The sequence below is a fragment of the Equus asinus genome, chromosome 2 (genome assembly GCF_041296235.1).
Source record: "Equus asinus isolate D_3611 breed Donkey chromosome 2, EquAss-T2T_v2, whole genome shotgun sequence".
Lineage (NCBI taxonomy): Eukaryota > Metazoa > Chordata > Mammalia > Perissodactyla > Equidae > Equus > Equus asinus.
This window is the reverse complement of record NC_091791.1, coordinates 94,753,703-94,897,881: the sequence shown is the minus strand read 5'-3', so window position 1 is coordinate 94,897,881 and position 144,179 is coordinate 94,753,703. Positions and strand designations below refer to the sequence as shown.

The 144,179-nt window shown below is 39.6% G+C and overlaps 1 long non-coding RNA gene across 1 annotated transcript; it reads left to right on the top strand.

Moving 5' to 3' along the window:
• The first annotated feature begins 77,545 nt into the window (after window positions 1-77,545).
• On the top strand, window positions 77,546-94,983 carry LOC123283404 (uncharacterized). Its single transcript, XR_006524050.2, has 3 exons — window positions 77,546-82,892; window positions 84,404-84,605; window positions 90,608-94,983. It is a non-coding gene; the product is annotated as an uncharacterized lncRNA (long non-coding RNA).
• The last annotated feature ends 49,196 nt before the right edge of the window (window positions 94,984-144,179 follow it).

Here is a 144,179-nt window from a genome sequence, read left to right as displayed (position 1 = left end):
AATAATCATTGTAAAAGCAATACAGGCTCGTTCTAGGGGCAAATAACCAACCAAAACCCAACAAACAGAAAGGAAAGCCTTCCAAAGACATTTTTAGAAGACTTCAGCTTCTCCCTAATTGCTGAGTTGCACTGAAGAGCAGAAAACAGCTAAGAAGAGCTACCCCAAGTTCTCCACATTCTGCACATGGACCCAGGAGGTTGGGCTGGTAGCACAGGCTGTGGAGCCAGGTGACCTGGAGCAGATCCTGCCTCCTACACTTGCTGTGTGACTTCAGGTGAGTTAAAAGACACTTAACATCTCTGCAACTCAGTTCCCTTACTAGTAAAATTCGGAAAGTAATATCAATTTTATAGAGTATAGTGAAGGTTAAATGAAATGATACAGGTAAATTTTTTTTTCTTTGGTGAGGAAGATTGGCCCTGAGGTAACATCTGTGCCAATCTTCCTCTTTTTGCTTGAGGAAGGTTGTCACTGAGCTAACATCTGTACCATCTCCTTCTGTTTTGTACGTGGGATACTGCCACGGCATGGCTTGATGAGTGGTGCATAGGTCTGAGCCCAGGATCCGAACCTGCAAACCCTGGGCCACTGAAGTGGAGTGCACAAACTTAACCACTATGCCACGGGGCCAGCCCCAAAGACTTTTTAAAATAGACATATAATGAACCTATTTCTGTGATAGGAGCACCCTAAGACCTGTGCCAAGCTCCAGGGAGCAGTAGCCCACCGCCAGAGTAACTCAGATCCATGGAGCACTAAAGGTAACCAAGCAAAAAAAAACAGAAACTCTGTTCATCTCCTCACTGGACTGACTCGATCCCTACGCCCCCATTCCCCACAGACTGGACACAGGTGAGGAAAGACACAGTGAACTTGGAAGACAGGCCAGTGGAAACGATCCACGTTGAAACCCATGAGAAACAAGAGCAATGAAAAACGGACAAGGGCTCTCCTTGAATGTTGGCTTGGGATCCAAGAATATAAGATGATTTTATTAAATTATATTCTTGACAAATAATTCTACATTGGCACCATTCCTTGATATTTTGAACTGTTGTCACATTGAAGGATGGCATGAGATAGATGTCTGGTGGATGTGTTCCTAACACATTATGAGAAGAATTGGAACTTCCCAGTATGACAAAGACTGTAGAAGTTCCTTAAAAAGAAAACAGAATCCAACATAATGGATTGCTCAAAGTTGGGTACATTTACCTCTAATCTCTCCTGTGACTGAAGCCCACAGTGAGGGAAGGATGTTTTTTCGCCAAATGTGACTCTATTTGTATAATTCCGTTTTGGAATTCTGTTGTTCAAGCAAATCTGCATACATAGAGGTACATAGAGAATATGCCTACAGTCTTTTGTGTAGTCATTTTCCTTTACTAGATCATTCATTCCAGAATCCACAACCATTTTTGCTTTGGTTTCCCTAAGCACTTGGCAGGAAGCAAGAAACATTCATATTATAAGTGATGCAACTAAGGCTAAAGGAGGTTGTGAATATTTTACATTAGAGAGAGACAGCGCAAAAAATCCCCTAATTCGTGTTTGACTAAATTATGAGGCTGCTCAATTTTTTATCTTAGTAACTTATCAATTTTCTCTGGGTCAATGGTTACTTGCGGAAAAGAGTAGATCTATTTGCCCAAGGAAAAGACCTGATCTGAATACCAGAACACCGCTGGTACATGTAGAGATATTGGTCTCCTGTTTATAGTTGATATTTCCATGTTAAGATGAAACAGCTGCCAATTCAAAATTGCAGCCCTTAAGCAAAGCCCCACGGCATTATAAAAAAGCATATACTCCTGGCACTTTCCAGCTGTCAGCATCGACACTCGCCTTTCTTTTTGCATTTTATTATAGATATTTTGACCAGGATGTATAATGAGGAAGCAGGAGGGAAATTCACCTGTTCCCCATCACAAAACACCATGGTGATGGGGAAGATGGGGAAAATCAGAGGGGAAGCTTGGTGTCTGGAGAATGATTTTGCCTGGGGAGGATCCAAGCTTGTCACATGGCTACATGGTACAGTAGTTCGGCCTGGAGAGCTGCACGGCCCTGAGTAGGACTCCTGGACCCCCTGTTCACTGGCTATAAGACCTCGAGCAAGTTATCTGGTATCAGAGAGCCTCAGTTTCCCATGTTTGAAACTGAGATAAGATGTATATCTGATTGAGTCGTACTGAGCATTACATGAGATGTTGTGTGTCTATCTTTTGGCTCAATCCTTGGGTCAAGTATTTATGGGGGATTCAAGTGAGGAACTGAGTTGATGCTGTGGCCTAAAGATTAAGCATGTCCACCCTGTTATGAAAGGGATTTTGCAGCCGGTGGTATAGACCCAACTGTAGTGGGGAGGACGAGAGCCAGCATGGCTGGGGAGCCTGGTGGCAGGGAGTAAGTGAGTGTGTGGCTGTCCATTGGTCACAGAGGGTCTAGAAGGAGAAGGCAAGGCCCGAGCAGGGATCAGAGTGATGGCTGGAGATCATGTTGAGAATGAGGCAGTGCACTCTTGGTGGAAAGAGCACACAGGTAGTTACCCTAGAAAGGACTATGTGGGCCCCTCACCAGGGGCCTTATGTCGTTGGATAAGGTGAGGAGTATAGGGTCCCGGGCAGGATGGGACTTGCCTGAGGGATTTCAGTGGCTCCCGCAGGGTGGGTTGGATAAGACGAAACTGTGCCGAGAACTGAGCGGGCATTGCAGACTTTATTCTCACACACCCAATCTGAATAATATTGTGCTTTTATTCCAGAAGCTAATAGCTTTCTGACTTCCCATTTTACTTGCATTGCTGGAATTTTATTCTCCACTAGATTTGGATACCTAGAAACAATGGCCAATGGGTAAGTTATAATTGGATGGGCTCGGCATCATTTCCCAACAAAGCCTTCCACTTGAATGCTGTCTCTTTTTCAGTTCTCTTATTCTGCCCTTCAGAAATCTCTCTCTGTAGGCAGGGCTTTCCCCAGTTCTGCGTGTGAGGGTGAACTTGCAGATAACACTTGACTTTCGTGGCAGAGAAAGAAGATTTTGCCTGTCCTCTCTCCAGGTGCTGAGTGCATAGGAGCCTGGCAGTCAGGTGCATTCCTGGAGAGCTGCCTCCGTGCTGCTCAGAAGCTTCTGTTGGCCTGGGACGCGCCCTCTGCGCTCACGTCTTTGCAGATCCAGATGGCTAGAAGACAGTTCAAGCAGACGGCTCGCAGGATTGAGACCTTCTCTGGCTCCAGACGTGGTGATCTAACTTCTGCATCGCAGATTTTAAATATGGCTGTTCTCCAGATATGCACGATGAAAATTCAAAAGACATGCAAATACCACGTTAGTCAAGAGAATGGAGATTTTTTTCTTTTGAAAGATAAAAAAACAGATAAATCACGTATGTGTCTTGTGGTGCAATAATAGCCATACTAATGTTTATGTCAAATCTCAAAGGAGAACAGATAGTTTAGCTAATGACGTGTGACAAAAATCTCTCGGTATGGAATGCAATAGGACTTGTTAGTCCATAATGGGGAGTATCTGGGGAGATGGATTTTAAGTTGTCTGGGGCAAGCTGATCTGCTATGTTTTAAATAGCAGGAGAATAGCAGTTGCTTTGAATTTAGCATGCTTTAAAACCAATAATCTATAAATTTTTACTTTGTGAATGTAAGGTCTCAGTAATGAGAAGACATTCTGGGGTATTTATGACTTTCAATTGCAACAGAGCAATTGTGTGTGTTATGTGATACGTATACATGTATGTTTTGTGTGTGTATACACTGTCTGCCAGTGTGTGATGTGTATGTGTTTGAGCAAAGGATTACTCTTCACCTGATTGGGTAACTAAATTGAGTCAAATTCTGAAACCTCGTTTCCAGACTCTAGGTATTTCAAAGTCACCATTTTAAACTTGACAATGGAAACTTCAGAGATATTGTAAAACTTATTTAATAGATTCATTTGATCTTGAATAACAGCATACGAGTGATTTATTTTCTTTGAGTAAGATATTTCAAAGGGCCAAAATTGTAAAACATTAAAGAGAAAAATGCCACCCTTCCTTCCTCATTAAAGATGATCTTGGTGATATAAGGCTGGGCTGGAAATATAAGGAGCATCTCCAACAGCATCGTTCATAGATTCAGGAAAGGATGCTGTGTGGCATCCATTTTGTGTGTTGTTTTGTATTCACTGATCAACACATAGTGAGAGGTTATAGCTGGTCCTTATTTGAAATGGTACTTCATACGCATAGTCCTTACATTTGTTTATGATAACTGAATTTAGTTTACATACGGAGTCCTAAGTTTTGCTAGTGGATAAGCTTTGACAAGACAGTGCAATGGGTTTTTGTCTCCCCAGCGTTTCTCTGGCTGTGATCGGGTCCTGCAGACCAGTTGAAGATATAATGTAAAAGGATTTTTGGGTTAGAAAGCCAAGTGAGGGGCAGTGATTAGCCCAATAATGTTCTCAGTGCCTGCGCACAGATTCACCCAATGTCTCTTGGTCAAGAGGCAACTGGACTGTGAGACCTAGGAAAGAGTTCTAGCACCATGCTTGTAACTTTTAATCAAGTTGGTGAAGAGCTTGACATTTTGGACGATAACCTTTGGCGTATGCCTATAATATCTTTTGTATTTTTAAAGTTTAAAATAATTTTACTAAGATATGTCCTGGAGTTCATCAATCTGGATATCTTTTTCCAGCTACTACAGGCTCTTTCAAAATCGAGATTTAAGTCATTTTTGATTTAGAAAAATATTTTTGAACTGTGAATTTAAATACTAGTTCTGTTTCTATTTTTCTTTTGATATTTTAGCCACTGGAAGGGGTCTGGGTCTTGATCATACTCGGAAGCATCCTGTTCAGTTGCTCCTAATGGGTATCTTCCCATCGCTGTCCCCCATCCACTCTTTATATCCGATTTTGAATATTATTGATGCCCTCCATAAACTGCCAGGTCAGCCTACAGCCCAGGGCCAGTGCATTGATCTACTTCGGTATAATTATTCTGCCTATGATGATCTACACCAATTCTAATTTAGCTTTATATTTGCTGTGCCTCCATGAGAGGGGATACATAGGGATTCTGAGACTCAGATATAAAGCTATGGATTAAAAATTATTTAATAGGTTCTCTAAAATCATTAATCTACGACAGAGCCATTCTTCTAGAAAAGCATGTCCTAAAAGGTCCAGGATCTTGCAAAACTGGATTGCATTGCTCTGCTGTGCACAGCTTCCGTCATGCCTATGGGTATGGAGCTCCTCACTTTGAGCCAGTGGTGTGCTTGGTCAATGTTTAACAAGTGGCTCTCCGGGAGGAAAAACCAAACCCAAACCAACAAACAAAAATCCCAAATCGATAGCACTTGCCAGTTTCCTTGGTGTAAATACTTTCACCGCGGCTGATTTCAAGTTACCAGTGTGACGTCACTGAACATGTGGGAAGAGATGCCCACAACTGGCTCTGGCTGGCAGGTGCAAGAGCAGGTGTGAGCTGGCTCCAGCCCGCCACCACTCCTCACCTAAAAGCGTCACTCTTAACCTCTGCTTTCCTGCTTCAGGTGCTGAAAAATGGTTGAAGTTTTTCAAACTCAGTTTCCCTAGGTCTTACTCTGGGGGACCTGCCAGCGGGAGTGGAGAAAGCTGTTTCTCTGGTTTCTATATGGTGGCATGTACACATGTGATGTTATATAGCAGAAAGGTAGCTAAATGTATTTCTCTGATTATTGTGAGCCACACTAGGCTCTGGTTAGTCCTGATTGTTGTTGCCAGTTAAATTCAGTGGTTCCCAGCTGAGGTGATGCTGTCATCCAGAGAACACTTGGCAATGTCTGGAGACATTTTGGTTGTCATTACTGGGGAGAAGGTGCTATGGCATCTAGTGAGTAGAGGCCAGAGATTTTGCAAACATGCTATAAAGTTATCCTCTAAAACGGCAACCCTCACAACAAAGAATTCTGGCCCAAAGTGTCGGCAGTGCTGAGGTTGAGAAGCCTTGGTCTGGTCAGATCCAAGCACACCTTAGTGTGCATTGGAGCCTTCACTCCACAACTTCTTTTTGGAATTTGCTACCTTATACTCCACATAAGGGACATTCAATCCATAGACACTCAGTTCTGTTATGTTTTGCCACGGAATGTGGGTGAGATTTTATTCATGAAGGATTTGGATACCAATATCCAGCACAGCCTGGCTTGGTTCTCCTACTACTGTCACTTGAACCTCTGCCTGTCGTTGAACTCTCCAGTTCTGGGGGAAGTACCCAGAGATGCTGCCAGATGGGCCTTAACCTAACTGTGTGGAGATCCCAGCTGGCTTTGCATTGTGTGACCTTTGAGCAGTTTTGCTACTTGACCTCAATGTATCTGCATCTTCTGTCACACCAGGATGATTCCCTGGGTTTGTGTAGCTCGGCATTATATCTCATATCTGAAAGAAATTGGAGAAAGGCATGCCAAAGCATCCTTGTTATCTCTAGAGCAGCAGCCAACTTTTCAATAGTGTGTATCACAGCCCAGAGGTGGTCTCAGCTACCCTTTCTGTAAATTTTCATAACTTGCTTTGTATACACTTCCATTTGGATATGCTACATTAAAAAGGAAAATTCCTGAGGGTCCTTAGGCTGTTCAGGAAACCTAGGGCTGCAGAGATCTCCTGATTTCACTTAGAGATTTTTCTAATCTCAGTATTAAGGATCTGGTCCTCCTTTTTTGTTCTGTTGAGCCACCAGAACGTAGAAGGCCAACTGCATACCCTCCAGTAGTCTTTATCTCACTCCAGGCTCACAGCAAGGCTCTACGCCATTTAAAAGATATTTACGGCCCACAGCCAGCATTGTACTCCATGATGAGGGGTTGAAAGCCCTTCCTGTAAGATCAGGAATAAGACAAGGATGCCCACTCTCACCGTCCTATTCAACATGGTCCTGGACATCCTCACCAGGGCAATCAGGCAAGAAAAAGAAATAAAAGGAATCCAACTGGAAAGGAAGAAGTAAAATTGTCTCTGTTTGCAGATAAAATGATATTATACATACAAAATACTAAAGACTCCACCAAAAAAACTGCCAGAAATAATAAACAAATTTGACAAAGTTGTAGGATAGAAAACCATATACAAAAATCAGTTGCATTTCTATACGCTAATGACAAGTTATCTGAAAAAGAAATAAAGAAAATAATCCCATTTACAGTAGCATCAAAAACAATAAAATACTTAGGAATAAATTTAACTAAGGAGGTGAAAAATCTGTACACTGAAAACTATAAGATGTTGATGAAAGAAATCAAAGAAGATGAAAATAGTGGAAAGGTATCCAGTGTTCATGGATTGGAAGAATTGATATTGTTAAAATGTACATGCTATCCAAAGTAATTTACAGGTTCAGTGCAATTCCTATCAAGATTCCAAAGGCATTTTTTACAGAAATAGAAAAATGATCCTAAAATTCATATGAAACCACGAAAGAACCTGAATAGCCAAAGCAATCCTGAGAAAGAAGAATAAAGCTGGAGACATCACACTTGCTGATTTCAAACTATATTCAAAGCTATAGTAATCAAAACAGTATGATACTGACGTAAAAATAGACACATGGACCAATGGAATAGAATAGAGAACCCAGTAATAAACCCACGCATATACAGTCAACTAATATTTGACAAGGGAGCCAAGAATACTCAGTGGAGAAAATATAGTCTGTACAATAAATCGTGCTGGGAAAATTGGACATGTGTAGCCAAAAGAATGAAACTGGACCCCTAGCTTACACCATACACAAAATCAACTCAAAATGGATTAAAACTTAAATGTAAGGCCTGAAACCATAGAACTCCTAAAAGAAAACATAGGGAAGAACCTCCTTGACGTCGATCTTCACAATGACTTTATGATACGACACTCAAACCACAAGCAATAAAACAAAAACCAACAAGTGGGACTACATCCAATGAAAAGCTTCTGCACAGTAAAAGAAACGATCAACAGAAAGAAAAGGGAGCGTGTGAAATGAGAGAAAATATTTGCAAACCATGTATATAGTAAAGGATTAATATCCAAAATATATAAGGAACTCATACAACACAATAGTAAAAAAAACCAAGTAATTAAATTAGAAAACAAAGGACCTAAATAGACATTTTTCCAAGGAAGATATTCAAATGGCCAACAGGTACATGAAAAGGTGCTCAGCATTGCTAATCACAAGGGAAATGCAAATCAGAACCACAATGAGATATCATCTCAACCTGTTAGAATGGCCATTATCAAATATGCAAAGATAAATACTGGTGAGGATGTACATTATTGGTGGGAATGTAAACTGGTATAGCTTCTATGGAAAACAGTGTGGAGGATCCTTGAAAAATTAGAACTACCATATGATCCGGCAATTCCACTGCTGGGTGTACATACATAAGAAGGAAATAAAATCACTATCTTGAAGAGATAGTTGCACCCCCATGTTCTTTGCAGCATTGTTTACCAAGGCAAGGAAACTACTAATTGCCCATCGATGGATGAATAGATAAAGAAGATGTGATTATGTAACATATACATATATAATTCAACCATAAAAAGGAAGACAATCCTGCCATTTGGGACAACATGGGTGGACCTTGAGGGCATTAGGCTAAGTGAAATAAGGCGGACAGAGAAAGACAAATACTGTATGATCTCACTTATACGTGGAATCGAAAAAAAAACTGAGCTCATAGAAACAAAGAAGGGATTGGCGGTTCCCAGGGGTAGGGGGTGGGGATGGGAGGTGGGAGATGGGGAGGGGGGTAGTGGAAATGGGTGAGGGTGGTCAAAAAGTAGAAACTTCCTGGGGCTGGCCCCGTGGCTGAGTGGTTAAGTTCACACACTCCGCTGCAGGTGTCCCAGTGTTTCGTTGGTTCGAATCCTGGGCGCGGACATGGCACTGCTCATCAAACCACACTGAGGCAGCGTCCCACATACCACAACTAGAAGAACCCACAATGAGAAATATACATCTATGTACTGGGGGGCTTTGGGGAGAAAAAGGAAAAAATAAAATCTTTAAAAAAAAAAAAAGTAGAAACTTCCCATTATAAGATGATCTCTTTCAAATCCTTGCATTTTAGAAATCTAAAGGCCACATAAAATCTTTGCTATCTTGCAAATTGTCAAAAACTTGATGATTACAAAGAGGAATGTTTTTGATTTTATAAGAGGGGATTTAATTTTCTTTCCATCGTTTTCTGTTTGTCTAATTTCATTGTTCATTTTGTTTTTTTTCTCTTACTTTCCTTCCTAGAGCATCCTTCCCAGTCTCCCTTGTGTCAGTTTTCCCATTTGCTCCCGGAGAGCCTTCTCACACAGTTTATTGTGCTGTGATGGCACCCTGTAACAAGGAATCCATTTGTGCAATGCTTCATCTTGATTTTTTAGGTTATGTCGACGTCAGTGTTGTGGTCCTCCCTTCCTAATAAACAATTAAGTATTTTATGTCTGCTTTAAGGCAGTCTTCTTGTACCTCCTTGGATAAAAGTGAATGATTTATGGTGAGAAAAAATATTGACTTACCTGAATAGCTACTGTACCGTTCTCTTCAGATAAAATGCATTCTGGGTCAGACTCACAGCTGCAGATTGGAAATTTTCCCTAGAGACTAGGAAGGATTTAACAGTCCAGGACTGCAGAGTGGTGTGGTTACTTGTCATGGGCGTCTGTTCTACCACCATCCATGGTGCTACTTTCCCATATTTCCTTGTTCCCACTGATGAATGGCTCTGCTTAGGAAATAGTGGTGCTACTAATGGATTAGCTATGAGAAGGTGTTAGAGGCCCTGATTACTTCTGAAGGATGTTTCTTGGTGTTTTGCTGTAATTCCTGGATGGTATAGTGTCTATATTAAAAATCTAAAAAAAGGAGATTCTTCAGAGTCCACTCATAGGCCAAATTGAAAATTAAATTTTATCTTTTTTCATTAACAGTGAAACTACAATTTGTATAGCACTATGTACCTTTCAAAGGATTTTCATGCCTACCCTCCTATTTCATATTTTCATAAACTTTTGTGCCATTGTCACCATTTGACAGGAAAAACAATGGCCAAGGAGGTTAAGTGACTTATTCATAGGGTGACCGTATGTCTTGGTTTATGCTGAATTTCCTGGTGTTAGTGCCCCCACTTACTCTCATGTGCACCAAAATTTGGAGAATGAATGTCATCCTCCTTCTCCAGGGCTGGGTCACAAGCCTTCTCACTTGCAGTTTATCTGTTTGGGGAGCGAGGTATAGACACCCTCTGGGAGTTGCTTCCCTAGCCTAAGAGTTATGATGTTTAATACGCATGGGGATAGGAGAATTCCTACCCTATGGGCATCACTGTTTGTTTCTTGTGGGAGATTTTGAAGTGTTTTCATCCAGTTGCTCTTATAATAACAAATGTCTTGAGAAGGCAATTTCATAAGTGTGCTAAAAACAAAAATTGTTAATCAAGACGCTTGACATATATGATGCAACATTGAATTCATTAACCCTAAAATCATGAAACATACACTGTGATTTAATTCTATATGTTTTGTGACTTCTGCTTTTATTGATGCTACTAAAGATTGGATTTCAGGCATTGAGATGAGGAGTGAGGGAATGTGTAAGTTGTTATAAAGGATGAGAACTAAGCTTATTAATTTTGTTCGTTGCTTGGTCTCCAGCAACTAGCTCAGTGCCTGATCTGGCAAATAGCAGGCACTCAATAATTATTTGTTAAAGGATTGAATGAGTAAATGAACGCATGAACACTAATTTTCTAGAGAGTTAATAGCACAAACTTATTTTGTGCATAAATTATTCATAATGAGATGGAAAATAATTACTATGTAAATTAGATGACAACAAACACAAACAGTTTAAAGTCAGTGAAATACTAGGTGTTGTAAATTTGGTGGAGGTATCTGATATAGAACCCCCTTGCTGGTAGAAATACGTCAATCTTTCCACTGTATTAATTTCTGATGCTTTGATAAACTGAAATGTGGAATAGTTATTTTATGTTGGTGTGGTTCGGACATTTCAATAAACAAGATAATAATTCAAAATGCATATAAATGTTTCTAATGATTGTAAAACATGATACTTTAGTTGGAATTTTGTATGGAATTTTTGTATGTAAGCATATATATATTTTTAAAGAGCTCAAACAGCATGGGGAATCTTTTAATAGTATTTCTCATGATACCACAGCCAAAGGTATATGGAAAGAATGAGACTGAATAGTCAGCAGACATTCTCCAATAAAATTATTTTGTTATTTTAGGGAGAGCCCTGGAGAGTATACTTTTAAAAATTGACTCTAAAAGTAAAAGAGAAAGTAAAACATCTGGTGCGTGTTTTATCAACCCAGACAGAAGTTCACTGCATGTATGAGCTTGTCCCAGAGTTTCTGTTTAAATAGTAAAGTGAATAAAGACGTGAATGTCATTATGACCTTATTATATATTTTATTACTTTTTCTTTCCCGGTTGTCTCATGTCTGGTTAGAACCTAGGCATAAATTCATGTGCTGTTAGAAATGAGTATAATGATAAAAAGTGCTAGTGTTTGGGGCTGGCCCCATGGCTTAGTGGTTAAGTTCACATGCTCTGCTTTGGCGGCCCAGGGTTCACCGGTTCGGATCCTGGGCGCCAACCTAGCACCACTCATCAGGTCATGCTATGGTGGCATCCCACACAGAAGAGCTAGAATGACCTATAACTAGGATATACAATTATGTACTGGAACTTTGGGAGGAAAAAAAAAAAGAGGAAGATTGGCAAAAGATGTTAGCTCAGGGCCAATCTTCCTCACCAAGCAAAAAAAAAAAAGTAAAAAAAAAGTACTAGTGTTTGTAGGGTCATATCTCCATGCTAAAAATGTGCTTAGAGATCGCACAAATGGACTTTTCCAAAAGCTTTCCAGAATAGTTCCACTACTGGTACATGTCCAACTGGGTGCTTTCCTTTCCTTTATTAGAAATATTTGCAAAAACTTTTGGCTACTGTCTCTTTCCCAAAGCACCTGGATGTGTGGATTCAGTGAATGGAACCACGTATTTTAATGTGGGTGCTGTGATGGAGAAGTATGTGTTTTCTACAGAAATCTGTACTTACAGTTGCATTAGTCCAACTCCAATGTCCTCTTGGGCTGAGTTCATCAATTAGAAAGTGGTAGGACTGAATCATCAGCAAGGGTCTTGAGATGGGGAGGTTGTCCCAGTTTATTCACGTGGACCCAATGTAACCATAAGGGTCTTTATCAGAATGTTGCAGGAGGAGCCAGAGTCAGAGGAGAGGGCTGTGTGATGATGCAAGCAGAGGTTGGAGGGATGCACTTGATGAAAATCGAGACGGGGCCACAAGCCAAGGAATGCAAACGGCCACTAGAGGGGGAAACAAGCAAGAGAAAGCGTTCTCCTTAGAGTCTCCGAGTGAACCAGGGCAGCTGTTGGTCTGGGGAGCTCATGCTGGACTTTTGACTTCCAGAAATACAAGAGAATAAATTCATGTTGTCAACCACCAAGTTACGGTAATTTGTTACAGTGGCGACAGGACACTAATAGGTTCGGTCAGGACAGAGATGGTGCATGTAGCAAAGGCAACGTCCTAGACCAGCAAGAAGCTGAAGACAAAGCTGTTTTCCTTTGAATGATGAAACCCTGACATTTGGTGGGGTTGGTTATTTTCTCTCTGCTTTGACTTAGAATTGGAGGCCATTGGTGACTTTGAGAAGACGATCATCCCACTGTCCTCTTCTGGAGTTCCTGAAAGGCAGCCAGAGGCTGGCTCATTCACATACATTATCTTCCGTGTTATCCTCATAGTCTGGACATGGTCCCCCTGTTTTAAAATGAGAATTAAGGCATACAGAAGTAAAGTAACTTGAGAAAGACTTTATAGCTATTAAGGGGTAACAGATGGACTCTTACCCATTCTTATACTTAAAAATCTTTGAACATCTTCACAAAAGAATAAGTTTTAAAACTCTGTTAAGACAGTTTGTTTTGTGTATTTTCTTCCATGTAGATGCAGAAGCGATAGGAGGTGAGAGCCTGCTGTACTCGTTTGTGTTCCCAAGGCACATAGGCAGGTGTCTGGGGCCAGTGGGTGTGGGTGGCATGATCTATGGCGAAGGCATAGAAACAGTAGATTCCCAGTGCTGGAAGGTGGAGCTGTGCTGGGCACTGCTTTTTCGTATTCTCTTCTTGGACTTTTCTCTCCAAGAACTCAGCGGCAATAAGACAGACTTGCAACCAGCTCTGGCCTGGGAGAGGAAAGTGTCTTTCTGCCCTAATAAGGCCTGAGGGGCTGGCAAATTAGGCCAGCACTGCAGGAAACATTGAGAAAGGAGCGTTTAGGACCCTAGATTCTGATTCTAAATAGAATAGGAACAGGGAGAAGGGGACTGTTAGTTAGTGTGACAAGAGTTGTTGCAGACAGTTCGGTGGAGGAGCTGAGGCTGAATTACTCAACAGCAGACGTCCAGAGCAGTAAGACCTGGAGGGCCCTTTCATCCGTGCAGACACCCAGCTGGGGCGAGTTGCTCTGAGTCTCCTGAGCTCCCAGGGTGGGTTCAGACAGAGGTGGGTCCTCAGCCTGGTCACCTGATCCCAGACCACTGCTGTTCCCATAGCCACAAGACTTGTGCTATGAGCAGGTTTTGTTGTGGAGAAGAAGAGCCTTTCCAGATGGGTGAGGAGAGGAGGAAGAAGGGAATGTGGTCCAGGTGACCCTCATGTTTCTGAAGGACACGCAGAATGGGTCTATTGGGAAGTCATGGGAAACGAAGTGGGGTAGACAGGGCCGGGCTCCCCTCACTGGAAGCATCATGCAGTTGTTTGTCATCGTGCATTTAAGTGTCCCCAGGAAGGATACACTCACTGTTCTATGTCCTACTCCTGGAAGGCTAGCATCATCTTATAGCCACGTAGTGCTTTAAAATTGATGTGGTCTTAGGGGCTGGCCCCGTGGCCGAGTGGTTAAGTTCGTGTGCTCCGCTGCAGGCGGCCCAGTGTTTCGTTGGTTCGAATCCTGGGCGCGGACATGGCACTGCTCATCAAACCACGCTGAGGCAGCGTCCCACATGCCACAACTAGAAGGACCCACAACGAAGAATATACAACTATGTACCGGGGGGCTTTGGGGAGAAAAAGGGAAAAAATAAAAAATCTTTAAAATTGATGTGGTCTTAAATATATAAAACTAATGATAATTGCTATAATTTATACAGACCTGGTTGTGTATGGAACACACTCTATTCTGTGCTGTCCATATGTCCTCTAATGAAATCTGCAGAACAGCTCTGAGTTAGGTGGTGTTGCCATCGTTTTAAAGAGGAGGAAATTGAAGTCCATTTAATATTCACAACCACCTTTGTTTTTCAGTAACTTTTGTAACAGGTTATTTGCTCAGAATAACTCAACTAAGCCCTGGCAAAGGTTGGATCTGGCCAAGGGTTTCCAGTCTCTCAAAGCATTATTTGCATTGCTGCATAAGCTCAAGTGTATTCCGAGGACCAAAGCAAAGGGCAAATGTGGGCTACCGTTTTGGAGGACCCAGGCTTGCAGGTTAGATTTGCTGTTCCCCAGCTGCAGCCCTGGGCCAGCTAATTCACCTCCTTGAGCCCCAATTTGCTAAAATTGTTAAAATATGAATAAGTATAGCACCTTGTCGAAGGATTGTTGCAAAGATTAAGTCGTAGGAGGCATTTAAAGTGGCTGGCACATTGTATATCCTTAATAAATGTGAGGTCTTCAACCTCACTATCTTATTTTTATTTTTATTTTTAACTGAGGACAACTTTGAGTCTAATTCTAGATGAAATAAATCCATTTATGAATGTCTCAAAATGGTGTGGAAAAGGTTGTTCTGTGTTTTTAAGTCCCTTGGGATAATTTATTAAGTTTTAGTTGTCTCTTCCAGCAGCCACAGCTTTGCTTATAGGTACTTTTAAAAATGGAATTCGATTACACCCAGGTGTAAGGTAAAATGTTTATACCTCTCTTATCCTGTCCAATTCGTTTCTGAAGTACAATTTTCAGATGAAAAATTTTGAGAAGATCTTAGGGATGCATTATAGATAAGGACAGTCCAAGATGCAAGAACGCTTATGTTGGTTAAACTCAGATTTACCAAGCAGGTTGTGAAGTAAAAATGTAGGAGCGATGTTTTAAGTAAAATGCTCTAAATGCTTTTGAAGTGTATTGAAATACATGGTTGCTGGGGAATTTTCAAGAAGACTGGTTAAACTTTCAAAAATGAACATTTCTTCTCTTCTAAGAAAATATAATATGTTATCATTATAAAACAACTGGAAAGATAAAAAAAGGAAAATGTGTGTATGTGCACGTGTGTGTATTAGCATAACAAATTCAGTCTCGTTAACTGGGATGTACAAAGCAGTTTGGAAATTATTGCTTTATAACTGTCTTCATTTTCTGCATGAGCTCCCTCCCATCCCCCACTCCACTGGGTGGGAGGGAAGACTAAAGAGAGGGAACAGCTCTTTAGTCCAAATTCATAATGTTTTCTCTAATAATTTAAACTGCCTTTTAATGAAAATTAGTCTCTCTTGGATGACTCAGGCAAATGATTCTTCTTTTTCTTGCCTTTTCTGAGATCATTCTTAGTAGTATTGGGGGAGGTAATTTAGATAATACGACTTTGTGAAGATGGAAGCGGGTTCCTTGAATCTACAGAATGTTATTTGGATCATTTTGTGTGACTGTCATGGAATGACCAACAAAGACTGAGCCCTCCCTCATGACTTTGGTAGCATAATTTGTTCCATCTGACTGTTTCAGGAGATGTCATGGAACTACCCACTGTAATAACAGTCAGCATAATTTGACTCTGGTTTCAAATGCCCCGTACCTAGAGTGGTCTTTGCCAGAAGCCAGTCTTCTTCTGGCCTACCAACCCTTCTAGTACCTCCATATCGCCCCACGGATTTGGGGACACGACTGGGTCTCTTGCATGTGCATTCTGGCTGTAGGGAACCAGGAGCCCTCCTCAGTCCCCTCCATCTGCTGCACCATGGGCTCAGACTGTGCCTGCATTGGCTACATGCAGGTCTTTCCTTGGAGACATGGGGTCTCTCACAGCGTGGTCTGGGCTGCTGCTGTCAAACTTTTTGGACTTCCCCATACTTACTGGATGTGTTTGAATGACTGCCTTCCCCACCCCCAACCTCTCCTTCCTTGTATGGTCGTAGAGGCGATGAGAAATGGCTTCTCACAATCTTTTTCTCCTCATGTCTGCCTCATCTTTGTAGAATCTGACTGGGATCAAAAGCGATGGTATTCTTTTTCCTGTTAGTTTCACTTCTTATCTAGCTTTGCCTTCCCTAAGTCACTTCCTCCTTTCTCAAAACTAAATTAATGATGGATGGATTATAGGGAGCCAGAAACCCACTTATTGATAAGGGGTCAGGAAGCATTTAAAAATGTCTTACCGGATCTCTCTCTTTCTCTCATTTCTCCCCCAGGAACAAATTTAGCAAGAAATGACGTGGCCCTGTATGAGGCAACACAGAGCGCTAATTTGCTTCATAAATCAATCTAGAGAGATTGTATGTTTCTGGTTCCTGAAATTGCTGATATTTTTGGATAGCCTCATACTTCACATCATACCAAAAAAAAAAAAAAAAAGAATTCCCTATTGACCAATGAATTTTATGTAAAACATAGACTTAATATGTTTATTTTTATTATTTCTTGGTGATAGTGGAATTTCTAAGCCTCAAATTAGAGGAAGAAAATATATCATACAGAAATTATTAATACATTTGATCACATAAAAATCCACATATCTTAAAATGGTATTAAAATTTGAGGCAAACTACAAACTGGCCAAATTCTGTTGTAAAATCTTTGACAAAGAATTATTTTTTAAATAATCTTATACAGAGTCTTTATCAATCAATAAAAAACTAAAACTCAATGGAAAATTAGTAACAGTCACAATTAGGGAATTAACAAAATATAAGACACAAATACTCAATAAATTTATGAAATCTAGTTCAATCTCACTAAGAATCAAATAAAATCCTATTCATTCCATGATGTGTAGATTCCAACACGTCTAACAGGCAGTTTTCTTTAATCCAGTGTTATTCTCTGCTGCCGGGTGTGAACTTGTCTAGACAGCATCCTGGCAATATGTTAACACTTGTCTAAACATGCTCATAACCTTTTCACCAATAATTCCGCTTCTACACATTTTATCTAAGGGAATTATTTGAAATGTGTGCAAATGTATTTTCCCATTCCTATTCCTTACAGCATTTAAAAATAACCCCAAACTAGAAATACCCAAATTATCAAATGTTGAGATTGATTAAATAAACACATAAATCCATATAATGGAAACCATACAGATGTTAAAAATGCTGTTGCAGAAATGCCACCATCTTAATACATTGTTTAGTGAAGAAAGTAGGTTGTGGAGAAGACATGATACATTTGAAATGCACAGGGGTGTGTATGTGCTTGTGTATGGCCTCAGTCGTGAGTTGGCATCCTGTTGTTCCCCTCCTGACTTGTGTCCCGAGGCTGGCTACTCCTGCAAGGGCACTGAAAGTGCACGTAATTGAGGTCTTGTCAGTCTTTTTTATCTGGTTTCCCTGGACTGGGACTCGAAGCTGCCTGCACCACTATTTCTAGCCACCCCAGGGGCCCCAGCTGGCAGCTTTACATGCATTGAAGCCAATAGGAGGAGCACATGTGCAGGGGGTGGCCAGGGCTTTGCCAGGGTCCCCCTACACCTGCAGTAATGATGGAGAGGCTGTGTCAGCCTTGATGAGCTCAGAGCTGCCCGCCACCCTCAGTCAATTTGCTTCAACCGTCCGAGCTGGGCAGCCCTCCTCTGACGGGATGGTTAGAGCAGAGAGAAGCTGTTGCATGGGGCAAACACGTGTTTCAGAGACAAGTAATTATGTTGTCCTTTCATCCCCAGCAAAGATAAGGGCCAGAAAGTATTTTCTTGAAGCCGAGAAGTCTATATGCTGACATCAGTGTACCAGCTTCTTTAAATGAACTGTCTTTAAGATGATAGTGGATTTGAGGATCTTTATATTTAGTGAGAAATAAATAAAATCTTGACCACAATATTTCTTTATTTAAAATAAAATAAATTTAAGAATATAAACCTATTGCATTAGAATACCAATATAGAAATTATTCTGCAATTACTGTTAGGAATGTCCCTCAAAATTCTGACTTGTGTGGCATCACCACCTCTTGTAGCTGCCAGTTTCCTGACACTACAGCATAAAAGTGTGGGAAGTGAGCAAATCCTGAAAGTTACAAAACCTCTAATAAGGATTTTTTTTGTTGTCTACCTTCCGTGTGATTGCTTTTAAATCATAAATTAGTTGGTAATGGTAAGAAGTGCTATGGAATAGAAAAACTTAATCAGGAGAGCACCAGTGGTACTTCAATATGTGACTTCCGACACTTCAATTTTTCAGTTGTAATGGACATTTCAGATGAAGAACCTATTTGTTGTAAAGACATACTTGTGTATTTAACTATTTAAATTTTGAGATAAATTTGTGAGTTCATCCTGCTGTTTTCAAAGTTTCTCAGTACTAAAGGTGATGTGATGGCTTGATTTGTATGATGCTTCTATTTCTCTCCCATCAATGCTATGCAGAGGCAGGGTAAGCCTGTTTGCTCAAATAAAAAATTAAAAGGCAACCAAGTCATGGATTTAAATCTATATTGCAGAGCTTCATAATTTTGCACAATTCAGTAAGACCTCAGTATTTCCTTTTTTGCTAACTCACAGGCTGGAAGAAGAATTAATGAGAAATTTCACCTGAAGTGTTCCATGATGTCTCTATTAAATTAGATATCACTTAAATTTGGAATATGTTTTCCACGTATTGTTTTTATTATTATTGACTTTGAAAAAAAGGAAACATAGCACACTTAGATTATAGATGTGAATAGTTCAGTTCAGCTTCTTAATAAAAATGCTTGAGCATCTACGAGGCATGCAGCATTCTCTACATGCTCTAGACAGAGTGTGCTACATAGAGTGACGAGTGAGGCGTGGTTTCTGTTCCAGAGAGACTTATGATCGAGGAGATAGGACTTTAGACATTTGCCTGTTCCGTAGTGTAGTGTCGTTGTCTGCCTAGGAGAGAGGGGGTGTTAGGTTATGGTGGAGAGACACTGCGTCATCAGCCCGGACACAGAATAAATGACCCATTTAGGACTAGAGAACATCTGAGTGGCCATTCTTTTTAATAACATTCCAACATAATTTCTGGAGAGAAGGGATAACGTACTGAAGCAAGAGTGGACTGAGGAATCAGAAAGATGCATCTTCAAGTCCTTGTTCTGTACTGTACGAGAATTTTATGTTTGGGGGCAAATGACTAATGTCTCTGAATCTCAGTTTTCTCGTCTGTAAAATGGAGATAATACAAAGAGGATGAAAGGAAATAATAAGCAAAAAGCAATGTCTCAGTTCCTTACTCCCAGTAGGTGTTCAAGGATGGTAGATTTTATTTGTCGTAATAAGGGCTAGGAAAGGGCTGATGTCTGGATAAGGGGGGTTTCAGAGAATCATGTTCCAAGTCAAAGAAGACGACCAAAGGCCGTCAGGTTATCTGTGTGTAAGATCATGTGGTCAAAGACTGTAGATCAGAAACGAGAGTTCCAGAAACAGCACAGGGATCAGAACCTTTGTCATTTCCCTGTTGCAGTTTTCATCACTTCTTCTTCATATGCTCCATCTCTTTTCTCAGAACAGCAGTGAACGTGTTGAATAATTAGATTCTGTGCTTTTATACTTCAGGACAAGGAAGGAGGGGGTTGGTGGAAAGGCAAGACTAAGGAGAGGTGTGAATTTAAGACTTGGAATAAAGGCAAAGGTAACCACTGAGAGACAGCAAGGAATGTGGCCCAAAGTCCTGAGGCTCCGGGGAGAAAGTGAGTGGAGTGAGAACAAAGTGTGGCCCTGCCGGCTCAGGCCAGGGCGCCCCTGGTTTTCCAGCACTGGCCTGCTGCAGGGCATGAGGTGGCAGGACGAGAGGTAAAAGCTGGAAACTTCTGGAGGCCTGACTCCCTAGAGAGGCTGCTCTACTCCTGCATCCTGGGGAGGCTGAAGGGAATTTGCTCCCTATTCCAGAGGTGGAACTCTAATAATCAGGCGAAACCACAAGTCACAGCCGGAGGAGGTGAAGGTGTAGAAGGAAGGAAGCCGCCCTGCCTGAAGCGGCCGGGGGGCCGTGGTGTCAGCCTGAAGACTCAAGAGTTTTCACCCTAATAGATGGAATTCTAAACACTCTGCATTAGTGTAAGCACAGGAACTCTGCTAAGCCCAATAAACTGCCTTATTTTCATCTTTTACAAGATATGTGTATGGCATTTATAATTTTTACTAATTGCCCCAATGTCCAGAAATGCACACAGATGTCCAGCAGAAGCTGCCCTTGGTGTGCTTGGTGGATTGTGACGAGCGCTTTGTTTGAGTGACAAGTTGATCCAGATGAAAGGGAACAGCAGACCAAAGGAGAAATTGTTAATTGGTCCATTAGTGACTTGGGAGAGAAGAAAACCTTACGCTTTAAACTGTTGTCATTTGACTGTAGGAAGAAATTTAATTTCTCTAAAATGGGAAAAAAGTACCATTCAAAACAGTCTACTTTAAGTGGAAAATTAAGAACTGTTTCTCAGGCTTTTTATCATCTCTTTAGAGGTAGATAGGTTTCTCATCTCAAGTTCTAACCAGATATAGATACAGATATAGATATATTGATTGTTATATTGATTCACGCATCCGTCGGTCCTTACGTCCAGCACGCTACTCTCCCTCTCCTTCTGACATTCCTCACTTAACCAGAGGAAACAGACCTATCCCACATCAGTAGGAGGAAAGGAAGAGCGTTGTGCCGTGATTAAGCTTCCGCTTTTGAAGATCCCAAGACTGGATTGCAACTCTAGACCTATTGCTTACTTGCTATGTGATCGTACTTAAGTTATTGACTCCCTCTAAGCCGTTTATCCAGGAATAAAAATTAGGTAAAATAATGGTGTTATGAGCATTTCATGAGATAATGTTTGTAGAATACTTTGCACCTTTTCTGGTACTTGGTAAGCACTCATAAATGTTTTGCCTAATCATTAGTACTTTTGATATTGATAACTATACCAATAGTAAAAGTTTATTGGTAAAATCCAACAATAAGAAAGCAAACAAACAGACGAAAAAATGGGCAGAAGATCTGAAAAAACACCTCACCAAAGAAGATATACAGGTGGCAAACAAACATATGAAAAGATGCTCAATACCATATGTCATTAGGGAAATGCAAGCTAAGACAACAATGAGATACCACTATGCATCTATTGGAATGGCCAAAATATGGAACACTGACAACACTAAATGCTGGTGAGGGTGTGCAGCAACAGGAGCTCTCATTCACTGCTGGGGGGAATGCAAAATGGTACAGCCACTTCGGAAGACAGTTTGGCGGTTTCTTACAAAGTTAAACATGCTGTTACCAAATGACCCAGCAACTGCACTCCTTGATATTTACTCAAAGGGGCTGAAAAATAATGTCCACACAACAACCTGCATGGGTATTTATAGTAGCTTTACTCCTAACGGCCAACTCTTGGAAGCAGTCAAGATGTCTTCAATAGGTGAATGGATAAACAAACTGTGGTACAACTGTAAAACGGAATATTACTCAGTGATAAAAAGAAATGAGCTATTATGCCATGAAAACACACAGTGGAATCTTAGATGCATATTGCTGAAGCCTACATACTGTGTGATTCCAAGTAAATGACATTCTGGAAAAGGCAACACTGTGGAGAGAGTAAAAAGATCGGTGGTTGCCAGTTCTTGGGGGGAGGGATGGAAGAATGAATAGATGGAGCAGAGGGGATTTTTATAGCAGTGAAACTATTTTGCATGATACTGTAATGGTGGATAAATGGTGGATAATTACTGTATGTATGTGAAAACCCATAGGATGCACAACACAAAAAGTGAATCCTAAGGTAAACTATGGGCTTTAGTAAATAATAATAAATTATCCATATTGTCTCATCAACCTAACAAATGTACCCCACTAATGCAGGATGTTAATAAGAGGAGAAACTGTGTGTGGGGGGCAAGGGGGCTGACGGAGTATATGAGAACTCTCTACTTTCCACTCAACCATTTTTTCTGTAAACCTACAAGTGCTCTAAAATATAGTTATTAATTAAAAAACACTGGAGATAAAAATAAACTTAAAAAGATTATAAAAGACAGTGGTATGCAAAGTCTCAAGAATCAGACCAGTATCAGACTTCTCAAGAACAATGGCACAAATGCTTTCAAACTGGAGGGAACATGATCTCAAATGTAGATGTGTATGCCGGGCCAAACCATCGCCTAAATGGGGGGAGACTAAAATCATTTTCAAACATGAGAAAAAAAGATTATTGATGCCATGACCAAAAGTCTGTAAAGTACACAGCGAGGCAGGAAGGAGAATTCAATGCTACTTTGGGGGAGATGTAGGAAGTGCTTGACAGAATAGCCCGTGAATCTTAGCAAGGAGCAGGTGACTAACAAATGGATAAGTGTGAGAAATATTTACTGGGTGGAGGGAGCAGAAGGAACACTAGCTTCAAGAATAAAGCAATCTGGAACATTCTGGAAACTGCCAATAGTTTCATATGGCTGTGCTTTAGAGGAGTAACGGGAAATATAGTGAAGATGAAGCTCGGATGTGGAGTGGTCACCTTGGGAAGAACTGGTATGTTCTGCCAAGCTTCTGAACTTCACCTTTTAGACTAGGGACAGACAAACTTTCTCTGTAAATGGCCAGATAGTAAATATTTTTGCCTTTGTGAGCCATAGGGTCGCGTGTACAACTACTCCCCTCAGCTGTTGTAGCCTTAAAGCAGCCATAGGCGATATGTAAACAATGGGAGGGGTTGTGTTCTAACACAACTCTGTTTATAAAACCGGGCAGTGGGCTGGGTTTGACCTGCAGCCCATAGTTTGCCAACCCCTCCTCCACACCACGGAGACTTAGAAAGAGTTTTAATCAAGCAAATAGACTTCATCATATTTGAGTTTTAAAAAAATTATCTTGATGGCAGTGCAAAGATGTACCAGGCAATAGTAGGGCTAGAGAGAGGAGGATTAGTTAAGAGACTTTGATGAGAATCTAGGCAAGATACAGAAAAGCCATGAGAGGCAATGGTGATGGAGATAGTGTGCAAGAGATGAAGTCGAAAATCTAAGGGGAGTACAATTAATAAAATGATGACGGATCAATTAGAGTACTTGAAAGGTATGGACAGTTGCTTTAGCTTCAATGACACAGATAGAATAAAAGAAAAAGGTAGGATAAAAGAAAAAGAAATTATAATTGGTAGAAAGACATTGGGTTTAGTTTTGAGGTTCCTGGAGTTCATCCAGAAATCTGAGTTACTGATGTATAAACGAGCCAAATGGTCTCTGTATATTGGCCCCTAGTTTGTTTATTTCTTCACAGCAGGCTGCGACCCATTAGGGCAAAAGCCTGCAAGGCCAAACTCAAAGTTTTACACACGCAGTTGTTTTAAATATAACACAAACAAGCAGATTCCTAGCAATTTAGAGCATGCTTGCTCTGCATACACCACAAAACTGCACCCGACATCTGCTGGCCATAGATAGAAAAAATCCTTGGTGCTATTGAAACCCTAAGCCCTATTGGAACTCTCTGACCCAGAGATTCCCTTCTGTGCTGCTGAGAGACATCATTTAGACATGTAGGCACCCTCTCTGATCCTCTTTGTCTCTGAGTTCCTTGCCTTCCCCCTCAGTGGTCTCATGCTGTGAGGGACTTACCCATATGCAAACGAACTGAAATAGCACCAAATAGCACCAATAACACTTGGTTATGTTTTTCTTGATCGGCTCCCAAAGCCCTCAACATCCTATCGTTATAGTGATAGATGCGACCTTTATTGGCATATATGGGATGTTTAATGTCAAAGGTGTGGGTGATTTTTTTCCCAGGGAGACCATATAGAGTGCGAAGAAGAGGTTACCGACAAAACCTTAGGGATTCCTCAGGAAACGTCATTACACAATGGCCAGGAAGAAGATGAGAAGCTTGAAAAAATTACTAAGAAGGAAATAAAACGATCAGTTGAGAATGGCACAAAGGAAAGAGGCAATTTCAAGAAAAAGGGAATGGTCTATCATCGAATTCCACAGAGAGGTCAAATAAGGCCAGAACTGGACACGATTCAGTGGATTTGGCTATTAGGGGCTTGTTGTAGGAGTGCTTTCTGTGGTACCATTGAGTCAAGCCTACTGATAGTACATTGAAAAGTGCCTAGAAAGTTTTGAAGATTAGGCACTGGGAGTGAGTAAAGCATAAACAGAGATGGATGGCTGAGTGACACAGAGGTTCTTGATGAGGATGAGAGTACGCAGTGATTCACACAGTGCTTGGTTTTCTCCAGTGGTCTGTGGACACCCAGAAAGATAACCAGTGAAGGAAAAATTGTGTCAATCTAAGGAGGAAGATTTTAAGGGCAGAAATCTTAGATAAACAAAGAGGTAAAATGATCGCAGATGTTGGTGAGAGCATGTTTGGTGTGTTGAATCATAATGTTTACATTGGATAAAGAAAAACATGAATCCTTGACTAGATCTTGGCCCTAAAATAGAGATAAGTTGAAAGACATGAGTTTCCAAAGAATGCCAACAGCAGAAGCGTTGGGAATGAACAATAAGGAAGCCGGAGGGGAAGGACATTGTTAAAGCTCATATCTGGGGTGATGGAAAGAGAACATGGCTTCAGCTCAAACTAAGATCTGACTTTCACTCTCTCACTTCCTACCTGGCTGATCTTTGCTGAATCACTTATCGCCTCTGAGCTCAGTTGAATGGTAAAGTGGAAAAATTTGCTTCTCTGTGGCATTCATTTGGTATCAGACTCAAGTAAAATAACAGGCGTGAGGCTGTTTCACGCAGATGTAAGACTGATGTACTATAAGGCCTGTGGAATGTTGTATCCACAGCACTCGTGATTCTCTTTCTGTAAGAATGCAAAATATTCAGATCAATGGCTCTGAATCAAGACTGCTAATCATAATTTTCTACAGAGGCTTTTAAAAATACATACGCTCAGCTCCTGGTTCTCATTCCAGATTCAGAAGGGGAAAAGAAAGAAAAAGGAAAGAAGAAACCCTCCACAGCTGATTCTCATACGTGATTCAACAATAGGGACCCTAAACTCTTGAAACTGAACAGAATAAGACAAATTCCTGAATACCTCTGTGACGGTTTTTCTGAAATGGCAGAATCCTTTATTTGATTGTCTTTGAATAGAACAAATATTATGAGAAATACTAGATAAATTTTTCCCGCAAGTAATATTAAGACGTATTATTTTATTTTACAATTTTATGAGATAATTTTGGCTTATCTTTCTCATAAATACATTCCCATTTAAAGTATTTTTTATGGTAAATAAGTGGCAAGAGTATTACAGTCTTTGGGAAAATTGACAGAAAAGCGATTAAGTGAAGACTAAGTACTTGGGAAGATTGTGTATAGAATTGAATGGCCGAGGGAATGGGTGATCAAAAACAGCTTTTCGACATTTGGTATTTTAATACAATTGGTATTTTTATCGTGTTATATTTTAAAAAAATTTTCAAATACGTGCACATTATTTCATTTTGTACACACAATACCCCTTCAAAGGTGATTGTCATTATTGCTAATGTACAAATACCAAAACCAAAGTTCATGGAGTGACTAACTGAAGGTCACTCACTGAGTTACGTGGCCCAGATGAACTTCAAAATCAGATGGTCTTACGTAAAAGGTCAGACCGTTGAAAGATCTCCCTGAACTGGGAGACAAAGGCAAAAACTGAGCCAGGTCCAGCGTGGCTGAGGTAAAATTACAATTTCGGTAGCATCAGTGAAAATGTCAAACTAGGGAGCTCCAAGAGTCTGTTTCTCCACAGAAACACTGAAAGATTGAGCAAAAATCCGTAAACAACTTTGTCAGAACTCTGGAAAACAGTAAAGTTTTAGAGAAAACAAGCAAACACTGACCCGAGGAAAAGGTGACACAGAAATGGCAGGAAAGCTTTGTGATGGTTTTACACGCCCATGCCCCTACCCGCTCTCCAGCTGGCAGTGGACTTGAAGACAGAAGCTCAGGTTCCCAGTGTGAAACCGCTCCCTGGTTTTGGAGGGAGAAGAGCAGACCTTTTTCTCAAGGAATGTTGTGTGCCTTGACCCGTCTGTGGGCCACCTGAAGGACTGATGAAAGGCACTTGTCCTTGCTTTACATAATTTGGGACTTTTTCAGGGCAGAGAAGCAGCTATGGAGAGGGCATTTCTTGAAATAATTGTAAGGCAAATGCACGACCCATTGCCACGTGGGGCTAAAGACGTAAATAACAGACATGCTGGAAGCCTGGAAGAGAAGCTGGGCAAAGAGTTTCATAGGGAAATTAGAGAAAGGAAACTCATCCATGGACATCAGGGAATTTAGAAAGTCACACAGAGGCCCAGGGCAGTGCACATGCCCAGAAAAGTCCTGAGAAGGTCCTAAGGTCTCTCCTCTGGTTTGTCTCCAGGCCCAGCACAAGCCGAAAGTGAGGTCTAAGGCAGAGTTCAAAATAGGCTGGCCAAGCCCTGAGGGAGGACCCAGCACAGCCCCACTCTGCAAGGCTGAGGAGAGAGGTTTTCTTTTTTTCCCTTTTCGTTCGTTCTTTCTTCTTTCCATGCAGTCAAGGTGGAAACATTAGCCGATTACCAGCTAGAGGAAGAGACTTGACAGACCACACGTGACAAAGAATGCTACCTTTACAAAAATAATTTAGAAAACTCACTCAACAAACAGCTACACCCAAAGCAAGCAATGAAAACAAACCCCAAGGAGGGAGGACGAATCACGTTTGCAGAGTTACTGCATTATAATATTCAAGGTATTCAATTTTCAGCAAAAAATTGGAAGCATGCAAAGAAACAACAAAGTATGGCTCAGGCACAGGAGAAACTAGGGGAAACTGTCCCTGAGGAATCACAGACACTGAAGAGCTTACTAGATAGAGACTCTAAATCAACTGTCTTAAATATGCGCAAAGAGCTAAAGGCAACCAGGAGAACAACGGCTCACCAAATAAAGACTATCAACAAAGAGATAGGAACTGTAAAAAAGAACCACACAGAAATTCTGCAGCTGAGAAGTATGTGACCTGAAATTAACAAGTCACCAGAGGGTGTCAAGACCAGATATGAGCAGGCAGAAAAAAGAATCAGAAAACTTGAAGATAGGTTAATTAGAATTGTCCAATACGAGAAGCAGAAAGAAAAGAGAATGAAGAAAATACACAGAGCCTAAGGTAAAAGACCTGTGAGATACGATCAAACATACTAATAAACCCCAAATGGGAGTCTCAGAAGAAGAGGGAATGGGGAAGAAAGAATATGTGAAGGAATTATGGCTGAAAACCTCCCAAATTTGATAATAGATGCAATTATAGAGATGCAGGAATCCCAGCGAACTCCCAATAAAGCATAAATGCAAAACAGATCCACACCGAGACATTATAACAAATCTGTTGAAAGTCAAAGACAGAGACAGCCTTAAAGTAGCAGTAAGGGAATGCGTGCAACCAGCCTGCCCACACCTTGATCTTGACTTGCAGCCTCCGGCACTGTGAGACAATGCCTATTGTTTAAGCCACCCAGCCTGGGGCATTTCGTTATGGCTGCCCTAGCAAAGTAACACAAGGTTCAAGGTACAAAATATTGCTTAAGAAATGAAGGAAGATCCAAACAAATGAAAAGACATCCTGTGTACACGGGTTGGAAGACTTAATATTATTAAGACGACAAGACTACCGAAAGCCATCTACGGATTCAGTATAATCCCTATTAAAATTCCAATGGCCTTTTTTGCAGAAATGGAAATGGTGATTCTCAAATTCACACGGAATTTCAAGGGTCCCCAAATAGTTAAAACAATATTGAAAAAGAACAAAGTTGGTGGACTCATACTTCTCAGTTTTAAAACTTGCTGCAAAACTTCTGTGATCAAAACAGTGTGATGTTGGCATGAGGATATCTATAGATCGATGCAATAGAATTGAGTCCAGAAGTAAACTGATATATCCATGGTCGACTAGTTTTTAACAAGAGAGAAAGAGTAGTTTCTTTGACAAATGATGCTGTAACAACTGAATAACCAAAGGCAAAAGCATAAAGTTGGGCCCTAGCTCAAACCATGTACAGTAATTAACTCAAAATGGATCAATGACCTTAATGTGAGAGCTGAAACTATAAAACTTTGTTTTTTCTTTTTGAGGAAGGTTAGCACTGAGCTACCTACTGGCAATCCTCCTCTTTTTGCTGAGGAAGACTGGCCCTGAGCTAACACCTGTGCCCATCTTCCTCACTTTATACATGGGACACCTACCACAGTGTGGCTTGCCAAGTGGTGCCATGTCTGCACCCAGGATCTGAAGCAGTGAACCCCAGGCCACTGAAGCAGAACATGCGACCTTAACTGCTGCACCACCTGGTTGACCTTAAAACTATGAAACTTTTAAGTGAATACATAGGACTATATCTTCATTGTCCAGAATTTTGCAATGGATTGTTAGGTATGATGCCAAAAGTATGAGCAATAAAAGAAAAAATAGATAACGTCAAAATAAAAAACTCTGTGTATTTAAGGATATTATTAAGAAAGTGAAAAGACTATCTACAGAGTGAGAGTACATACTTGCAAATCATATATCTGATAAGGGTATAGTGTGCAGAATATATGAAAAACTCTTAGAACAACCAAAAGACAACCCAATTAAAAAATTGGTGAAGGACTTGAATAGATATTCTTGCAAAGACACATATAGAAAGATGCTCAACATCATTAGTCATTAAAGAAATGAAAATCAAAACTAAAATAAGATACCACTTTACACCCATGAGGGTGGCTAAAATTAAAAAAGGAAAATAAGTGTTAGTGAGGTTGTGGAGACATTTGAACGGTCATACATATCTGGTAAGAATGCAAAATGATGCAGTTGCTTTGGAAAACAGTTTGGAAGTTCTTCAAAAAGTTAAATATAGAATTATCATCTGACCCAGCCATTCTACTCCGGAGTATATACCCAAAAGGACTGAAAATAGACACTCGAACAAATGCTTGTTCATGAATGTTCATAGCAGCACTATTTACAATAGCCACAGGTGGAAACAACTCAGATGTCCATCAAAGGATTAGCTGATAAACAAAATGTGATAGATACCTACAAGGGAATATTATTTAGCCTTAAAAAGTAGTGAATATTGATGCATTCTATACTGCGGATGAATCTTGAAAACATTTTGCTGAGTGAAAGAAAGCAGACACAAAAGGTCACATACTGTATGATTCTATTTATATGAAATATGCAGAATTGGTAAACCCATTGAGACAGAACACAGATTAGTGGTTGTCAGGGCCTGGGGCAGGAAGAAATGAGGAGTGACTGCTTAGTTGGTTTTCTTTTGGGATGAGCAGACATTTTGGAAATTGAGACAGGTATTGGTTGTACAGCCTTATGAATGCACCAAATGCCATAAAATTGTACACATTAAGATGATTAATTTTGTTATATGAATTTCGTATCAATACATTTAAAAAAATTTTTAAATTTTATTTATTTTTTTGGTAAGGAACATTGTCCCCGAACTAACATCTGTGCCAGTTGTCCTCTATTTTGTATGTGGGATGCTGCCACAGCATGACTTGATGAGCAGTGTGTTGGTCTGCACCCAGGATCTGAACCCATGAACCCTGGGCCGCCAGAGTAGAGTGGGCAAACTTACCCACTACGCCACCAGACCAGACTCTCAATAAATTTTTTTTAATGTCACATTATCTTCTGAACATCATAAATCTTAAATTCCTTGCATTTTTCTGACCTTTGAGGGAATTGTCCTAAACTGATCTCAGGGAGAACACTTTCTCTTCCCTGACTGAGTCAGTTGGCCTTCAACCACAGGTCCATTGTGTTGCCTGCAAGGCTTCTTTGACTGGATCTCACCTCCATGCTCCTCTCCTATATGCTTTTTGCTTTTACTGAAAGTGTTTTTTTAATATAATGCATGACTATGGTAAAAAAGTTTGGAGTAGGAAGGACACGAAATGAACTTTAGATCTCCTATCTCTAGGCTCACTCTCCAGAGGAAATCTTCTTAACCGTTTCTGTATTGTTTCCGTGTGGATGTCTCCACAAACTGAAGGGATGTATCAGTATTTCATAACTTGTCCACCAAGTATCTCCTGGCTCCTGTTTCTGAAGGATGAGGAATTAACTCCTTATATAACTGCCACTTTCTTCTTGAAGAGATGGTTCCCATAGTCCTCTGATCCCTTTGCAGCACGTGCTGGTTCCTCTCCAGGCCCACAGCGACTATCGCCCCGAGCCCGCCATTTATTTCCTTCCTGAATTTTGTATTCTCCATGTTTTCTCACCCTACTCTTCAGCTTAATTTTCTTAAGCACCTTCTCAAATAACTCCATGAATGTATGTAAGCAAGGTAGACTTTCTAGTCTTTCTACTTAAAAATGTCTCTTTTTTGATATTTTTTTCTGAATATAGAATTCTATGGTCAAAATCTCCTTCACTTCGAACCCTGCAGCGAACTTTATGCTGCCATCATGCATCCCACTTGTATCACCTACTATTGACTCCTAGACACTTGGTGACCTGAAATTGGTACACTGATGTGTCTAGGTTTGTTTTTCGTTAATATTCATCCTTTTCCTTCTGAATATTCTTGTACCTCTGCAGCTTTGGGAAATTTTCTATGATTATCCCTTTAATAATATCTGTTCCTCCATATTATTTTTCTCTCACTTTCTAGAATTCCAATTAATCAGCTTGTGATCATCTTTTGGATCTCTCCTTTATTTCCCTTATCTTTTTCTCCTGTCTCCTAGTCCTGCCTTTTGTTCCATGTTCTTGAAGGTTTCTACAACTTTAACACTTCTATTGATTTTTAAAAGTCAGTTTTCAGAAGTATTTAATTTCCCCAGACTCTGGTTCTTCAATTTCTCTTTTATTTATAGCATTTGTTTGTATTTTAATGATGCTGTATCTCCTTGAACTGTCTGGAGACACTAAAAAGTAAGCTCTTGTCTTTTGGTTTGGGGTTCATTATTCTTCCCTGAAAATCTATTTCTTCCTGGCTTAGTTTCTCTCTCTCTCTCTCTCTTTTTTTATTTGCTTGTTTTCTCTGATGCAGGTTTTCTCATTTATTTGATGACTGTGGTTTTGGTTTCACGTTAGTGGGAGTGAGCCAGAAGCTGGAGGTCTCCACCAATACCAGAATAAGAAGGCTTTATTCTCACAATAGCCAGCCTAGTTCTCCATGACTTTTTGTTTACTTTCTTAAGAGAAAGGCCTTCTTTTTTCTTTTAATTTCATTTGTTTTTGTGTTTGAGGCATCTGTGCAATCCTGCTTGTCATTCTGTCTGTAGTGGACATTGCTCAGAGACTGGTGCTGGATTATCAGAGGCAAACCTTGAATTACCCTCTCTGTTCTCTAGCTGGTATATTTGAGTTGTGACTTCCTTTTTTTGGTTTCAAATATAAATACATTTTTATGCATTTTTCTCTTCCAGAAATTTATCTTAACTTCCATATGTGGATGATGCTCTCTGCTGCCCCTTTCATTTATGGGTTAATTTCACTTTGAATTCTTTTAGTGTCATTTTATTGAGGTCTCATGGTGGGGGCATGGCAAATGTTGTGCTCAGTCCTTCAACTCACGTCAGAATTCTTGTGAAATTAGTCTTCTTTCAGTACTTTTAAAGCTATGTTGCTTGACTCCTAACGTAGATTATGACTAGGGTATCTTTATTGTAGATAAACTTTCAATTAACTCCAATGTGTTGCAATTCCTTTTACTCTCATCTTTGAGATTCTGAAATTAGACCTCCTCTGAAGTTCTTTTGAGCAGGTGAGAGGGAAGATGAAGGTAGGGGTGGCCTAGATGTACAAAATCATTGCATTTCATAAAGGCAAATCGGTACATTTTGAATAGAGCATGTAAGTCAAGAAATAGGTGTGTGAACACATTATTCAGTGTAATAGAAGTGTTGCTTCTATCTGGAAGAACAAGTTAAAAGTGTTTGCCTCTGGGGGGCAGGATTATATAGGGTGGTGAGCTGAGAATATATTCTTGTTGATTATAATCTCTTATATACTTTTTTTCAGTTTTTACTCACGTGCCTATTTGAATATTTCTATTTTTAGTTTTTCTGATGGTCATATCCTTAACTCCAAATAATATGCTTATGATTCTATTTTCCATTTTTCAGCATTTGATATTATCCACTAACTCCAGGAAAGATGAGGAATCTCCTTACCCTGATTTTTTGTCTCTCCTTTTCCCAGATACGAAGGTGTGCCGGAGTCCCGCCCCGGCTGAGTCCAGGTTCCTGAGGGATGGATGGCGTCGGCGCAATGACGGGAAAATAAAGGGGACGTGAGACTTGGGTTGGTGTTAGCAAGTCCAACTTTACTGTGCACAAGTGTCGTTTATATATTTTTCAGGATTAGTACAGAAATAGTTCTACAAATATTCTCAGAGAGATAAGGAAGTAAAAAACGAGCACAAGAATATTTATTAGCATTCTATTCTATAGAGCATAAGGTTAATGGTAGTCTTCTCCGCAATTAACTAGTGTTTGTTGTCTCTAAGCTAAAAGAGATAGGTACCTAGACATCTGTTGTAATTCATGGTAAAGTTAAATCAAAGAGAGAAGGTCCAGGCCTCCGGACAGGACAGCAGTCCGTCTGGTTACATCCTGGGGGAGCCATCCCTGCCTCCCTCAATCATTTACGCCATTAGTGTAGATGGTTAATGGGAACAAAAGGCGACTCCGGGGTATCTTATCCCCAGGGCTATCTGCATTCTCAGCGGGCAGTTAAACATTTTTACATTTTCGCGCCCTTTAGGGGGTGAAAGCATTCCTTTGTCTTTTAGATTGTAGAGCTAACAGTCCCTTAAGCACACTGCCGGAGAAAGTATCATTTTGTTAGTAAAGTAAAGGGCTGAAAAGCTAAGCTAAACTATATATCTTCACGAGTAAAAAACAGAAATAAGTATAGACATAACCTTGATAGAAAGCATGCATATAATTCAGAAAATATCAGGGGTGTCGGCCGGCCATTCTTCACCTAGGGGCATCCCTGCACCCCTCAGCCCTTCTACTCATCAATTATTTATTATTTATTGCTTTTAGGAGAAAACCTCTATAACATTTTAACAGAAAGCAGAAGGTCAAGAATAATATATAGATACTTCTTGATCATCCAATTAACCAGCAAACTTGGGAGGACGATGCATATATATTTAGACAAAGAACTGGAGGAAGAAGGAAGCATTAACCAGATGGAGGCCATAAACCTAATACGACATCTTATCTGGGCAGGATTCCTATCTGCTTGTCTCAGAAGGGACTGTGTGCTCCTCCATTAATTAACTGCATCAGGTGAAATTAGCTCTCAGAAGAATATCTTGAAAGTTACCTGCAGGTGGTCACATTCTCTTATTATATCTAATTTTCCCAGGAGGTAGTGCCTCCCAAGCAGCCACCCAAAGGAGTGAATACTAGAGGTTAAGAAAGGAAAAGGAATGAAGGGCAATTAGAAGCAGCACAGGTTTCAGAACTATGTGAGGGGCCGGCCGGTTATTCTTCACCAAGGGGAGACCCTGCACCCCTCGGCGTTAATCGGCTGGACCCTGTCAAACAGCCGATCAAATGATGTAGCCACGGCTCCCAGCAAAGGTGCATGTCCATACATTCAGTTGTTATTGGTGGTGCTTTTCTTCCTCTTCCTTCTTTTCCACTTCTTCTTCTTTTCTCCTCCTTGTTATCCTCTTCCTCCTTTTTCTTCTTCTTTTCCTTCTTATTCTTTATTAATGCTGTAACAGAATTCTGTAAAGCTGTAACAAGAAAGCCATGATACAAAGATGAGGCAAAAATATGTGGACTCATCTAAAGCAATGTGGTAGGCGCCGGAGTTTGCTGTCTGGCTCTTGCTTCTAGATGGTGGCCCTCCCTCCTCTAGTTCCGAGAGTGTTGACTGCAGATGGATTACAGTTGCTTTGCTCTCTGGTCATTACTCTTGGTCTGGGAACTGCCTTGTCCAAGGTTCCACCCTCTTCCTGGGGCCACCCACATCTAATGACTGTTGAGTGAGAATATAAAAAGGCCCACCTCCCTTGTCTCAGTTTGTGACAACTCTCTGAAAGACCATCCCAGCTCCAGAATTTCCCATGGGGTCAGCTGAGACCTCTGGTGCAGCCGCATCATATTTTCACTTCTTATCCTGCACAGTCCTGCCTCCTCAATGCTTTATAGGAGTAGATCTCTAGAGCCGTCCCCAGTGAACTTCCTGCATAAATCTCCACCTCAGACTCAGTTTCCTGGGGAACTGAATAGATGATATTAGGAGTCATCAAAGTTAAGTATGGGAAGAACTAAACACAGGAAACGACTAAAGTAATTCCTCTGCTTTAGGGTTAAGGAGGGTTTGGAATACTTCACATTACTTCTATCGGTTCTATCATATTTACTTTTTAACATGTTAAACAGCAAATAAGATTTAGGGCTATTGAAGTTTAAGAAGAGCAAACTAACAGCAGAGAGGACCATGGTTCAATCTGGCAATTTCAGAACTACATTCATCATCCAGCTTGGATCAATTCCCATTGAAAGCGTACAAAATGTCAGCATCGAAAACCATGCCAGGAATTTTACAGAATTTCTTTCCAGTAGATATACCAGAAAAGTATATTGAGGAAAGAACTAATAGACTAAGATTAATTTTTTCGTGGAGGAAAAGATGACTTGAGAAATGTTTATTCATTTAACAAATATTTATTGAGCACCAACTATGTGTCAAAAATACCAATATGTGTATGTGGGTGGATGGGGACAGGCAGTAAACAAATGAACCTGTAAATATATAATTTGTTGCATGGCGACAGGTGCTAGAGAGAAGGATAAAGCGTAGCCAGTGGCTGAAGCAGCCAGAGAGAAAGGTGGGCCACGGGACAACTTTTTGGAAGAAGCGATTTGAACATTTTTGGTGAGTGCACAAAGGACTGTCACGCTAAGTAAAAGAGGGGACTCCAACCCAGAGGCTGCCGGTTAGAGGCAGGGCACGCTGCTCCAACTACCTTCATGCTTTCATAGTAAGCTCAGAAAAACGCAATACTTTGGGAAACCGTTGAAATATCTATGTCCTCTCCACTCCACACAGTGACTTAGAATTCCAATAAAGAAAAGTAAAAGTCTAAACTGACTTGTTATTCTTTCACAAGATTTGAAAGTTGTGGAGAGGTTCAATCTCTAAAAGAAATTATCTCTGAATCTCTGAAAGATCGATCATCCTCTTGACCATCTCAGACAATCGTAGCCTCTTCCCACGGGCAACAGAGGGAGAAAATGACCAGGGAGAACAGCGTTTCAGTGTTTGAAAAGGTTGGCTTCATTCAAGGAAGCAAGGTGAGTGCCCATTGGAAGTGGATACTACAAGTAAAAGGAGAAAATGTGAGAAAGTCTAACTTAAATGGGTTAAAGAGAGCAAGAGAAAAGACTGCAGTGAGTGAAATACTCTGACACCTAGAAAGTTTGCCTAGAAATGAAAAGCATGGTTTCCAAAGATATAAAGGAAATTCAAGGAAACGGAGGAAAGCAGATTAGATTCTGCGGGAAAGCAAATCATAAAATGTGACGACAAAGTAAGAAATTCTCTCAGATTCCTAGGAAAGAATGAGGTAAATAAATGGGAGAAAAGATTTAAAATGACATGGAGGATGGATGTAGATTTTTCCTTTTTTTTGTCATTGGAATTATAGCACAAAAGAGAAGAGAAAATGAAGAAGAATAATAAAAATAGGCATTTACTGAGTGGTTGCTACATGCCAGACCCTGTTCTAAATTCTCAACCTGTATTTACTGGCTGAATTCTGCTAATAGTCTTACAGGACGGTGCTATCATTATCTCCACGTTACAGTTGAAGAAAGTTAGACACCAGGTGCACCTTGCACAAATTATAGGACTATGAAATTTCCTCGTCTGTCCAAGGTCGCACAGCTTAGAAGAACAGAGCAGGGATCCAAATCCAAGATTGTAACCACGATGCTGTATTGTCCTTGAGAATTAAATGACATATAAAAGAAAAATGACTCCGTTTTATCTTTACCATCAGACTGAAAGGGATTTGTAAGTAACTTAGTTGCTTCTGACTTGGTTTGAAAGGATGAAGGAGATTACTTAAATGTCATGTTATTTTCCTGTGGTGCTTTATGGTCTTATATTTGATTGTTTTCTTTTTAATCCAGCTGGACTAAATGTTAGTCCATGGTGTAAGGTAAAGATGGAATATAAATATTCCCAAATAGTTAAACTATTATCACAGACCATTTATTGAATTTCAGAATTCCCCAATGATTTGACATGCCATCTGTATGCGCTGAACTTGATAAATTCACATTCCTGCTTAATCCTGAATGTAATTTACAATTTAACGTTTTCTGTATAATTATCTACTTAATTGAGATTTTAAAGTTTATTAACAGAGAGCTCTGTTTCACATAGAACAATTTCCTCAGCATCTGTGGTTATATACACTTTTAAAAAAATTTCCAGCTTGGGTTGTTTATTTAGGACTGACACAGATTTTGGCAGAAGGATCACGAGGGAGTTTTACCCACATCACTGTAATTAAAATAAATTGGGTACCGGTAGGAATTTCCCAGAGCTTCTTTTTCAAACTTTGTGTAGCTCCTGCATAGTTCCCTGTGCTGGGCTCACTCCCTTGTCCCCTTGCACGTGTGGGGCATGAAGGATATGTCCACAGCCTGAAGCTGGGGTGCGAGTGGGCCCATTGGGCCATGGTGGTTCTGGTTAGCACACTTTGCCTTTCTCTTGTGTGAGTACTGTAACCATGGCCTCCTGACCAAGCTCCAACTTAATTCCTTGTGCTCAGATACCAGCCACTGCTGAAAAAGATGTTTTTCTCTGGGTTTATGCCACAGGCGAGAAAGGGGCAGTCATATTCAGGATGTGCTCTCCCAGGGGAAGTGGAGCTTGTAAGACACTGATGGAGTGTGCATCGATGGTGCTCGACAGCACGGTGCCTTACTCAGTCTTTCTGCAGCCTCATGCAACTCACAGCCTCCCAGGTAATTGCAGGCACGGAAGGTCCCATGAACTGAATGTCTGTGAATCCTTAACGTATGACCTGCTTCTTAGGGACGGGATCAGCAACTATTCCTGCAAAGTTTCTAGGCAAGATCCTGTGCTCAAGCTTTATGCAAAGGTGTGCATCCTTTAACTGCATATTCTAAACAAAGCAACAAAGAGCCTGAATGGATAATGGTAGGAAATCAGCAAAACAAATTATTCTGTATGTATTCTATGTAGCAGGCAGAATTTTGGTCCCCACAATCTCTGCCCCGTTGGTGGTACTCCTATGGTTGTGCTATGTTACATGGCAAAAGGGACTTTGCAGATGTAATTAGGGTTGATAATCAGTTCATCTTAAAATAGGAAGATCATCCTGGACTTTTGGGTGTGCCCAGTGTAATCACATGAGCCCCTAGAAGAAGGGGAGGAAAGCAGAGAGAGGCGGCCGAAGGGGAAGTCAGAGAAATTCGAAGAACAAGGATTTGATGCACTGTCGTTGGCTTGAAGTTGAAGGGTCCCTGTGTTAAGGAAACAAGACACTGCCTCTCCAATTGTGAGGAACTGAGTTCAGTCAACCACCAGTGAGCGTGGAACCCCTGAGCCCCAGCTGAGAACTGTCGCCCCTGCCGATACCTTGCCTCAGCCTTCTAAGACCCACAGGAACTGCGAGACAATAAGTGAGCGTGGTTTAAGCTGCTACATTTGCGACAATTTGTTATGGCAGAAATAGATGATGAATGCATTTTCTGAGGTATCATATATCTCTTACAATTGTGTATGAAATTGCAGAACTCAACTGAAACTATGACTCCAATGTGGAGTAAATGTCCTTTTCTTAATTTCCGTCTATAATGTATGCAGCCTTCTCTCTCAAGGACCCGCTGACAGGTGACTGGGAGGAATGACCTGTGTTTAGTCCAGTTTTAATTCTAGTCCAGTCTGATCACGTAAACGGTCCCTTTGGGTAATATGCAGTCACTCATAAAAATGCTCAGTTTCTCCATTCCTTGCCCTCCTCCTGCTTCCCTCTCTGAGTTGCTGTATGTGTGAGGGGACATCCGTGTGGATGACTCAGGAGAACTCGTGGCGTTGGAGGGGGATGAGGTGCTGCTGACTGTTAACTGACGTTTGATCTGCTGGTCCTTCCGCCTGGATTCAGTGACCCTGCTGGCACTCAGGACACAGCATTTTGGCTGCTCTAACTCACATTCTTCTCTTTCTCGGCTACGTTGGGCTTGGCGGTTCTCTCTGGCTGACTTTGCACGCCTCCACCTTGCCTCTGCCTGGCAGGGAAAGACGGCCCAAGGTCTGGCTGGGTCTCTGCTTTAGTTTAGTTCAGAGAAATAGCTTTGTGATCACGGCCTTGCTCCCTTTCTGGCACATCCTTCAACAGGCTCCATAGCAGGACTGGCAACATTTTGGGATCCTGTCTGTGTCACATAGAAACTAAGGGTGGCCCAGGAAAAGCCAAGTCTCTCGGGGTCAGGCCGTGGCCAAGACTGCGATGACCCAGAGCATGAGTCTGCTTGGCTCCACCCCGTCCTCTGCCTCACCTTTCTCCTTTCCTCCTACATCTCCTGTGTCATGTCCTCCTGTCGTCAGGAGGGAAGACTTCTGGGTTGGTTGTCATATGTAGAAGGCACAGCTCTGCCAGACTCTGGGAGATGCGCTGTCAGCATCCTTCAGGAGTGGCTGTTCTATTTTAGGTGGGGGAAGATAAGGGAAGTTTGAAAATCTTGTCTCAACAGCACTTGCCTCTCACGCTAACTTTCTTGCAGCAAAATCCTAGTTTTCTTATCAGAAGCTGAGTTTTGCTTTGTTCTTTCCCTTTTTATTTCTTCTGAAATGTGTTCAGCTCTCTCTGCAGGAGGATGGACAACGTAGGAGAGAAAGTGTATTCACAATCTTCAAAATACCAACACGTTAAAATTACTTACTTATGGTCATAGTAAAATGATCATATCTTACTAAATAAGAGAATAAAGTTACCAAACAGTAAGGAAACTATAATGATACAAACAAATTGAGAAGCTGAACACTAAAAATTTAAATTGCACAGCAGTAGACTTGGGGAGACTTTGAGTTTGTTCTTTGTGTCTTTTCTGACTTTTCTGCTGTGAATATAAATTGCTTCTATGATTGATAAAACAATAGCATTTTATATTTAAAACATAGGATACTGCATTTACCTGTTCTTCCTTCTTTTTTTCCCTTTGTGCTCTGTTATTCCTCTAGTAACTTCCGCTGTCTCAGGTCCTGAATGTCAGGTTGGTCAATCTTGGGTCAACTCAGGTCTGTCATACAATTTGAAGTTACAATTCAATGTGAATTCAGAAATTTTCACCGTGAACCAATGGCCCTCTCAGAATGTTAATAGTGTGAACTTCTCACATCTCTTGAAATGCATAATTATTCCGTAAGTTTATTTGGCTTTATGTTATTTAATATTTGAACAGCTAAATTCGTAAAGCTCAGATATGTTTTTCTTGAATAAGAGTCTAATTCATTGGTGCAAATGTCCAATGTTTTGTCAGTTCTGGGTACAGTCAGGAGACAGAGAACCTAACGGTTATATGAACAGAGACAATTTAATATATAGAACTGTTAACGCAATGTTTACTAGGAAAGTGAAAGGGTAAAAAGCCAACTTTAAAGTATGAGGGCACTAGAGCTGTAGGAAACAACTCACTTCTAGGGCTGGGGGAGCAAAGGAAAGGAGTCTGAACTCTTAAAAGTTGATAACTTAGAGGAGGAGCCCCACAGAGCTGAAACTCAGACCTCTGCCGAGGGAGCACCGCCTGGCTGGTGCCGGTGTCTCTAAGGTTGGGGCAGCGTTGAGGCTGATTTTGTAAGTGATGGAAAAATTGCAAACTGAGTTGAGCAGCTCCCACTGCAGCTATGAGGGTAAAGACGCAAGGCTGGGTGTCCCTCGGCAGACTCTCTGGAAGCGAATAGGAAGGAGGGACTCTCCTCCCCTCCTCCAGCCTTGCAAATCTCCCTCTGCTGGCAGAGCCCTACAGGAACAGCTGGCAAAGTGAGAACATGGGTTTGTAGTTTCAGCCTCTGCTTTATTGAGCGAAGATGGAAGAGCTGGTGCGGAGTGGAAAGAGTTACTTTATAACTGGAGCAAATATAAGATAATGGAAATATTTATGTTTAAATAAAATAAGAGAACCGTCTTAAATTTCAAACATCTGTCGTAGGAAAAGAGTGTCGTGGTCAAGTAGATAGCCAGATGGCATTTTAAACAGTCAATTTCTTCTTCTTGAATCAATGAACAAATGAAAGAACAATCACATGAATGAATGAATGGGTAGATGGAAGGAGACATGGATGAATGACAACCAAAGGCCTCCTTCCGGGGTTTCCCTCAGTCCGTCATAAAAGCTCCTTTTCACAGAGCTGAGTGGAGAGATTGTCTTGGTAGGATCCTCGTCGGTCTGGATCCTCAAATGCTTTACTCACACAATCGTTTCTACAGGCAGTCTGGGTTGCAGTCATGGAAAAGGGAGAGAGATTTCATGAAAAGTGTTTTGTTCACATCTGTTTCTCACAGAATCACAGGGAGATGCTTTGAGTTCTATTCTAAACCACACAAGACAAATTTTGTTGCTAAATAGGAATAAAATCAATGAATGGGAGAAACATATGAATAATGTCTATTTTAGGATAGACAAAGATTTGTTATTGACCGATGTGGCTTATTTTGCAATGAGAACTCAGGTTACTGGCTGTGGCTGAAAATGAATTCTAAGACAGTGGAGACAGCCCAGAATAATGTGCTCATTGGCCACTAAAACCCAGACCTCTTTTAAGAGCTCTTGCTGAATTGGCTTTCTACTTATTTCCAGAAAATATATTCAAAACCTTAGAACAAATGATAAAGGACTTCCTTTGGCATTTACCTACTAAAACATAAGGTTTGATTTCCCTCGTGATTTTTGAACCTCTAAAATCAAGTAGGAAGATAAAGCACAGTAAATATTACGTCGAGGTTTCTAACACGATGCAAAATCCTCACCTATGTTCTCTCTTTCTTCTGTCTTTACAACTCGAGTTATCTGAGAATCCGTTACTTTGTAATAAGAAACGTGTGCATGTTCTGGAACTAGGGTTAGACTTCAAGAGGTTTAACTAGCGAACGAAAACAAAAAGCGAACTTAAAAACTACCACCCCACACCAAACCAAACCGCTCTTGAGATCGAACAAAAAACAGGTATAGCGAGCACAGTAAACTTTGACCTTTACTCCTAAATCAGTGGTAATGAAATCTTTTTTTTGTGAAAACACAAGATCAAAGCGTAAAAATCTCTCAGTGAAATAATTCCCTTCTCAAAGTGAATAAAGAAAGAAATAACAGTGAAAACATAGGTATTCCTTCGTAACTCAGCATATTTATTCCGGGATCAATAGTGTATATAAGTTTTAAACATGGGGCTGAGGATTTAGATTTGGTTATATTAGTACTGATACATTAAGCAAATTATCTTTCAAAGAAGGAAATGTTATTATCTTCTTAAACATATCGCCAGTCCAGAAAGGATTGTATTAATATAATTTCAGGACTTTTAAGTCTCAATTCCTGAAGTTTTTCTTTCTTTAATACTGATTTCTGTCCTCTAATAAAAATAATGCCAAGTAGCATCCATCGATGATGTTAGTAAGAACTAAACCCTCTTCTGAGCGTTTGCATCTATTACCTCATTTAGTTTTCACATCAGTCCTCATTAATATAGTTAATAAATGTTTATAGAATGTCTATAATATAGCTTATACTTTGCCAGGTCCTGGTGAACCACTGTTGAAGGAAAAAAGAAAAAGAAAAAAAAGAAAAGGAAGGAAAAGAAAAAAAGAAGAAAAAGAGAAAAAAATAACCTCAAAGCCAGTCCCAAATTTTGTGGAGTTTACAACCTGGTACCTGCCTTGTGAGGCAGTGTGAGATAATAGAAAATAGATATGTTGGTCTCTGCGCCCAGTTCCTGGCACAAGGCTCCTGAAATCCTTGTAAATTCCTAAAGATAAGAAGAGCAGAACAGCATCTTTTGTTCTAATGTTTGGTTTTTCGCGGTTCCTGACACAGGGCTCCTAAATCCCCTGGAATTTCCTAGTTGATAAGAATGTTTTTTGTTCTAATGAGATGACTCTGGGCGGCCTTCTAAATGGCCCCAGGTGGGGGCTGGTCACCAGAAAGATCAAGTCACGTTAAGAGCTTGGATTTTCAATCCCACCTCCCATTCTCAGGAGAAGAGAATGGGGCTGGAGATGGAGTTAATGATTGACCCTGCCTGCATGAGGATGCCTCCATAAAAACCCCAATAGTCGGGGGTTCAGAGGGCTGCCAGGTGGGTGGACACATCCGAGAGCTGGGAGGATGATGTACCCCAACACTGTGGGGACGGAAGCTCCTGCACTTGGGACCCTCCCAGGCCCCACCTTATGCATCTTCATCTGGCTGACCTCTGTATTTTATCACATCCTTTAATAAACTGGTAAACCCAGGTGGTGTTTCCCTGAATTCTGTGAGCTGTTCTAACAAATAATTCAGTCCAAGGGAGAGGAGGTCGTAGGAACCTCTGATTTATAACCAAGTTGGACAGAACTGTGGGTGACCAGGGTAATGCGGGGTCGGTGAGCCGAGGAGTGGAAAGAAAGATTTCTTGGACTCTCAAGATCTGGCAGTAGTGCTCTTTTATTTAGAGAATAGTATAGAATAGCATGGGGACAGGACCCATGGGCAGTCAGAGCTTCTGCTGCCGCTTCTGCTGCCCCCGCTGGCATGGGGACAAGACCCACGGGCAGGCAGAGCTGGTGCGTGGGGACAGGACCCACGGGCAGTCAGAGCTCCTGCTGCTGCTGCCGCCGCTGCCTCTGCTGCCAAGTTGGGTGGAGAGTAAGGCTAAATTTAAGGCATAGGTATGTGAGTTATCTCTTTACAAGACAAAGAATATGTAAAAAAGTTAAAATGATGTCAGTGCCCATATGGTCCGGCCATTTGGTCTGGCCATTTGGCGGTCCCACAAATTTTAGATAAGAATCAAACTGGATTGAGTAAATGGCAGAAGTCACCGCTTGAATTTTATCCTCAGCTAAAGACAAAGGAGGATTTGGGGGGGGGGGGTGGTCAGTTACATGAGGTTGCCAGAGAGTAACCAACTTAAATTCTTGCCTCTGGCATTGATTAAGAGTTTCTAGAGATAAGACCATCCCCCTTCTTCCTGGCACAGAGAGGGAAGCATCTTCACAGATAGAGGTTTTCCTTAGAAATGTAAATCTTTCCCAACAAAGGGACAAGCAAATTCCACTCCTTGGAGCCTGAATCTCATCTGTAGTTTTAAAACTAACCAGCCTAAAAATCCTCATCATAAGCTGTTTTAAAATTAAGCAGCCTAAAAATCCTCATCAAGGGGACCTACTACTTGTGATTGGCGTCTGAAGTAGGGGGCAGTCTCAGGGGACTGGGCCCTTGACCTGTGGGATCTGATGCCTTCTCTGGGTGCAAAGTGTCAGAATTGAGTTAAATTGTAGGACACTCAGCTGGTGTTATAGAATTACTTGGTGTGGAAACCCCTGCACCCCTGATCTGGTTTCAGAAGTGTTGTGTGATAGTAATAGGAGAGTAAAGGAGAAGCCAGGAGGAAAAACTGAGTTTTTCATTTATAAGTAATTACCATTATGATGCCACATTTACAGAAGAGAAAACAAAGTTGGAGAAAGAAAACGTGCCTTGCCCAACGTAATCCCATGGAAGGTGTTGGAGCCAAGGCTTATCTCAGGCCTGTCTCCGAGGCCACTGTGCTGGTGGACTGCCTCAGACTATGACACCATGCCCCTCCCAGTTCCACCCAAGTCCCACACTCCTTTTGTCCCAACACCTGCACTTACTCAGAATGTCACGTGATGCGTACCTTGAGGGGAAGCTGTGCCTTGATTGTATTGAGCACACACCTGTCTCCCCACTGCAGTCTCAGCCTCCCAAGGTCAAGTGTCATTTTAATACGCCACCTGCACCTCTCACTCCATTACCAATTTGATGTTAACACTGCCCAATGAGGAGCAGGGTTTCTTCTTCTTTTTTTTGTTCTACTTAAGACAACAGAAATTAATTATTTCACAGTCCTAGAAGCTAGAAGTTTGCAGTCAGTATCACTGAGCCTAAACCAAGGTGTTGGCAGGGCCAACACTTCCTGTGGAGGCTCTCTGGGAGGATCTGCTTCTTGCCCCTTCCGGTGTCTGTTGACTGCTCACATTCCTTGACTTGTGGCCACATCACTCCCATATCTAGCTCTGTCTTTTTTTCTTTCTTCCTTTCTTCAAAATCAACTTCAAAGACCTTATTTTTTAGAGCAGTTTTAGGTTCACAGCAAAATTAAGAGGAAGACACAGAAACGTCCCACATATTCCCTGCCCCCACACGTACATAGCCTCCCCCATTATCAACATCCCCCATCAGACTGGTACACTGGTGTCAAGGGTGAACCTGCATTGACACGTTGTAAGTAGCCAAAGTCCATTGTTTCCATTAGAGTTCCCTTTACTCTTGTACATTCTATGGGTTTGGACAAGTGTATAATGACATGTGTCCCTCGTTAGAGTTTCATACAGAGTAATTTCACTGCTCTAAAAATCCTCTGTGCTCTGCCCATTCACCCCTCCCTGCACCCTAATTCCTGGCAACCATTGATTTTTTTACTGTCTCCATAGTTTTGCTTTTTCTAAAGTGTCATACAGTTGGAATCATACGGATGTAGCCTTTCAGACTGGCGTCTTTCACTTCGTAATATGCATTCAGTTTCCTCCATGTCTTTTCATGGCTTTATAGCTCATTCATTTTTAGTACCGAATAGTATTCCCTTGTCTTATTGTACCACAGTTTACTTATCCATTCACCTGCTGAAGGACATCGTGGTTGCTTCCAGCTTTGGCCATTATGAATAAAGCTGCTATAAACATCCATGTGCAGGTTTTGTGTGGACATAAGTTTTCACTCCTTTGGGTAAATACCAAGGAGCACAATTGCTGGATCATTTGGTAAGAGTATGTTTGGTTTCATTATGAAATCCCCAGACTATCTTGCAAACTGTACCACTTTGCGTTCCCAGCAGCCATGAATGAGAATTCCTCTTGCTCCACACCCTGGTCAGTATTTGGTGTTGTCAGTTCCAGATTTTGACTGTTGTAATAGGTGCGTAGTGGTACTTCATTGTTTTAATTTACATTTCCCTCACGACATATGATATTGAGCATCTTTTCATGTGTTTATTTGCCATTTGTACATCTTCTTTGGTAAGGTGTCTTTTAAGGTCTTTGGACCATTTTTTAATTGGGTTGTTTGTTTTCTTGTTGTTGAGTTTTAAGAATTCTTTGTATATTTGAATAACCATCCTTTATCAGATGTATTTTTTGCAAATATTTTCTCCCAGTCGTGTGGCTTGTCTTCTCATTCTCTTGACATTGTCTTTAGCAGAGAAGAAATTTTTAATTTTAATGAAGTCCAGCTTATCAATTAGTTCTTTCATGGATTGTGCTTTTGGTGTTATGCTAAAAAGTCATGGCCATACCCAAAGTCATCTAGATTTTCTCCTGTATTATCTTCTAGGAGTTTTTACAGTTTCACATTTTACATTTTGATCTATGATCCATTTTGAATTAATTTTTGTGAAGAGTGTAAAGTCTGTGTCTAGATTCATTTTTTTGCACGCAGATGTCCAGTTGTTCCAGCACCATTTGTTGAAAAGACTATCTCTGCTCCAATGTATGGCCTCTGCTTCTTTGTAGGAGTAGGGAATTTTCCAGTGTGAAATATTGGAAGGAACACCAGATTTGAACCAGGAGTAAGAACATAGGCTGTGGTGTTAGATGGGCTGGTCTTGAAGTCACACCTAGGCCCTTTCCATCTGTAAGAACTTATGGAAGCCACTTAGACTCAATTTTCAATCTTTAAGCTGATGATTATAATATATTAGTATGAATAAATATAGTTTATGATTTAATGTGCTTTTAAAACTTTGGCTTATGAAATACACACCCCAGGCTGATTGGTGACAGACACCAATCCACTCTGAAGGCCTCCGGGATATGCAGTTTCTCAGTACAGTATATGCATGGATCACGGTACTGCAGTGGTTCTCAGTGTAGTCCATGGACCAACAGCATGGGCATCATCTGGGAACCTGGGAGACATGCAAAACTCTCTGGACTTGAGTTACACCTGCAGAACTCTGGGGATGGGGCCCAGCAATCAGGGTTTTGAGACCCACTGCTGTACTGGAAACCTATCTTTGCGACTTTGAGCAAACTTACCTCCTCTCTCTGGAATTATAGTTTCACATTTTACATTTTGGTCCATGATCCACTTTGAGTTAATTTTTGAGAAGTGTGAAGTCTTTGTCCAGATTCATTGTTTTGCATGCAGATGTCCAGTTGTTCCAGCACCATTTACTCGCCTATAAAATGAAGCAGATCATGTGGTTCTTAAGGCCTCTCCCACCTTTGAGAGTCTGTAATTACGCTCTTAAAAACTGCTAGTAAATGTATTAATAAGTCTTATGTGTTAGGTGCTTTGCCAGCTGCATGACATGTAGTATTTCAAATAATCATAGAAAATCTATTTGATGTAAAACTGAGGTTTAGTTCACTTCTGTAACTTGTTCAGGCATAATAAAACAGTTCATTGTGAAGCTAGGCCACCAAAGATGCCAGTCTCCACAGCTGTGGGCTTAGTCACTTTGTTACATAGACCCATGGGAATGAGTGTCAGCATTGCCGTTCCATTTCCTATTCTGAGCTCACAGTGAGGAACGATATATTCTGCATTTCACTTAGGTAATCTTTCACCAAATTTACAATAGATTGAACTAAGGCTGCTGGTAGAAGTTTCCAGTGGAGAACAGATGCAAACCAAAACCCAAATGTCCCTATGTTATGATGGAAAAAAATTTTACGTAGCATTTTACATAGCATTTTTTTCCCAAAAACTTAACATCTCTTAATCTGATTTTGTGCAAGGTAGAGCAATGCAATATTTTAAATATGATCATTTAAATTGTTATTTTAACTTATCAGAAATTAAGTAGTCAATTCTAATCACAACTTTTAATGCAATAAGGCAAACTCAATGGATATATTATACCAATTGTCTTGGTAAAGCATCTAGAGATGTAGTTTTCCTGGAAAATTCTGCTATGGTTAAGACTCGTTGATTCTTCTTTAAAATGGAGCAACAAGTGGCCTTCTCTCTCCATCGTCTTCTCACTAGGTTTGGCGAGACTTAGCCAGCCCTTTGACGATCTTTTTTACACCTTTTGTAATATTGTGTAGATAACTTTGAATGAAAATCAAGAAAACCTGGATTTGAGCGTCATCTCCTCTAAGTCTTCATTCCTTATAGAATAATGATGATATTTCAAAAATCTATTTATTTCCTAAGGGTTTAGCGAAAAACAAATATGATAATATTCGGCATACTGTTATTTATAAGCTATGTAATCCTTTTCAATCTTTACTACTTTATGTGTAAAGAACCTAAAAGATTGTTAGAATGAAACAAGTCATTTTACAGTATGCATGGCACAGTCTCCAGCACAAAGAAGGAGCTAAACACATATTTCATTTAAATGTTAAAATGAAATAAATGGACTCTCTTTATGTTCATCTCTAGTTCCAGCCTTTGAAAACATTTTACTTTTCAATAGAACTTTGCCCTCTATGCATGCTTATTTATGTTTAAGTTTTCTCATTTAAAAGTTTCAGTAATTGAAAAATGTTTATATAATACTTAATATACTCCAGACTCTGGGCTGGATGCTGGAGAAATGAAGAACCTCCTGTTAAGGGGTACAATCAGACTTATATATAAAAATTCAATTATAACAAAGTATGGCAGGTCCCACGATAAAGGGTGTTGAGAAACGGATGGATTTAACTGATACATAAAGGACATAATCAATAGGATTTGGTAAGTCTTGGATTGCAGGAGGTGAAGGAGAAGGAAAACAAAGGATGACCTTAGCTTGGGAAGATGGGTAGACAGTAGTCTCATTCAGCAGGATACAAATTTTAAAGAACAGTAGGTTAGCATGGAAAGCGATGTGTTCAGTATAGAATGCAGCTAGTTTAAGGCGCCTTTAAAGGACCCAAATAAAAGTGCCAATTGGTACTCCAGAGATAGAGGTTTAAACTTGGGGATTAGGACTTAGGAGTCATCAGCATATAGATAACCTTTCCATCCTCCTACTATGACAGTCATACAATCCTCTTTGAGGAGAAAACATACATGAAATATATGAGCCCATGAGCATTTTTCCCCAACATTCAGGGGCTCCTATTTAAATGCACTAGGAAAGCACACTCTTCCAATAATGGAGCTGAACACAGTTGATCCATCATCTTTCATCATTAGGATGTGGATTTACGTAAGAGTGGGGTTATACGCTCACACAAACTGAGAATTCATTCAAAAGAGAGAAATTGGTGGAGTCACACCTGCCAAGAGAGAAATCTTCACCTCCCCCACTGAAAAGCGTCCCTTCTGTGACAATTCAGCAATCTGAGAGAAAACAGGGCTTAACAAGCAAGTCGTTGTTGGGATGCCCAGGGAGCAAAGTTGGGTCGATATTTTAATTTGAGTCCTACAATTATGGATGCGGATAGCATTTCTTGACACTGTGCTGATTCTCATAGCCAATGCTTAGCCACGTTCCATTTTAGATTAGTCACTCTTGAAGACCTAGTTAATATATAAACCCTCACATTGCTCTTCTAAAAGCTGAATTTGCAGATGTTGTTAGAGGCTGTGATCTCTACCACTCTCTCTCATCTTTCAGCTCTCTGTTCAAGCCACTCCATCTAGTTATCTCTAGACTTGATTAATGGTATTAAAACCTTTTTTATTTATGAGATTTTAAGAAGTAAACTTCCCTTTTTTATTGATTAAATTTTTGGAGACTTTACCATTAAAATAACAGAAATAGTGAAATAAAATTAAAAATGAAAAGAAAATAAATAATTTCATGTTTAGGCTTTACCCAGATGGATGTAGTTTTAACTTTTATCAAATTAACCTTTTCCTTTTTAAATGTAACTTCCCTTACTCCCAAATAGACGTGACTACAGTGAATAGCTTCAGGTAAGGCTTAGTTTTCTTTTTTTGAATTGTTCTGTGTAACAAATTAAAAGTTTAATTGCTGGATCAAAGAAAACTTCATTTAAATTTTCATACTACTTTCCAAATGTGTGAACCATTTTGCCACATTGATTTTAGGAGCAATTATTTTGTAGCTTTCAAATCTATGTCCTCATGAATCCCATTTCTCTATCCTGCTGAGTACCAAGCTTCTAGGCAAAGTTGCAAATGTATATTTTAGGTAATTTCACTGTACTGCTATTAAAGTGTTTTTATCAGGGTTGGAAGGAAGGAATTAGAAGAGTTTTGTTCAATTTTATACACTAAAAACAAGAATAATATTAAAAATAATCAGTTGTTTGCTTGGCATAGGCTTTGCTCAATGAGAAGTAATGTCTGATCAATTAGAATGCAAGGCAGTGTGAACAACCTATAAAATTGGACTAGTGTGTCTGTCTGGATGTCAGCCCTCTCTAGGAAGTCGCCCTAGCTAGTAAGACAGATAATTAGTTAGTAATATAGATGAAAAGCTGTAGCTTGGATTCAACAGCTTGCTCTGAGATAGGGTCTTAGAAACTATTTAACAAGTCACTGGTCTTTTCACCGTCAACTTCCAACTGATGCTAAAAAGACAGGGAATTTGAAAAGCTAGAAAAAATTGAAGAGATGCTCAATGTTCCTTAAAAACAGAGACATGTAATTCAAAAGAAGTCGATCTCATTTTATACTCAAGATTGGCAAAGATTATACTGTTGGATAATTCCTGGTGTTGGCCAAGATATGGAGAAAAGAAAATGTTACTGCTGTTGAAAGTGTAAAATGATGCCTTGTTTCTGAAGCGCACTGGCAACCCTTGGAGAAGGTAAGTATGAGTCCTCCTTATGAGCCAGGGTACCACTCCCTCAGGTCAGGAGTCAGATGAGGGCAGGAATGTTCATCATGGCATAGCTTGGGATGGGCAACCGAGGTGCCCACATCCATGGTAACAGATAATTCAGTGTGAAGTATGGACAGAAAGCCATATGACAGATTTTAAAACACAATGTTGTGTGAAACTATTAATAAACAAAAAAAGATCTATAGCAGAATGTTGTTTATGTAAACTAAAATATTTAAAATAACAAAAACATGATATAAGTGTGTATGTAATTTTAAAGAGAGATTGCAATTGGATAGATAAATATAAATGCCCAAATTTCCCTCCAAATGAGGCTTTACTAAGGATATACATCGAGCATCTTTGAAAAGGATCCTATAGAGGAGGGAAGAATAGTGGGGTCAGGGATGAGGGAGAGTACAATAAAAGTCAACAATCAGGGGTGGAATGTGGAGACTTGATTATAGTGTGCCTTAATCTAAAGATTGTGATTCATTCAACTATCTGTATCAGAGCTCAGAATAGAAAGAAAAGAACAAAGAATGGAAGGAAGAGCAGAGGAAGGACAGAGAAAGAGATACAAAGAGAGAGAGATACGAAGACAGGAAGACATGAAAACAGCACAAGGAAAGGAAGTAAGAAAAACCAAATGGAGGCTGTGGATCCTACATAAAAATTAAATATAGTATCTCAAAAATGCAGCTACAAAAATTTTGTGAACAAAATTAAGAAACAGCGATTGGAAAAAATAATGCAAAATATATGACAGTCAGAAGATTATTTTTTTGGCATATTAGGAAATCTTACAAAATGACAATCCAATAGCAAAGAATATCTATAGTACAGATAGTTATAGGAAAAGAATTATAAATATCTAATAATTATATAAAAAGTTGCCTACACTTATTCATAATTAAAGTCATCTGAGCAAGACCAGCACTTCAATTTGTCCACCTATTAAATTGACACAAACTAACAAAGTTTCACAGCGCCCACCACTGGTGAATGGAAAGATTCTGGAAATTTTGTATCCTGCTAAATGGAGTATATAATTGATACAGCTTCATTTAAAGAGCAATTTGGTCATAGCAATCAAAACTTAAAACATGTATTCTCTTTGATTCAGATGTCTTGGAAATTATCCTATGTGTTTATTAACATATGTGGAAATAGATGCAGACTTACCCCCTGTGTAATTTGGACAATTTAATTAACTTCTATGTGGTCTCATTTTCCTCATTAGTAAAAGTAAGGTAACAATAGTAACTACCTCATAAAGCTGGGGTGTGGATTAAATGAGTTATTATATGTAAATTACTTATAACAGTGCCTGTAATAATAGTAATGTAATAAATAGTAATAATAATAATAATGTAGTAACATTAACAGTTTATTACAGTAATACTATAGCTGCTACTACTAATTTTATTTATTGCAACATTATCTGTAATACAAAAAAACAACCACTGAAACATTAATTTTTATCAGCAGAATGCCAGTTAAATTAATCATGGTATATCCATCCAATGGCTTATTCTGTGTATAGCGAGACAAAAGATTTCATTATTACATTATTACAATATTACATTATTCTGTGAATAAAGAGAAATGCAGAACAGGCTATATCCTAAGTTTGCATTTCTATGAAAAGAAAGGAGATGTTCTATATGACAACATAGAATTGATGGTGGGAGTTATTGAGGGAGATGGGATGGGAGAGGCTTGAAACTGCTTGAATTCTTAAGTCCTTTGTTATTTTTATAATGATAAAAGCCCTGTCATAGTAAATAGAAACAGGAAATATTTATTGGTATGGAAAACCACTCTCAATACATTCCTAAGTGAAAATAGCAGGCTACAACAATAAATATTTATTCACCCTGCTACTTGTGTATACGTATACACAAACAGTTCTGGAAAGCAATGTGCCAACACGTAAATACTGATTATTTCTGAGTAGTGGCATTCTTGGAAGGTTTATTTCTCTGGTCTACTTTATTTCTAAAAATTTTTAAAAATAAATATTATTTTGACACAAGGCAAACAATTAGAGATATTTTCAAATATGTGTATATAAAAATATTAATATTCACTATCTCAAATATAAGATTAGCTATTTTAAGTCTGTATGATTTTCTGTATCTTCTACTATAAACATTCATTAATATTTAAATCAGAAAAATGCCATATTCTCGCTTTAATTTCAGGTTTGAAAATTCCCAGCCATGTGTAATTAGTCTATTTAAATATTTTTTCTCAGCCTTTGTTTGCTTATCTGCAAAACCCAATGATCAAATTAAAAACAAATATGCAAACCTTTTGGCAATTTTGTTGACTCTTTACAAATGTTAGTTGCTATTGTTATTATAAACTTGTATGAGAACATCATGTTCAATGAGGGTGAGAACATTTCACAAATTAGAAAGTAAAACAAAGAAATAAAGAAAATAAAACTAGCTCATCAAATTGATGAGGATTATTTTAGGCTGGTTACTGTTGAAAACTGCAGAGGGAAGGAGGCTCTGAGGAGTGGAATTTGCTTGCCCTTTGATAAGAGACATTTGCATTTGTGAAGGAAGTCACCATCTGTGGGGGGTGTCTCGCTCTCTGCACCAGGAGGAATGGGGGATGACCTTATCTCTAGAAACTCTTAATGGGGACGGCAAGGACTTAAGTCTTGTTTATTGTGCTTGTCTGGTAACCTCATGTAGCTGACTCCCCCCACCACCAACATCCTCCTTTGTCTTTAGCTGAAGATAATATTTAAGGTGGTGGCGGCTTCTGCCATTTACTTAATCTGGTTTGATTCCTATCTAAAAGTTATAGGACCACCCAATAACCAGACCCCACCAGCACTGATACCATTTTAACAACTTTTTTTACATACTCTTTCCTTTGTCTTGTAAAGAGATAACTCACATACCTATGACTTAAATTTAGCCCTACTCTCAACCCATGTTGGCAGCAGCAGCTCCTCCTGGCCGTGGGTCCTGTCCCCATGCTATTCCATACTATTCTCTAAATAAAACAGCCCTGCTGCCAGACCTTGAGAGTCCTAGAAATCTTTCTTTTGACACTTTGGCTCACTGACCCCACATCAAAATGATCTGTTTCACTTCTGTCTTCACGCTCAGCAGTGTTGAAAACAATTTGTTTAATGTAACAGAGGATCAATTAATTTTATCAGAATTAAGTGGAATGAGCTTTACTGATCATTGCTTTTATCTGAAATAATATTTCCATGGCCCTCATAATTTTTTCTCGTCCTTGGGAAACATTTAATCTGGTTCTCTGTGATGAGGAGAATGCAGAGGGGATTAAAAATGCACGAGGATGTGTTGCTCAGCAAACTCCCCCGAGTTTGGCTCCTCTTTCTTTTCATTTCCCTTTTGATAGTGCTCCTGTGGGACCAAATTCTCTTTTATCCAGGGACAGTTTACTTGGTTCTTTTATGACTTAGGGATAGTTAGATAATCAGGATTGAAATTTTCAAATTTATATCTTCTTGATGTTTGCCTTCTTTTTGAGGAAACTTGAGGTTTTGAAAAGCTTCCCTGAGTTTAAGAAGCCCTGAGTGCCTTTGTAGAGATGGTGACTTTCAAGTGCTAATTGACATTCTCTGTATATCACGGGATGCCAAGATCACCAGATGAGACACCCAAAGAGAAGCATCAAAATCTCTCTCCTTCAGAGGAGCTCCCATGCACTCTTTGTTGGGAGTGCAAATTGGTGCAACTTTTCCAGAGGACAATCTGCCAGTTATTATCAAAATTTTAAAGATTTTATTTGTTTCCTTTTTCTCCCCAAAGCCCCCCGGTACATAGTTGTATATTCTTAGTTGTGGGTCCTTCTAGTTGTGGTATGTGGGGTGCCGCCTCAGCGTGGCTCAATGAATGGTGCCATGTCCGCGCCTGGGATTCGAACTGACGAAACACTGGGCCGCCTGCAGCGGACGCGTGAACTTAACCACCCTGCCACGGGGCCAGCCCCATATTATCAAAATTTTAAATGCACCTACCCTTTGAACCAGCAACCCCATGGCTTAGAATATATCTTGTGGATATACAGGCATAAGTTAGTCAAAATATACATGGTTATTTTTTTAAAGCGTTATTAGTTCTAGCAAAACAATAAACACAACAAAACTGTCCAATATATTGTAGTAAGGAAGGAGAAATATCCTTATTCTTAGGAGATGCATCCTGAGGAGCTCAGGAAGAACAGTAATGTGACAAAATGTTAGTATTGTTTTGTGTACGTGATAAATATGTGTGTCGTTAAAGAAACAATTTTCAATGACACTTGTTAAAGATGGTAAGGCAGACTTTATTCAGGACCATTGCCATAGGTCTGGGAACCGCTGCAGCGGGATTTCACAGAGGCGGAGAGAGATCAGGCTCAACTCCAACTCCACATACAGCAAAGGCAAGTGAGAATTTGTAGCCAAGGGCAGGGTGGGTTGACTATGAAGAAACATCAAGGGCATTCCTGGTAAACTATTGTAACAGGCATCTTGCTGAAGACGAGCTGTAGTGATCAGACATCACCTGGGGGATGGTGGAGAATCAGAACTGGTCAGATAAAGAAAATGCTCAGATATGGAGGGTTGGGGGTTCTTGCTAAAACTAGATTTTACAAGAATTGCAGAGATGGGCCTAGGAAAAGGCTCAGAAGCCTAAAATTTGCCAAGCAAGGAGGCTTTGTCAATGGATCATGCTATTTCTATTTTTCTCTGTGTGGAGAACTTTAATGACAAGAAGTTAGAAAAGAGGAACAATGATAAGATATTCAGTAAATAAATTATGGTCTCTCTATGCAATGGTATATTATGCAGCTATAAAACAAAAATGTAGATCTGTGTGTGCTGCTACAAAACTAAATATTAGTTATATTTTCAAGTGAAAATGGTAATGGGCAGAAAAATCTTCATATTGTGATGGATGTAGAGTATTTGAAAAGACTCTTGGAGCAACGGTGGGATAGCTTGAAGAAGGCACACGCTCCTAGGGAGAACAATTAGGAGGCTGGATGACACAGCAGCAGGACGTGCTTGAAGCCGGAGAGCCACTGAGGCAATGGGGATCTAAGGTCCAGGATCTCAGAGACAAGCAAACCTTGGACAAGCAAGATATTTGTAGCTGCTTTTTTCCCTCAGGACATTTGGTTTTTCTTGGTAGTGAGCAAGTGGTTGGGAGTTCAAGTGCAGAGCAGGAAGCAGCTTGCAGCTAAGAGGGAGAGAAGTCAGCACAATGTTTGGCAATCTCACAAGGCCAAAGAGACAAAACTGGATGTTTAGGGACATGGAGACAGCCAAGACACAGGGTGAGGTGAGATCCTGGTGGAAAGTGAAGCATAGAAAAGTAAGACCAACACATGACCAGTTCTGTCCTGGAGGCATTTGCCATGCTCTTAAACTGCATGGGTGTTGATGCAAATAATCCATAATCAATCTATAAATGAAAATTTGGGTGAGTTTATTCTGAGCTAAAATGTGAGGACCATGGCCCGGGGCCTTTCTTCCTAAACGAAGAAAGGGCACCAAAGAAGTGGGGTGCACAGAGTGGTTATATACCCCCAGAGAGGATGTTTCACATAGGATTGAAAGGTTCCTTTTACAATAGTTACGAGACTGCTCTATCGGCACAGCGATTGATGGACACAGCTGGTAGGACTGCCGTCTCGGTGAACACAGCAGGGTGGCAGGTCTGCTGTCTCAGGCTGGGTGGTCACAGGTGAGCTGGGTGGTCAAAGATGAGCACAGCCATCAGTTCCTAGCCCAGGGAGAGATGCTTATCCCTAAGGAAATGCCAATGTGGGGGAAGTTGCATCTTTATCTTACGGCCGTTTGTTCTTGCCTTTGGGACATAGCAAATGCTTAAAACAGACATACAATGTGTGCTAAACTCCAGCCATGTCAGCCCCTTTTGAAAAAACAAAGTCAGGCCAAATTAGGTTTACACCAAATGGCTTCCTCGTACACTCCGATATATACTCTTGCTTGCCATTTTAATTCGTCACGGGGCAGGAATGTAAGATGGTAAGCAGAAAGCTCATGAAAGTCGGAGTGGAGTTTTCTACCATTTCATGGTGGCAAGAAGACAAAAATTATACTTCAGAATCCACTTAAAGGAGGGGCTTTGTAAAACCTCTCAGAGAGCTCCAGTCTAGGGGTGGAGGTGAAACAGAGAAAAATGAAACCAGGAAAACTGTGACTCAAATTGCCAACTCAGTCTCTAACTGGATGAAGGTGACCTGCACGCGCTCTGTCTAGCAGAGGTTGACTGCAGCTAGGGGAAGACCATACCTTCTGGCACCTCTACAGTGTGTCATACAAAATGCCCAACAAAAAATTATCAGCCATTCCAATAATTAGGATCTAGAGGGGGAAAAAAGATAATAGAAAGAACCACTGATGATCCAGATACTGGAATTATCAAAGATAGACTTTAAAATAGCCATCATCAATGGTTTTATGAAAATAGATAGTTAAGTGGAGAATGTCACTAAAGAAGTGAAAATTTAATTATCAAAAAATGAAATGACAGTAAAGATTTAATAGATGAGTTTAATAGTAGATTGCACGTAGCAGAAAAGAGGATTAATAAACTGATCAGTGGAAGATATCCTGGCCAAAGCACAGAGAGAAAAATGTATAGAAAAGAAAAAAAGATACATCTGGGATATGGTAAGAAAGTCTAATAGATGTGTAATTGGAGTCCCAAAGGTGAAGGAAAGAAAGAACAGGGGAGAAAGAATAATTGAGGAAACAAAGTCTGGGCATTTTCTAAAAATTAAAAAAAAAAATCCTTCTACAGATTCAAGAATGTTTAGAATTCAAAGCATGAAAAATACCAAGAAAAGGATATGTAAGTGCACTATAGTAAAGTTGGTAAAAAACCACAAAGAGAAATTAAAAGTATCTAGAGAAAAAGAACACATTACCAGAAAGAAGATATCAATAAGATGGGTGACTACCTTCTCAAAAGAAATTAGTGAAACCAGGATGAAAGGGAAATCTAGCTCTAAAACAAACAAACAAACAAAAACAACCGCCAACCTAGAATTATGAGCGCGGCAAGAATATTCTTAAGAGTTGAGGCAAATTAAAGATATTTCCATACAAGCAAAAATTGACTAAATTTGTTGCCAACAGTCGCTCACTGAAAGAAATACTAACGTGGAAGGAAAATAATCTCAGAAATAAACATGGAACTGTAGGAAGAGCAATGAGCAAAGTAAATCTCTGAATTAATATAAATGAACATTGGTCATTTAAAAATAAGAACGATGCATTATAAGATTTAAAATATGTGTAGAATTAAAATGCATAAAAGCCATAATACAAAACGGAGAAAGGAGTAAATGGAACGTAAGTGTTCTAAGATCTAAGTATTATCTGGGAACTGGTAAGAGTAAGTTCTAATTTATATTAAGTTGTAATTTATAATTAAGTAATTTATATTGTTCTAAATTGTAGTAAGACAAAAATGTCTATTGCAATCTGTAGGGAACCTCTATCAATAGAAAAAGAATGTTTATTTGAAGTCTATGTAGAGGGAAAAACAAAATAATAAAAACAATTTATTAATCAGAAAGGGACAAGAAATGTAAAAGAGGAGAGAAACAATGATAAAAAGAAGAAATAGAGTCATGATAGATATAAATCTAAATATATCAGTAACTATGGCCAGTTCATCAATTAAAAAACTAAGACTGACAGATGGATGAAAAGCAAATCCTGCAACATACTGCTTATGAGAGACATCCCGTGGGGCCAGCCCACTGGTGCAGTGGTTAAGTTCGCGTGTTCCGCTTCAGCTGCCTGGGGTTCATTGGTTCAGATCCCAGGCATGGACCTACAGATGCTTGTCAAGCCATGCTGTGGCAGGCTTCCCATATATAAAATGGAGGAAGATGGGCACAGATGTTAGCTCAGGGCCAGTCTCCCTCAGCAAAAAGAGAAGGATTGGCAGCAAATGTTAGTTCAGGGCTAATCTTACTCAAAAAAGAAAAAAAAGAGAGAGAGAGACATCTCTTATACACAAAGATACAGAAGGATTAAATGTAAAAGAATGAAGAAAGATATATCAAACAAATGCTAACCAAAACCCCAGCTAGTGTAGACATACTAATAACAGACAAATTAGCGTCTAAGACAGAATCTAATATTTGGAATGAAGATGGGCATTTTATAATAATAAAAGTGTAAATCTACCAGGCAGATATAATTAGATATAGATTTTAGAAGTAAGCACAAGAAATCTTGTATCATGACCACAGAGTTGTCAAAGAGTTCTTAAATAGGACACAGGAAGCACCAGTCATAAAAATAAATGAACTATATAAATGGAATACACTGGACTATATTAAAACGAAGGAATTCTGTTTAGCAGAACACAGTAATAAGTAAATGAAAAGGCAACCAACAGAGTGGGAGAAGATATTCATGAATATATAAAGGACTTCTAGGCACCAATAAGAAACCAACAGATAACCTAATAGAAAAATGGGCCAAAGATTTGAACAGATGCTTCACTGAAGAGAACACCCAAATGGCTAATAAGCAAATTTAAAAAATGTTCAGATTTGTTAGTGACCAAGAAAATATAAATTAAAACCGTAACATCGGACAGACTACACACTCATCTTAACAGCTAAAATGGAAACCACCAAAAATGCTAAGTGTTGGCCATGATCTGGAAAAGATGAAACTCTCTTCACTACTAGTGGCAGGATATTCATTTTTTAAATTTATCGATTTATTGGAATCATGAAGGTTTATAACATTGTATAATTTTGAGTGTACATTACTATTTATCAATTTCTGTATTGACTGCATGGTGCTCACCACCAGTAGTCTAATTTTTATCCATCACCATACATATGCGCCCCTTTACCCCTTTCACCCACACCCAGCACCCTTCCCCTATGGTAGCCAGTAACTTGTTCTCTTTATCCATGTGTTTATCTTCCGCATATGAGTGAAATCATGCAGTATTTGTCTTTCTCTGTCTGGCTTCTTTTGTTTAACATCATAACCTCAAGGTCCATCTGTATTGTTGCAAATGGGACGATTTTGTCGTTTTTATGGCTGAGTAGTATTCCATTGTGTATATATATATATACACCACATCTTTATTCATTCATCAGTCAATGGGCACTTGGGTTGCTTCCACATCTTGGCTATTGCGAATAATGCTGCAATGAAGATAGGGGTGCATAAATCTCTCTGAGTTGTTGATTTCATTTCTTTGGATAAATACCCAGTAGTGGGATACCTGGGTGTTCTTTCTATTTTTAATTTTTTGAGAAATTTCCAAACTGTTTTCCATAGTGGCTGAATCAGTTTGCACTCCCACCAGCAGTGTATGAGGGTTCCCTTTTCTCCACATCCTCTCCAACACTTGTTATTTCTTGTCTTTTTAATAATAGCCATTCTGATGGGAATGAGTTGATATCTCATCGTAGTTTTGATTTGCATTTCCCTAATGATTAGTGATGTTGAACATCTTTCCATGTGCCTGTTGGCCATCTGTATATCTTCTTTGGAGAAATGTCTGTTCATATCCTCTGTCTGTTTTTTGATCTGGTTGTTTTTTGTCTTGTTGTTAAGTTGTATGAGTTCTTTATATATTTTGGAGGTTAACCCCTTGTCCGATATATGATTTGCAAATATTTTCTCCCAGTTGGTGGATTGTCTTTTCATTTTGTTCATGGTTTCCTTTGCCTTGCAGAAGCTCTTTAGTCTCATGAAGTCCCATTTGTTGATTTTTTCTTTTGTTCCCCTTGCCTCATTAGACTTCGTATTCAAAAAGATACTGCTAAGACTGACGTCAAAGAGTGTACTGCCTATGTTTGCCTCTAGGAGTTTTATGGTTTCAGGTCTTACCTTCAAGTCTTAATCCATTTTGAGTTAATTTTTGTGTATGATATAAGATAACCGTCTGCTTTCATGCCTCTGTATGTTGCTGTCCAGTTTTCCCAACAGTATTTATTGCAGAGACTTTCCTTTCTCCACTGTATGTTCTTGGCTCCTTTGCTGAAGATTAGCTGTTCCTAGATGTCTGGGTTTATTTCTGGACTCTCGATTCTGTTCCATTGATCTGTGTGTCTGTTTTTGTGCCAGTACCATGCTGTTTTGATTACTATAGCTTTGTAGTATATTTTGAAGTCAGAGATTGTGATGCCTCCAGTTTTGTTCTGTTTTTCTCAGGATTGCTTTGGCTATTCAGGGTGTTTTGTTTTGTTCCATATAAGTTTTAGGATTATTTTTCTATTTCCATGACAAATGTCATCGAGATTGCATTGAATCTGTAGATTCCTTTAGGTAATATGGATATATTAACTATGTTTATTCTTACATGAACTTTCAATTTCTTTCCATCTTCTTCAATTTCTTTCGATGATATCTTATACTTTTCAGTGTATAGGTCTTTCACCTCTTTGGTTAAATTTATTCCTATACATGCTATTCTTTTTGTTGCAGTTGTAAACAGGATTGTATTCTTGACTTCTCTTCCCTCTAGTTCATTATTAGTCTATAGATATGCAACTGATTTTGTGTGTGTGTGTGTGTGTATGTGACGAAGATTGGCCCTGAGCTAACATCCATTGCCAATCTTCCACTTTTTCCTTGAGGAAGATTGTTGCCAGCTAACAAGAGTGCCAAGCTTCCTGTATGTTCTATGTGGGATGGTGCCACAGCAGGCTTGATGAGCCATGTGTAGGTCCATGCCCAGGATGCAAACTTCTGAATCCCTGGCTGCTGAAACAGAATGCGTGAACTTAACCACTATGCCACTGAGCCGGCCCCTCCATTTTTTTTTTTTTTTTTTTAAAGATTTTATTTTTTCCTTTTTCTTTCCAAAGCCCCCCGGTACATAGTTGTGTATTCTTCGCTGTGGGTTCCTCTAGTTGTGGCATGTGGGACGCCGCCTCAGCGTGGTCCGACGAGCAGTGCCATGTCCGCGCCCAGGATTCGAACCGACGAAACACTGGGCCGCCTGCAGCCGAGCGCGCGAACTTAACCACTCGGCCACGGGGCCAGCCCCCCGGCCCCTCCATTTTTAAAAAATCTTACTTCTCTCTCCTCCTCCGCCTGAAGCATTTATATATTTCTATTCTCTAATTCACTAATTCTTTCCTCCAGAATGTCAGCTCTATTTTTTAAGGATTCTAGATTATTTTCTATTTCATTAATTGTGTTCTTCATTTCCAGAATTTCTGCTTGTTACTTTTTTTATATTTTCAATGTCTTTGGTGAAATATTACTTTTTCTCCTTAATTTTATTCCTGAGCTCACTGTCACTATTCACTCTGCTTGGTAACCTATATTTTAATTTAAATTACACTTTGGAGATATCTTTCCATATCTGCTTACTTCCTGAAGTTTTAAGTATATAAGAGGATCCTCTGATTTCCAGAAGTTTCCCCATTCCTATTGTTGGAATATTTAAAATTGGTTGGCAAAGACATCAAACGCAGGGCTTAGGACTCCATTTTTGTCCTAGACATTATTTCTTTAGTCTTCCTTCTATGCACTATATATTTTTTCTCTTCTAATCTTTGTATTTTTGGTTGCTAGTCTTCATTCTACTTTCTCCAAAGTCATCTTAACTTCCTTTCAGTGATTTAATTTCAAACCCAGTTTATTATTGTTAAATGTATATGCTTTTTGTTCCATTTTTGTTTTTTCTACTCACAAATTGTTTTGGCAAAGACATTCTTTTTCTACTCATACTTCCAGCTACTTTTAACCTTAGATTTATGTTTTCCTGCTTTCCATGTGCACTCTGGTTCTTTTATGCCAGGAGCTCTCACCTACTTATACTTTCATTTTGATTTATCTCTCAGCTAGTATAACTTTTTAAAGGGAGGAATGCTAGTAGAATATTTATGCCCCTTTTATATCTAAAAATATCTTCTTGTTGTCTTGAAGGTAATCAAAATATAGAAACATAGTTGGCCATTTGTATATTTTGTTGGAAATATGTCTATTCAGATTCTCTTAATTGGGTCACCTTTTTATTGTTGAATTGTAAGCATTCTCTATATATTCTAGATACATGTCCCTTATCAGATATGTTATTTGCAAATATTTTCTCTCTCTTTTTTTTAACTTTCTTTATGGTGTCCTTTGAAACACAAATGTGTTTAATTTTGATAAAGTACACTTTATCTATTTTTTCTTTGGTTGCTTGTCCTTTTTGTGTCATATCTAAGAAACCATTGTCAAATCCTACTTCATGAGGTTTATATCTATGGTTTCTTCTAAGATTTTTATAGTTACACTTCTTATATTTAGCTCTGGCACTCATTTTGAATTTATTTTTGAATATGGTTTGGGGTAAGAGTCAAACTTTATTCTTTTGTGTATGGATATCCAGTGGTTCTAGCACCTTTTGTTTGTAAAGAATATTCTTTCTCCAGTTGACTTGACAACGTCGTTTCTTCCCCCTGGATTCTGAATTTTAATCCATTGGTCCATGTGTCTATCCTTTTGTCTTAATTACTGTAGCTTTGTGATAAGTTTTGATATCAAGAAGTATGAATGTTACAACTTTGTTCTCTTTCAAGAGCATTTTGGCTATTCTGGGTCCCTTGCATTTCCACATGAATTTTATGATCAGCTTGTCAATTTATGCAGAGAAACCAGCTGAGACTTTGATAGCAATGATGTTGGATCTGTAGATCAACTTAAAGAACGTTGCCATCTTAACAACATTGTTTTCCAATCCTTGAAATTGAGATGTCTTTCTGTTTATTTAAATCTTTTAAATTTCTTTCAACAACATTTTATAGTTTTAAGAGTATAAGTTTTGCACTTTTTTTGTTAAATTTATGCCTAAATTATTTATTCTTTTTGATGCTGTTGTAAATGTAACTTTTTTCTTAATTCTATTTTCAGATTGCTCATTGCTAGTGTATAGAAATACAATCCTTTGAATATATTGATCTTGTATTATGCAACCTTACTGAACTAGTTTCGTAGTTCTAACAATCTTTTAGTAGATTCCTTAGAATTTTACATATCCAAGATCATGTCACCTGCAAATAGGGATAATTTTAATTCTTTTCCAATCTGTATATCTTTTATTTCATTTTCTTGACTAATTTCCCTGGCTAGAACCTTCAGTACAATGTTTAAGAAAAGTCCTTAAAGAGTGCATCCTTGTATTTTTCTGATCTGGAGTGTGGGGCAAGGATTCAGTTTTTTGCCATCAAGTATAATGCTAACTGTGGGGTTTTCATCGGTGCCCTTCATCAGGGTGAGCAAGTTCCCCTCTATTCCTATTTTGCTGAGTGATTTTTTTATGATGAAAGTGTGTTGGAATTTTTCAAATGCTTTTTCTGTATCTATGAGATGATTATATAGATTTTGTCCTAAATCTTATTGATATATTACAATACATTAATTGATCTTCAAATGTTAAGCAAACCTTGCATTCCTGGAATAAGTTCTATTTTGTCATCGTGTATAATCTTTCTTATGTTGCTGAATTTGCTTTACAAGTATCTTATCAATGATTTTTCTGTCTATATATTTATAATAGTTATTGGTCTGTACATTTCTTTTCTTGGGATGTTTTTGTTTGGTTTTAGTATCAAGGTAATATTGGCCTCATGAAACTCTTTTTTGAAAGAGTTTATAAAAAATTGGTATTAATTCTTCTTTATAAATTTGGTAGAATTTACTAGTGAAGTCACCTGAGCCTGAGATTTTCTTTGTGTGTTTTGATTTCCTCACTAATTCAGTATCTTCACTTGTAATAGGTCTATCCAAATTCTCTATTCTTTTGTGAGTCAATTTCTGTAGTTTGTATCTTTCTAAGAAGTTATACATTTCATCTAAATTAGCTAATGTATTGGCATACAATTGCACACAATATTTTCTTATAATCCTCTTTATTTCTGAAAGGAATTGTCCTCCCTTTCTTTTCTAACTTTAGAAATTTGAGTGTTCTTTCTTTTTCAATTTGCCACTCTAGCTGAAAATTTGTCATATTTCGGCTCTTTTTCAAATAACCAACTTTTGCTTTTTAAAATTTCCTGCATCGTTTCTCTATACTCTATTACATTAAGTTCCATTCTAATTTATTATTTCTTTCCTTCTGCTTCTTTAGATTTAGCTTACTCTTCTCTTTCCAGCGTTTAAGTTGGAAGGTTAGGTTATTGATTTGAAATCATCTTTCTCTAATACAGAAATTTACTATTATAAAGTTCTCTCTAATTTTCTGCTCTAGTTGTTTCCAGTAAGTTTTGGTATGTTGTGTCTTTGTTTTCATCCAGAGTAACGGATTTCTAATTTTCCATGTGAACTCTTCCTTGATCAATTAATTACTTTGGAGTGGGTTTTTTTTTATGTTAATACATGTGAAATTCTCAAATTTCTTTTTGTTATTTTTTTCCAATTTCATTTCATTGCTGTCAAAGAACATCTTTTGTATGTTTTTGATACTTTTAAACTTGTAAATTCTCGCCTTGTGGTCTAGCCTGTGGGCTGTCCTAGAGAACACTTCAGTGTACTTGAGAAGAATGTGTGTTCTGCTGTAATTGGGTGGGATAGTCTGTAAGCACCTTTTAGACCTAGTTGATTTACAGTTTTGTTCAGGTCCCATGTCCTAGCTGATCTTTTGTCTGCTTGTTCTGTCCATTATTGGGGTATTCATATCTGCAACCAGTGTTGTTGAATTGTCTATTCTCCCTTCAGTTCTGTCACTTTTTGCTTTATGTATTTTGTGCTCTGTTGTTGGGTGCATATGTGTTTTCTATTCTGTCACAGACAGGCTCTACTCTTGACTGAGAGGTGATCTTACTCACTTAAGCCTCAGTTTCCTCACCAACAACATAGGAATCTTAATGAAAATTCCCAAGGGAGGAGGAGTTCTGTCCTCTTAGGCTGACCCAACTAGAGCAACGGTTGAAGCATTGGCTTCTGAAGGACAGGGCTCTTCCTGGACCCCTGTGTCCCACAGTCAATCTGCACGTGTTCTTGAAAACATCACAGAGGCAGCTCCCTCCATCCTGGGCAAATGGGGCAAACCAGGCTCTTTGATTAGGCTTACCAGATTTAGCAAACAAAAATGCAGGATGTCAGCTAAATTTGAATAATTTCTAATAGCTTATACATATGCACATTGAGATAACATAGAAATATCACATGGGCATATTTAAATTAAAAATTATGGTTTGTCTCAAATAAATTATTTATATCTAAATTATATAAGACTTTAATTATATTTCCTTGATGTTCTGATTCTCTTTAATATTTCTTGTTTCGTTGAATTTGCTTGTAAAATTCCTCGCAATTATAACCTTTGTTCCATTTATATTTTAACATAGCTTCTATAGTGGTTACATACAATTTATTTCATTCTTTTGTCCATTCATCATTTATTAATGAGAAAATACACCCAACATTAGCCTTATGAGCCACATTGAACATCTGTGGTCTAAAGTTTATGGCATAACTTGCTTTTCCATTCTTTAGGATTATGTTATATCTCTTGATCAATGGCTCTTAAAAATATTTTTCATTGACAAAAAGAGCAATATTGTCAATTTTTATTCCCTTCTTCAATACTATGCATTGGGAGTTCACTTGTTCCCATGCTGGAGTGTATTTAGTAACATCCATGTAAAAGAATGGAATTCTTCAAGAAATAAAACCCACTTGGAAAGATTGTCATGGGAAATGGTGCAATAATTCTCCTCTTCAAATCAGAATTTGTTTTCTTGTTCATAAGTAACATCATGCCAAGTAAGAACAACCTTGACACGTAAAGGAGTAAATTTTTTGTAATTTCTTTTTTAATCCTTTCAACGTGTTCCTTTAAGCAATGGAGTACCGTAATAACACTGTTTGCTCTTCCTTCAATTTGCATAATCATTTTGCCAAAGAGATATTGAAAACTATGCACAAGAAATAAGTAGGCTTCACTCAGTGAATTATTTAAAAAGTCAACAAGAAATTTTGGGGCCACCAGAACTCAAGTATGATTTCAGGGCTTCAAAAGAAACTGAGGATCCTCTAGAGAACCAATAGGTTTTTAAATTTGAGAAAATCAAAGAATACTGAATGCAAACGAAATCACAAAAAATTCTTTAACTGTTCAGTCCCAGTAGTGCTAAAGAACAACTTCATGACTACCCCTTCAATGTCAATAGAAAGAATCCAGGGGTGCTGTGAGTAACGTCATGCAGAATATGGACAGAACGACTGACACCTTCCATAGAATTATTCACGCCTAGCTTCAACTTTGAATAAAAGTGTTTGTATCTTTACATCAACATTTGTGTTTTTACTATTTCCATCCAAAAGAGTACAATTTTAGAAATTAACTCCTATTTAAATAAAAGGATTTTCTACACATATCTATCCGTCTTTGTTTCCGCAGTCTCATCTGAAAAGGATTTTACTTGCAGTCTTGGAAGTTGGCCCTTTTCATGAGAAAAATATTGCACAAGCAATGGAAAATTTTTTTTTCTGCATTGTGATTACTCACAATCATGGCTATGTCATAAAAAAAAGATGAGACATTAGATCTTTGATAATCTCTAATAGTAAATGGAGCTATTACATTTTTTATTATTGCCGCAGATTTCATCCTGGCACTTGAAAATTTACTTGCAATTTTGGAACCCGAAAATACTTATGGTAGCAGTATGTTCAAACAGTCATTTGAGCCGAATGACTGATAATGATATACAGCATGGGAAGCCATTACAATTTCTACTGTGATTATTTTGTCTTCTCACCTGAATCTCTCTTAATCAAAAAATTCGTTATTTTATCACTTCCTTTGGAAGCAGTTGAAGAAATCATACATCTCTCAGGCTGAGCTGTCAGTATGTGCTGGCTTATATCTGACTTCCAGTTTTCCCTACTGAATAACAATCGCCTACTGCTCAAAGAGCTATAAAGGGACATTTTCCTCATTTAATAAATGTCCACTGTTTAGAAAATTCATCACAAAATTTACACCTGTGTTTTGGCATTTGGGAGTTCAAATATACACAAATAAAGAAGAGGCAACAGCAGCCACCCAAGAATTGAAACCATTGCTAATCTCTCCTTTCTTCGGTACGTCTGTTGCTCCTACATCCAACCTCATATCTAACAGGAAACAAAGGTCAGTGTTGAAAGGATTGAGACTTTGTGAACAAACAATAAATTAGAAGTGATACAAAATGAAGTGACCTTCCCGATTATCTGCAAGGGGGAAGCTGTGCTTGTTGGGTGTAATCTTCCCAAACAAAGCCGGAGCTGGTCTTACACAGGCTTTGGGAAGCCTGGTGTTCTGGGACTGGTGGATTTTCAGAAGCAGGAGTGTTTCAGGACTGGCGGATTTCCACCTGTGTTAGTGTGGTCACCGGATTAATACTGCTGTCGACCCGCTGACTTTCAGGAACACGCCACAGAGTGAGGCACTGGGTCTGAAAGCTTGGAACTGCCTCTGATGGGCTCACTTCCACAGATGCATTACCTGTGTGAGGCTGTGGCCAAATGGTTGATTTCAGAGCAGGTGTGCTGCTCCGAAGTTATCCCTAATGGTGGCTCCTTATTCCTGATCTGGGACTTTGGCCAGAGAACAGTCTTGTCCTCTCTTGAATATGAAAAATAAGTGGTTTTAGTTCTCGGCCTCTCTCCTCTCCACACTCCACACCCCTTTTTGGTCCTCCCTTAGCCAAACCTGCAAGAAAGACACTAAGGGATTGTTCAGAGCTTTATTTATGGAGATAAGATTTTTCAGCTAATGTTGCTATTTAAGAACCAAAAATCTGTGACAGAAAACTCTAACTGCTGAATTCTTGTAATTTATTGGGAAAAAAAAAATCTGATTACAGGATATGTAGGGCATCTTGACAATGCAATATAGGCTACAGGACAAAATCATATACAGAATACGTCTGAATGCTTGTCCACCTTATCTCTGATGGAGGAGAGGCGAAATGAGCTTTATTGAGAGTACTCTCCTTCCCAGCCTTGACCTCCAAGGTCTGCACATCCTGAGAGTCCATCCTGCTCCCCTCTGGCCAGGGCAGGCTGAGATGGCTCGCAGACTAGGACTAGCAAAGCCCCTCTGTGTCTTGCAGGTGACTGTGACCTGAGGGCTGGCTTCCACCAGGCAAGTGAGCCATTTAAATTTCAGTGCTAACATGGAAGACGTTCTCAAGTGTGTTCTGATATGTTCTGTTCTGCCAATCACACTCTTTTCTTAATGAAGGTTTTGGTTCTGTTATTTCATTTAAAACTCTTCACATTATTTCTTCTTTACATTTAATTTCCTTCTGCTTGCCTCTCTTCTTCAATCTGCTGATTTATCCAGCTATTTCTTTTATTTTGTTGAGTCCATTTTTGCTGATTTTTTTAATGCTGAACAAAAAATAGGTACGAACTAGAACATCTTTCTAGTTTAAATTTCTTTAGAAATTTCTTCTTTCGTGTCGTATTTTCCTTCTTTGACGATTATTCTTATTTTGAATACTCTTTCCATAAACTCTTGGTGTTTTAGTTTTTCTTTAAACAAAGTGAGGTATAGTCTCTTTTTCAAGTGCTGCTTCCTTTCCGCCGTTATCAACTAGATATGTCCATATTCCCTCTGTGGTTCTGCCGCAGCGTTCTCGGTGGAGCGAGCAGTGAGAGGGGGCTGGACACACACCCCGTGGGGCATTGTTTCCTGGTACAGTTTATTCTCTGTGTTTATTGAAGTTGCTGCAATGGGTCCAATATTCTGGATCCAGATTTTATTTTGTCCTGCCTCCATTCCAGACACGTCATATGTTCCTGGCAGTAGTTTCTTTTTTATGGTATAGAATCACTTCCCTACTCTCTTCTTCATTTCAAAGAATGGGTTAAACTATATTCTGGCATCTTTGGGGCGGGTGCCAGACTCACTGGGGGGTGCCCACGGCCATCAACTCTATTTTTCATTGTTCTTGATTTTCACTAATATAAGGACATGCCAGGGTAGAGAAGCCAGTTTTCTGTGGTCTCCCATGTCACAAAATACAATCCTTCCAAGCTACACGGTATCTGCTTATTCTCTGTAACATAACTCCACATTTTTTTTCCCCAAAAGGGAGTTATTTCTTTAGTTTCTTCCAAAGCTGTGATTTCATTTATCTTTTATCTAGGAAAACCGTCTCACAAAATTTCTCACATTGTCAATAGCATCCTTCCTACAATGCAGGGCTGTTGACCATTTCTTTTCTATTTTTTCCTATTTGTCTGAATATTTTAGTAGAGATCAGAGACAGTTCAGATTCCGTGTTCTTCAGAGCCCTCAAATCCAGAAGGCTCTGTTGGCATTTAATATTACTACAAACCTAAATACATGTTATTTGAAGAAGATGTAGGTTGGCTTAAACTTTGTGACTTTCCTTTATGTTACTTTTGCTATTTCCAGTATATTTTCTCTCAGTATTGACCTTACAAATATTGTTTCAAAAATTCCCCCTCCCTTTTTTTCCCCCAGAAATCAGTGTAATTGTGTCCCACTCTCTAGTCAGGGATGGAGACGATGCCCCTACCTCCTGCCCAAGTGATCGAGTAGCACGTTAAGTCAGTATGCAGCAGAAAGGAAAGCGGGAAGCTGGGCAGGAGGTGAGGAGAGGCTGCCCTGAGTCTAAGATGTGCTGCCAGGCTTATTACAGACCGTGGTGTAGACAAGGGGAGGCAAACGTTTCCCGTAATGGGTCAGATGGTGAGTTTGTTGGGCTTTGCAGGCCATATGGTCTCTGTCACAACCGTTCAACTCTGCCATTGTTTCACGAAAGCAGTCGTGAACAGCATGTGAATAATCGGTGTGGCTGTGTCCAATGGAAGTTTAATGACAAACAGAGATGGTGAGCCAGATTTGGCCTGTAGACCAGAGGTTGCTGACCCCTGACTTAAATAATAATCTTTGAATTATGACTGTTTAGTAATTAGTAAAAAAAAAGAAAGAAATAATGTTTGAATATTAACAGGCCTTAGAAAACAAATATTAAATCCATTACTTATTTTTGGATAGGTTAGATTGTGACAATGACAGCAGGGCTTATACAAACATGCAGTATTTATATATTTTATTATACATATAATACATTTTTTTCTATACACCCAGCTCCAAGCACTGTGCCTGGCCTATACTTGGAACTCAGTAAGTATTGGTTTTGGTTTTGCAAAAGAGTAAATAAATGAGATTACTAATCCACTCTTCTCTGTGGCTCACATTACTTGGAATTATCATTGACGTGTCTTTCTTGATTTTCCTTTGTCCAAACTTAATTTGTGGACCCCTTTGACCCTCAAAAAATTTTATTCTGAGAGACATACATACACCTGAGCTTTATTTCTATCCTGTCCTGTACACTTGCTGTTCCTGAAATCTATCGTCTCGTTTCCTTCATCCTTTTCTCCTGTATCCCACCTCAGCCTCAGCCACCACTCCATCACTAAAACTAGCTGTACATTTGGCTGCAGGAATTTTCCTCAATTATTACCCTCAGATAGAGAACACACTTTCTTGTAATTTTCAAAATTCTTGGGCTGTTCTTTTAGGTCTTCTATACTCTCTGATCAAATACTCATTGGACATTGTCTCCAACGCATGAAATGCAGTCCTTTATACTGTCATGTGTGAAATGACAGTATTGTGTTTTCAAGGCCCAGAAAACGCCTTCTGTGAATAGATCATGAAACCCTCAGATATTTCTCACTTTTGTGGTCTATCCTTCTCATCTTTTGTGACATCAGAGCTCTCTCCATGGGCCACTTCAGTCCAGAGAGACTATCTAATCACATGGGCTTCCTTTCTGTCTCCTTTCACAGCTGAGTAAGCTCTACATGGCTCCTTCCTGACTAGCCTAGCCCTTTGGGGAGGAGCATGAACTATGTTTACTGTCTTGTTCCCTTAGTGACATAACCACTCATGCAGTCTGGCCCCTCCCATGAGTAGGAAAATTCCTCCACTCCAGGCTTTCCGGCAGTACCCTGGCAACAAGCTCTTGGCCGATCATTCCACATAGCAAATGTTCTTCTCTCCTGGAGTTACCTGAAATCCCATGAGAGCTGTTCTCTCCAGGATAGACCCCAATGTTCCCAGTTAGGTCCGGGTCCTCTTGGACTCTGGTACAAGAACCATCATCACCGCCTCTGCCTAGGGTGTGCATAGAAGAAGTTGTCGGCTCAGAAGAGTAAAGTCAACACAGGATGCTTTCTCCAGCAAATCTGAGGGACCTCTGGTTCCTGAAATTGTCCCAAAGGACCTCACTATGATTGCTCTTGAAGACCCTTAGAGTTTATGAATCAAAACCTGGATCAAGATTTAAGGAAGCCACGTCACGCTCAGCACAGTACATTTGACTGGCTGGACACATCAACTGGTATGCATTTGGGGATCAAGGCTGATCCTTAAGCGTGGGTACATGTTCCTCCAAGGGCACAGAGTGACTCCAGAAAGACAGCATCCTATTCCCTCGGGGATCACTGTGACTGCACAAGAATTCCTGCTCAGCCTTCAGGAGGCTCCTGCCTCACTACGCAGACATCCATGCTAAGGTCTGGATCTACCCGGCTGCTCTCAGCACATAACCTCACTTGCAGTCCAGGTAGGACCCCAGCAGTGATATTTTTGGGTGTTTCTCAAGCTTCTTTGGACATACTTTTTTCTGCTAGGCTCTTCGTGGTCCAAAAGATGAATAATTGTACCCTTGCCTTCTGAGTGAATTTACCACTTGCTGACAACCCTCTGCTTCAGGCTACTCAGCTGTGGTTCCTTGGGAAGGACCTGGAAGGGTCCGGGAAGCAGCTCTCAACACTTACTGTGCATCTTGTTAACAATGCAGATGTGTGAAGTCCAGCTGCAGGGTGTCTGAATCAGGCTGTGTGGGGTGGGGCCTGGGAATCTGCATTCTGACAATCCTTCAGCTGGTTCTGACGGAGGTGGTCCAGAGATCCCGCATTTAGAAATGCTGGGCTGTGGACTAGACCGATTCAGGGGCCCCAGACGGTGAAGGAAATGCCTTCGGTGATGAAGAGGCAGGTGCAGGTGTGGGTGTGTCTGGATCTTTACTGACTGGCTGAATCCCGTCTGTCGTTGTCTTGGCTTCTTTAGAAGCAGTCAGTATTAAGAGGAGATCTGAATAGTCTTTTCTCTCCCTTTTCCAGGTCTGAAGGAACAGCTGCCCCCAGCCCCAGGGGCTCAGGGTGACTGGACATGGTCCTGGGTGCATTGGCCCTGCACAAGGAAGAGACACAGGGACCCGGGGATGAGTTGAATCTGTTACTGTTTGAGAGTCTGGTTCTTGAAGGTAACTGGGACTGCGGAGGGTAGAAGTGAGACACTTTATAATTCAGAAGAAGAGGCGCTCAGGGCTAGGCCAGGCTTCAGGGGAGCACAGAGAAGCTTCTATTAGAACACTGTCAGGGTGATTTCCTTTGGTTTGGAAAAGCAGAAATTTTTTTTTTTCACTACCAATCACCCAGCCTGTCAGGTCTGACTGTTCTGTTGATTGGCTGGTCTTTATGTATACAGGTTACAGATTTAGGGGCCTGAACAAAATATAAGAAGCCATGGTCTGATACAAACGGAGTATCTGAAGATGATCTATGATGCTGGCAGCAATGCACAAGCGGGCTGTTTGATCCAGGTCTGGGCCGGGGTTAAGCAGCTGCTTTCTGTCCTGATCGCTGGGGAAACTGCAGGGGCATGGAGGAAAGGGAGAGGAGCCGAAATAAGGAACTAGGACCCCTTCACAGGAGCCGGATGAGCAGAGGGGAATAGACACCATGGATGTGCTTGGAGGAAGTCTTGTCGACAGGCAAAGCCTATCATCTGAAAACAGCTGAAGTTGAGTATGAGGAGGGCTCCTCTCAGAGAATGGCGCGTCCTGAGACAAAGACCAAATATAGAGACATGCCTTGAATAACAGCCAGGGAAGTGGCATCTGGCAAGTTGCCAGGATGGACTACCGCCAGATGGCTGGGGGTTGATGTGGTTCATGTCTGTAAGGCTGGGCGTGATGCAGGCACGGGCAGCCAGACAAGGTTGGGGCAACACTGCAGAAGTGCAGGCAACTGAGTCCTGCCCTTGGGTTTGGTTTGATTCTGTAGACTGGGAAGGAGGACTGATGGGGTGGGTGCAAACCCGGGGATGAGACCAAGACCTCGCTTCAGTCACGCCCATTGGTTTTGTAATGGAATCAGTTTTTCTAATACACTTTGACACTCAACTTTCTCCTCATCCCACTCCACTTTTGGCTGTTCCATCTTCCGCTTGTTCACAACTCTGTCTGCCCTAGAGTCTTGCAAAGGGCCCCTGGAATCTACACTTCTTGTCCTGTTAATCATCTTAAAGTTCATGGCTGCTGAGAACGAAATCTTCCTTGATGCACTGGCTTGTTTAGTCTCACTGGCAGCCCCTGTCAGGTTGCAGGTCACGAGCTCACTGTAAACCCTATAAAGTTGCCGTAAGCTCTTACCAGTGGCTGCTCTCCGTTCATTCAGTGCTGACTACAGGGGTTTCACTTTCTCACTCACTGTTTTGAGGAGGCAGCCCCTTCAATAGTCACTTTAGAGTTTACCTTTTCCCTCCTTGCCTCTCTACTGGACAGAAAAGTCACTTTTGTATGTCAAGGGGGATACCCGGGATTTGAAATTCTGATCTCTGAGCTAAAGCTTTAAACTCATGTGCAAATTTTCTGGTCATGTTTCAGCTCTTTTAGGACAGTGTCTTTCCTGAGAGGCTGGAAGGTTACCTTTCGAGGAGCCGAATGAAGGAAATAGTGTTGGATGACTGTAAAGCTCTTCATTTCTCTCATTGGAGCTCAGCAGCCCGTAATTGCAATCTCCTATTGGGAAGTCAGACCAGTGGTTTGACATGGGCTGGTTCATAATCTCTGTAGGTTAGAAGCAAAGTGGGGTCTGTGATTAAAAGCCTGTAAGTATAATGGTCCATTATTTTATTCAACTCAGTAGTTTTACCAAATATCTACTCTGTGCCAGGATTTGGTTAGGTGTGAGAAATTCAAATATTAATAAGAGAAAAAGTGTTTTGGGTGTAGGATATTCATTGTGGGCTCTCAACACCGGCTACCATGTTATTTGTCAGTTAAGAACATGCCATCCATTTCTTATGACAAACTTGCGAGGTGCTGCTTTTCTGCAAGAAACTTTTTCATGAAGGTTAAAAAATGTGGACAAGTCAATGTGGAATTTTAATGACATATAACCAAAGACCTAGAATTTCCATAATATAGAGAAATTATTGTACTTCTGCCCCAAACTATATATCTATATCTGTATCTATATCTATGCTATTTATGCACATTTATCTATATCAGTGGTCTTTGTAATAATAAAAACACAACAGGACACAAATATGTTCATCATCAGTAAAGAAATATGTATATATAAATTATATTCTCTTTATTCAGTTGCCAATTTTACAACAGTGAAAATGGATACACCAAAGCAACATGTATCAATATGAATGAGTCTCAAAAATGTAACACCAAGTGAAAAAAATTCCTTCTATTAGTTGAGATACATAGAATGTTTTCACTTACATGAAGACTTCAAATAAGGAAAAGGAAATAGTGTATTATCTAGGCATATTTTCATATATGATAAAACTATATAAATATGAAATAGATTAATTATAAGAAGTTCAGGAAAGCAGTTACCTTGGTGGGAGAGAGTATGGGATGCAGGGATAAATAGTGAGCTTCAAATAGATTGACGTGTCTTATTTTCTAAGTTTGGTGAAGGGTGAACATAATATTATTATTATTTAAGAATATATCTTCTATAGGAATGGTATTTTCGTAACAAAATAAGAAGGCAGACAGGACTGTGATTTTTGTTTGCATTTATATGACTCAAAGCTGGTGGGCTATCATGTGCCAGTAGCTGTGGGCGAGGGGAGGGGGCCGGGTTATCAAGGAAGCTCGGAGCCAGGAGGCAATAGTTTCCTCTCTGAGCCTTTGCTACCTGTGTGACCTTTCCAGGTCTCTTAGTGGTTGGGCCTCAGTACTTCTCATAAATTGGTTGAGCTTTTCTCCTCTTCTCAGAGAAGCTGAGCCCTGGCAATAATGATTGGAACCTCTGCAATGTGATGATTGTGTATTACAAATTCTAAAAGCCTGTGTTTAAAATGTGCATATTTTCCCAGGAATATACCAACTAGTCTGTGCTGATTTTTTAAAAAAATTCCATTCTGGTTGAGTCCATCAATAGTTTCTGCATATGGTTTAGAGACTTCTGGCAGCAATAGCATCTAGAGCGAAGCACAAGCCGTCTGCCCACAGTATTCTCTCCCTTCTCTATTTCATGACCAATCTCTGATCAGTTTTCTTCATTAACTGAGGACTTAAACGTCTTGCTCACAGTTTCCCTTTGCTCAACCTTCTGCCCTTCTTGTCAGTGGTTACATCATCCTGGAAGATGAAATCCCTAACAATCTGGCTTCAGTTTCTTTGGACCTTGGCTTCCTCACCTATGTCAAAACTTCTCTTTGCATTTCAGCCACTCTTTTCAGTGGCCTCTTCTTTGGGATCATATTCCTATTCTTTCATCTACTTTGTCCAAACACCCTCCACTTCAGCCTCATCGAGACCTCCAATGCAAGACGCCACTACTTTCTTACAATCTGCTTAAGTCCTCTGGCTTTCTCTTGCCTCTATCCACGTGGATCCCATGGTCCATTATTATAATACCCCCTGTCAAATACCTTCCCCTCGTTGCGCCCTTCCATCATTCTGTATGTTTGGCAAAACCTACAATAGACGTTCTAATGTGTGGAGGTGTTTGAGGCTGAGAAAGCAGCACCTGCAACATGCCCGAGTAGGGGATTCAAACCACGCAAGCCCCTGACTCCACCTGTGAACCTTCGGCCCAACCCCAACCCCTAATCCCTGTAAAAACCCGCTGGTTTCCTTTCCTTTCTCTCTCAAGCCATTTTTGGAACATGTCGAGAGGCTTATTCTGCTCTCTCTCCCCAGAGAGCTGCATTATATAAGTACTAAATCTTTATATACCATCTTGGGGTGTGTGTGGCATCATCGCTGTCAACATTCAAACTAAATTTTGCTTGGAGACCCATCTGTGTCTATAGAGCTGCCACAAAAACTTTATCCATCAAACAGGCTTGCATGGACACCCTAGGAGGGGACCCACGGTGTGGTCTCTCATGGGTCATGGTGAGGGTATAGGATTTTATTTCCGACTATGTTGGGATTTAAAAATGTTCCCTTTGATGGCTTTAAGGAAAGTTGACTGTAGGGATCAAGAGTGAAAACAGCACGAACAGTAATGAGGCGACTGCGCTTGTTTGATTAGGAGATGATGGTAGCTTGGCTTAAAACGGGAGCAGGGTAGAGCAGAGTATATTTTGAAAGTTTGAGCCAAAAGGATTAGCTAAACATTGCAATCATGGAAGATACTGAGAATGGAGCAGTTTTAAGGTTAGGGTGAGGGGAATCAAGAGTTTTATTTTTGGTAACTTGAACTTGAAATGGCTAGTAGACATCCAGATGGAGTATGCAGTTGCTTGTAGAAGCCTGGGGCTCAGACTTAGGGGCAAAATTCTGGGCATAGGCTAAAACTGCCCGAAAATTCCTGGTAAAGGAAGTGACATCTAGCTAAAGGCAATTTACATATGAAATTGCAGTCTATGGTGATAACATACATTACAGCCTTTGTGACTGAATTCTTGTGGAACCAACAATGTTGTAAAAACATGTACTCATGAAAATTTGAGGTCAAGGTTAAACGTCTCAGTGACTTTTCTTGATACAAATTCAGCTAGGTTTATCGACTTTCTCAGTTATCTTTTATAAATGTCTATATTTAAAAACCTTAAAACTGAGCTCAATTCTAAATCTAACTGTTTTAAAAGATAATTAGCGGTTATAGTGCCCATGAAAATCAAGAATTACATAAGAACTTCATGCAAAAGAAAAATTCAAAGACTTCTGTTTGTTAATGTTTCACCTTTCATTGCTTTTGACAATTAGTTGGGTAAACTTCTATCTAAATTATTAGATAGACTGTGTTTATGGTCTCTAATATGTCTCCCTGTGCGGAGATTAAAAAGTTTTCTTCTTTTTGAAGATTGGCAATATTGTATTCTTGTACTAAAAGGAAGTATCATCTGTTCCCCTCTAACAACAACTTCCTTAAAAGTAATTTGGACCAAAAGTAAAGAAAAATTAATACCGACTTCTCAGAAGAAAGTACATTAGCTAATTCTGCAGCTCGGGTGGTGCTCTTCTGCTTTTTATTTTCTCCTTGGTAGCTCAGTTTAATTTAAAAAAAAGGGGAGAGCTTTTATCTATGCTCTGCCTTCCTGATGTGGCCTGTGTACAAAATCAATATCCAACATGGGAACAAAACGTGTGGGAATTTCCTACGTGCGGGCAAGCTGTGATGAGGGCTAGTCAATGGAATGGTGGCCCTTCTCCCTGTTCTTGCTCACAGCTTCTCCATCTCAGGTTAAGAAAGGAAAGGTGACCATTCAGAATGGAATACATTGGTTTCTTTCCAACTTCACGTAAATTTGTTAGGACTGTCCACTAACATAACTTGCGCCTTACTTGTGAAGCTCACAATGCAAGGGATCCTGTTAGCACAGTTATTAAAATGTGACCAGTCTCTACTCTTCTAAACTTACCAAAGGATTTCATTCACCATCCGCAGGTAGGTAGAGATGAATCTGTATAGTGATCGAATGCTTATTTTATGGATTTCTGGAAGTGTTGATTATATTGTACTGACAAAAAAAATGAAATGTTAAATGATTTAATTCCTTGTTGGAAACTACATGCATTACCAGAAAAACCGTCTCCTAGGTCAGGCTGTACAACAAACCAGTACATTTCAATGTAAATTAACTACAGCATTGTCCTCATTACCCTCAAGAGTTCAAGCAGTTGGCAAAAGAAATGGCACTTTAAGGAATAAAGGGGCTAATATCTGTGACCAAACAGATGTAAATTGCCCTAAAGGCTTATCTTTGGCCACAAAGGAAAATCCCATTCTAACTAATCGGATTTAGCCCAGAATTAAAATTATGTTTGATCAAAACCCTGAATATGAAACTCTGTCAAACAAATAAATGAAACTAAATCAAAAACTCCCTGAAATCATAATCTTGTGTAGGTTTGGGGACTCAAATGTTCCATTAGATGTAGAAAAACCATGGTTTTTTTGTTGGCCAATTTATGACTCTGACAATATCATCTCTCAAAAGGTAGCTGACTTCTGGTCTATTTGCCTCTAGTCAATTCCACATGTAAATAATCAGAGCTGAAGATCTCATCTAGACATGATTCTTAATCCTGAAGACTCACTTATTTATTTATTTATTTGATGAGGAAGATTGGCCCTGAGCTAACATCTGTGCCCATCTTCTTCTATTTTGTATGTGGGATGTCACCACAGTGTGGCTTGATGAGGAGTCTGTAGGTCCATGCCCAGGATCTGAACCCACAAACCCCGGGCCATAGAAGCAGAGTATGTGAAGTTAACCACTATGCCACTGGGAAAATTATTGTTCTCTATGGATTGCCTAGTCCTCTTTTCTTAATTTCATGAGGAAGATATATGAAAAACGTTGGTTCAGAAGGCTAGCCTCTCTTTTTCTTTTTTTGAGGAAGATTAGGTGTGAGTTAACATCTGTGTCAATCTTCCACTATTTTGCACGTGGGACGCCTGCCACAGCATGGCTTGATGAGCAGTGTGTGAGTCCACGCCTGGGAGCCAGGCTGGTGAACCGAAGCAGAGCTCTGGAACTCAACCGCTATGCCACCAGGCCAGCCCCAAGGCTAGCCTCTTAACCTGATCTTTATTACTAGACTGCCTCGCGTTTCTGACAGAAGAACATCATTGGGAAATGTTAGAAAGAGACTGATGCTGTGAGTTTATCTCCTTCTAAGACTGTCTCTTCAGCGTTAGTGACCACGTGTACCAATGTGTACTAGGCAAGCCTGAACGTGTCTGTTGTCCCAATTAAGTATTACCAGTGTTCCCTTTCACTCACAAAAATAACCTGGTTCAGATGATAAATTGTATGGCCACCCCATTTCTAAATTGCTCCTTACAGCTGATTCAGTTTGAGACGGTCTTGGCCTGAGTTCATCACTTTCTTTTATGAGTTTTCCTAAAGTGGTTAGGAACTTCAACATACACTGGTTTTCCTACTTTTAGCTACTACTTCCCCTAGAGTTTAGATACACAGGCTCGGCATGCTTACGCTGCTGTCTTCCTGCTATGCCACGGTATACCAAGGTTTACCAGATTTCTACCTTGCAATGTCTGTGTCCAACCACCAAGCCAGTGCTAAACATTTTATGTATTATTTTGGAAGTACCAACTTCTGGTCTAAATTACTGTATTATTAAGGACAGATTTGTATAAAAAAGGGATCTTAATATATAATAAATTAAGGTTCTATTACTGGTATGACTAAGTTCCTAAAGACCGACACTTGTATTGATCTGGACAAAATGCAAAAAGGTGAAGAAATAAAAAAATCAACTACCAGAAGGCACTTGAGGATGAACAAAAGCAGGAAGTTTCTGGAGGGGAGTTGACGCTTGGAAGGAGGGAAAGTTACAGGGTGATTTCTCCAAGTTTGTAGCTTTTAGCCTGGAAGCTGTCCACCGCAAGTGCAGCATGGGGTAGTGAAGGCTTCGAGAGCCTCTCTGGAGGATAGGAGTTGGAGCAACACAGCAGCTGGAAAATGGGGAGAAAAGAGAGAGAGACACCCAAACTCTGTGTTCAGTCTGCCCAGATCCTTGGCTGACTCATGACCTTGGTTGCTGGGCACATTTCAAGCAGCCCAATGAAGGATACAGAGCTGAAAGGAGATTCGAGCTGCTGCTGCAGAGAAGTTCGCAGCTGAAGTCCACACAGATTAATTGCCTGCTAAAACGAACAAACAAAAGAAAAGAACAGTTTTTGAGGGATTTTCCAGAATACTGGATCTTTACAACATAACATTCCAAATGTCGAGGATACGACCCATAATGACAAAGAAGTAGTCTCGAGAAGGAGAGAAAAACATTCAACAGCGTCCAACTGTGAGATGACACGGTAGGATCAGCAAAAACGATTTTAGAGGAGCTGTTAAACTATGTTCAGTGATATAAAGGAGAACATACATGGAGTCAAAGAAGTGCAAACTATATAAAAAGAACCACACGTAATTTCTAGAACTGAAAAATGCAGTATCTGAATTCGAATTCACTGCACGGGCTGAACAGCAGAATTGGGGTGACAGAAGAATGACTCCATGCATATGAAGATAGATCATTAAAAATTATTCAATCTAAAGAACAGAGAACCAAAACAAATGAGCGAAAATGGCAAAAAGTGGGGTACCTTTGGTCAATATCAGAAGCTCTAACATGCATGTAAATTGGGTTCAGGAAGGAGAGGAGAAGAAGGAAAAAATGGGGCAGAAAATAATATTTGAAGAAATAATGACCAACTGAAAGCAGAAAGTGGTTCCCTCACTAACGGGAACTTTAAGAGTCCGGAACTTGACAGTGGAAGGGACAATGCTCACACTACAGACAGCATGGGTGCAGCACACCTGCCCATAGCTGCAGCAACTCCCAGAACTTCTTTTGCTTATCAGCTACCTGATATAGAACATACCATAAGAAAGCAAAGCTGTCAGAGAAAAGGAATTTATTATGGCTTGGTACTCAAAGACGATACTTTATGAAAGTGCATAAGCAAAGCTGTAGCAAGGCCTGGCCTAACCTGGAGTGATTTGACACAATCAGTAAAGAGGTGACAAGTGGCCTTCAAAAAAAGAGTGACTTTTCCTTCTTTCAGAGAGGTGAAGAAGCACTGGGTTTTCAAAGAGCTTGTAGACCCATGAATTAGAGGGGAAACCCAGTGCCCAGGACTTTTTTCCTAAAAACATTGCATTTCCTTGTCTTCATTTCTTAGTAACACCATCCCCATCACATCAATTTTAAGACATTATCAACATCACAGGAAGTCATCTTGAGATAAAGGTAAGTGGACCTTATTCTGTAAATTAAGATATACGGACGTAATTTATTTTCATTCTTTTTACTCTGTTCTTCTCTTTTTCTCTTTATAAACGTAATAAAATTATAAACATAAACATTTTCATAGGCTGAATTTTCATCTTTCTCTCTGCACCCTACCTTAATTTAAGTTCTTAAGCTCCCCATCACTTACGAAAACTTAAACTTTTAGGAAACTCAACCCAGGGCTTGGGGAGTGATTGCAATATTCTCGTACTTCCTTTGGAAGTATAATGCCACTACAATAAAACCATGGAGGACACAGGGGAAGAAATAGACCTTAATATGCTGATTTGTTTGACCAGGTCACCAAAGCTTCCAGCATCTTGCTGCTTAAAATATGGTTTGCAGACGAGCAGCAGCAGCATCACCTAGGATCTTGCTATAAATGCAAAATCCTTGGCCTCACTCCACAGCTACTGGATCAGAACATGCATTTTAACAAGTTCCTCAGGCAATTCTTTTGAACATGAAACTTTTAGAAGTACTGCCCTAGTATAGTTTTACCTTTCTCCTCCTTATAAAAGGTATAATCTTTAGACTGATTTAATTTCCCCATCCTCATCTTTCAAGCGTTAATTAGTCATCTCTTTTATGTAAGTCATTTTATCATGTGGTCCATAGCATGTTAATGGCCGACAGGATTGAGAGTCAGCACACAGATAGTGTAAGCAGTACAAGTCAGGAAATCTGAGAGGCAGGCTGTTGCCCTGTAATCTCTTAAGTGAGTTGATATCTAAAAGGGTGGAACTCTCACCAATGTCTGATAGATGTTCCGGGCACTGACTAGGCAGGCTCCGTGGATTGATGCAAATGATAAGGTCAGGTAGAGAGAGGGGAGGTGTGATTACGGAGGGGATGTGGCAGCGGGGACCCTTGGCAAGAATTTCTATTCCCAGAAAGACTTTTAATGTAAATCAAAGAGTCTTCAGTGTTTTAAAAAATTGGATGACTTGAATCAAAATGAGTCTGATAGTAAGCAATTTGATGTCCCCTTGATCTCAGCAGTGTTGGTGCTTTCCAGTAATGAAGTCTTCTCATGTTTACTAACATAAAACTCATTTTGAAGGAGAAATCACACAAACTCCAGCATACACACGTGCTCACGTGTGCAGACAAACACACACACACAGCACTGATTAAAACAGATCTCATCACCAACTTCGGATACAGAAGTACTAGTAATGCACACCTAGGTCGATAATCATAACCTAGACTTCCCAGATGGGAGGCTGGACTCGTATTTCAGAGCTTCAGACAGTCAGTGCTCTGTTTCAAAGCACTGATTCTCGTGCTCCCTTTTATTCATTAGTCCTGGACCAACACACGGTCCACTCTAATTAGTCCGTCTTTAATGGAGGCAGGAACTGGATGTCGACGCCAGGGGAGGTCACTAAAGGCCACTTCTGCTGTTAGAAACCAAGGAAATAGCAGAAAGAGCACACCAATGGCAACCAGAAAGACAGACCAGTGAGAACATGGGGAGGAGGAGTCGCGGCCAATGAATGATAATGAAGCAAAAGAGGGCAAAGTCTCTTACGAGCTCTGAAGTTAATAACCTTATTTTCCATTAATGAGGGTGGAGAGAGGCCTCAGAGGAAAGGTAAGATTCTGATATTAGTGGCAAAAGGATGCGGGCTAGACAGAGACTAAGCGAGGGCTTCCTTGTAAAGTGTAAGTTAACAGTAAATACAGTAGGAGGCAAAAATGATCCTCAAGACTTCTTAGCCTGGTATTTTAGTCTTTTTAGACCATAGGATAGTTGGAAAAGTGTTTCAATTAGGGTTGAGTGAATGTTTGTTGTATTCTGTTTAAAGTACTTTGGGTGGTATTTTGGGGTACAATTTGTTCTTCAAGAGTTTGATTAATTTGTCTTTCAAAAAGTTTCTGTCCATACCTGTTGTTATATTTGCATTTTACAAAGAAAAAAGCTGTGGTACAAATATTAGGGAGGAGGAAATGTTTGTAAAGTGAGTTATGCCTTATGGAAAATATCCCGTGCATATGTGGTGGTTCCTGATTATTTACTAAAGTTTTATAGTTATGTGCATTCTACGGCTCTCAAGAGAATATGGAATCTTTCAATTGGGAAAAATGCACAGCGTTCCCTGCAGCATCTGTGCAACAGTGTCCTGCACACGGTGGGTTCTCACTAAATGCTTTTGAAATTTACATACTTTTCAATGTTCATTTTAATTATGAAAATGTTACTTCAGTTTTTGTCACCACAAAAATTCTCCTATTGAGTACTAAATTTTGAATCCCCAAATTTAGAGATTATACAGGATTTCTTATAAAGTATATTAATAGATTGATATTATTATTTGACCTTGTTAATTTTGAGTTTTTCTATATAGATTGATTGATTTGGATAGGAGATGGCAAACAAAATACTATAAAAAAAACAACCTAATATTTTCTCATGGATTGCCATGACCAATATCTACTTTAGTGAGAAAAAGCTTCTTTGACTGTCTCGGAATTTAAATAGCTGGGTGATGAGGATTTTAACAACACCTACGATTATTTCTTCCTACCTTGAAACAGATATACAAACTAAGCTTAGAAATGTGTTGCTGAGCCTTTTAATAAATACCACAATAATTCTGCATATATTTAGAAGAGTTATGTTTAAAAAGATTTACCTAGCACATAGCAGCAGCTCAGCAAAAGTTAATCAGATGAATAGATCTATGAATAATTCCTTCAATTACCTTAGAAATTGGATCAAGTATATAAGTCTCCCCTCTGCACACAAAAAGTTAAAACACTGAATAAATGCCCAGGAAGGAGTTAAGTGCTAGAATCCTAGAACACGATCCTTGCCTCTGTTGGGGTCTCAGTCTAATATGCAAATAAGACCAAAAAATCAAGAATTAGGGAAACTGCATGATGTGGGATGTGGTAGATTAATTGCATTGATGATCCTAATTGATGCTGTCTCTGTCCACGATTTTTGTCTTCTGACTAATCCCTTTCCATTCTGACTCTGGGCTGGCCTCGTGACTTTCTCCATCTAGTAGGATGTGGTGGAAGTGACAGATGCTGGTTCAAAGGCTGTGTCTCAAGAAATTTGCATCCTTCTGTGGGTTCTCCTTTTCTTGCTCTTTCTAGTCCTCTGTCCTCACCATGTGACTATGTCTAGACACCTGGAGGGTGAGACGCATGGAGAAAAGCCAAGGTGGCCCAACGACCAGTCAGTCAACTTCCAGAAGCAGATGCAGTCCTGCCCAGACAAGCTGAGGTTGACCAGAGACACATGAAACCAGGGGAACCACTCAGCCCAGTCCAGTCAAAATTTCCAAGCAACAGAACTGTAAGATAAAAACAATGATTATTGTTTAAGCTTCTGCATGTTGTGGTGGGTTCTTATGTAGCAGTAGCTAACTGACACATGACGTTAAGAGCTGGGAGCCTTGGATATGTCTGTTGATGTCTCTAAAACTTATTTCCTTTTATAGAAATACACTGTCCTTATCAAGCTGTTGTGAGACTTAAATTTGTGCTTGCTGCATTGCTCTAGATGCACTTAATAAGTAGCAATTACTAGTCCTATTACTCTTACCTCCTCTACAACTGCGATTGCTACTGCTATATTCCTACTACCATTACTACTTCTACTACCATTACCATGAACCAGGAGTTGTAACAGTAATTCTTTAATATGCTCTGGGAACATGGAGAAGGTGACAACTCAACTGTCGCTTCAGGTGCTGGGGAAGGCTAAACAGAGGTGGGTATGTTTGAGCCGAGTCTTAGAAGTTCTTGCAGGTGTGAAGAAGTGTTGAAAAATACTAGCAAAAGGATGGCCTATATTGGTAAGGGAGACGAAAGTAACTGGATTTGTATAACATTGCACTTAACAAAGCATTTTCAGAAACAGTGGTTTATTTCATCTTCCTTTCACAGCAGAAAATTTTATTTATTTAATTTTTGGTGAGGAAGATTGGCTCTGAGCTAACATCTGTTGCCAATCTTCCTCTTTTAGCTTGAGGAAGATTGTCCCTGAGCTAACATCTGTGCCAGCCTTCCGCTATTTTGTATGTGGGACTCCACCAGAGCATGGCTTGATGAGCAGTGTGCAGGTCTACACCCAGGATCTGAATCCACGAACCCTGGGCCACAGAAGCAGAGTGCGCGAACTTGACCACTAAGCCACCAGGCCAGCCCCAGAAAATTTTATCTTTATTATATAATTTGTAAATGAAGATTCTAAGTTTACATGTGTTATTTAAGGCCATTCACTTTGAAAATCATGGAGCTGGACTTATATTCAGGCCTTTTGACTCCAACAAAAGTCTATTTCCCATATACCACAATGCTTCTTCTCACACCATAGTATTTCCTTAAATCAGTTAGAAGGACTGAAAATTTATAAAGGAAATATGTAAATGAAATTGTTAGCATGCTTATAAAAATATATGCTTTAATTCGGAATACAACAAATCCCTCTTTAGATTTTTTCCAACTATTTGATAGTTAACTAGAGAAAATGTCACCATAATTAGGTTAAGGTTGAGAATTTATGTATTCCACACTTATTTTGTATAGTTTGTGTGTGTGTGTGTGAGAGAGAGAGACTGCATCCCATAATAACAGCAGTCTTTTGTCATATCACATTAAAAAATTTCCAATTCTGAGAAACAAATTGCTTAAAATAATGTGAGTTTAGAATGATTAGAGTTTCCTTATTTTCTTTAATTGGGAATATGGAAGAATTTGAATGACGTTCTTAAGGCCCAGGGAAAGACTTAATTTCATTTGCTGACATCCAGGAAGACCTTTCTGATAAGCAGTAAGCCTGTCTGTTAATAACTTGGGATGCCACCTGTGATTGAAGGCTAAATAAGAGTATATTTGCAGCCCAGTAACATCTTTTTTAAGGTTTCAGCTACACGGAATCATGAAATCCAGTTTCTGATGTCAGCACTTTCATTGTAAATCACATTTAATGTGGTCTCCTAGTTTAAAAAAGTGTCATTTTATAAGTCATTACTTGGTCGTCCGCCTTCAGGCCAAGGGTGGCCCTGATAGAGTAATAAATTTTGATGGAACTTTGGCTTATTAACAGTCTCCAAATTATGTTGATAATTTGTCCCGGGTTTACGGAGATTACTGTGTCATTATGTTTAAATCGGTCTCCGGCAGAACTCACTGAGAGTTGGGCCCCAGAGCTGTGGCTGACAGTGCCACATGCCACGTAGCTGGATTGACAAAGCACCATGTTCTCTTGGCTTTGTAGAAAACACCAAGTATTGTAGACTGAATTCCATACTGAATTCCATATCTGGTTTCTGCAGCTCAGATCGTGTTTCTGAGCTCTAGCCCCATGTATCCAATGGTCTGCCCTTCAAAAGGCCCATATTCAGCACAATTTTGGCATGAGCGGACTGATTCCCTTCCTTCTGACAACAGAAAGACAGACCATTCAGCAGAAAAATAAGCAAAGAATTTGATTGGCCATTTCACAAGATAAGTCATTCAAATGGCCTTTGATCATGTGAAAAAAGGTGTTCATCATTACTTGTTAATCAGGGAAATACAAATTAAAACCATAATGAGATGTTACTACACACCTATCAACCTGGTTAAAACTAAGAATGGTCATACTGAGCGCTGGTAAGGATATGGAGCTATGGGACCTCTCATACGCGTCTGACCGGAGTGTAAATTTTTACAACCACTTCAGAAAAATGTTCACTATTTACTGCTTTAGGTTAAGATACACACACTCCATAAATCAAGAATTCCATTTCCAATAGAAATGTGTGTATGTGCACAACAAGATATGTGCACAAGACTGTTCATAGCAGCATTACTCTAAAACAGATCTCCCTCAACTTATGATGGGGTAACATCCCAATAAACACATCGTAAGTGAAAATATCGTAAATCAAAAATTCATATAGGGGCCCGCCCAGTGGCACAGCGGTTAAGTTCACACATTCCGCTTCTTGGCAGCCAGGGGTTCGCCAGTTCGGATCCTGGGTGTGGACATGGCACCGCTTGGCAAAAGCCATGCTGTGGTAGGCATCCCATGCATAAAGTAGAGGAAGATGGGCATGGATGTTAGCTCAGGGCCAATCTTCCTCAAAAAAAAAAAAAGAAAGAAAATTCATTTAATGCACCAAACCTACTGAACATCACAGCTCAACTCACCTTACACGTGCTCAGAACAGTGCCATTAGCTTGAAAAATCATCTAACACAAAGCCTATTTTGTAAAAAAGTGGTGAATTTCTTGTGTAACTTATTGAGTACTGAAAGTGAAAAACTGAATGGTTGTAAGCCTACAAGATGGTTGTAAGTGTGTCAGTTGTTCACTGTCATGATCACAGGCTGACTGGGAGCTGTGTTTGCTGCTGCTGCCCACCGTCACGAGAGAGGATATTACTGCATATGAAGAGCCCGGGAAAAGATCAAAACTCAGAATTTGAAGTAGTTTCTATTGAATGCATTTTGCTTTTGCACCATCGTAAAGTAGAAAAATTGTAAGTCGAGCCATCACAAGCCGGGGACTGTCTGCTGTTCCAAACTGAAAATTACTCAAGTCTCCATCACGAGTGTACGATGTGTTATGTTCGTACAATGGAATCCCGTGCAGTGATGTAAAGAGCAAACTACTGTTATGCACGATGGCAGGCGTGAATCTCACAGGCACAATGTCGTGAGAAAGAAGCCAGGCACGAAAGAATTTACTGGTGTATTATCAGCTCCAAAATGGGAAAAAAATAAACCATTGGGATAGAAATCAGGACTCAATTACGCTTACAAAGAAGATGGAGGTGGTGATTGGGAGGGAGCACTGGGAAGACACCTGTGTATTAGCAATACTCTACTTTTTGGACTTTGGTGGTGCTCACACAGCATTTGCTTGTGATCGTGCATCAAATAGTTGCATACCTACCATATCGGACTCCCAGAATGGATCATATTTCTTAACAACTTTCTCTTCCATAGGAAATATTATTTTTCGTAATGATCCCATAATAATCAACAATAATCCATATTTTCTAGATTCATCTTTAGTTTCAAAACGACTAAAACAGAAGAATAAAATTCAAGTAATATTACAGTTTACAGTTGGCTCTCTGTTACATTGTTTTACACCAAAACACAAATGAAATCACCAAGTGTTCACAGAGATAGACGTAATTAAGTAACTAAAACTCTGTGTCTTCATTTTGATCGTCACTGTGCTATCATTATTTATTTTGAATCTACTGCTTAAACACAGGGACACACAGTGTCACACGTTGGAGACGCTAACTGCACGAAAGCAAGTTTGTGAGGTTGGAAACCATCATCATGTCAGTTTGCTTGGGCGGCCATAGCAAAATACCACACGCTGGGGTGGCTTCAACCAGAGAATTTATTTCCTCACAGTTCTGGAAGCTGGAAGTCCGCGATCGAGCTGGCTGCAGGCTTGCTTTCCTCTGAAGTCTCTCTCCTGGCGTGCAGGTGGCCGCCTTCTCTGTGTCTCTCACGGTTGCTCCTCTGCGCTCACATTCCTGTGCGTCCTGATCTCCTCTTCTTCTAAGGTCATGGGTGAGATTGGATTAAGGCCCAGCCCAAGAGCCTCACTTTAATTTAATTACCTGGTTAAAAGTCTTGTCTCCAAATAGGGCTGCATTCCGACGTACTGGGGGTTGGGGCTTCAGCATAGGAATGAAAGGGAGAGAGATGCAATTCAGCCGCTAACAGTGATGAACTTAACTCTCAGAATGAATGCGTGTTGCTTGCCCCTCATGTGTTGGGGTCTAACTGTAAGTCAGAAAGGTCTTTGGATTCACATCTATGTTGAGAACTGAGTTCATTAAAGAATGTGTAATAACAATGTGCTCATTTAGTAAATTTTAATTTTATACACACATACATATTATATATAATTAAAACTCAACAGGAACCACACAACTCTTTAGAATTTAGATCAACACAAGATGTTTTTCAGCGAAGAGTATTTTATCACTGACACTGTTCAGAAATGCTGACCCATTGTGAAAGCTAAATGCAGACCAGTGTTATTCAGTTTTTTATTGATAAAATTTCTACAGACAACACACCCTGTTATTGCCTGAAGTCAAGGCAGAGAGCTCCCGCAGGAGTGTCCTTGGGACATCTCTGTCATGGAATTTTATATATACGCTCTATACACTTTTCTATATTTATGTTACATTTTAGGATTTAAAAAATAGTCATTTTGAAGACAGATCAGGGTTCAAATCCTCCATATCTATTAACAGTGCATCTTGGACGAGCTGCTCATCTTCTCTGTGCTTCAGTTTTTCATTCGTAAAATGAGTATTATACTATTTACCTCATAGGATTTAATTAAAATCACGTGTAAAATATCTAGCCCAGTTTCAGGCACATGATAAATACCTGTCCTTGTGTGACTCACACAGAAAGTTCTAGTTACTGTCATTTTACTTATTGGCCTCATTTATGGAATTTTAAGCTCCCTGTGACTTGCGGAATAGGTAATCAAGTAAGGAAAACATAGTCATCTGTTTTATTGTGTTAGTGAAGAAATGTGTAGGACGCTGTGGGAGCACCAATCAGGGAGCAACTAGTCTGCTGGAGCTCAGGAAAGGCTCCCTCAAAGAGATTAATTTGAGCTTGACTTTGAATCTTGTGATCAAGCAATGAAAAAGCAGAACCTGTCAGCAATTTCTTTATTGGAGAAGCGGTGCTGTTTTTCCTTTTGTTTTTAATATCTAGATTAATTGCAAAGAAATGACTGTTAGGAATTTATTGGGATTTTCCTCGTAGCACAGTCAATGATAAAACGTAAAATATTCAAGTACTTTTCAGAAGACTTTTTTTATATATATATATACACTTTCATTGGAATTTTGGGTTTTTTCATCCTGAAATTTTGAAGTTATTTAATCAAATCCATATCTTTATTTACTTTTTCTTCCTTCCGTCAAAAGCCGAGGAGAATATTCTGTTTCATACAATGATAGTGATTTTGCCAATTTCTCTTTCTATATCTCATAGATACTGCTTCATCTTTTTAAAAGACAGCAGAGATTGCACTTCTGTGACCATAGTAGAATTTAAAGCAAAAAACATTAAAAACAGACAAAGAATGTTTTATATTGACATTTCATAATTAACGTCTTTTTTGTAGTTTGTGACTTTTTATCACTAATTACAAAACAGATTTGTACTTATATTTTCCCATTAAGGTCAAGAAATTAGAAATACCTTCTCCTTGGTCTCTGTCACACTATCCTGCTTATGACCTTCACAGCAATTATTATTTTGGTTTGTTTCATTTAACTAATCCTTTCTTTTTATTTTTCTCCACTAGGGCTCTGTAAAGGCCAGATCCACACTGTCTTGTAAGCTGCTGCATCCTCCAGACATAGCACAGTTCCTGCCATTTGCCTATATAATAAGTTTTTCTGAATCAATGAAAGAATGAATGAATAGAATGGTTACTGTTGATTCCCTACGATCAAGTCACAAATGTCAATCTACTTTCTTACTTCCCAGCACCCCATACACATATACTTCTTTTGAGTGTTTGGGACTTTAAAACTTCCTTAGGCTCTAAAATTGAGAATGCTTTCCCCAAAGACGGCCTCCTTAATGCTCCCCCCACCCCATTCCTGCTTACATGGAGACCACCAGGCCCACAGTCCCAGGAGACCCTTACTGAGGGCTGTGACTCCCACAGTCATTGATGCATTGATGTGTCAACCCAGGAAATGAGATATTCAACTCATTTGGCCAAGGACTGATCTAGAAAGCGAGCCCCTTGGCCTCTGCAAACACTGTCAGTTGGTTTCCCTTTGGGGTCCTCATACGCTTGGAACCTGGCCCAGGGACCCAAGGATGATGGGGAAGAAGGAAGCACTAAGGACCCCAAGGAACATGCCAGGCTGTGGGCGTGATGTTCAATGCTGTTCTCCAGCCATGTCCTTCCTGAGGACAGGACCACATCTTCTCGTTTGACCTCGCGCCTCCTGGGACTAGAACCATGACCTTGTCATGTCTTTTCTTTTCTTTTGATGAATGAATGAATCACTTCTGGGGAGCAGGACCAGAAAAAGCCTTAACAAGAGCTGGTGGGGTTGGGGCAAGGCCTCTTTGAGAATTCTGATTAAGTTTTCCCCAAGAGGAGAAGTAATGTCTAGTCATCTGCTCAGAAATGCATTTCTTTATCAAACTTTCACTGAGCTCAAATGATGTCCATGATTCTACCCTTTTTGCTGGGAAACAAAGATAATGCCTCGATATCCTCTGTGGAAGGAGACTGATGTAGACACAGGGTCTGTACCAGTTTCTTACTGAGAGCAGAACGCGTGAGCAGGTCAAGCGAGGCGAGCAGGAGAATATGAAGTTTGAGCTGCAGCTCCAGTGAAGTTGACATTTTGCTGGATTGTCCCAGAGGAGAAGAAGATTTTAAGGAGCAACTAATTTTCTGAGTGTCAAGGCTTTCTGGAGAAGGGGTGTAGTTTGGGGTGGCTTGCTGAGGAATGAGGGCGCAGAGAGAGTTGGAACAGCGAAAGGTGGGGATGCTGCTCGAAGGGCAGATAAAGACAAGAGAGCTGTCCCAGGGCAGCACAGTAAGTGCTGGGGAGGAAAACAGAACTTACAGTGTTTGTGAAAAGGGAGTAAGCGGCCTGAACCCTGAGGACTCAAAGATCTCAAAGAGGTGAGCGTTTTCAAGCTGAGTCTTGAAGGATTCATCTTAGTCTAAGCAAAGAGCTAAGACTTTCTATAGTGTTCACTCTGCGATGGACACTGTTCTGAGCTTTTTGCATAATCTTCCCAAGGAATCTACGAAGCAGCACTGTTATTTTTCCTCCTTTAGAGTTGAGGATACTAAGGCACAGATAGGTCAATAGCTTGTCAAAGTTCACACAGCGAATAAATGACGAGTCAGGACTCAAATCCAGTCTATCTGGAATCAGATAGCAAACTGTTCATAAGCAGAAAAGGTGGGGTCGGGGTCGTGTCACAGGTGGGAGGGCCTTGATCCAGAGCCAGATGTGATGGGTGCCCACCTCCCAGTGCAGGGCTGGGTGGGTCTAAAAACCCACAGAACTTCTAGGCAGAATGCTATGTGTATGTGTTTTTTGTCTTTGTGAAATGAAAGTCTGTGATGTTGTCAGATTCTCAAAGGTTCCATCACCAAAAGAGAACAAAGGAAAAATGGCACAAGCAGAAATGCAGGGCAGCCCGGCGGGGACGTGGGTATGGAGCTGGGAACCATGCAGAAGGATGACCCCCTGTGCTGCCAGATGCGAGAGTTCACAGCCTCCAAAGATGCTGGGGAGGACGGACCGTCCTGAGAGCTGTCAGCTGGGTGCTGGCCTGGCCCTCACAGCTCAGCCTGGTGTCTCCTGATCAACACACACACACCCGGCACCAGCCTGGGGTCCCTCTGACTGTGATGGAGTGAGACAAAACGAGGGCTCCTCTGCAGTTGCTCGGAGCACAGACAAGAAAGGTCACAATGCAACATTAAAAATGACCAATGTGGCCTGCTCTGGGCAGGCCTGAGTGTCCACTGCTGCTCCACCACAAATGGCTTCTTTTGTTGTCGGTGTTGTGGAGTCGATTCTGACTTCTAGCAGCCCTGTGGACAGCAGAGTGGAAATCTGCCCGGTCTTGTTGCACCATCCTCTCCCCTTCTGGTGCTGGATCAGACAGGGCTCTGCTGCTATTCACAGGGTTTACACAGCCAACTTTTTCAGAAGTGGGTGGCCAGGTCCTTCTTCCCAGTCAGTCTAGGCTGGAAGCTCCACTGAAACCTGTCCCCATGGGTGATGCTCCTGGTATTGAAATCCCAGTGGCACAGCTTTCAGCATCACAGCGACACGCAGCCGCCACAGTGTGCCAACTGACAGATGGATGGTGTGTGTCCCTGACCAGGAAATGGGCCCAGGACTGGTGAAGAGAGCGCCAAATCTTAACCATAAACCACCAGCGCTGGCGAACACAGCTTTAGCTCTGCTCTATTCCTGCCAGTCCTGGATACAAGTTATTAGGATACTGAGTCATTAAGTAACCCCTATTTCCTGACAGCACCCAACTCAGCCCAGACTCCAGATTTCTTGAACAACCCCCCACAACACCAAGCACAGACCCAATCCCATTAAAATTCCCTTCTGACAACCTGCGCCAGAGAGGCCCCGGGACTCCCCATGGTGGGAGCCTTCACTGCACAAAGTATCAAAAATAACAACTTTGTTTGACTGCACGCGTGCTCCTGCAGGTCTTTGGCTGGTGGCCACTGATGCTCCCATTCACTGTCTTTGTCCTACTTCATGGTGCCACTATAGAAAGCAGAAATAGGACCAGGAGCCTGATTTTATATCTATAAATACCCCAAAACTGGCCAGAATAAGTGGTTTGTCCAAATTCAGGTCGATCCTAAATGATGAGTCAAAATCAAGCATTTTGACTCTAGATCTCAAACTATACCTCCAAGATGGGCCTGCCCGCACAGCTCCAGTCCAGGGTGAGATTACCGCACAGCTGTCCTGGAGGGAAGGGAAGGCCTTCTACGACTGGCTGTCATGGTGTGCTGTGTGCCATGCAGTCTTCATGTTGGACAGAAACGCAGGCATCCGTCCAGCCACTTGGGGTGTGGTGGGTGTCTGGTGGGGTGGCAGGGTGGAGGCAATGCTGGGCGGGGCCAAGGTCCTAGAACAAGGGGACCCACGGCCATATCTGTGGGGTGTAGGTGCCAGTAAATCATAACCATTCACAGAATTCTGTGGTGTTTTTAACTGCCTGTGAAAAGCTTAGCGCTGTGATGATGAGGATTTACATGACCTCCACTCAATGTATTAATTATTTACCCACTGGAAGTGTACGTGAGATGACAAACGCCACTTCCCATGCATGTTCCAGGTGAAGGTGGTCTCAGATAGGGGGAAGGCAGAAGCTTAGGGGGTGCGGATGGGGATGCAGAGCTGGGAGGTTGGTCTGAAGGATCCAGTATTTCGGGAGCTGGTGGCAGATGCAGTGGTGAGGGGATGTCAGGAGATTTCGGAGAGGAGCCTGGGCAGCTGGTGAGGCTGGAAGGTTGGGGGCTAAAGTTATAGAAGAAATTTTCACCTTGAAAAATCCCTCATGGCAGGTATGACGCAGGGACAGTGTGGGAAGCTGTGAGACAGATATCGGGCTGGGAGGTCTCCATCCTTGTAACCGCAGCATCTTCAGAAATGTTGTGCTGTGTGCCTCAGGCTCCAGGGAGGTTCAGAGGAAATAAGAAAAAAGGAGTTGTGCTCTGGGTTCTGTTCCTGTCAGCCCCAGAGGCAGAGAAATGTGAGTAGGTGAATAATACTGTGGGGAAGAGAAACCATCTAGCGGGAACAGGGCAGTTTACAGCCCCAGAAACCTGCATCAGAGGGGACATTGGACGGCCCTACAATATGGGAGGTTGCCTCAGATCTGTGTGATGTGAATCTCACAGGACGGGGTGAAACTCAGAAGCCATACAGAAAACAGCTTGTCAAATCTGGTTCAATAACATGAAATTCTTGTGCATTGGGGGAAAACTACAAACAACATTAAAGATAAAAGACATAGCAGGAGACATTTGCAGTGCCAAATTGAGTGAACTCTAGATCAACAAAAAGGCAGCAAAAACACCCCACTAGGGAATGGAGAAGATATAAGGGCAGGAATGTCTCACAAATAAAAATTTAAAATATATGATGTTGTGTATTGGCAGATGTAGAGGCAAAAAAGAAAAATAAATTCTTAAAACCCAGGGCTGGTGAAGGTGTTGGGAAACGGGCGTTTCCAAACGCAGCTCGTGTGGTTTGGAACAGACTTTCTGGAGGGGACTTTGATTCTTTTTTTCTTGAGATTTAAGTGTCATGTCTGCCTGGTCTGACCCTTGGGTCAGAGGTGCCATCACGCCAGGGTGGGAGGGCTCTGTCCTGGCCTGAGGTGGGCAGGGGGGCAAGGCTGGTGTGAGCTGGACGGGTCAACTTGGGAGGGGCTCTCTGGAAGCCCCGTCTGGTCTTGGCCCCCTGAGAGCAGGGCTCCCTCCTGTGGCTGAGGTTGAGGGGCTCCCTCTGGGGTGTTTGCGGAGCCCCCACAGGATGACCCTGGGACACACGGGCTGGGAGGAGCCCTGTCCTTCACACGCCAAGGCTGCAACAGCTGAGGCGATCGTGGAACCTAAGAGGACTGTTCGCATCCCCAAGTTACAGAGGGGAAACTGAGGATCAGGCAGGTAGGGTCACTTCTGAAGACCCCACTCAGTAAAGGCCAACCCTGTCCCAGGCAGGAGAGAACCATGGGTGTGACTGGTATGATTCCCCTCCATTTCACAGGGGGAGTGGCTGGATCACACCCCCAAGCACCTGACCTGGGCTGCTGTTCTGGAGGGGCTGCTCCGCAAGGTATGAGGATCCTGGGGCCCAGCATCTCCTTTAGTTCTGAGCTGTGTGTGTTCTCCAGCAGGAGAAGCAGCCCTGGGCTCCAGGCTCTGCCCAGGCTTCCAGGAGGCCCCTCTGGGCAGAGTAGGGGCCCCCAGCTCCTCCCCGAGGTCTCTGCCCCTACCCCTCACCTCCAGGGCTCCTGACCACAGTCCCTGTGCCCACTCCCCTCCTCTTGACAGAGGCTGGATGGGGTGGGGTGGAGGCCTCTTGATATTCGTAGGTGACCTAAGGCTGGGTGGGCTGTTCTGTTCTCCTCCTTGGGCTGAGGACCCCCTAAGACAGCCTTGGGGGCAGACTCCAGCCAGGCTGATCCTGCTGCTTGCCTCTACTCCCTCCAGGGCTGCTCGTAACAAGGCAGTGTGAGGTCAGAGGACTGCCAAAACAGAAGATTTAAGTGAGATGCAAAGTTTCATAACGTAATACCCCAAAATGCCCAAGCCTTAATATAAAATCATTCATCATACCAAGAACCAGAAAAATCCCATTCTGAATGAGAAAAGATAATAAACAGATGCCAACAGAGAGATGACACAGATATTAAAATATCTGACAAGAATCTTAAAGCAGCCATCATAAAAATACTTAAATAAGCAATTATAAATACACTTGAAACAAATTAAAGCCTATTAACTCTCAGGAAAGAAACAGAAAATCTCAGCAAATTAAAGTAAGATATAAGGAAGAATCAAATGGAAATTTTAGAACTAAAAAAAGTTTTTAAAAACCCAAAACAAGGGATGAACTCAACAGCAGAATGGAATGGACAGAAGAAAGAATCGGTGAACTTGAAAGCAGAGCAATAGAAATTATCCAATCTGAACAACAAAGAGAAAATAGACTGAAAAATTTAATAGAGCCTCAGAGACCAGTGGAACCATCACAAAAGATCTAATATTCATATTATTGAATCTCAGAAGCAGAAGAGAAAAACAATGAAGATGAAAATGTATTAAAATATATAATGCCTGGAATATGTCCTTATTTGGCAAAAGATATATAAACCTACAGATTCAACAAGCTGAAAATACCTCAAATGAGATAAGCCCCAGAAAAATCCATGCCAAGACACATTATACTAAAACTTCTGGAAACTGAAAAGAAAGAAAAAACACTTGAAAGCACACAGAGAGTAATGACACCTTACCTATAGGGGAAAAATAATTTGATGGACAGTGAATTTCTCCTGAGAAACCATATAGGCCAGCAGATGCGCCAAAACATTTTTCAAGTGCTGAAAGAAAAAAAATTCAGAATTCTGTAATCAATTCAGAATTCTAAAGTTAGTAAAACATTCTTCAGGAATGAAGAAGAAATTAAGACATTCAGTGGAGAAAAACAAACAGAATTTGTTGCTAGCAGACCTATCCTAAATGAATGGCTAAAAGAAGTTGTCTAAAGAGAAAAGAAATGGTAAAATAAGGAATCTTGGAACATCAGAGAGAAGGAAAGAACAACGGAAAGAGAAAAAATATGGATAAAGATGATAGACTTTCCTTCACCTTTTGGGTTTTCTGAATTGTTAGACAGTTCAAGCAAAAATTGTAAGTCTCATGGGGTTTTAAACGCATGTACAGAAAATATTTAAGGCAATTATAAATGGATACATGAAAAACAGTGACAACAAACAGAAACGAAAAATAAAATGGCAAGTGCTAAAAAAGCCCTTCAATGATAAGGTGTGGAAAAGGTACACAAAAATCAATTGACAGAGTTCTCAGAGCCCAAAGTTGGAACAATTTGAGTAGAAAAAATAAATAAAGCAATGCTGGATTATAACCCAAAGTGTAAAATAAATACGCGAGAGTTTACACTGATATAAATATTGATTGAATAAACAAGTGAGTGGAGGAGAAGAGGCAAATATTCAAGCGGAAGAATCTGGAATAGCTTTTGTAGATATTCCATCTCAAGGAGGTGGGGCATAACTCCTCACTACTCAGGTATGGGCTGCACACACTTCCTTCTAGAGAATACATATGGAAAGGGGCGGGGAGCACCCTTACAGACACCATCAACCCCATCCAACACTATCTCAACTCACTGACAAGGTTGACACTCATAGTGATGTCATGTTGATAGCACAGACCCTTGCTATGATCTGATGAGAATGACACTTAGACGTTAGCCCAAGTGAATCTTCCTCAGCAAAAAAAAATAAAAAATTAAAAAATAATAGTGGAAACTGGATGTGGAGTGTACATGATATTTTCACAATTTTTCTGTAAATATAAAACTGTTCTGAAATAAAAAGGCTTATTAAAAAATAAAATGGTGGATGTACCATAAAACATCAATTATTGCATTAAATGTAAATGGTCTAAATCCACCAATTACAAGACAAAGGTAAATGGAATGCATAAAAATCGTGACTCAACTATGTGTTGTCTGAAAGAAATTCACTTCAAATATCACAATATAGGTAAGCTGAAGTAAATGGATGGAAAAAGATATACCATGAAAACATTAATCAAAGGAAAGCAGGAGTGACTATGTTAATATCAGATAAAGTAGACTTCAGAGCAAATTATCTGAAACAGAGATATTCCATAATGATAAAAGGGTCCATCTATTAAGAAGACATAGCAATCCTTCATGTGTATTCACCTAATATCGGGGCTACAGAGCATGTGAAATAAAAAGTGATGTAACTGAAAGGAGAAATAAAGAAGTCCACAACTACTGTTGGAGAACTCAATACCTTTCCCTCGACAATTGATAAAACAATTAGACAGAAAATCAGCAAAGGTATAGAAGAACACAACACCAGCTCCATCCAACAGGGTGTAATTCATAGAATATCCACCCAACAACAGCCGAATACGCAGTTTTTTCAAATTCCCACAGAACATAGACCAAGATAGACTATAGCCTGAGCCGTAAAACAACCACCAACAAATTCGAAAGAACTGAAATCAGACAGAGTGTGTTCTTCGATTACTGTCGATTCAAACCTGAAATCAATTACAGGAAGATAATAGGAAAATATCCAAACTCTTGCAAGTTAAACAACACACTACATAACAATCCATGAGTCAAAGAGGAAGCTCTAAGGAAAATTAAAAAACGCATTGAACTGAATGAAAATGAAATGACTAGCAAAGAGTAAAGAATGAAAAGAGATGACACAAAATACCAATATCAAGAATGAAATAGAGATTATCACTACAGACTCTGAACGTGGAAAGCACAGTAAGGAAACACTGTGAACGTCTATGAGCATCTCTATATGCTTTAATTTAACAATTTTGTTAAAATAGACCGATTCCTTGAAAAGCACAAAATACTATAACTTATCCTATATGAAATAGATAATTTGAATAGCCCTGTAACTATTATGAAAATTAAATTTATAATTAGAGAATTCCCCCCAAATAAATCTCTAGGCTCAGACAGTTTCACTACAGAATTTTTCCCAATGTTTAAGAAAGAATTAGCACCAATTCTATACAACGTTTTCCAGAGAGAGAATGGACACTCCCTAATTCACTTTATGAGACCAAAACAATATGATACCAAACCAGGTAAGACCGTGCAAAAAAATAAACTGCAGAACAATATTCCTTATGAAAAATGATGCAAAAATTTTTAACAAAACATCAGAAATATAACAGCAATTTATAAAAAGAATTATACACCATGACTAAGTGTGCTTTATTCTAGGAATGCAAGGTCATTTAAATATTCTAAAATCAATCAGTGATCTTATCAATTGATGTAGGGAGAACATTTGACTAAATCTGACACTCATTCATGAGAAAAACTTTTAGAAAACTAGTACTAGAGGCCAACTTCCTGAACTCCCACAGCTACAAAAACCCTTATAGCTAATGTCATAGTTTATAGTCAAAGACAGAATGCTTTCCTCCTTTGATTAGGAAAAAAAAGCAAAAATCTGCTCTTACCACTGCTATTCAGCACAGTACTGGAAGTTCTGGCCAGCACAATAAAGCAAGAAAAGAAAAAGATGGTGTACAAACTGGAAAGAAAGAACTAAAACTGCCTCTATTTGCAGATGGCACGAACATAGAAAATCGCATCAATAAAACTCTCCTAGAACTCATATATTAGTTCAGTGAGGTCTCAAGTTACAAGATCAGCGTACAACAATCAACTCTATTTCTATATTCTACAATGAGCCTGTTGACACCAAAATTAAAGTACAATAACATTTAATCACCAAAAAAAAAAAAAAAACCCAACAAAAAACCCCAAGAAACAAAATCACCACAACTTACGTGAAAATCTAACAAAATATGTATAGGACCCTTGTGCTATAAGCTACAAAGTCTTGGTTAAAGAAAAGAAAAAAGATCTAAATAAATGGAGAGCGTATATCGTGTTCATGGATTCAAACACTCAACATAATAAAGATGTCAATTCTCTACGGATTGATACACAGTTTTACTAAAGCGATCTCTTCTTCCTCTATTAGTGTTATTTCAAAGGAGTTAAAGAGCCTGTCAGCAACTTCCTGCCTGACTTCCACAAACCTAAATTGTAGCATCTGTTGGTGCAAATGCTTATGAAGAAGAGGACAAAGTAATTACTCTGTATCCCAACCTGTAAGTTTTTCCAAAAGCAAAAGAATTGGAGGATAATAAGTTCCTATCTTATTATTCAAACAGAGGCAGGAAACCACTCGGCAGGGTGGATGTGGCTGTGTGTAGACTGGTCCTGCCAAGGTTTCTCTGATGCCTGAGAGTCATGATAACCTGAAATATCGTTACTGTCATCATCGTCATCATCATCATCATCATCATCATATCCACTAGTCTTTGTGAGCTTACATCACACGCTTGTCACTAACCCTGTGTGGCTGAGAGATCTTACATAAATTGCCCAGATTCACATAGACTGTGAATTGATTTGGCAGAACTCAAACTCAGGTTTCCATGAATCCAAAGCCAGTGACCAGTGAAGATCATTAGAAATATATTTGTATTGATTTTGATCTAATATAGCTTTCCTTTTCATTTTTATCATATGCTGTATAATTTACATAACATTAATAACATAGTATATTTATATGTCTATATATGATTAATTAATAATCAGGTGTGGGAAGTGAGAGTTTAGACGTTTTCCTTCACAGACTTATAAAATCTGGGAAATCATTCTGGATTATGCTCTCCTGCCTTCTCCGTGTGGTTTCCACACTCGGATGTGACTCAGCTGTGCTTTTGATCCATCAGCACCCCAGTGATGGGTGACAGTTCGGATGGGCGGGTGTCTGTAGGTGAGAAAGTGAGCAGCTGGGGTTCAATGGCTCTACACCCCCTTTTTCAAGTGTCTGTTAACACGTGGTGGAGCGATTTCTGCACCCACATTAGACGTGCCTCTGTGTTGTCTTTTCCCATCTAAGTTGTTTTCCTCAATATCTGGTGGGATTGTCGGGGTGGGGAGGCGCCCACGGAGAATACTGCTTTGGCATCTCTCCTATGAATTCCCGAAGCGATGAAAGTCAGGAAAACATCGTCAGGATAGAGTCATAATAAGAGGCCCTGTTGAATGCTGTTCTCCTAAGCCTGTAAATTCAGGGAAGTTTATTGTTCTGATCTCGAGTCCGCAGATTATGCTCTGTGATTTAAGGCACTAAAGAAGCAGTCAGTTTGAGCAGCAGTAAAATTTCTGCAGAATAAACAAACTCGTAAACTGACACTCTGCAACCTCCTCATCCGGCACTATTTCCCCTTGCTTGTTCCGCTCCAGGATTATAAGTGGTAAATGATGCACTGTACAGACCAGCTTCCAGGACTTAAAAAGACAGGCTTCACATTTAGACAACACCTAACGAAATACCTCTCGATTTGAAATTTTCACTAAAAATATTTTAATGGTTTAGCACTTTCTATGATAATAAACATAATTGTCCTGTGGCGTATTCTGTGGTTTGGGCAGGTGAATAGTCTGTGAGAAAGTACATTTCATGCATGGTGACTCTTCCTGGCCTGCACTTTTCTTGGCCATTGTTACAATGAATTGGAAATTACACGGGGATTCTCTAGATGAAGGTAAGAAATTCTGATGTGGATGTGGCACGATGATTTGTAATTGGCGTGTGTCATCCTTGGATTTTCCCAGTAATTCCTTCCTTTTAAACAGACAGCAGTGCCCTTTTATAATTCGAGGTCTCTGTAAATCTAAGGATTTTCCAGTCTTTTTAAAAGCCAACACTGTTTGGAGAGAGATTGTAGGTGTCCCACAAAGGTTGGTGTAAAAGAGAGTAACTTTAGAGGAATGAGAGAATTGAGTTTTCTTCCCTAGTCTGGGGAGAGTATGAGTAGCAGAGAACTGTGCCCAGCATCCTGGATGAGCACCAGAAAGGGGAAAATTGTCTGATGGTTGGCTGTGAAGAAGATAAAGCGTGTTAAGCTCAGAGCCCAAGTATTCGCAGCCCGGACCAAGAATATGGACCCCAAATGTGGCAAAGGAACACCAGCGTTACCGGATCTGGAAAGACACTATGAGCACAGAATGATGGACATGTTGGTGGCCTCCAGGGCGGACAGATGGCTGGTGACTGCTGGGCATCGCTACTGCCTTTAAACTGTGTGAAGTTTGTGCCTTGAGCACATTAAGGCTGGGAGGGGGAACATCGTTGGAAGTGATTTCCCCAGCTCGTGATGGAAGCTTGCATGCCAGAACTTGCAGTTTCTTAATCACCTCAGCTACAAGACACTTAATTCTTATGTCCTTAAGATCTGAGACAATAGCCATCTTCCTGGAGATAGTCACTTTTTTTTCTTCTTTTTTTTAATAGAGGCCCTGGCTGTATGTGTGGCCCAGTAAGGTCCACAGAACATGGGAAAAATAGACAACTATTTCTTTCCATCAAATATTTGGAAAATAAGTTGCCTGGTTACAGCCATGGGACAAGAGGAAAATAGGGAGCCTGATTATTTCCATGGAATAAGGGTAGATTAGGTGGGCTGGTTATGTTCACGGGAAAAGTAAAAAATAGGGGCACTGTTATCGTCCATAAAAGAAGGGGAAAATAGATGCTCTGGTTATGGTGGAAATTATGGGAAAGATGGGGGCCCGCTCATGTCCACGGAATAGCGAGGGCAGGAGGGAGAGAATGTGAAGTGCAATGAGGAAATTTTGTTTTGTTTTAAATTTTAAATCGAGAAGGCAACTTTATTTTTTTTGTCTTTATTATTATTATTTTTTTGACCTTTTGACCCTCTTTGCCCAGAGGGTGGCAAGGAGAACGGTTCTCTTCCTCTTTCTTTACTTCTGTGATATTAATTTCCAAGTCTCTTTTTAAATATGCCTTTTCTCTTGCACCTTAGGTTTCTACCGATGACACAGTTTATTGTCAGTTTCAAATGAATTTGTGGGATTCTTTTTGATATTGTTTGCATCATGTAAGTGTGTTTATTGCCTGGTTTTAATATTATTTCTCTCTGCCTTTTACTGAGGAGTCTCATGGCTTACTCTATTCTTCTTTTACTTCCCAATACTCAAAAAAAGAGACAGAGGGAGCAGCTTGAGGAGACTTAAGACGAACATATATTAACTGAAATCGAAAAGAGCAGAAGAAAGCCAAAACATGAAGACCAAACGCCAGAACTCTTTCTCTTATTATCTGGGCATATGCGTTATGCTGGGTGGATCATATTTCATTGAATCTAAGACACTGTTGATTGTACAATCATTATTTTATGTACTATTAGGAAAGAAAATGTGCTCCCAATTAAAAGACATAACACTTTCTTATCACTCAGAATTTTATTTTATGCTTATTGAAACAACTCTTACAGTTATTTAGGTATAGATTTTTGTTACATGCCATACTTCTCGGACATGCATAAAAAAGAAAGCAAAAAGGAAATAAATAGATTAAAGTATTCCTGAGAATTTCTTCACCTCGAGTCTGATTTTCCTGAATTACCTTGCAACTCAGGGTCATCAAGTCCACGTGTATTCAAACATTGGCTGAGTCATTGATGGCACTGGTGAGTCAACATTTCTTTAAAGGCCACTCCACTCCTGTCTAGAGTTCTCTCCCAAGATGCTGATGTCCCTTCTGCAGGTTTTGCTCACACCCAAGAAATGGCAGCTACATCATAATGGCCACCTGCCTACAACAATTTCAAGTCATAAATTGTAATGGGCACTCCAACTTCAATATGTCAAATATTTTTTTAAAATGTGCCTTAGAATCAATGAAACATGGAATTAATAGTCTCTATAATTTGTTATAAAATGGATTCATAACACAGGAAAATTATTTTACAAGGTTGAAAAGAAAGACCTTTTGCCTAGCTTTCTTCTTACATTGTTATTTTTAAGGCAAAACACAATAACGCTTCTTTAAAGCTTTCAAAAAGGTTATGGCCCACCAGATATGGTGAAATGATTTGCCACTGTGATAATTTAATCATTAAGATTCCTGTTTACATTACAAGATTACTATTTAACATTCTTCCATAGTCGTTCTATTGAATAAAACATCACAACAGTCAATTAGAAAATAGAAGATGCTAAACAAAATTAGTCAATGAATGCAGAATATTTTTCGGAAGTAATATCACTTTTTTCAATATACAGAATGAAAATATTTTGAGATAGCTATTTGAATGCCCTGTCATTTATATAAAATTGCTTCTTTTCAACTATTTTTTTTCTGGAAGTCTTGGAGTGGTATTCAAACATTTAGATCATGACCCCACATCAGTAAAATGTTTTTGAGCATGCACCCTGAATGCATGCACGTTTATTCATATATTAGGGACATGTGGCCCTGTACTAACATATTATCTTAATTTAAATATATACAAAAACACAGATATAAGGGATGTGATGAGAACTAAATGCAAATGAAAGTAAAGATGATCTTTCGCACTGCCTCTGAGAACCACCTTCGTAAGCCATCAGAATGGTCCTCAATCTGATGCAGGTCCTTGGGTTTTTTTCCCCCAGGGAAAATAGAATTCATCATTTTCTCAGTTTTTTGTCTTTGTTGCTTTTTTTTTTTTTTTTTTTTACTAGTTTCTTAACGTTAGAAGGTTAATTTGTTTCTGCAACCGAGCCTTTGATTACCAGAGAGTAGCTCCCTCATGTAGCAATAGTCAGTCTCAGGAAAAGTTGCCTGTGAAGTTAATTTTTATAAATTGAGTCTGGCTCCCCACTGACTTCACGAAATGGAAAATTTGTTTCTCTTGGGGCAGAGGGAAACATAGCCCTTAGATGTAATAAAATCACACTAAAGTATAGAGAAAATCTTTGAAAAGCCTATGTTTAAAAGAGAATCCTTACTTTTATGCTCAAATAATGTTACTCAAAATGAGATCAAGTCTTGCTTGCCAAACAATAGAGCTCCCAGCCAGCCTTTGAAAACTCCCAGAACAACATTAAAAGATGGAGGGGAGGAGAGAAAGCAGTAGAGAAATCCCTTTCACTCACTAAATGAAAATTTCCCTTTTTTTCTTTTTCCATTTTTTTTCAAAGCCTGTTCCAGACTCCAGCTATTTAATATTTTTATGTTGAGATTACTGTGAACGGATCGATCTTGCAAATAATATAGACAGCCTGTGTGAATAATGTTGGATATATTTATCAAGTTAACCATCATATAAATAAAACTTTTCCTCTTATTTATGAAGTCAGATCCTTTGGAGTCAGGATGGAACAAGGCCCTCAGGATCTCTCACTGAAAGAGCAAAGAAGGTAGAGGTGTGTATTTCCTTAATTTCAAAACATTGGTTAAACAGAGAATATAAGTGTATCAATATCTGGTTAAATATTTAGGAGAGAATATTATAAATTGAATTATTAAATCAAAGGGCTACTTTTTTTTTTTTGGTGAGGAAGATTAGCTGAGCTAACGTCTGTGTCAGTCTTCCTTTACTTTGTATGGGGACATTGTCACAGCTTGGCTGATGAGCGATGTAGGTCCACACCTTGGATCTGAACCCACAAACCCTGGGCTGCCGAAGTGGAGCACGTGAACTTAACCACTGTGCCACGGGGCTGGCCGCCAAAGCAATACATTGTTAATTTGAAACATATGCTGGCAGAGTATATGTGCCTATCTTGGAAAATATCCACCAATATTGATAATTATTAATTGTGTTAACTTTTGTCAATGTGAGTACAAAAACCAAAGTCTGTTTTAATTTGCATTCTGTAATACTACTTGACTATATAGTTTTTAAATTTGTTTTTTACCCATATTAACTTTCGTGCATAAATTCTCACATCTGTTGGCTATTTTTTCTTACAGAGGCATTAATATGTTTCCACTTAACATAAAGCATCTGTACATATTATTGCTCTTAGCACTTTATATTATTTTGGTAAAGCAGATGGTATTCTTTGAAAAAATTTTTAATTTTTATGCAATTGTTCTTTTTCTGGCAATATGCTGGAAAAGCAAAGCTAGAACCCTTCCAATTATAAACTGAAGAAATGGCAGATTTAAACATAATCCATAGCTCTCCTTATAAGAAAAAAGGGAAGTTCCATTTACCAGAAAGAAGTAAAAAATGGAAAACCAGAGCATTAACCAGTTAATTGAGGTTGTGTTGTCCTTGTAGATGATTATCAAACCTAAAATTAGGTTTTTATACTGCAAAGTAAAAGAAAGATTTCCATGAGAGATCAAAGCCCTGAGTCCGCACTGAATCTGTGCCACCTTATCTGGTGCTGTAGGATTCCCAAAATGGGAGCTTAAATTGGACTCAGACTGAGAAGTTAATGTTCGGGAAGACAGAGCCACAGCTGGAAGAATTGGCCTACCAATTTCCAAGTCAGGAAAGGAAGAAAACATAAAAAAGGAAGCAGCAGAGAAAATACACGGTAAATAGGAAGCACTAAACAAGATAGTAGAAATAAGTCCTGTGTGAAAATAATCAATATAAATCTCAACGTATCACACTCAGATGTAAAAAGATGGAGATTCTAAGACTGGGCTAAAATAACAACAAAATCCAATGACAGGCCGCTTCGTGACTAAAATATGGTGATGCAAATTTGGGGGTAAAAAAGATAGAAGGAAGATATGAATCTCGATCCAGCAAGATGGTAGAATAACATAACTTGAAAATACTTTCACTCAGAAGGCCTTAGATCCTGGGTAAAATTACAGTTATTTGATTTCTCTCACAGGAAAGAAAGGAATATGCGTGATTGCCTGAAATCAAGAAGAAACGAAACCATAGGGACAAAAACAAGGGTCAAAATTTGGCTGTTCTGGTGGTGGCTTGTGGGAGTCAATGGTGTGGTTGTGGTTTTAGGGGATCAAAGTATAATAGGATGAGAAGGTCAAGTTTTGGCTCTCAAAAAGCAGAGAGACGGATCTGAGACCATCTGTGATAAACTGAAAGCTTCAAGGGATGGCATCCTCAAAGAAAGTGGTCCAAACCCATCCACAGGCACAGGAAGAAGAAACTGAAACATCCTCATCATGACTCTGACTCTACGGAAATTCAAACTGTGACCCTGTGCAAGATGAGGATGAAGATTTATAGTATTTACAAGGGTCCAGAGTTTTCCAACTGAAAAATTAACACCAGTGTGGCAGTGATAGAATTAAATAAAAATTAATTTAGGAGAGACATTACCATGACATTCCTAGATCTATAAAAGGAATCCACTAAAGATTAGCTGACATTTAAAAGAAATTTAGAAAACTGGAGGGAACAATCCGCAATGAACAATAGCCAGTAGACAAAACAAAGCGCAGAAATAGATCACCATTAATTTCTGATAATAAAATACAAAATAAGGATTCAAAAAATAAATATGTTTAGAATGCTTAAAAACATTAAAGGTTTTGAAACTATAAGAAAAAGTCAATACACTTTGAAAAAGAGATAATTAGAGCTTCTAAAACTGGTTTTGGAAATATAGTTGCAATTAAAAAATAGTGAGTCAAATATCAGGTTAGAAATGGCTGAAAGGAGTATTAGTTATGGAAAGTAGATGAGAGAAAATTATCCAGAATGCAGTACTGGGAGATAAAGAGATGAAAGATAATTCACGCAAGAGCCAGAGGTACAGTGATAAACAAAATAGACAAACTCCCTGCTCTGATGAAGCTTACACTCTACGGTCAGGTGGGGAGGAGACACCATTAACGAGCAAACATTGTGTGTTTTGAGTGGTTGCATTAGTCAAGGTTCCAGAGAAACAGAACCAATAGGATGTGTACACAGAGAGAAGATTTGTCTTAAGGAATTGGCTCACGTGATTATGGAGGCTGGCAAATGCTAAATCTGCAGGGCAGGCTGGCAGATGGGAGAGCCAGAGAAGAGCTGATGTTGCAGTTCAAGTCCGAAGGCTGTCTGCTGACAGACTTCCCTCTTGCTCAGGACAGGTAAGCCTTTTATTCCTATTCAGGCTTCAATTGATTGGACGAGGCCCACCCACATTATGGTGGGCAATATGATTTACTCCAAGTGGGCCAATTTCAAAATTAGTCTCATCCAAAAACACTCTCACAGAAACATCCAGAATAATGTTTGACCAAACGTCTGGCTGCCACGGCCCAGCCGGGTTGGCATATATAATTAACTATCATGGTGGAGTAAATGCTGTGAGAACACAGCGCTGGTGAGAAGGAGGGAGCTGGTAAGAGGAAGAATTCTCAGTGTGAGTCTGCGGCTACTGGTTGATAGAGAGAAGTGAGGAAAAGCTTCTTTAAAACGGTAACATTAAGCAGAGAACTAAGGAAGGGAAAAAGTAAGCCAGATGTCCATCTGGACCCTGGGTTACAGGAAGAGAGGCGCAGGCGAGGAGATCTGGAAGGTCCTGAGTAGGAGCACGCAAGGACCGGAGGGAAGGTCAGTGTGGCTGAAGCCGAGTGGCCAAGGGGAGGGTAGTGGGAGGTGAAGCCAGAGAGGAAAGGAGGGCATAAATAACACACGGATGCTGTGGCCCAATTGATAGACTTTGGTTTTCACTCCGCATAGTGAGAAAAAAAAGGAATTAATGGGTTTTGAGCAAAGATGTGGCTTAATATGGCTTTTTTTTTTAATACTGAGACTAGACTGTAAAGGGCAATGAAAGAAGGGGGAAGCCAGCTGTAAAACTGGTGTAGTTTTAATCTAGGCAGGAGATAGAGGTGTCTTGATAGTCTTCGAGGTGGTCAGGATTAATAGGATTTTGGATATATTTGAAATCATAGCTGGCCAGATTTACTTACGACTTGATTGAGGAATATAGAGGAGTCAAGGATGGTTCTAAGGGTGTTTTGATTTGGGCATCTGAGAGAACGGGTTTGTTATTGAAATAGAAAACATTGGGTAGAAGCAGGGTGTGGGGGAGTCAGACGTTTAGCATCGTCCCTTGTAAAGTCGAGATGCTCATTACACATGTCAGTGGAAAATTTAAGTTGACACTTGGATATTCAAGTGTCGTGTAGGGGAGAGTTCTGAGCTGGATATATTGATCCCAAGAATGATCAGCAGCTAAGAAACTTAAAAGGTAAAAAATATATCTAACGCGAGTTCCAGAAGGAAAAAAAATTGACAGTGGTATTTAAAGAGAAAATGGCTGAGAATTTTCCAAAACCTGTAAAAGACACAAAACCTGAGGTTTCCAAAGTAGAGGGAGTCTTAATAAATCTGTTCCTTGGTATATCGCAGAGAAGTGGCCAAATGTCAAGGTCAAAGAGGGTATTGTAAGATCAACCAGAGATGAAACGCCAACAACAGAGGCTTCACACCGAGAAGAGAGGCCAAAGAGGATTGGGTCCCAGACGTGTGCTTTCAAAACTCATTGATTATACGCCTGAGAATTATGCATATTCTTGTATTAGATTCCACATCAAAAGAAAATACTGAAAGTAAACATTGAATTCTAGATAATAATATGCACGTTTAAATAAGAGGAAGTGTATTGATGTGTGTAATACACTTTGAAATGCGTCAAAAATAAGATAGGCTAATGGATGGATAGAGAGATGGATAGACATGTGATATATAGAAATCTAGGTGGTAGATGTAAGCATGTTCATTCTACAATTCTTTCAAATTTGTATGATGTAAATTTTCATAATAAAGTGTTGAAAAAAAAGAAAGAGGCCAGAGATTTTGGTTCTCAAACTACTAAGGAAAATTAACTTCCAATGTAGAATATTTATCTAAGAATTTTAATCAAACAGCTGTTCAAGTTTGAGAGTGAAATGCAAATATTTTTAAATAAAGGCTGAGTTTACCACTATCAGAATTTTCCTAAAGGGACACCTGAGGGTGCACTTCAGGGAGAAAGAATTAAACAAAGAAAGAATAAAATGCAAGAATGAATAATGAGCAAAAGAATATTTTAAACGCATACATGCCTATCTTACCTATTCTCACACTCATAAACACCTTCTGAGAATGCCTGATGCTCTTGTCCCTTGCCAGCATTCAAGCCTGTCAAAGTTGACATTTCAGTTCTTAACTGTTTTACATTATGGATTTCACCAATAAAAAAGGCTGAGCACTTAAAGCTTTTGATTCCAGGCAATTTTTATTCCTCTTTCTGTAAACTGTCTTTCCTTAACCCAGATATTTTTTTCTGCTAAATTAGTGGGGTTTAAGTTTGTAATTGAGTTATGAGCTGTTTAGCAAATCATTTTGCTCATTGACCTTGATGAATATTGTGGTTATGTTTTTGTATTTTGCATTTTACCTTTTCATTCTACTGATGGAATTTTTTCTGTTTTTATTATTTTTATATATTTAAATTTCTCAAATGTCTCCAAGTTTTCCATTATGGTTTTAATATGATTCTTAGAAATCTCTAACAACTCACAGAGTATTAAGTAAATTCAACTATGTTTAGTCACAAACTTTTCTTATTTCAGCTTTTAGATCTGAAATTTTGCTCAATTTAGATATTATTTAGTTGTATCAAGTATGGTAGAAGTAAGTTAATTTTCCTCCTCATTGTGATTGCATTTATTTAAATTGTACAGTGGAAATCCATGGGTAAATTAGAATTCATTTTACAAAATATTCTGTGTGTCAAAGTGGCTGCAAAATATGGGACTTTCGTAACGTATGCCAGCATTTCTATTTTTATGCTGCCTATATTAAAATAAAAAGTCTTTTAAGTAATGTCACGACATTAAACATTCAGGATTGCAGACACAGTTGGAGGACTAATGAGTTAATATATGAAAACATCTTTGACATCCTGATAGTGACAACATGTCTCTATAAGGCAATGCTAGGACAAAATTTAATGTTCTGAAATTGGTTTTGCATTGCTGCAGATTTATTTTCAAAGATACATATGTATATTACTTTTACAGAAGCCAAAAAATGTGAGGAGTAAGGACAGACTATTGAAATCACTTTGTATTTAGTTATTTAATTTATCATTGACTGTTAGTTTCACTGCATGAGTTATGCATTCATAAAAATTCCTTGGAGAGCTGGATTTATCAAAGGTTAATGAGGAGTTAATTTTCATGGTGGGAAGTATGACAACAAATGTTTTTCTTGTCACTGCTTCATTTGTATTTTTAGTGGTCTGGATGATTTGAGCGATGCTTTCTAAATGTATACACTTTCCCTTTTCTTTCCATCTTCTAAATTTCATGAAGTCAGAAAAATAAAGTTGTACTTTTATTCTTATGCGGTTTTTGATTCTTAATTTTTTTAACTATCACCACCAGTTGTTTTTGTACTTTGTAAAGGTTGCAAATGGGGCTTGTGAATGTAGATCGATCTATTTAACCTCCCTATGTTCAAAGCTGAATAGTAATAGTCAACTGCGTCCTGAGGAAGACCTTCCGTAGCTCTCTGGGGTTTCCTCTCTCTGAAGCTGCTCCTCTTGAGCCCTCTGTCCTTCACAGACTGTTCGTCTTGGCCTCCCCAGACTCATCTGGACTGGAACTGGAAGTCTGTCTAACGTTAAAATACCAGAAAACATTTCTTTGTAGCATTTGAAAAGCTCATCATTAAATTTATTTGGAAATTCAAACAACCTAGAATAGGCAAAAAATTTTCAAAACTGGAGGACTTATAGTACCTGATCTGGAAACATCCTAAAGCCAAAGTAATAAAAATAATGTGATATTGGTATAAGGATGGACATAGAAAAAACCGAAACAAAAGTGAGAGTTCAGAAATAAATCCTCATATTTATGGTCTCGATTTTTTAACAAAGTTAGCAAGACAATGAAGCAGGGAGAGGATAGTCATTTTAACAAATAATTCTGGGACAAGTGGATATCCTTGTGCAAAACAAATACATTTAGACCCTTACCTCATACCACACACAAAAATTAACTTAATGAATCATAGATTGAAATATAAGAGATAAAACACTCAAACATAGAAAAAAAGGGGGCAAAATCTTAATGCCTTGGGCTGGGTAAAGAGAGTTTAGTATGACACAAAAACACAACAAATAAAATAGTGAATTGGTAAATTGGACTTTATGAAAATTAAAAAATATTTGTGCTTCAAAAGACACCCTTAAGAAGTGGAAAAAACAAACTGCAGACTGAGAGAAAATATCTGAAAATCTTGTGTCTGATAAATGCCTTATTTCCAGAACACGTGAATACAGAACGCCCTTCATAACCTTTGATGCTACTGGAGGGGCCGGAAAACTTCTGAGGGTTGCCCTGTATTAGAGCACATCCGGCTCCAATACCAACCAGAGACATCACCTCGACTTTCACCTAGTGTCGATTTCTGGGGGACCAGTGAATGGTGAGCTCACCGTGGGGCTTCCGATAGTCCCCAGTGGCCCTCGCCTGGAGGTGATCTTGGCCTGCATCCTATCCCTGGGGCATGGGAGCTCCCAGGGTGAAAGTCAACACTGGTCCCCATACATGGAGGGTGAGGAGAGACGGAGGGAAGGGGCAGGCCACTCCAGGTTGGTAGGTGGTAGTTTAAAGAAGCAAGGGGATTCACTTATGAGGCTTGTTTTGGCCAAGATGGGTAGATCTGCACACTTGCCTGCTAGAATCTTAAAAGTTTGTGGAGAGGACTTAACGGGGTTCAGACACGGATGCGGTCAGATGCTGCCAACAACACACTGCTGTCTCAAGGCCGCGTCCTTTAAGTGGCTCCGGGACAGAAACAGTTCCAAGGACAGGGGAGGGGCTAAGAAGTCCCCGATTGTCAGGTCCAGCTCGTGGTGAACGGGCAGCCACGTCCTCTTAATGATTGCCTCCAGCACACATATACTCATTTGACAACACTAGTTTATCCCTACCTTTTCATAATAGTCTCTTTCTTGATAATATGTCCAAAGTTTTAGATAAATTTGGGAATACCAACTTCAAAATAGACACATGATTTCAGTAATTTAATATTCAGAGTTCAAGTAAGTGTAACTAGATATGGTCTTACTACAGGATGGCATCTAAAGGGGTATATAATGGTTGAGACAAATTCTGATTAATAAAATATTTAAGCAATTCTAAAATATAGTGTCCCACACAACTGTGTATTTAGTAAACATAAGTTTCTCATTGGGTTCTCTCTGTAAGGCTACTTGAGCGAAAAAGAACATGAAATAAAACAGAATAAGAACTGAAATAGTAAGTAAACTGAGTGGGCAATAGTGGTTGAGATTTCAATATTTCTAGGAAATGTCAGCGTTCATTTGAATGGAGGCCATGGTATACAGCTCTGACTCTCAGTTACAGATTCTTTAAATAAGAAGATTATAATAACTGGTTAAAAAAACAGGATAGAAGCATGAGTGAAACACTTTAGTAAAGAATAACTAGAAATGACCAGTAAACACAATAAAAATATTTAGTTGAAAGTGTAATCTGGGGCATGTCTAGATAGCGGCTACCAGGAGGCGCATCAGGAGATATTACCCCAAATGAGAAAAGGTATTCTGAGTTTGGAAGTAAAAAAGTGATAATATAATCTACAATTACAAGCAAGGCAAAATTCAAACAATAAAATATTAATAAGAAAACTGTGGTGAAATCATAAAATGGAATGCCAATAACGCACATTTTAAAAGTTTGTTATTGACTATTGTTGAGACTTCTTATTTATTCTAAAATTTTCTAAAATCAAGAATATACACTGAATGATACCAAATGCCTTTCTACATTTATTGGTATAATTCTGCTATGTATTTTCCTTAATCTATTGTTTTGAGAAATAATACGTTTTACTATGGGACCATCCTTATACTTCCAGAATTAGTTCTACTTATTTATAATGTATTAATTAATTTCCTCTAGGATATAGTTGCTAATGTTTATTAAGGTATTTTAGGTCTATGGTGCTTCATTTTGTCAAAGTTTTACTTTTATTTTTTATAAGATTTCTTATATACGTATTTACTATGTATTTTTTGCCTACTTAACATGGCAATAGCTGAGGGAAGTCTATTATCTTTCCCACTTTTCATGTTTTTCTGTCAATTTGTTCCTTGTATTTATAATTTTTAAAAATCTATTTCGACATCATAGCGTTTTGTAGGTAAAGACTCATGACAGTTATAACTTCATTGTGCAGTTTCGCTGGACCCAGCATACTGTGGCTTCTTCTCAAAATGAAGATTTCATAAAACCCTTAAGCCTTTTGTCTCATATGCTGCAACATAGGCACATACTTCTTAATTTATTCCCGCATGTTTTGTGGAACCAGATGTAAGACGTCACATGCTTCTCTGTTGCGCTTTTTTTGTGCTGGACCCTTTATCCCTCTGTTTCATCAATTATCTGTGGCCTCCTCCTTTCCTAGGATGTGAAGGTAAGAACTTCATATAATGCAGTATAAAATTAAGAGCACATTTACTTTTTGTCCATCATCCCATATTCTATGAATAAAATAATTAATTGTGAATATTCACAAAGGACCTGACAAGTTATATAGATATTTACACGAGCATTTTTGGAAACAAAAATATGAGTAAAAACAACTTCAATTTCAGTCTGAAAATTCTTCCTTGGGAAGATATTGGCGCTGCAAGGAATATTTATGCATTTAAAGCTAAAGACAACACTTCAATTTACATTAAAAATACGGCTTTATTTTAAGCTACCATATTGTAAGATGCCTCTCTGAGCTGGGCTAGTGAAGTAAACACTGTTTACCAAGTATTTGAAAGCACTTTACCCAAGCGCACGTAACGTGTCAGTATTGTAGACGGTGAGTGTGCCGCCCTAGTATACAGAAATCTCTATCTGTTGAAAATTCTTGGTTTAAACTTGTAAGTTGCATGGTCAACTTTCTTAACAGCCCACTGAGGAAGGGGTTCCCATCATTTAAAACAAAATAGCACTAGGGAACCCCTATAGATACAAACTTTCCATGCTTTCTTGTTATTTTTTTCTCAGAAAAAGATAAACAAGAAGACATCAGCATGATGGTAGACTAAGAAGGCTATGGAAATAACCTACGTGGCTGTCAATGGATGAATGGATAAAGACAATATGGTATATATGTCACATTTATAGATGCCGTGTTGGCCAAAAAGTAATAAACACTTACTATAGAGGATATTACAGTTTGTCAGAGTTCATCTAGCCCAATTTAATTCCAATTAAATGAAAGATTTTCTAATTGTTAATCTTCTGTGGCTCAGAGATCCTTTGAAAATAATGAAGTTATGGACCTTCGCCAAGAAAAGTACAGAAAACCTTGCAGGCAGTTTTGCATGTGATTCTGGGAGGGGGTCATAGAACTTCTGAAAGAATATATCAGGCATCAGGGGTTTTCCAAGCATTCGTGGAAGCCGAATGAGAGCCCTTGCCTGAAATATCCTTGATAAGTGAGCACTCATGTTTGACTCAAATGCCTCCAGTAACAGGAATCTCACTCGATGCACTCCAGCTTTAAAAACCGTCTTTCTCTGCTAGTCTGAAATCTGCTCCTTTGTACCTCTCCTTGACTGGCTCTCTGCATGCTCACTGGATAAGTTTATTATCAATTCCACATACTCCTCTTCAGTCAGTCAAGGACAGTCATCGTGTTCTCCATGAGTGACATCACCAGAGTTCGCCACATAGTGACAGAACTCCCTCCAGAGAGACAGCTCCTAAAAGATCGTTCTAGAAACCCACTGGGCAATGACAAAAAAATCACAACTCCATCCAGAACAATTTCCTACTAAGGTTCTTTTATAAATTCTGTTGTTCAATAGTTTAAACAATAAAATAGTTCCTTATGGGAACACGAGATTTGATGAGGGAAAGGTTGTTAGGGATAAGGCTTCTTATGGTTGAAATAATACAAAAAATAAGAATGATGGACAGCCAAGGAAAGGTGTGCTCCATGTAACCCAGAAACACGCTCTAAATCTTGTTGGAAAGAGCCAACCACACACCACACAGACACTTACTGCTAAATCAGCTGACAATCTGAGCTCCTTAAAGGCCTAGACATTTACTTTCCATTTCTGTTGCATTTGCTGATAGCAGTCCCTAAAGAGTCCCCTTAACTTTTCTAGGCAAACAGTGAGGGATTTCATCCTCATACAGACCTGGGTTCCATTACTCATTCTGTTTTCTAATTTGGATAACCTGCGAAACATAATTAACTACTCAGATTATATTAACTGATTGGAGAATAGCTCAGCGTCTTGTACATTTTCTAGGTGTTGAGTAAATACCCGTTCTTTTTTCCTTTCTGTTTTCATGTCAGTTAATAATTGCTGTATAGGAGTCCGCCCTTATCTGGGACTTTGCTCTCTGTAGTTTCAGTTACCTCTGTCAACCATGGTCTGAAAATATTAAGTGGAAAATTCCAGAAATAAACAATTCATAAGTTTTAAATCACACGCCCGTTCTGAGTGGTGTGATGAAATCCTGTGCCATCCGTTCGGTCCTGCCCGGGACATGAATCATCCCTTTGTCTGCCAGATCCACTCAGGATACCCCAGTCACCCCGGAGTCACCTAGGAGCTGTCCTGGTTATCAGATGACTGTCTTGGTATTGCACTGCTTGTGTTCCAGTCCCCCTTATTTTACTTAATAATGGCCCCAAACAGTGAGAGTAGTGATGCTGGCAATTCAGATACGCCAGAGAGAAGCTGTAAAGTGCTTCCTTTAAGTGCAAAGGTGGAAGTGCTCCACTTAGTAAAGAAGGAATAAAAAGTGTATGCTGAGGTTGCTGAGATTACAGTAACTTTTATTACATTGTAACAATTATATTGTTATAATTATTCTACTTTATTAATAATTATTGTTAGTAATCTCTTACTGTGACTAATTTATAAATCAAACTTTATCTTAGGTATGTACGTATAGGAAAAAACATAGTCTATATAGAGTTTGTACTGTCCGTGGTTTCAGGCAGCCACTGGGGTCTTGGAACATATCCCCCATGGATAAGGGGAACAACTGTATAGTAAACACAAATTCAAGAGCTTAAAACAGTAATCAGTCATTTATATAGCTCTCGGCTCTGTGGGCTGCCTGAGACTTCACTGGTCTAAATTGTGTTGGCAGCTCTGCCAAGTTTCTTTCATCGTCCTCCTGGGACCAGTGAACCAGCCCTGGCATATCCTTTCCAAGGTGACTTCAAGAGCACAGCAGCCCATTTCAAGTCTGCTTATATCCCACTGGTTGAAGCCAATCTCATGGCATCACAATCTTCTTTCATATCAGGGCTTTGGAATATTACATGGCAGAGGATACAGAGATGGAGAAATTTGAAGAATTGGCGGAGGACATTAAATGCGATTTCCCACATCTTCCACAGGCCACGAGAACTTGAAGTGGGTTTCAGGGATGTATTATGTGAATCTTGTATTATGACAGCATCTTCTATTCAGCACTTTTATAACTGTAAAGGAATCAAACACATGAAGTGAAATGAAAAATTATAGTATTGACTCAGAAGAAGAGCTGACCTCTGAAAAATATATACCGGAGTATCAATTTTCAAAGTGTGGTCTGGGGACCCCCAGGCTCCCTGAGCCCTGTTCAGGGGGCCCAGTAGGTAAAAACTATTTTCATAATAATACTGGGATGTTATTTGCACTTTGTGCTTTCATTCTCTCACAAGTGTCAGTGGCACTTTTCAAAACATGCACAACATGATTTCACAACAGACTGAATGTTGGAACAGATATAAGAATCTATCTTTCTTCCATTAGGTCAGATGTTAAAGAGGTTTGCAAAAATATGAAACAAAGTCACTTTTCTCACTGTGTTTTTGTTTTGGAAAGTATAGTTTTTTGTTTGTTTGTTTTTTGTGAAAGATTGGCCCTGAGCTAACATCTGCTGCCAATCCTCCTCTTTTGGCTGAGGAAGACTGGACCTGAGCTAACATCCATGTGCATCTTCCTCTCCTTTATATGTGGGATGCCTGCCCCAGCATGGCTTGCAAGTGGTGCATAGGTCTGCACCCGGGACCTGAACTGGCAAACCCCAGGCGGCTGGAAGCAGAACATGTGAACTTAACTGCTGCACCACTGGGCTGGCCCCAGTATAGTTATTTTTTATATAAGTATGTTACTTATCTTAACTTGTAATGGGTTTATATTATTTTCAATGAATTATTAAATATTTAGAAATTTGTCACTTTTAATTTCTAATGCAGTAAACATCAACAGATATAGTCTTCAAAATAAAGCTATTTTGGGTCTTTCACAATTTTTAAGAGTCTAAAGGAGTACTAAGATCGAATGTTTTAGAACATGAAAAGAAAAAACAAAGCTTTAAAAACTGGTATATGCAACAGGATACAAAAAGAAATGGTTTCTATGAAACAGAAGTAGAAAGCCATAAGGAGAAAATAAGATGAAATTAAAAGAAGGCAGTTTGCAGTAAAAAGGATGCTATATGACACAAAGAATTATTTCAAGAAAGATAAAACGTAGTCACAGAATTAAAGTCCCATTAGTAGCAGCCAGAATCAGAATCAACACTTTGAAATAATAAAACGAATGACATTGAAGGAAACATTGAGAGATTCTCCCAGAATGCAATAAAAAGGAGTGAAACGAATGAAAAGTGTGAGAAAGAAAATGAGTTATGGGGATAAAATATCGTATATATTACCTCTCTGTGGAAAAGTCAGAGACTCTGGAAGAAAAGTGACGACAGAACACAGAATGGAATAGAACTTTCCTGAAAAGTAAATAAATCAGTATGTTTTTTAAGGTCTGAATATGAAGTTCGAAAAGCCTTATATCACAACAGGTAAAAAGCCATGAAAAGAGAGTCACAATTATATATGTCCTGGCAAAATCAGACCCTAAAATCTAACTTCTGGAAAAAAGATTGCCTATTAAAAAGAACATAGCATAGACTACTTCTGGGCATCAAGAAATGGTAACTTTTTGAGGAGTTAAGGCTGGAGTCCCATAATTTCATTCTTCTTTCATAAATGTAAAACATTATCATCATTTTAAAGTTATGAACAAATTATGAAAATATTCCACCCATGTTCTTCTAGTGAATCATGTAAACTAACACTGAGCACAATACTTCTTTTTGCGTCTAGAACATTCGGCAGTCAGCAGCAGCTAGAGGGGGAGAAGGCTGACGAGAGAAGTCGATGCCTTTGAGCCCAGGCAGCCGTGGACATTTGCCTGTGAGCCTGTTGAGGCATCGCTGACACATCTGGGAGGGAAGACTGCCTGACATTCCTGGAGCACGGCGTCATATTAGGGATGTCACAAGAAATACATATGTTCTTACTCTTAAGGACAATTCTGAGGGATTCATCTATATCCTTTTTTTCTGATCATTCACACCTCAATCTTTCCTTGTCTTTGACTGGCCGGATAAACCACCACTACTCATGAGTCAACGTGTATGCTTAACTCAACTTATGTCCTTTCCAAGGACAGGAAAAAACAGGATGTTTCACCAGATTCTACCCATTGGGCATTTATGCTGTACTCACGGTCCTTTACAGCCACCCGCGAGTGAAGCTCTAAGGACACAGCAGACACTTACAATGGGAGCCAGACCATTGCGTTAAGCGTGAGTTGTGAAGCTATAGACGTGGGCTGGATCTGGGCTGTGTCCTGGTTTCTATGACCTGTGATACAGGAATGACTTTATATTTAAAGTGTCATTGAAAAAACAAAACAAAACCAAAACCAAACTGTGACAGGGACTGTATGTGGTCTGCAGAGCCTAAAATATTTAGTTTCTAGTCCTTTACAAGAAATGTTTTGTGACTCCTGGTGTAGAGCCATTTCAAAACAGGTTCATTTTTTTTAACCAGAGGAAACTGGTCAGAGGAAACTCTTGTGGGAACTTAATTGCAGCTGGAGTGAGGGGTGGCAGAGTGGTTGCGAGAGATGCTCCAAGAATGTAAATAAATGCATCAACCTAATTATTCTTCAAGGCCTGCCGGTTCACAGTCCTCAATGTACTGCTTATTCCCACTTGATGAAGGGGGGCTGCTTGCGACACTGAACTGTTTCCATTTGAAGCAACTTCCAGCTCATGATGAATACTCTGGATTGCATGATCGCTTGGTTTCTCAAGACCATGGGTTCAGTCACTACCAAGACCCAAATGAAAACTAACAACTATTTAAGAAGAGGAGAATAGTTAATTATGAAAGAGGGATAAATTTCTTCCAGGGTCTTGGCTGATTTTACTATGAATCCCCTACTGTCGTTATTGAGGTTTTTTATAAGCTCCATGCAGCATCTTGGTCTGACCCAGGCGCTCTGAGTATCATTAGATCGACCAGGTTCCAAGGGTTGAGAAACAGAAATCCTTGCTCCACAGGCTGGGCTAACTAGCAAGACTTCTTTTGCTCTGAGCCTTTAAAGCTTCTAATAATCTCTGACTCCTGTGTTCACTCACTCCTTATGTAACTCCTTCCCCTTCATTATGGGCTGGATCTAGGTACTCCCTTCTAGCCAAAAAAAGAAAAAAAAAAGGGGGTAGCAAAATTGATGAGATGTTACTTCTGAGGTTAGGGTACAAAAAGACTGTAACTTTCCTCTCTCACTCTCCACTCTCTTCCTCCCGTGAAGCTCTCGTTCTGGGGGAAGCAAGCTTCCTCGTTCTGAGCAGCTCTGTGGGGAGGCACATATGGCCGGGAACTGATGTTTCCAGTCAACAGCCAGCGAGTTTGGACGCGAATCACCTGAGGCTTGCCAACAGCCTCATCATTAGGCTTGAAAGCCAATCCTCTCCAGCTTGATGTGGAGAAAAGGGAACCCTCACTGAAAGCGGTAGAGAGGCACATATGTATGGTGATGGATTAAAATTAGGCTGTTGGTGGTAAGCACAAAGCAGTCTACACAGAAACAGATAAATAATAATGTGCATATGAAAGTACACAGTATTATAAACCATTATGACCTCAATAAAATAATCAAAAAAAAAAAAAAAGCCAGTCCTCTCCAACTTGAACTTTGCAACCCCAGCCCATGTTGATTGTCCCTTTGTGAGAAACCCTTAGCCGGAGGACCCAGGTAAGATGCTCACAGATTCCTGACCCACAGAAACCAGAAGATAATACATTTTTATTGGTTTAAGCTGCTAAGTTTGGGGCTAATTTGTTCTGCAGCAGCAGATAACTCATAGGTCAAATCAAAAACGGAGTCTTTCAAGTCATTCGCCCAATTGATTGGAGGAGGAATCCAAATTTATTGTATATTGCTTCTGACATCTTCTCAAAGGGACCACTGGGTATTCTTTTTCTTCCTCAGTGGAAGGAAGTGCAAAGCTGAGCAGCTTCCCCTTCATTATGCGGGAACATCTCAACACATCCAGACCCCTTGACCCACCGGAATTTCACTGAGGGGGCAAACTCTTTTCATTTTCATAAGACTGTTTCTCATGTTCCAGCAGTATGCATCTTACCAGAACGTCTACGAACGGATGCTTCCTACTCTGCAGGTCGTACCTACATGCTGTCATTAATATGGTGGATGACTGTGATATTATGCATGACTAAGGTATGGTTGAAATACGAAGTGCTTGCGACTTGAATAGGAGCACCAAGCCAAGGCATTGACGTAGTCTCATCGTAAGATGATGAAGGCTTTCTGACTTTGTCAGGTGAATGCTAATGAACTCTGTTTTTTTACGTTGATTGGGATGGAGGAATGAAAAGCATCAGCTGGACCAGTTGCTGTATTTCAGGTGCTAGGAGTCATATTAGTTTATTCCAAGAAATACATTACATCTGGAGTAGTAGCTGCACTTGTTTTCTCCATTGATTTAGATGGTTATAACCTGTTGTCATTTTCCAAGATCCATCTTTCCTTTTGGTTTAAAATAAATTACATGTGTACATGTGTGTATATACTTATATATAATTTATATACATACAATTTTTACCTAATACTCATATTATTGAAGAACAATTTATAAAAGAAATTGGCCTTATTAAAAATAAATCTACAAATTGATGAGTATGAGAAGTGAATACACTTATAATAACTATTCCTATCAAAATGTAGAATACTTTTATCACTTGCGAAATTCCTTTGTGTATCTTTTCAGTTAATCCATGCCCAGCAGAGACAACCAGTCTTCTGAATTCTATCATCATAAATTAGTTTTGCCTGTTATTGTTTCTTATGAATAATATCATGTAGTATGTTGTCTTTTGCATCCAACTTCTTTTGCTCGGCATAATGCGTGGGAGATTCACGCGTGCCGTTGCATGGAACAGTAGTTTTTTATTTTTATTGCTGAGCAGTATTTAACAGTGTGAATATATCACAACAAGTTTATTCATTCACCTCTTGATGGACGTTTGGGCTAGTCCCAATTTTTGGTTCTTACTAATAAAGCATTCATGAGTATTTATATGCAAGTTTTATGTGGGCATACTGTTTTATTTCTCCTGGGTAAAAATATAGGATTGAAATTGCTGGATTATTAGGTTTGCGTATTGTGCCTCTCAGCTCCGAATCTACCCTTCTGGGGCCTGCTTTGTGATACCGGATATGGAGCTAAACCCTCGAGTCATTTCTGTTTCCTTAGGTGGCTCCACGTTAGGCTTTGTCAGTGGAGGTTCCTGGAAGGATAATTCAAGGCTTGGGCAGGAGAAAGAGATTATCTTGTGTTCTTCTGATGGGATCAGAGATCAGGGGGCCTTTGGTGTTTGTCCTGGGCCTGCATCATTTGGCCAACTTCTCCATCACCAGCGTAGACCTCACTGTTCAGTTGTGGTCCAAACACCGTGGCAATTTTCTTTGCTACCGAACAATATTCTCAAAGTTTATCTACACCCCGTGCTTTTTTGGCAAATTTCTTCAATACTGTGTGTTCCTGAGGGCGTAAGCCACACCCTCCCCTAAGAAGACTGAATCTGCGCCTTACGTGTATGTGTGTGGGGAGAGGGTGGCAGTGATTTTCCTGTAAGATTCCGGAGTCCTTTCATTGTCCACTGTCCCTCCACCTGGTGTAGTAGCTGTTCTCTGCATTTGATGCTACGGACATCTTAGAAACATCTTTTAGCCCTTTTAATAGTTAAATGCCTTTTACAAGTTAAAAATTCTTTATATTACATTTGTCACATCCAAATTACTTGCATGGTTTCTAACTCTAGCTGGACCCTGGCTGAGGCTTGAGTGTTTTTATTTGATAAATAAAAGGCCTATAGTTTACAACGTGATTTTACCACTTTGTATTCCCGCCAGCAATGTTGATAGTTCCAGTTGCTCCGTGTGCTTGCTAATATTTGATATTGTCAGTTTCTGTTTTTAAGTAATTTTAGCTATTCAAGCATGTACGAAATACTATCTTCTTCTTCCCTGCCTTCTTGTAGTTTAATCAAATATTTTTGGTATTTCATTTTATCTTAATTTTTTAGTTATCGTATTTAATATGTAGTTTTTGTGGTTGTTCTAGTAATTATAATATGCACTCTTAGCTTATAATAGTCTACCTTGTATTAATATTATCCAGTTGTACCATTTCACATACAAGGAAAGAAGGAATTTATATTTCCATTTATCTACCTCCTATTCTATTTTCACATGCATTCTTCGTATGTTGAAAAACTTTGTATACATTGTTATTATTTTTGCTTTGAACCTTTAATTGATTTTTAAAGAACTTAAGAAAAGAAGAAACAAAATTTTATGTTGTCCCAACTATTTATCATTTGACAAGATCCTCTCTGCAGATCGAGATCCAAATTTGTATCTGATGTCATTTTTTCTTCAGCCTGAAGAACGTCTTTGACAGTGGGTGTAATTATGCTGTTCCAGGGTTACACTGCTGATCAATTTTTCACTTTAGTTGATCTCAATATTTCAGCTTTGTATCTGAAGGATTTTCTTGCTGGACGTAGAAGTTCAGGTGAACAAGGCTTTTGCTGTTCTTTCTTTCAGCGTTTTACAGACACGTCTCCATCATCTCTGTCCTCTGCGTCTGACGAGATGTCAGCCATCCTTCTCACGGTTATGGTGTGTATGCGATGTGCTTTTGCTTTACTGGCACTTCTCTTAAGATTTTCATTTTAAGCTCAATTTCCAGAAGTTTGGTTTGGATATACCTAGGTGTGGTTCCCATCGTATTTATCTGATTTTGTATTCACTGAGATTTTTAGATCTGTGGATTGATGTTTTTCACCAAATTTGTTAAATTTTCAACAGTTCTTTTTTCAAATATTTTTGTGCTTCATTTTCTCTCTCATATTCTTCTTGGCTCCAGATTTCATACATTAGCCTAATTTCTTTTGTCCAATAGGTCATTGTAACTCTGTTAATTTTTTAAATCCTTTATTACAGTATGCATAAATTGTGTGTGTGTGTGTGTGTGTGTGCGTAAGGAAGATTGGCCCTGAGCTAACATCTATTGCCAATTTTCCTTTTTTTGCTTGAGGAAGATTGTCCCTGAGCTAACATCTGTGCCAGTCTTCCTCTATTTTATATGTGGGATGCCACCACAGCATGGGTTGATGGGCAGTGTGTAGGGCCACACCTGGTATTCGAACTGGCAAACCCCAGGCTGCCAAAGCAGAGTGTGCAAACTTAACCTCTATGCCATAGGGCTGGCCCATAAATTTGTTTTGATTTGGGTAATTTCTATTGACTTCAGGTTTACTAAGACTTCCTTCAGTATCGTCCAACTTTCTGTTAAGCTCATTCAATTAATTTTTGATGTGAGACTATAATTTTCAGTTCCACCTTTACTTTTTTGTTAATTTTTAAAATGACCACATCTTCCTTATTATTCTCCATCTCTTTATCTGTTATAACTACCTTTTCCTGTACATTTACAAAAATAGTTTTGGAAGTTATTTTAAATTGCCTTTGTCAGTTCCAACATCTGGGTCATAGGTGACTCTGCTCTTTATTTATTTATATTTATTTATTTATTTATCTTATTTTTTATTTTATTTTATTATTTTATTTATTATATTTGTATTTCTATATAATATAATTTTTAATGAATATACATAAAATAAATATATATAAAATATATAAATAAATATTTTATATAAATATAATTATATTATATTTATAATATTATTTTATTTGTGATATTTTATTTATTATTTATTTATTTATTTATTGGCTCTTTTCCTCTTGATTATAGTTCAAATTCCCCTGCTTCTTCTCGTGACTACTAATTTTTAAATTGCATCCCAAGGCATTGTAAATGATACAATGGATACAATGGATTCTATTTTGTTGTTTTTTTTTAGCTGCTGAAGAGTATTGAGTTTTATTTTAGTAGGCAGCTAAATTACTAGTATACCAACTTGATTCTGTGGAGCTTGGTTTTAGATCTTATTAGATTAGGTTCTTACTCCTAAGACTTGGCCCTTCAGAGTTTTGGACGGAAGGTCCAAGTTGTTTAAAAAGCCTCTGTTATAGCCAGTCCCTTCTCTTTCCTCAGTTTTGAGCAGCTGCTGAAATCTCGGCCTGGTTCTGTTAGTCATCCAGCTTTTGCCCTCCATTGAGGTTTTTTTGAGTGTTGCCCTATCCATGTGTAATATATTTGTCCACCAAAGACATGAGGGAAATTTGCATACAGATTTCATGGCTCTCTTCTCTAGAGTCTTCCTTCTCTGTGGTTCCCTACCTAGTTTTCACACTTGAGCAGTCCTAAACTCTCAACTTTTAACTCATTAGCCTAGTAAAACACCTAAATTCTGCCCTACCCTCTGTGCGCCATCCAAACTGGGTTCCTACAGAGGAAAACGGTTAAATGTCAATCTCACCTCATTTGCTTCAATGGCCATTTCCTCTCTAGTTTTTGGATGCTTTTAGTCAACTTTCAGTGTCTTCTAACAGTTGTTTTAATTTCAAAAATGTTTTTCTAGGGTTCACAACTGTTATTGACAGGAGTTTGCTCAATCCACCTCTTTTGAATCGAAGTGTAGAGCTAAATGGAGTTATAATAGCACTTACTATCAGCCTCTATCTTTTAAGTCATTAAAGTTGGGACCCATCTCTGAATTATCCCCAAAGATACAGCATTGTTTTAATTTATTGTTTGTAAGGTGAAGGAACTCTATAGAGTTTTGGAGTTTTACTTGGTCCTTTTGGCCATATCTCTAGTATTCCAGTAGACCTACCTTGAGATGTACTAAGATGAAAGCTCATTTATCATCCAACCTCCCACTCTTACCAGCTTAGTGTCATCAAATTCTGGATCTGCAAATATTAGTTTTAACTCAGAGCCACTGATGTAAAATTCCTAAAATATCAAAGTAGTTCTCATTTTTCTTTCTCTCCCCTTGCCCTCCTCCTCCTCTCCATCCTCTTCCTCTTCTTCTTCTTCTTCTTCTTCCTCCTCTTCTTTTCTCTCCCCTCCTCCCTCTCACAAAGCATAGCCACAGATAACCTTGGGGATATACAGACAAAAGATTCACAGTTCACATTTGAAATGCCATGCAGGGTAGGTATTTCTGCAAGGATATTTGGCCTCCCCAATTTTTAATAGACTATGGCTTTCTAAACTGGCTCAAGTCTAGAAATTGGTTGAGGCTCTTTAATCTATCATGTTGTCTTATGTTGGCATAAGCCAGATTTTGAATACTTCATCTGGAATGTTTTTCATTTATTCAAATCAAGTAAGACTTTAGTAGTCACAGATCAATCAGCTTTTACCAAAGACCTCTGTGAGTTAGTCCATTCTCACTGCCAGTCTGGTCCTGCTGCCTACAGTGGGAACCACTCTCACCTTGGATCTGAGCTGCATTCCAGTCTTTCCTTTGACATCCATGACTCCCCAATCTCCAGTGAGATAAAGGAGTCCATCTCAAAAGCAGCATCTCCCACCAGCTTTCCTTGCATGCAAAGAAGCCTTAAGTCATGTTCATCAACATTGGGCCACCCTTCCCGATGTTTTCTTCAATGCCTGGTAAAGAAAGTGCCTTCTGGATACTCTTGAAACTATATTTAGTGGGTGGGAAAGTAGATTGCAAATGATAAATCTACTCCAACATTCTTATTTCTTTAAGTTTTGGATTTCTTCTCGATATTAAATCAAGAAATTTATTTAAAGCATATTAACCTTTAAAAAATTATGGGCCAAAGGTAAGTCTCAGTTTAGTCAAACAAAATAAAAAATATTATAACCAGTCTCAGGTGCTTCAGCTAGCGCGTTGAAAGAGAATGCCTGATCAAAGAATATTTATTAATAGGTTCAGCCTGGTATGAAGGGAACAGGGAGTAACATGCTCAGTCTTTCTACTTTTAGAAATACATCCAGTGAAAACAGTTACAAACACAGATATGGACTTTATATATAAAAATCCTCAGTGTATCCTTATTCCTAAGAGTGAAGTAATGGAGACAACCTGCAGCTCCAATTGGGAATCAGTTGTATTGATTATGGAACCACCATATCAATATTGTATCATCATATCATATCCATTATATCATATCTTATGTCAATAGAAAAGGACTCAGCAGGTCTGGGTTTGTGTTCTAATTCTGCTCATGGCTAGCTGCGTAAAATGTCAAATTTCTTGACATCTCACAACTTCAGGCATTTTTTTAAAAAGCTTATGGACAAGTTTATGAATATCTGTTAACATTTTTAAAAGGATCAAACGAGATTATATATGGAAAGCGTTTTGTGAGGTTGAGAGTTGTATATATGTCAGCTTACATATTATGAAATATAAAATAAATAATTAAATAACAGATAATCAAATGCTCTTCTAAAATGTATTTTTCTCACTACATTTGGATTACTAACATCCATAGACTGTCTACTTGATATTGAAATCTGTTCCTAATCTTCTCTTTTCATCAACATGTGCATTCATCATTCAGTCATTAACCAATTAACATTCAATGTTTAATTTATACGTTTAAATTATTGACGTGGTGCTTACAGAAGGTAATAGACAATAGTTCCATTTAAAGGTGTATTACACTGGATTTCTGGAAGAAGATCAAGTGGGAGAGAGGAGACCTTGATCCCGGATCAGCTTGGCCGCTAAGTTGCTTTGTGATCTGAGAATTTCTTCACTGTTTCCTGAAGTGTTTCCTTAGCTTAAAATGAGGGCCAGTGTCAGCCTCGATGGTCTCTAAGATGCCTCTCCTGATACTCTCTGAGCTGGCAGAGCTGTAGTCACCTGAGTGCAGAAGTTGCTTTTCCTAAGACGCTGGATCCTGACCACTGCTCCATCCCCTGTCCATAACTGGAATCCGGATCCGCTACAGCAAGAGGAGACATTAGAGAGAGGCAGCAGTGAGTCTGCCAAGATTGAGAGCATATTGCTGATGGAAAACATCTTGATGGAAAGGTCAAGGAACAGGAGGAGAGTGAAAGGGAAGTGGGAAACGGAAAAGCAGACAGCTGAGCGTCTTGCTTCCTTAACCTTGAAGGGGAACATAAGGTCCTCGTGGAAACAATCCTTGTTCTGTAATCACCCACACCCTGTTGAATCCAGGACGCCGTGCATGCCAGCACCCGCCATGCAGCCAGCCTCCTGCGCTTCACGCAAAAAATCTGACTTCCCACTCACAGCTGTTCTCTCATCGTGCCTCTCATTCTTCAACACAAGTCTCTTGCCCAAGGCAGGGTGCCTTAGATCAATGATTCTCAGAATGCAGTGTGCAACGGAATCATCTGTCATGCTTGTTAAACACCCCGATTCATGGGCCCAACGCCCAGATGTTCTAATGTGGTGGGTTTGGGGAGCTGGCCTGCAAACTGAATGTTTGACGCACACAGGAAGACTGTGATGTTGCTGGCCCTTGGGCTATACTTTGAGAAATGCAACCTCAAGTCAACTGCCCAGGAGTTCTTTGACGACACAAGAAAAACTTCAGCTTGTCACAATGTGTCTGTGAAATCACTGTGCGTGAGTCCTTTCGCTCAGCCGAAAGGTGTGAATTGTATTTTTAAAATCTTCCATTTTTATGCTGCAACTCATTATATCTTAGGGCTTTTACAAGCTGCTATATAAATGGAGTATTATATGGATTTCTGTACATAGTTATACATATATAGAAAAATATATACCTTCCCAGAATTTTATATTTATAGGTTAGAAATGTAACATGTATCCAACTGTTTATACAAGAGTCTGCCTGTGTTCACATGTGATATACATGAGAAATTTAAACCTAATAATGTACCTTTGTTGAAAATGTATTATAAGGATACATAGAGTTGCTTATGTGTTTGTAGTGTGCACAGATATATGTCTCTATGAATTTAATAGTTACTGTTTATTTGATGTATAATATCCATCACTTTCTAATTGATTGATGGTATTAATTTAATAATCCATTGTGCTTCTTACGAGTACAGGAAGAAAGGAATTATGGAAAGATGAAAGGAAATAAAATGCATGACGGTAACGTGCTAGGGACTTTCAGAGACTGTATCTCATTGATCAAGTAAACCATTGTACTTGTCGTAGCAAAGCTGCGCCTTCGGCAGCAGAGAGCGAGAATAATAATGCAAGCATTGCTGATGTAGTAGGATGCAAGCACTACTACAGGAGAACATGTAAAGATGAAATGAATTTTCCCTGGGAGCTTGTGGCTGGCATTACAGAAGCAGTGCCTTTCATCTGGTCTTTAAGGATGTACACGCTTGCATGTGAGGCACCGTTACAGGTGCTGGGAGCCCAGTGACGAAGAGGCCAACATCTATGACCTCAAGGAGCTTACGTCGCAGTGGGGAAAACAAGATAGATGGGAGATAGTCCAACAAAAAGCAAATGCTCCCATTTGTTCCAGGCAGAAGGGAAAGCATGGACAAGATCCTGCAGGATAGAGAAAGGGTAATATTTTTGAGGGTCCAGAAGTTGTTCAATTTGCATAGAATGTAGAGTGAAAGAGTGAGAGTGGAGAGAAATGGAGGTGGAGAACGAGTCAAGAGATAGGTGACGATGGGTCATAGAGGCCACGATAAAGCTTAAAAAAATATTTACCCATAGAGCGATAGTAAGTCATTGACGGGGTCCCTGTAAAACAGGCATGGGGTCAGAGCAGTGGCACATGTACCAGGCCATGTTTAGCTGCTATGGGGGGGACTGGATTGGAGAGAAGAAAACTGTAGACGGGAAGATGAGTGAGGAGAGCAAAGCTGCAGTCAAGACAGGAGAGAGAGTGGTGGTGGGGCAGACCCAGTGGAGCTCCTGAGGACGTCAAACGGACAGGACCGTGTGAACGACAGAATGTGCTGGAAGGAGGAGAAATAAAGGAGAGAAAGAACTACAATTCAGTTTTTGGAAACTAGATGAGTTTGCTGAGAAAGGGAATACCAGAGTAAGGACAGGTTTAGGGACGGTTTATTAAGTTTTAGACTTTTAAAAAAGTTGAAATGCTTGTGAAATATTCAAATGGTGTAAAAAATTCAAAAATCATATGTCTGATATGATAAAGGACTTGTAGCTAGAGCATAAAAAGAGCTCTTAAAACACATTAAGAAAATGAACAACTCAAAAATACAGGCAAAGATTTGAACAGATACATGAACAGAGAGGAAATACAATTGGCAAGTACATGTAAAAAGCTCACGATTATTAACCGTTAGAGAAATTCAAATTATCACACATCAGTTACAACAACTAACCTTTTTTTAAAAAAAATACTGACCATACTGAGTGCTGGTGAGAGTGTAGAGGAAATTCAAATTCTCATAACCTGATGGTAGGACAGTAAAATGGCACAACCACTTTGGAAACGTGTTTGACAATTTCTTAAAAATTTAAATGCACACTTACCATATGGACCACCATTCTACTTGTAGATATTTACCCTAGAGAAATGAAACACATGATCATAGTAATACTTGTATGTGAATATTCATCGAAGCTTTATTTGTAAGAGTCAAAAATTGAAAATAACCCAAATGCCCATCAACAGATGGATGGATGAATGAACTGTTTGTGTGGATATATGTCTATATAAATGTCCATCACTGGACATATCCATCCAAAGGAATACTACTCAAGAATAACATGGACAAATCTCAAAATGCTTCTGATGAGTGGAACAAGCCATACATGGGGGATACATATCGTACAATTCCATTCATCTAAAATTCTGGAAAACGAAAATGAATGCACAGTGACTGAAAGTGTATTCGTGCAGCCCATGGGGAGAGTTCAGAGAGCGAGAGAAGAGAAGGTCTTTTGGGCAGGTGGATGTGTTAGCTACCTTGATGGTGTGATGATTTCACAGGTGTATAAAAGTGTGCTCTCATCACACTTACCAAATTGTGCACTTTAAATAGGTATGGTTGGGGCTGGCCCCACGGCCGAGTGGTTAAGTTTGTGTGCTCCGCTTCGGTGGCCCAGGGTTTCTCTGGGTCAGATTCTGGGTGCAGACATGGCACCGCTCATCAGGCCATGCTGAGGTGGCATCCCACATGCCACAACTAGAAGAACCCACAACTAGAATATACAGCTATGTACTGCTGGGATTTGGGAAGAAGAAGAAGAAGAAGAAAAAAGATTGGCAACAGATGTTAGCTTAGGTGCCAATCTTTAAAAAAAAAATAAGTGTAGTTTATTGTGTGTTGATTATACCTCAATAAAACTGTCATGAAAAAAGAATAAATGGATAAAGGTATTGTAAAGGAATAAACTCTCTGAAGAGACGAGAGGAGACAGATCTGGAGCAAGAACAGAGGAACTGGACCTAGAGAAGAGGAGGAAGCAAGATCTCTCATTGTCACAGTGAAATATGTACCAGTATTTCTTTTTCTTTTTTTTTTTTTGAGGAAGATTAGCCTTGAGCTAACTACTGCCAATCCTCCTCTTTTTGTTGAGGAAGACTGGCCCTGAGCTAACATCCATGCCCACCTTCCTCTACTTTATGCGTGGGACGTCTACCACAGGATGGGTTTTGCCAAGCGGTGCCATGTCCGCACCAGGGACCCAAACCGGCGAACCCCAGGCCGCTGAGAAGCAGAACATGCGAACTTAACCACTGCGCCACCGGGCCGGCCCCTGTATCAGTATTTCTAGGCTTGACTCTAGGAGATTGAAGGGCTTCCTTCAGTGGAGTATTTTTTTTGTATGAAGTCAGAGAAATGGCTAATTGTCTGTTTTGGTTAATTTTTAGTGTGTGTAAGGAAGGAAAGGCTGATGTAATTTAATCCAGAAAAGCGTGTTGATTTCAGATTTATAAAGTTCTCTTCTACGTTATCCTAAGGATCTGGGACATTGCTGAAAGTGTTTAGAGCTGATTTACCAACAGCAGAGTTAATGTTTTGTGTCAAAATTCCAACAATTATAAATTTGAAAGTGTTTGTTCTCGTTGTAACTTGACGTCCTCAGTCCAAATATTTGGAGGTAGTGTGGCGTGGTGAATAAGGCATTCAGTTTACTCCTTCATTTCATCACTCATTTATGCACTCAACAAATATTGATAAGCACCAACTATCTGCCAGGTATTCTGCTAGGCACAGCTAAGTGAATAAACAAACAGGATCATTGAACCGGGTGAAAAGGACTATAAAGAAAAACATCCATCGTGCATGATAGAATGTAAGGTAAATTATAATCTGAGAACTGAGCGATGAGAAAGAGTAAAGCAGGTAAAATTTGTGGGAGGAACACTTTTAGGCAAAGAAACAGCAAGCTCGAAGGCTCCAAACCGAGAGAAGCTGGAGCATCTGGAGCCTGGTGATCCAGGAGGCCATCAGGAGGTGAGGCTGGGTCAAGGGCTCGACAAGGAGTTTGAGTTTTATTCTCGGCGATGCTGGGCCATTGGAGGACTTCCAGCAGAAGAAGTTTCACCATAAGATTTACATTTTAGAGGATGGCCCCGGTTTCTTTGTAACAAATGTTCTTCTATGTTACGATCATGGAGTTCATTCCCAAAAACCCAGCTCTCCTCTCGTTCTGGGAACAGGGTACGATCGCACCTCCCTGTCTTCTTAATGTCAGGCAGAGTCATATGATTTGCTTTGGCAAATGCATTGCAGGCAGAGGTAATGCCTGTAACTTCTAGGAGGAAGTTTTACGAGCTCTTTCACAAGTTACCATGCTTCTTTTATTCTGCCTTGGTGATCATGTGTTGAGATCGGAGCCTCCATCAGCCTAAATTCCAGGATGTCTCAGATGTGCCGAATACCTTCCATCTACTCCCTCCTCCCTTTTTTTTTTTTTTTTTGGAGGAAGATTAGCCCTGAGCTAACATCTGCTGCCAATCCTCCTCTTTTTGCCGAGGAAGACTGGCCCTGAGTTAACATCCATGCCCATCTTCCTCTACTTTACATGTGGGATGCCTACCACAGCACGGCTTGCCAAGCGGTGCCATATCCGCACCCGGGATCCCCATCAGTGATCCCCGGCCGCGGAAGCAGAATGTGCACACTTAACCATTGTGCCACTGGGCTGGCCCCACACTTGTTTTAAACCTCGAGGGTTTTTTTGATGTTGTTATCACAGCATAATATAGACTACCCGACTGACACACCGCTTTAAGGATTTTCATCTCTGTAAGTCCTGCCTTTCCAGGCTAGAAGTCAGCTATTTATTCATATAACTATCTCATTTATTTTTATAGAACTTTTATATAACTTATTGCAGTATTGATTTGTTAACTTAAGTAAATAATTTATTGTTGTATAACCATTAAAAGTAAACTGCAGACCAGTGTAATCTTCAAACTCTGTTTTAGAAGATTGTCAAAACAAACACATCTGGAAGAATTGAGGTAAAATATGTTTCTTTTATTTTCTCATGTCAGGGCCACATTTCCCACAGTGTGTGCCTGGGAACGTCAATTCCACGGGGGTGATAATGGGTGTTAGATGATAGGAAGATCATTTGTACAATAAAATTTAAAGAAACCTGGGTTAAAAAATAGGCTTTTAAAAAAATGCGCTGTTTCTAAAATCCCTTAGTATGTAAACGCATATTATGATTCTCTAGAACGCTGACAGCTAGAATCCCTTGGCAGAGAGTTAGGGAAATTGAGATATAAACCACTTTTTCTTAAAACTTTATGCTTTAAATTTATAGATTCTGAGAAATAAAGACCTTCAGTAGTAAATGGCTTGCTGGTTGATAAATTTTACCATGAACCTCTGTTGGTGCATAGAAACGTGTTACAAAACGCTCTATTAAACTGTGTATTTTTCCCTTAGAGATATATATATTCCGTCAACACCACCAAATACAGAATTTTTATCATCTGTGCTAGACCGTTGATCAGGCACAAGCCTGAATGAAATACGAGTTCTATCATCAAAGAAATTCTTGGTCTCTTAAGGGACAGTAGATAAATAAACACAATGTAAAAGAGTGCTCGTCTCCAAAGGACGTTAGATAGAGTCTGTTGGGAGTTGAGTCAGGAGAGCTGTCTCACTGCAAAGCGGTCACCTTTAGTTCAGAAGGCAGGGTTTCGGGCCATCCTTCCCCGGCTTGGCCAGCCCCGTTGAGCTGGTAAAGTTCTGTGGGAGTCTGCTCTGAAGTGCTTTGGCTGCCTGCCCTGCTAGAAATTCTCATTTCTCCATCAGCCCATACAATAAACAAGCCAGCTTTCTGTGCAGCTTCTGTTCTTACAGTATCTGCATGAAATATGGCCTCAGGTCTCTTGAAAATGTAGCTATAAAATTTTATAGAGGATAATGGTCGCCAGAATGCTGTCCCCCATCCTCTTCATTCAAACAACTTTTAGGCAACGTAAACTGCTTCAGCAATAATTGACATCTCCCTGTGGAAATTGACCCAATCCGTGACTATTAATTAGTTTTTAATACAGAATGGGCTATTTGAAAAAATATATTCATGCTATTGGCAGCTTTGTGAAGAAGAGTCACAGGGTGGTCAAGGAAGGGTTTCCACCGGGGAAAGGGGACCCACCACCCAGCCAAGCTTCCACCAGGGGCCTTCGTCTTCCTCCATCAGCCCAGCCTACTGGCTCACTATCAGCCTTTCAGGCCTAGGACCCCAAGGTTTCAATTGGCCCCAGAATTTTGTGTTTGGGGCTCTTGGATTCTGACTTATGCGTGAAAACAGTTAATAAAATATACCTTGTGTTTTGCTGTCTTTTCATCGCTCCTCCCTCCCTTTCCTTTCTCTCCTTCCTGCCTTTTGCCTGGAAACGGATAGATTAAGCGCATTTCTCATATCATGACATACTCTCATCATTGGTCTCCTCAAGGCCTTTCTTGTTTTTGTTTTCAACTTACTTTGTTTTCTTCATTTCATGTTGTCTTTTCTCTCTAGGCCTTTATGGGAAAATTTTGTAATTTGACTAATGTGCTTCTTTTTTCTTGTTTTAGGTGGGGAAGTTGGAGTTTTTTAAAGTTTGAATTGATACGTCATTTTGTATACTTATATTTAGGAAAGTGGCATTTTCATATACACCTCACTCTCTTTCTTATTTATGTTATGCAGTACCCTGTTATCACTATGGAACCTGTGGGTACATATGATCTATTGCTTCTAAGGGTTACGTAGGACTTCAGTGTATATCCAGCACATTTAAATTGTCCAAATGGTAGCCGCTTACATTAGTCTAACTCTCTGCTATCTGGTGCTGTAATGAACGTTCTTATACTTGTCCCCTTGTGGGTCTATGTGAGACTTTGGGACAATATCCGGATAAGAAGTGCTGGGTCATATGCATTGTGTGCATTCTCGAGAGTGATATTCCTGGTAGAGCACAGGTGATGACCAAAAAGAATGGATACTGCCTGTGGCTCTGGAGCAAGCTCCTGGGGTACCCCAGCTCTGCCAGGCATCTCTACTGGAGGTAATGGACCACGGAATGATCTAGAGGTTCCTAGAGGAAGGTCCAGGTGATTTTTTGTAGCAGGAGGAAATTTAGGGGGTTGAGAGGGAGCAGCTGTTAACCAATAAGAGCAGAAGCATTTCAGAATGTTGACAACAGATCCATGGTTCCTGTGCATCCAGCTGAACATCAGCCGTGTGCTCATGTATTGACCTCATAGTGTCAGCTGGCTCTCTGGAATGGCAGCCTTGGTCCACACCCACAACAGCAGGACAAGAGGTTCCCACAAGACTTCACCCCCCAACACCAGCACTAGCCATTGTTCTATTATTTCCTTCAAAGCTAAGGAGTAGAAAGAGTTATCTCATTGTTTTAATTTTTATTCCTCTAATTACCAATGTGTTTTGTATTTCTTCTTATTTAATTGTGTGTTCATATAATTTTCCTATTCTTCTCTTGGGGTTCCTAATTTTTTCCTCTTGATTTTTAAGAGTTCCTTGTATTTTCTAGGTATGGATGCTGGAATCTTTTTAAGATATGGAAAACATCATTTCTCGTAATAAAATTTATCAGTAATTTTATCCAAGGTGTCCATCATTGAAAGGGAAGCATTAATTTTTATAAAATCAATTTTTGCCTTACAATATAAACAATTTGAGTTTCACTTAAGAAGTCAGTCTCCTCCACTAGTTCAAAAGAATAACATCCTACATAATATCCTATTGTCTTTACACGTTTACCCTCTGCATGTAGCTCCCTGACTCATCTGGAATCTACTTTTGTATATTATAAAAGGTAAAGATTCATTAATACCTTTCTCCATTTAGTGAGATAGTCTTCACAATACCATTTACTAAATAAGTCTTCCTTTCCTCTTTGATTTATGGAGTTAACTTTATTATATAAGTTTTCATACAGACAGGAGTCCACTTTTATGTCCTTTATTTTTCTCTCTGGTCTGTTGGTCTGTTCTTGTACAAGTACCTCATTATTTCTACTACTGCCTAAAATATCTTTCCATGATGCTGAAATATGTCCTAATCTTGTGGGGCAAGCTACTTTATCTAAAATCGACCAAAATTACTATGGTCCAAGTCTTCCCCAGAAGTTGCAAGCCTTCAAACCTCTTCAGAGTTCCAAAGCAGTTACATCTGGCAGATTCTGTGAGCGCACTTGTTGTCTAGACAGGGAGAGAATTCTGGTACTTCCTACTCTGTCATCTTCCCTCCAGCTCCACTGCTTTGTTCCTCTAAGTTGATTTTATATCCTGCAACTCTGCTGATCTCTCCTATGTTTTGATTAGTTGACGGGTCAATGTAGACAGCCCACGCTGTCTGCAAGAATGGAAGTTGTGTCTCTTCCCTTCCAATCTCTTATTTATTATCCTACTATTGTTTTCAGGTTGGCTCTCACCTCCAGTTTTGTGTTCCATGATTGCTGTGTTAGTGGGCATTTTTGCCTTTGTCCCAGCCTCTAAGGAAATATATCAAGGTTTCTTCATTAGGTATAATGTTTTTGTAGTTTTTTTAACCAAATAAAGTTCCATTTGCTTTCTAGTTTTGTGAGTGTTTTTATTGTTATAAATTGTTGTGGAATTTTATAAAATTATTTTTATACCTCTAGTGATAGTCGTATAATTTTCTTATTTTAATCTATTATCTTAGTGAATTAGGTTGGCACATTTTCTGATATGGAATTATGCCTCAGTACTAAATTATACTCTTTTTAATAGTGGTGTGTTTCTTAAAATACACTAGTAATTTATTAGCTATTAGTTATCTAATATTTTAGGTAGATAATCTGCAAATGGATCTACGATTCTCTCTTCTTGCATTCTTTATCTAGTTTTTGAAAGGAATTTCATTAATCACAAATTCATTTCTTAATTTTTTTCTCTTTTCTTTGTTTTCTAGGACATGTTAAGATTTGGATTAACTTTTCGTAAAAAGTTGATAAAAGTGCCTGTAAAGGTGTCTGGGCATGGGACCTCTTTGAAGAGACAGGCTTCTGTCACACGATCAGTTTGCTTTCATGGTTTTCCCAGGTTTTCATTTTTCCTTAAATCAATTTTATCCTTTTGTATATCTTCAAATATTATAGAGATTTCCAAATGCGCTTATATGTAGTTATTCACTATTTTCTCTCTCTCTCTCCCCTTTAAACTTTCTGCTTGCCTCTCCTAAAACAGCTCTGAGAGTCCTAATGGGGGCATTATTAACAAGAGTGGTCAAGTTGTATGTTCCTCTAGAAGTTTTATTTCTTTTTTTTTTTTTTTTAAAGATTTTATTTTTTCCTTTTTCTCCCCAAAGCCCCCCGGTACATAGTTGTGTATTCTTCGTTGTGGGTTCCTCTAGTTGTGGCATGTGGGACGCTGCCTCAGCGTGGTCTGACGAGCAGTGCCATGTCCGCGCCCAGGATTCGAACCGACGAAACACTGGGCCGCCTGCAGCGGAGCGCGCGAACTTAACCACTCGGCCACGGGGCCAGCCCCTAGAAGTTTTATTTCTTGTCTTCTCTCCCTCTCTTCTTTCTCCTTCACCTCCCTCTCTTCCTCCTCCTCCCTCTCTTCCTCCTCCTCCCTCTCTTCCTCCTCCTCCCTCTCTTCCTCCTCCTCTTGTTCCTTCTTCTCTTCTCCTCCTCTTCCTCCTGCTCCCTCTCCTCCTCCTCGTTCTCATCCCCTTCTTATTCTTTCCCTTTCCCTCTTGTTTAGGCATTCTTCTGTCCCATACACTGTACACAGAAGTAAACTCTGGTCTTTTTCTGCATACAACCATGTCTGATTCACCGCTGCTGTGACCCACAGCTGCTTCTGATGGGTACCGCCCTGGCCATTATATCCTGCTTCAGCTTCTATTATATAATACTCACTCCCAGTTGATTCCAACGTTCTTACTGAGTACTGCAGTCTCAGTGGTCCCATTGCCTCCACCATTCACTTATGCTGTGGCAGTGTCACCATCTTCCTTCGAGTATGTCATCATCATCCTGCCAACTTTCTGCACACTCCTTCACTGTAGTGTCCAAGCTGATGGTCTGTGGTGAATTTAGTTTATACGACGCTTTAAGAAAGAGTAATAAAGCAGTCCCACATGTGTCCCAATGTCTCAGGCAGATTTAGGAAACCAGATCTTGAAGTTCTTAATTGTAGCCATCAACCTTCTCTATATGACTTACATGTGAATATTGAGGGCCTGAGCCAGGAGACGTATTTCTGTGACAAACAAAGCTGCTCTTCCTTTAAAACAAGGGGCCAAGCCTGTTTGCCTGACATTTCTCTCTTTTGGTGTGGAGATTCCTGTCTTCCTTATGGAAACGGACTTTTAGTAGACTAACCTCCAACAGTTCAGCAAACGTGCCCAGACATTTCAGCACCCCAGGGATGTACATTGTCCCCCCTCCCTTCCATCATATCCAAATAAGAATGCCATTGGTGAAAACAACTAACAGTTGGATAAGATGTTGGCAGGGGCATGGTCAGTGTACTTTTGCCTCCAAGTATGGCAAGTTACAGAGTAAATCGAAATAGTCAGAAAACAGTGGGCACAGATAACAGAGCACAAGAGTAATTTATAAATCTAAAAGGGTCTGTTAAGGGCTTCCACCACTGGACCATATTTGGATGAGTCTTGACAATCAGAATTCATCAACCTCCTCCCATGGGGGTCATTTTGTCTCTTTAGTGTGACTTTTCACATGTCTCTCCACATCTGGTCAGTATGTATTACAGATCATAATTTCCAAGGGACCAAATGATACTTCTCATTTTTAGATGCTTGAGAATCTTGCCTCCATTCCCCTCTCTATACGATGTATATACAGGATCTGATAACACCTATTCTATAATTTAAAACATTTAACTTAAAGCCCATGCTGGCTGAAAAGGCCTGTCATTCTTAAGCGTTTGGCCCTTTTTTCCTTGTGAGAGAAGCATTGACAAAGGCTGATGGGAGGTATGCTGTAATGTTCTTTTCTGCTTGAAGGAGTTACTTGTGGAGGAACTATGGAATCAAAGAGAGAGAAGACTTGATGTCGAGTCTCGGATCACCAGCTTTTCAGACCTATGACCACAGCCAAGTTATTAACCCTCTCTAGGTACCCTAGCAGACTTCTTTTTGTCTTAAAATGTAGAATTTATTGCTTCTGGCTATTACACAAGGCTGCTGGATAGCAAGTTGGTGTGAGAATACTTTATCGTTTCTGAATTGTATGCGTGTATAGTCAGATGGGTAGCATTTTTATCCTCTTAACAACTGATTATTCTTCTTAGGGTAGAACTAACTTTTTTGGGTCAATTATTTGATGAGTGTGCTGGCGATAGAAGTTAAACCTCTAGCTGAATAAGCTAGTATAAAGGCTTCAAACAACCACTTTGAATTGAGAACATGTAGAGGAAATTTGGGAACGAGTGAGGAGTAGAGGGTTTTGTAAGTATCCTGGATGTTGCATGTGAGCGATGTGATGTCTACACTTGACTCTCACCTTTTACTACCCTCAGTCTTTGCAATGTGTCACAAAGCATTTGAATCTTTTGTAAAATCTGGTGGAAGGGATTTTTTTTCCTGGTCCCTGTGAGAAAGTCATTTCTGAAAGAGGTTGGAACTCAAGGGGTATGACTGGGGTACCACTCATGTGACATCCACAGCTACATCGGATACGTCTGTATTGGATGGACTGACTGAGAAGAGAACCAAAGTCGCTGAGTTGAGTTTCTGTGGATGAATATTCCCACTACTGTTTCTTTGTACAAGCTATAAGCAAATTTAACTACCAAACCCGAACCATGGCATTGTAGACCAGACTTTGGGAAATACAAAGTTATCTCCACTGGTACAAGCAGCTCAGAGATTTAGGACCAAGTGTAGGGTGCCTGGATCTCACAATGGCAGAGCTGCCACTCATGGTGGAAAGAATAGCTGATGATGAGAATAGCTGAGATAGCTGGGCTGTCACCATTTAATTTGGGCTATGGAAACAGGATTTCTCCTTGGCAGAGAGAGGGAAGATACAAAGGCACAGGTCTAGGGCCAAGTTATGAGTACCTGGGCATCTGCAGTAAGAACACAGACTTGAGGGCAGCAACTCATGGTCAATATCATAATTTCTTCAGTGTTGCTGGGAAAACTCCCTCTTCTGACCCAAAATCCTGAAGTTCTCAGAGGCCTGGGATTCTGCCTGAAGTCTGGAGAAGTGGGCACAATTGCCAAAAATCTGGAACTCATCGTCTGGAAGATGGTGAGATGAGAGGTGGCAACTGCTAGACATGAGTCAGCTCCTGGAACTGTGTTTGGAGGATAAGCATCAAGGGGAAGAGAAGCCAAGCCCTGAGGTGTCCAGAGAGAGGCCCTGGGTAGAAAGAGTAAGAAAGGATGCTTTATCATCCTGCATCCTCAGAGGACCAGGCATGCAGCAGATTCCATGATTCCAGCCTCTAAACTCTGCCAAGACAGGGAAAACACAAGGCACTCTTAAAGGACGCATACGGGACTGCAGACCTCTGGGTTACATAAGTAAGATGTTCTTGGTTATTCTCACCTTCCCACCTCTAACTTTCACATAAAAAATTCTTATTTTTGTCTTTGAACCCAATTTAGCAAAATCCCTTGTCTGAACCTTCTGCGATGTTACCATAGCAATGTGAGGACAAAGCCATAATGTCAGATGGAAGGAGTTACATTTGTGTCACTGAGAAGGACCTCCCTCTCATCAATGGGGGCATCTTGACACCTGTTAAGGAAAATTATCCAAAACTTGAAAGTAAAGCAAAGGACTGACTACACGTCCTTTCAAAGTTATCCTAAAATACTGTCTCTTAGGGCTGCCTAGGAATTATTGAATTCTCTGTCTTTCCTGGCTTTTCACTCATTATTGATTAGAGTCCGCACGCTGTGAAGTTACATATAAACTCGTAGAAATTGATAAATTATAAATGATTTTTAACCAGAAGTGGGAATGATTTCTTTCAGGTAGTAAAATATAATCCCAAAGATCCACAGTTTCAATGCCCTATAGAATATTAACCAGTTGTGTATCTAACTTTGCAAAATTATTTCACTATCCTAGTTTCACCTGACTATATAAATCTATGTCCCTTACGTGCTCTTATAACAAGCCTATCGCTTTTCACATTAATGAATTAAACTATCTTTGAGATATTTGTATGAGAATCATGTTTTAATTTATTTTAGAAGTATACATTCAGAGACCAAAAGAAAAGTCTGGGACAGTGAACAGAGCGCCAGTCTAGTAATTTTTATGCCTCCCCCAAATAAATCAAAGATCCTTGGCTACGTTCATGACTAATTCATCTCTGTGATCTTATCCTATCCCCGATGCGTACCCTCAAATCTGAAGACCTTTGGTTTGTTATTTACACCCAGATAATGGAAACTCTGGACTTTTGTAATGAAATCTAACGAAAACTCTGGACCTTCACCCTGGAAAAAGTGGGCATATACACGATGTTTTGCAAAAAATCTCAGGATTTGGGAGATGCCGTGGAGCTTACGAGTGGCTCAGCCAAGAGTCTGGGGACCACACATGAAAAGACCTTTCTCTAAAGTTAAAAAACACCCTCTCACCTTCTTTTCTGTTTCTAAACCCACAACCATAGCAGCCTGTTTGCATTTGGGGACCATATCCTGGGCTCTCTTCATAACCAAACTATTTCACCTTCTTAGTTTGTGCTGCTCCAATGGCTCAATTTCTCTTCACTTAGCATTATATCTAGTTTTTGCCGTAATAATAGATATATAAGTTTTGGACATGAACGATATCTTTCACAAGAGATATGGTCTCATATTCGTTTTTTTAATATATACTTTTCTTGATGTAACTTGAACTCTTTAGTCGTTTATCTTTTTTGCCTTGTGACTTTTCACAGACTATGAAAATTTAACTATATGAGGTCGAAATAGAAAAAACGTCAAATGTCAGTTGAAATTGTAAGTAATATTCACTCTTTGGGGCCAAGTGAACAAACCTTGGATAAAAGTTATTGTAGCTCTCATCACATTGTTTTTAAAGGTATTGTCTTCTCCACTGGTCTGTAAATCCTTGAAAGCATACAAATATTATGACCTCTGAGTGACTGCAATACTGAATAGATCATTTGGCATGGAGTGGCAGCTCATAAAACATTTGAATGGATGGTGAATGATAAGAGATATTTGAAAGATTCTTTTTCTTCAAGCAGATGTATTTTTCAGTTTTGTGGTTCAGTTATTACTGGATAAGTTGGTAAACAAACTCCACTGTCCTTCCAAGCTATCAGTGATGATTGACATTGTGACTAATAATTCTAGTGTGTAAACATGGAAGCCTATACACTTCTGTTAAAAACAGAACCTTTTGTTTAAAATGTATAATAAATAGAAGAAAGAAAAGTAATCGTTATTTTACCAATGGAAAGGGCTCAGACCATTTGAAATATCATTTTAAGCTTAGAAACTGATATATTTCTTTAATTTCCACTAATGATCAGACTTCTGGAAGCTAAAGTCAAAACAGTTTACCTAGAGAAGTATTTCTATATTCTTCTACTTGAAGGTGTTCTCTCTGAAACATCATGGAGTAGAGGAAAGAAGATGGATTTTGGAGTCAAAAGGCCTGGCTTAGAATATGGAATTGTCTCCCAGCTACATGATTGATATGTTATTTAACTTTCATATGTCTCATTTTCTTCATCTATAAAATTTGAAGTTATAGAACGCAGAGTTGTTTACTTATATTATAAAAGAAATAACATCAAATCCACAGGTTAGTGCCTGTACTCTATGATGTATTAATAAATGGAATCTATTAGTATTTGGTTTCCTCACAGTCAAATTATGCTTTTATTGGCATAGTGCCTCACGCAGAGGATGTGAAATTTCTCACATACATATACATGTAGATTTGTTCATTATACAAAAATAACAAAATAACTACTTAAGGATAAAGGGAGAAAACACAGTTGAAGAAAGAGGATAAAAATATGCAAAACCAAGTATATTTCAATGATTGGGAACAGAACCCAACACTGAGCTTCTCGACAGTGGTGATGGCCATGTAACTGGAATGGTAGAATTCAGAAGCAGTTTGGATGTGTTCTCTGTTGTATGCATTCTTGTCAACATCCACAGATAAGCAATGTCTTTCTTATTGATGCATCTTTCTTTAAATACCAACAGCCAAATACCAAGGTTATTGTAAAATGTGGATGGTTGGGGCACGATCTGATTCTCCCAATTGAATGACTCATTCTCGTCGGTTACGTGGTTAATTCAGTCTACTTCTTCATATTATAAAATTCAGCCCTCCCCTTTTCCAATTTGTTGCTGTGGGTTTGGGAAGATTAGTAACTTATCATTGCCTTCGTCTATTAACAGGGCTAGACTTGGCGAAAAATTTCTCACCCAGGTCCTTTATAGAGTACTACAGTGTTCATCTTTTCAGAAGTCTTGGTGCCAATTCCCTTTCTCTTAAAATCTGACTCGCTCCCTCTCTCTCTCTCTG